This window comes from Pseudonaja textilis, chromosome 4 (assembly GCF_049901715.1).
Source record: "Pseudonaja textilis isolate UNSWEBS1 chromosome 4, rPseTex1.2, whole genome shotgun sequence".
NCBI classification, from domain to species: domain Eukaryota; kingdom Metazoa; phylum Chordata; class Lepidosauria; order Squamata; family Elapidae; genus Pseudonaja; species Pseudonaja textilis.
Window position 1 is genome coordinate 38239815 of NC_141993.1, and position 144179 is coordinate 38383993.

Consider the following 144179-nt stretch of genomic DNA (forward strand, 5'->3'; position numbering starts at 1 on the left):
ACAGCCTTCCTGCTCAGGCAGCACTGGGTGGGTGCTGCTGCTGCGCCGCTGAGTAAGCTGTGGGATGAGGCCAACGATTCTTAAAGAAATCAACCTCAGTACTAAATGGCTAAATGAGGTTGAATAGCTCTGAAACAGGCCTACGGGTCCTGTATCCTCAAGCAGATTTACACTCACAGCAATGATATGGAAAACAAAATGGCGCTCGGCCAGGAGGAGGCTCCCAAAATGGTGGCCGCCAACAATGCGAGGGATCCTCAGATTTCTCAGCGGCAGATTTCCCTCCCAAAAGGCAAGCTGAAGCTTTAAATGTTATGGGGTAGGGAAGAGAAAGATTAGCCCTTCCACGCTAGAGCGGCGTTCAGCAGGGGGAAATTAACGAAACGACTCAGGCAAAAGCAATTCAAGCCGCTAACGAATGAAATGGAACAAAGCGGCACAGAAGAAAAGGCAGGGTAAGGATATTTTGGCTATGGGAGGTGGTGCGAAGGCACTACTGGCCCTCCCCTTTGCTTCCCCCCTCTGGGGGCGCAAACGCGCTTTCCTTGGGTGGATAGAAGTCCCAATTAAACAGTTGCGCAGGGCTAAGAGAGAAGAATAATTCCAACCTGATAATGAACGAAATTGTGACTATGATTAGAGAAAATCCTGATTCGGCCAAGGAGCTAGTCAATGCACTGCCTGTCTCGCACGAGGCTGAGCAAAAACTGGGGAACGCTGTGAAGGAGTCACGTGGAGGAGGAGGAGCGTTCCTCAATTCAAGCTCAGCCTATGAATGCAGAGACTGAAGCACCTCCCACTACTGGATGCTCTGAGCAGCTCTGAGGAGAACAGGGTTTTACAGCATGAAAAGAATCAAGCAGAAAACAAAACCCTAATCAAGGAATTACCGATGAGAAAAACATAACTGCCACCACCAAACCTGGCAGAGCAAGCTATTGTATATAAACAGGGAACAAACTCCCACATTCACACTGCCGATGTTACCTAATCGGGTAAGTCTGCAAGGAAATAACCAAGCTAAGAGAGCACTAAGGATTTTACTAAGGTTCAACCCTGAGCTACATATATTCTAGTCTACTGAGGTAAAAGTAGGCAATATTCCAGTTTCAAATACTTTCCCTCCTCACTTACCCTATTTAATTAGGCTGGATAGAATTTGGCTGAAATATGGTTCAACCTATTCAATGGAAAAGTAGCTGCTTGCTATATTTCTGTATTTTTAGTGCAACTAATGTTGAGATTGTTAAATATTTTTTACATGTCCACTTGAACCTTTTAAGAAGTTCAGGATTCACTATATGTAAATTTGAAAAAAATCATGAACTTACTAGAGAGCCCTTGTAAGTATACATTTACAAAGGAATATTTATTTTAGAAGCAAACAAATAATATACAGTCATCTTTCTCATTTATTAACCACACTGGTTCATCAGGCTTTTAGTCTGTTTTATTTCTTTTCTCATTCAAAATATAGCACTGAAGTTCTCAATACAGTACATATAAATATCCCTATAGTTTCTTAACACACTTTCCAGACATCATTAAAGTGCCTAATAGTGAAAACATTTTCCCTAAGAGTGTCTTGTTTTTAAAAAGGATGTCTTATTTAGATGTACATAGGTAATGATTTTATGAAAGTAATTCTGCTAACTGAAATTGAAAAACATTTTTCACTCATTGTGTTGAACTGAAAGCAATCATTTTACAAGATATTTTTCAAACACATTATTTGAGTAAGATACAGAATATAAGCTAAACATTTTTATGCATCCATTTCTGCCCCCTCCCCCCACAACTGTTTTCTGTGATCCAAGCTGTTGATTAAAAATCAACCGGTGCAAAGCTCTGGAAATGCATGCAAGTTAAAATTTGCTTAACACACATTTAATTTAAGGAGTCCAAGGACTAAGTTTTTGCCAGTCTTTATGGTTCAGCCACAGTTTTAGCTGTGCAACTTTCTTTAGCAAGATTTGAGACTGTGTCTTCTTTAGATCCAGGTTGTTCCATTTCTACTTTGATTTGCTCCTTGACATTTTCATTATTTGTATCCTTAGCAAGATTTTCCACCATAGGATCAATCTCCATTTTTTCCTGTGACAGTGGACTACTTTCATGGAAAGATGACTGAAATCCATCTCCTGGAGTGGTCTCTGGGACATCCTCTGCTTTCTGTTCAAGTCTTTCCAATATATTCTGGACTTTTCTTACACCATCTCTCCTGGCCTGCCGAACATCTGCACAACCCTCGGGGTCCACCGAGTCCAAGGCTAACAGCTCTTTGGTCAAGTATTCTTCTATCCACAGGTACTTTTTGCCATTTTTCTTTCCTTTAAAGGAATCAACTTCATGCTCTAGGCTCTGTACCCTATTTAGAATAGCTTCAACCTTCAAGACTCCTGGGTGTTTCTGAAGCTCTTCTACTTCTGATGTCTTCTCTGATTCATGTTCCTGTGGTAAAGGTCTCTCTTCTGTTGGAACATCTTTAACAGGGCATGGAATCTTGTTATCCTGTTCTACTGTAGGAAATGGTACCTGCTGGGGTGGCTTAGTATCTACATCTGGACGTACGACTTGGACGGGAGAAAATGGTACCTGCTGGGGTGGTTTAGTATCTACATCTGCACGTATGACTTGAATGGGAATACTATGAACAGGACTTTCTGTTGCAGGTGAATCAGCCTTGTTTTTAAGCTTGGTATCAGGTGGCGGAGGTAGCGGTGCTTCTTCAGTTGGCACTTGTTGCTGAGGAGGAGAACAAGCTGCTTATTATTAGGAAATGCAAACTAAAGAACATGTACAGGGATTGAAGTATCAAAAATAATTATAATGCTGAGTTCAACATTTCCAGAATCTTATGGATTCTGGAAATTATTCAGTATGAGGTGCTATGTATATATACATTGTGAACCAAAGTAACAAGCCAGAATTCTGAGAATAACATTCTGTGATGGAAAAGAAATAATTAAAAGACAAAAGGCAACAGAAAAAAAAATCCTGTTGCTGAAAATAAATCAGAACAAACTATGAGAAAAACTATAGTAAACAGAATACTAGGAACATGTGTCCTATATTGGAAATCTTCAAATACTAGTTAATAGTATTACTCTACTTAATAGAGTTATATATCAAATCAAATGCTTTATATATTAGAAGAGTCTTAGGTTCAAATCCAATTATCTCTATGTAGCATTAGAAAAACGAGTCAGAATGGATAATGGATAATGATCAATACAGACCAGTAGTCCGACTCAGTAGAAGATGGTTTTCTGTAATCTTAGGCCTCAATAATAAAATATTAACATTGCAACTTTAGAAGGTTCTCCTGAACAGAGAGAAGTAACCACAAATATTCTCTTTATTATTCTTATTCCCCTCACTCTTTCATAGGCAGGAGGCAAAAGTTTGCAGAATGAAAAGACTCATAAAATGATTATGATACAATTGAGATAATCATAAATTTCAATAAAAATTGAATTTTTAATGTAAACTTCTTAGTCAAGAGATGATTATGGCCTTTGTCACTACTCTTTAATATTATACATGAGTAAAGACTTCAACATAATTAGCTAAAGAGGGGCTTGCAGAAGTTGAGTGTACATACTTGAGGTTTGACTGACTGTAGTCTGATTGGTGTTGGTGACTGGATTCTTCCAGGTGAACTTTCACGACTTGCTGAGCCTCGCTGTGTCACCCTGAATGGGGACTGTGGCCGCTGTGGCTTCTGATCCAAATCATCAACATGAATTTTATAGTACACTGGCTGATGAGGTTGGTAGTCACTTGGCTGGGCTGGGCAAGGTGTCTTCTGTGTCTGATGATAGATTTGTGATGGCTGCCTTGGGACATTTCCCTCATGGATCACAGGGATGGGAATATATCCTCGAGGGAGGTGATGACTTCCTGAGCTATGCCTGCTGGAAGACTGAGGGGAAATTGTTGGCGATTCTGAAGATGGAAGCTGCTGAAGGAAAAGCAATTATTAGATTTAGCCATGTTCCAAGAAACGAACATTCCAGATAAGGTTGTTAGTTTCTAATCACATTTTTTGTTAGTTTCTAATCACACTCAACCTATTTACTAATAGCTACATATGCTGTTTTGAAAAGTTTAGAGTTAAATCATTGTCCCAGTGGTTTTAATATAATTGAAAAGTTAGCAAGGATCATAGCACTACTTAACAATGTATTTTAATCACTAAAATACTTCCTTAAGAAAAATATTCCTATTGTTTATAAATATATACCCAATTCGTTACGTGGTTAATAAACAAAGTTTGAAGTGATTTGACATCATTGACTGAGAATGTTTTGATTCAGCAGACTGCCTTGCTTCAAGTATGGAATAGTTTAAAGCATCATGTTACAAAAACCAATTTGGACAGAATTTAGCATGGCTTCTTATGAGAACAAGGTGGGGAGGTCCTGTTGGATCTAGTAGGTAACAAATTCCTTTCTTCTGAAACTACTGACTCCAGCCTTATAAAAAAAGGCCTGTGAAATTAACTATGAAAAAGTAGTACCAGTGGATCCAGAAGATCAAAACAGGTTTGTAGTCTGTTTTGTGGATCCATTTTGTGGGCAAGATCCTTAAGAAAATAGTGCTTGAACACAGCAGACATTCATTGTCAAAACCAATTTTCAACATCTATTTTAACCAGGGGTTTAAGACCTGGTTTGCATAAGGAAGCTACCTTGGTTACACTGTGAACAAGAGAAAGATACATGGTTATGTTCCTATTAATTCTTTGGATTTCTCAGATGCTTCTGACATGATTGACTATGGTATCTTTCTGCAGAAGATATCTCAAGTAAAAGTGGATACAACCGTTTTGCCATCATTCCACTCATCCTTGGAAGGCCATCACCAGAAGGTGGTGAGTATAATTCTACTCAATCTCTTGTTAAATCATGGGATTTAACAGGATTCTATTGCTTGCAGACGGCAATTATGTGACCACAGGACACCATGTCAGTTGTAAATGCACATTATTGCCAAGAGCCAGACTGAGGTTGTATAACATGGGGTATTGCAACAGATACAACTTTGAGAAACAGTTGCAAGTCAACTTGTTCAACACCGTCTTAACTTGAAAGATTGCTGAACAAGTGGTTGGTAAGCAAGAACTACCTGGATAGAGGAGGCAGATGAAATATTAAAATATTATATCTCTAGATGAGATGGATGGCATACAAATTTAATAAATAAATACATAAATAAAAATCATTTTTATTTATTCATCATATTTATATAGCTGGTTCTTTCTTGGAACAACAGGCTTTATTCACAATCATTCATGCCTTGGTCACTTCTCACTTGGGTGAGTGCAATTGTATATGAACTGCCCTTAAAAGCTACTTGGAAATCATAGTTGGTCTACAACACGGATGTCAAACTCATGTCGCCTGGGTGTTATGGTTAGTTGGCAGCAGCTGCAGATGGCTGAGGAGACCGAGGACTCAGAAGAGGGCCCAGGACCATTAGGGAGTGTACTGCTGCCTTCAGAGATTGTGGGGCAGCAGTGATAAGGAGGTTCCCGAGGAGCCTGTGCCAAGTACGCATGCATGCAGGATTGTTCGTAGGAAAGAGCAGCTACAACAGCATGGGTGACTCGGAAGTAAGGCTGCAAGGTAATGGCCCCTCCTTCAAGAAGATAAAAGCCAGCTGTGAAAGCAACATACTTTGCAGAAGGCAAAGACGTTTTGAAACTACAGCCTCATGGACATTCCAGTATCCTGAGTTTGTATTTGAAGATTCTTATATTGCAAATTATTCCTTGTCTGTTATCTTTGGACAAGTCTTGCACAGTTTGGCAAGGCTTGTGCTTATTACAGCTAATTATTTTGTAAATGCATTACAAGGTTTCTGTTCCTTTTGGATTGTGTTTGATTTGCTGGAAAGGGGTGTGGGTCAGAACACTAGCACAGATGCTCACATGCTGGCTACACCCGGTTTAGTGAGGGGGGGGAAGTCGTGATATGTCATGTGACATCATGATGACACGAATTTGACACCCTGGTCTACAATATAACTACTCAAGCATTTAAAGGTACACCTCAATATTCCCATGTGGCACCTATGTTCCACGAGTTGCACCGGTTACCTGTGGGTTTCTGAGTACAATTCAAAGTGCGAGGGATTCTTTTGCTTTAGAAAAGCACTGAAAACCTGCTTTTCAAACAGACCATAGTATTTTTGATCCTAATGTATTATTGATTAAGACACACCCAGAACCAAAAAATAGAATAACAAAAGAATAATGGAATAACCAAGGTTAATTATTTCACCAACCTTTTCAAAACCTTTCATTCATTCATTTCCAAGTTCATCTCATCTCATAATATAGTTCCTCTCAAGGAAAGAACTATATCATCAAGGCTTTATGGAAAGTCAACCACAGGATCAGGATCATTACAATCATAGGATTACATGCTGTTTTTTTTTTAATTGTGTGCAATTTTATCCTTTTTGCATTTTGTTTGTTTTTATTCAGTTTTTGCAATCAGCCTCCTTGAGTATTTTTTTTAAATTTATCACCTATATAAATCTAATAAATAACAGCAACAAAGTGAACCTGGTCTAAATAAGACCAAAGTGCTGTCTGCAGATGCTCTAACTGTCAGTGAGTGTTCAACTAATCTGGGAAGGGACTTCCCAAAGGACCACCCACATCTATAACTTGGGAAAAGTGTGATTCTGTTGTATTTATAATAATGTGCAATGCTCCTCCTTCAAAACTGACCCAAATGCAGCACTACAAATTAACACCTATTAACAAAACCCATTTGCATAAACATACTTATAATTCAATATGCAGGTGAATAAATGGGACCATTATATGATATTCTCCTAATGCAACAATTCTAACATAAAACCTACCAAAGCACTTCTGCAAACTCACCTCAGATCCTGAGGACTGTATTTGGATTGGGGTTGCTGCTGGTTGTGCACATGGCTTATCTGTCTGGGCAGCTTCTGCAAGCCCTCTAGCTGGAGACTGTGAACGGATAAAGCTTCCTCTTGGAGATGATGGGGCCCGAATTTGGGTAGGAATGGTTTCTGCCTTGACACGCTGAATGCCAGGCTGATAGCCAGAATTGTATGAGTAATACTGCTTGTTTTCTTCACCTTCGTGTACAACTGGAATTGGAATATAACCAGCCCGAAGCTTTGGATATCCCACGTTTCCATCTCGGATTTGGGCTTGATTCACGCTATTTCGAGATGGGCCATTTGCTGACGCACTTTCCTAGACAAACAGATATATAGTACAGATTTAGAAATTAAGATCTTTTAAAATTCAAGACATACAATTTTCAAGTTGTGCAATTCCAACTGGAGACTGAACATTCTTTAGTAATTCTGTTTGTTCATTTGTTTAATTTATGGCCTCAGAAGCTCAAGGTAGCATCTACAGTGCTCCTTATTTTTTCAGCAACAAAAATCCCAGTGGAATCAGCTGGACTGAGAGAGACTGGCTCAAAGTCATCCAATCAGCTTCTAGACAAAGGGTGGACTTGAACATCTATACTTGCAATTATGTGATTGCAGATTAGGTGATTAAGATAAAACATACTTCATAGCTTTTCATATGGGTTTCATGATAGCTCAAGACAGGAATTCTAAATATAATTGACAATTTCTGATTCATTAATAGTACATATGCTTTTTACTCTATTTAACTTTAACAAGTTAATGATTGAAGTATTTTAATACAGTCTTGAGAAAGATGTTTAGAAGGCAATGGCTGGGCGGTTTACAGTCTTAAGACTATATATATTGTACCAGTCCTTTAAAGGCAGAAAATTGCACTAAAACACTTCAGACAAGCAATAGAGTATCCTTCTTATAATACTATAGCCCTTCTCATTATTTTGTAAAGTTTAAAATTATACTCAAGAAACAAACTCTTGCATAGAAAGATTCTAGAATTAAAGCTAGAACATATACCTATCTGAATTGCTGTATCTGTCAGAAATCACTAAATAGGCCAGAAATCTGAGCAGCAGCAGCTTCCAATAACCCTAAAATAAATCTGTTCTACCAAGGAGCAACAGGAGAGTATTTGTTTCTCTCCAAACTGAAGTCCCTTCCACCACTCATTTCTAAGATTGGGCTTGAAATTACAGCATTACAAGATATCAAGGGGGCATACAGGAAAAAACTACAGGGCCATTCTGTTTTAATTTGCAGATTAAAAGGATGACCTTCAGAGCTGTTGTGCATTTATAATACAGGAAACATTTATCACACCCCAACATTAACTCAAAATTGCATGCTCCCCTCTGGCTTATCAAAAAGTCTGAAGTTGCAGTAGCACTAAGGCAGCAATTATTACTGCAAGTCCACTGGGCTTTGGAAACTCCATGTAACTGCAACAATAATTTCATTTTTAACTTGAAGATGAAGATTGACCCAAACTTTTGCCAAAACATGGACAAAGACTGGAAACAAAGAGAAAGGCAAAGTCCTGACAAACAACAGTAGCCCAAAATTGTTGACTTGCATATACAACTACAGGTAGTCGTCAACTTACAACTGCAACTGAGGCCAACATTTCTGTTGCTTAAATTAAACATTCATTGAATGAGTTTTGCCCTGTTTTACAAACTTTCTTGCCAGAGTTGTTAATAACACGGTTGTTAAGTGAACCTGGATTTCCCAGTGACTTTGTTCATCAGAAGATCGCAAAAGGTGATCACATGAACTCAGAATACTACAACTGTCATAAATATGAGTCAGCTGCCAAACATCTGAATTTTGATCATATGATCATAAGGGTGGTGCAATGGTCTTGAGTGTGAAAAACAATCATAAGTCACTTTTTTCAATGCAATTGTAACATTGAACGGTCACTAAATGAATAGCTGTAAGTCAAGGACTACTTGTATCCTCCTACTACACCATTATTAAAGGTTGCAGTCTCATTTACAATAAACCAGTAAAATTACACTCTTCTGGATTAATTGTAACTGATTTTCATCTGCGAGTATTCATAAAAAACTAAGCAATTTAGATCAAGACTAACAGTTGTGTTTGCTAAGGATTATGGAAGACAGTAACAAATTCAACAAAACATGGAAGACAATAACAGTTGTGTTTAATAGAAGGTAAAAATGGTTGTGTTTGCTAGGGATTATGGAAGACAATAACAAATCTGACAAATCTTGAAGACTAGTCAACATTAAACATAGACATAATTTCTGCATATTCATTTCACTAAACATAAGCCATAGTTGAAGCAAACATTTACTCTTCTATGTGAATGTTTGGGGAATCAAGAGGTAAGTGAACACAAAATTATTAATCCTCTCTTCTGCAGTTTCTTTTGAAATATCATTTCTAGTACCATTATATTTTCATACATTCAAATAGATATGGGAAGATATGGAAAGAAACAAACAAAAAGTTGCAAACATCAGGAAAAAAAATAAAAAACTTTTATCTGTCGTATTTGAAAAAGGAAAACTGGCTATAACAAGTCCATGATAAAATTAACAGCATAAAAATATTTCAAACACCAAAATGAACAGGACACAAACAGGGGACAATGTTCTTTTTAATGCTATTTAAAGAATGTCATTGGCAAAGGAAACAGATGGATCCATTTAAGTAAGGATTTATCAGCAGCAGTAATGTGAAAGTGTGGGGTGAAGTTTGGGAGGAAGGGTGGGTAGATCAAAAGAAAAGAGAAATCAGAAAGAATGGAAAATAAATGCTACAAGCTTTGTAATATGATATTTAGAATGTGAACAGGATAGAAACAAAACTTTATGCAAGAGATTCCCCTCCTAAGTCCTCTAATGAAGCTCTTCCTGCAGTGGTAATTCTATTTTGGGAATCACATTCTAAATGAATCTCCCAGTGAGATCAGCTAACAACTACTGCTCTTGCTCACAAAATATCAATCAATAATGCAAAGTTTAATAAATAAATAAAATAAATACCATATAAGCAAGTTTATATGGCTGCCCAACTAGCACACAGGTGGACTTCGGGCAGCTTTTAATATTAAAACCCCTCAAAATAAAAATCCATAGCCCCCATCCCCACGGCAACAGCAACGATATCAATCCAAAATCTTCCTGAGAATATCAACTACCAACTACTATGAATTTATGGTATATGGAAACGCAGCAAACCTGCCTTTTAAACTGACAATTGTGCCATTACATTACATAATTTGAAACTGTCAAGTTTTATTATTGTATAGAATTTTCACATTTTGATGCTGCTGAATATTTAAGAAAAAAAAGTTTTCATAAATTACTACCTCAAGCATTTAGCACAATTTTCCTCTTCTCATAATGAACCCTAATCTAACAGCTCATTTCCGCATGTGAAAATATAATAAGCAGTCTAGGTTATCTGAAAAAATTGAACTAGCATAATTTAAATATTTACTTGACTTCTATTTAGTAAATTGAAACATTTTTCTGGTTGGTTTATAGAGTCATAATTCTGATTTTTAAAATTTAAAATTGGAAGTAAAGTATCACTTAGCTGAAGTGATATTTTATTATTCAACATGATAAAAAAAAAAGAAAGATAAAAAGGTAAAGGTAAAAGTTTCTCCTATCCAGTCATGTATGACTCTAGGAGGCATTCCTCATAGAAAAATCTAACATTATTAGATATCCAATAGTAAGTATTTATAGTAATTATTACAAATGTTGATAGATTTAAGGAGAAGTAGCAAAGGTTTGCAGCATCCAATCCAAGGGTCTCTGGTCTAGTGATCAAGCCAGATTGGATCCTGCAACATTATCCTGGGACACAGTTGTTTGCCTTCACTCCTAAAGTACAAAATGTTTTAGCTGTCATACTTTATGAAACAATGCACTGAGAAAAAATATTCCCAACAAAAACTGAACATTGTAATATATGGGACTAACAACCCCGATTAAAGCTATATTGCACACAAATATAAATTTAACAGTGGAAATATTAATATCATCTTGAAATGTCAACATAGTTATTCTTTAGTTCACAATTTTTTCTTACAACTATTTGGATTTTCAAAAGCATGTAACAGGGATTCTATTTATGTCTCTGTTACTAATCAGTTAAGTTTATACGAGGGGGGGAGGGAGTGAGGGAGGGAGAGAGAGAGGCTATGCACACACACACACAACACAGAAAAGCATACATACTTCTCATTTAGCACCACAATTCATTTCTTAAATTGAAAGCTTCATGGTCACTAAGCGAATACATGAAACACTGCGAAGATTTCTGGTTGCCGCCATCTCATTTATATAAAGTTCTCTCAGACGGCAAATCAGGCATTGATATTACTCTGGTATGTGTTTTTTGTCAGGCATAGAAATTTGGGCCTAATTGTGTGCATTGATCAGAAAATCCTTTTTAAAAAACTAACCTTCATATATTTGGATGGTTAATAAACAGGGCATCCACTAAACAAAAAGTGGCTGTACACTATAAATAAATATAATCTCATTTATAAAGTATCACTTTCTCAGCATGTCTCAAAACATTTATACATCTAACAGTTGTTACAAACTATTCCAACTCAGAAATTTTTTTTTAGATAACGATAAGCATCACCTTTGGGATCTTGAAAAAAAAAATCCATTGAGTTACTCTAAATTCTTTGCAATTTGTTGCCTTCCAGATGTTTTGGAATATAACTCCCATCGGTCTGTATGAGCAAGTATCACTATGGGCCAGGAAGGCAGCTGCTGTACAAAGCTACCATATGTAACTCTGTAGAGCAGTTGGCAGCACAAGATAGCAGCCTGCACTGAAGCAGAAAAATAGTGGCAACTGACAGGGTGTGTGTGTGTGTGTGTGTGTGTGTGTGTGTGTGTGTGTGTGATTTTGCCACAAGATCTAGGACTTGTACACTGTATTTTCTTGTTTCTTCCAGCTTTTCTTTTCATGAAACAAATGTTATAACTGATGCGAGAATGAATGTAGCCTGGAATAATATGGCATACTTTACATACGTAAACTATGACTATTTTCAGTGAAGGGCTTACACAGCTTACTACTTGGCTATGTCTGTTTACACAGCAAGAATGGCTCAGTAAGCTTATTTTATTAACCAAGGTTCTCTGGATTCTAAATGTATTCTTATATTCCGTATGTTCCTTAAATCCTTATATTCCAATATATTACTTATGTGTGATTATCTTGGGCTAACATTTTGGCCTCACAAATACAGGCAACCTGAGGCATATGGATAGGTGTGTGTGTGTCACAATACCCTTTTTTGGCAATTTTCAGAATTCCTCTGGCTCTCAAAATCAGTAGTACAGTTTCTTGTCATTCTTAAGTATAGCTGTAAATGTAAATCCAAAGAAGTTTAATAAAGAAATTACCAAAGTTATTGGTAATAGACAAATATTCTAGGCATCCTCACATGTGTGACAAAGTCTTACTCACTTTGTATCCTTGCCCTCATCCTGTTTGGCTCTTAGCCACTCCCCCAAAATATAAGAAAGGTTGTTTAAGAATTTGCTAGGACTCCCACCCCTCCAGCATCTATACATGAAGAGTTAGGATTAAGATTATTCCTACCCATTTAATAAAGTTATCTGCCTGAGGCCTAGGGATAAAAGAATAAACTGAAGAGATGCATGTTAGATACACAGAATATGCTAGAAGACTTGCTAGAGCAGAATTACAAGAATTATCTTGTTAAAAAAGAGTATAGGGTTGTTATTGTGAAGTCATTGGAACTGTAGATAAACAAAGTGCCTCCAGCACAAATTACACAAGGGAGAAAGAAAAATCGTTCGTGTGATTTCACAGGAAGAAGTTGTAAATAAATATGAAAATGAAAAAAATCTGCAACCACTTGAATTTATGACAGTGCTGAAAACAGTGAATTAAACTGGTCTCTGAAGTTAATGGCCATTATTGTCACATGATCAAAATTCAGATACTTGGCAACACACCCACACATATGACTACAGGGGCATTTCAACACACACACACACACACACACATATACACACCTGCTTATCTTTCCCATATCTATGTCCTTTTGGTCACCCTGGCTTGTAGGTGGTGGCACTGCTCAGCAACAGCAGCAGGGCTGGCACTGAAGTAGAGGCCCTAAACCTTCAGCAGGTTCAACCAACTGTCACTGCCCTAGGGCCACCACTTCCACTGAGAAATGCCACCTCAAGTCCCACACCACAGCCAGCCAGCCCAGCACCACAATGCAAAAGACCCAATTGTTCCTGCTACCCTGGACTCCACAGGCCATGCTGCACTCAAGCTGACCTTTGCCATCTTTATCCCACTGCTGACAAGGCGTGCCCCTAGGCCTGACCCTAGGTGAGGAAGTTGCTGGCTGCACCAAGCTTTCTTTTGTAGGCTGCTCATCGTATTCTCCAAATCTCACACAGCATTTCCCAAATAGCATGTCCCATTCTGATGCTTAGAAAGCGTTCAGAAAGCTTTGGAGGTCTTCCGAAGCATAGTGAGGATGGAGGGCCTGCCACCCTCAACAGTATGCCCATTGTCACAACACCTGGAGAAAGATACCTCATGTGGGAAGAAGCTGTGTCATGAGAAAGTCAGGACAGAAAAGAACACCAGCAGAAAAAGCAAGAAGATGATGAACATCAGCTGGGAGTGGAAGAATGCAGGGCAGCAAGGGGCTGCAGCTTTGTGCTATGCTGTTTATGTTTCCCGGAGCATGGCAGATTTGTGCTGCGTTGTTGATACATTCTTTGGCATGGTGAGTTTGCCTGGCAGTTCCTGGGGTCTACAGTGTAAAGCTGTTGAACCGCAGGATGGGGCAGCTAACATTTCCAGGGATGGCTATGGCTTTGTGCTGTACTGCTTCCCCTCAGGGGCCTCTTGCAGCTCCAGAGCTGCAACCCACCAAGAAGCCCTTGAGAACTAGCTTTTCCCAGCACTCCTGTACTCGTACACCTGCACCCTCTTTTCCTGGTCTTCATGAGCTTGCATCACACTGCAACAACCCCCAACTCACATGTGGTCGGCGATGGGCTTCCCCCATTCCCCACTGCAGCATCTCTGTGCTCTTACCTGGGACTCCCTCTGCTTCCTGCTTAACAATCCCTGGGTCTGGACAACAAGGAGTGCCAGGATTGCCATCACTAAGCAATGCAGTCACATGGCATCCTGCTTTATGATCTCATTACTTAGCAACAGAAAGTCTGAGCTCAGTTGTGGTTGTAAGTTGAGGCCCCTGTGTGTGTGTGTGTGTGTGTGTGTGTGTGTGTGTGTGTGTGTGTGTGTGTAAAGCACAGCGCTGAGAATATTGAGAATGCAGATTACAGATTACCAATTATTCAAACAAATAAGGACCTTGAAAAGCTGAGGGTTTCTGAGCTGAACCTTTCCAACGTTACAACAATATCTAGGCCCATTTTTGTCTCATCCCATTGCCTCATGCACTAAATATGAACCATTTTCCTGGCTAGGGTTTTGTTTGTATAAACAAATGGAACAGATAACTAGAACAGAAGGAGAGGAAGAAATGATAGTGCAACTCCCAGCTGACCCAGTAGCAGGTGTAACCTGGTGAAACCTGCTTTTCTCTCTTAGTAGGAACTATTCAGCTTGTTTAAATTTTTTTTATACTTTCAGTTCTAAGTTCTGATTACTTGTTTTATAAGGGCAAGCTGTTGATTTACACTGTCTTGCCATGTTTAAATCCTTAAATATCCTGATTGGAGAATTTCATCAGTTTTTCTTGAAACACTTCACGAAACTTATTTTGATTTATTAATATCTGATTTCATGCTATTATCTTTATGGAATCATTTCTGCATCCCTTTTATTTAAATCTATTAATTTTGTATCCAACTGAACTTATACAAATTAATATTTTTTTTCTTTAAACACTGGCAATGAGTGTATTCTGGCAAGGACAGGACGAAGCTGCTAGAAATTCTGAAAAACTAGGCACTTTCCTTTGATTAATTTCACTTAAATAATCCAGACAGAATTCAACTTTGCAGGGTGATAAGATCCTACTAGCATTGGCCCTGAACTTTCTAAAGCATGTGAAGCCATACACCCTCCATGCCTATAAATGGAAACTGGACTCAAAGACTGCATAAGAAGGTGATGAAAGCTACATAAAGTGAACTTGCATCATTGCTTTGATCTTATTAAACTTAAAAGCAAGGCACTTTTTAAAAATCTATTAAAGAGTACCACAAAGAATTTTTCAGTTGAAGAGATACACACATGTGCATTATTTATGAAGTTTGTTAAATAAAGATGCATCATGTGTACATCTTGAGACCAAAACAGTGGGTCTATATATAAATTTTAATGTTATATGAATCACTATACAGGTAGTCCTTGACTTCAACAGTTTGTTTAGTGAATGTTCAAAGTTGCTGTCAAACCCTGAAACCCCGGGGTTTGCCATACTGGGGGAGGAAAGAAGTCCCTGCACCGGTGATGGGGGTGTGTAGAGCTGTGAAAATGGCCTTACATCACTGAAAAAGTGACTTATGATCATTTTTCACACTTAAACCGTTTTAACATCCCCATGGTCACGTGATCAAAATTCAGATGCTTGGCAACTGGCTTATACTTATGACCATTGCAGTGTTCCAGGGTCAGGGGATCACCTTTGGGACCTTCTTGACAAAGACAGTGGGGAAGCCAGGTTCACTTAACAACTGTGTTATTAATTTAACAATGGCGGTGATTCACTTAACAACTGTGGCAAGAAAAGTCATAAAATGGGGCAAAACTCACTTAACAAATATCTCACTTAGCAACACAAAATTTTGGGCTCAGTTGTGATCATAGGTCTTAATAATCTTATAATGCCAGAGTGCAAATCACTTACTGATAGTCCTCAATTTACAACCATTCATTTAGTGACCATTTCAAGTTACAACGGCACTGAAAAAATGTCTTATAACCATTTTTCACACTTATGATTATTGCAACATCCCCATGGTCACATGATCGGATTTATTTACGAGTTGCATTGTCTCAGGGTCATGCAATTCACCATTAGTAACCTTACAAGCCGGCCTCTAATAAGCAAAGTCAATGAGGAAGCCCGATTTGCTTAACAACCGCAGTATTCACTTAGCAGCCATGGTAAAAAAAAAAAAGGTTGTAAAATGAAGGAAACTCATTTAATAACTGCCTTGTTTAGCAACAGAAATTTGGGACGTAAATGTGGTTGCAATAATCATAATCATACTACCTGTAGCTCAAAACATCTCAAGAGTGTTTATTGATTTATGTTCCATTTTTCTTCCAAATATATAATACTCCTCCAATTTTATCTCTATTAACAATCATATGTGAGACAGGCTGGACAGAGAAAGAATGACTGGCTCAAGGCCACTCAGTATGGTAAGCTTCCATTCTGTGATCTCGATCTCTCAAAATCTAACATCAGGGCTGGGATTCAACCGGTGTTACTACCGTTTCTGTGATTACATTTTGTGTGTGAATGGTAGATGTGCGCTGTGCGCGCGTTATACAACTAAAGCTGTGCTGCCCGGACAGCTGGTAAGCTCTACACGCAGGTGCGCAGCATTTGAAAAATGTCTTTTTTACTCCTTTTTCAATCTCAGCTGTGCCACACAAAGCAGCTGAGGTTGAAGAAGCAGGAAATAAAGCTCAGGTAAGAGCCTGGGCGGGCAGGTGGACCAAACAGCAGCAGACATAGAACCGGTTCTGTGTCTGCTGCTCTTCAGAGCTACCGGTTCTAAAGAGCCGGGCAGAAGCGGTAGCATCCCACCCCTGTCTAACATCCTAATATCTACGCTATATTATGCTGATGTGTAAAGTTTAAAGTGTAGATCTCAGGCCCAAAGTGATGGCTGAAACAAATGTGTGCAACAATAATGGTGTCCACAGTTGGATTAGGATGTGGAAAAGGCAATTCATAAAACACAACAATGAGGAAAGCATTTAGACTTGAATAGTTATGGAGACTGCCTCATATTATAAGAAAGCAAAAGTTGTTGAAAATCAAAAGTTTCTTGTGGAACAGATTTACAAAATTTTACCCCAGAACAGGTGTAGATTTACCAAGTACTGAACCCATTAATCAAATTTAAATCTCTTACTGCAAGGATAACAAAACACATAAAACTGAAGTAGCAGAGAAACAGTTATTATCCAAAACAAGTCTACATAATATAATTGGAATAAAAAAGGGCAGACACTGGCATGTTTTAAGTCTCACCATAACGAGTTGTGAAGAAACAAATATCTGAATAATTTCCAACAGAATGCAATATGCTGAAAGGCTTTTCTTTAGAAGATCTAGAGACGTATTTAAAAGAAGATGAAAATAAAAACAAACTTACTATTTCATCTAATACAGTAAGATGATTTTATCCAGATTCTTGCATTATAACTCCTCTTTTTCTAAATTCGTAAACAAACATTCAGACATGCTTAATCTAAACAAGAACTATACAAAGCGATAGGTGGAGGGAGAGAACACAATTATTGAACACAGAGGTTGCACAACATTTTCTACTGAAGTGCTGGGTAAACTCAATGCCACTTTATCCCATATTCTTCTGACAATTTATCAATTACAAGTCAATACAAGATGGGATTCAGAAACAGCCCAACCAACTGGTCATATGAACAGAATGCCACGATGTCTGCAATATGTTACTAAACAATCCTTGGCACTAATTTACCTCTCCTCTATTCCTCCTATGTTAAGCAGAGCACTCTGTACAGTAGTTGATTTTCATGTTAGCTGTTGACTTTAAGTGAGAGGATAAATAAAGCCGGAGAAACTACTAATCTATTATATCTTAACTTGTCTTGCATTAACAGTTTCTTGGGTCTTTAGACTAAAATAAACCATTTAATTATTTATTTAAGGAGTGTAAAGACAGTCCCCCCAAAAAAAAAAAAAAAACACCTTGTTCAGCCATCAGGGCGGAGCAATTTATCCTACATGCTCAGTCCAAGGACTGGAGGATCTTTCTATAAATGTGGCTGCAAGAGATCTTTTACAAAGTGCGGCTTTTGACACTTTTGATATTTCAGAACCAGTCCATATTTTACTTAGAAACAATGTAAGGCTATGGCTAAATAAAAACATTACATATGTCTTGGTTGCAATTGATTGGTTATCATTTGAGTTAAATTAGATTACATGATAAGCAATGATAGCTGTAATAATCTCAAAAAAAAGTCAAAATCACAACTTCCCCGAACTAAAATCTTTGTAATGCTGCCAAAAATGTTGCTAGTTTTCAAGTTTTTATGAAAGATTCTTGAGGCAAAGTAGTTAATGCCAGAATGCAGCAGGTGCAATAATGGTTCTTATAAACTGTGTAATTCCACACAAATGTTTTTCATGGCTTTAACATTTTTGCCTGAGGAATAATTTTAACACATTTAAAAACTTGAAATCGACATTTTGATTAACCTAATAAAAGTATTACACCTATAGTTCTTTTAATTAGGAAAAAAGCCTATTTTTTTATCATGTTTTATTCATGTTAACATCATTTTAACATTTGTTTTAAATAAATTAAGATTTATATCACCTAAACTATAGTTAATCTGCAATTTAGCAGCAATTTTAATGAATGCAAATGACAGGAATATGTAAGCTGTTCTTACTTTTCAAGTAAGTTTTTCTACCATAACCACCAGCAGACTACTAGAACCATATGGAATCAGCATAGCACAAAAAGCCATCTAAAGCCCTTCATTTTAAGTAAAAAAAAAAAAAAAACAGCAGTCCCAGAAGAAAACAGCATCTTCTACGACAGTGTAATGACTGCAACAAGCACTACATAAGACAAACAGGCAGAAGACTGGCAGAAGACATTAATGAACACCAACTAGCAATCAGAAGACATGTTGAAAACTCTTTAATTGCATAATATATGGACAGACTTAACCATAGTTTCAATTGGAAAATCATGACCATCTTAGACCAACCAAATCCAAACTTTTTATTGCTATGGAATTTCTAAATGTCTGGCACTCTAACAAATGAGCCATCAATAGACATAAACAATCTCTATAGACTATGCCAAAAAGGGAACAAAAAGACTTAAGCATCTCTCCACCAGCAATCAGCACCCAAATGAGCATAGATTAATTTCAACATCAGACCAACAATCAAGAAAACAATATCCCAAACCAGGATCTGCCAAAAAGCCAACAGTAAACAGCCCAAAGAACTTCTAAGACCTCTCTCACCAGCACTGACAACTTGGGGCAAATCACTAGATAGAATATAAACTGACAGCAAACCCACTCCTCAGTAACACTGATGATATTACCTAGTTTGGGTAATGAAACGTCTGCAAAACAACCAAGCTTAGAGCACCAAGGAGCCCATTTAGAAAGTGACAGTCATCTAAATCATTTTAAAGAATAATGGTTATTTTTTGCTATTATATTTTATATCTTTCCAACTATCAACCCTACATTTAATATTCAGACAGGAAGCTCTTTTCCAGAACATCTGGAGCCTTTCTTTGTAACTAAAGTTATTAGCTGTCTATTTAGTTCAGACAAGACATTTAAGTATCTTTAATTAAAATTTTGAGGATCTGCCAGGGCCAACCCTACCATTAGGGAAATGATGATGTTTCCCTCAGGCAAGATGCTGAAAAGGGAATAGCTGTTTGTCCTGAATTCTAAACTACTTGACATTTATTGAAACAATTCTTTGTTATTACAGGACATTTAGATCCCTAAATCGGATAGAAAAAAGATGCCTAATGCAGCAGCCTCCCAACTTTTTGGACACCAGGGGCTGATACTGTAGAGGAGTTTTTCTGTGGACCGGGAGGATATAGTTTCTCATGCTACCTTGATCCCGCACATGGACAGATGGGGCTTTGCTTGCTTCAGTGGCGGGCCACAGACCAGTGAAGATTGGAGACCCCTGCCTAATATATAGGTAATTGGCAGAAACAAATGTTTGCATAAATTGTGTTTCCCCCATTGCTACTTCCTATTCTGTCCACATGAAGATATGAGGACAAAGATGTTATCCTTCTGTACCCAGGATAGGACAAGTCAAAAAATGAGATTCTCCAAATTTCATTTCGCCCCTACTCACCAGCAGAAATTAGCCACCTATCAACTCTTACTAATGTAGAGTGGGGCAAGTCTAGACAGGTGCTTAGAATGGCAGGTCTCACACTGTTAAATTGCCAGGGTGAATGGGTACATGGGATGAAGCGGAAGATAGCACTTTCAGTGCTTATGTTTTGTGTGACCTGTCTTCTATCATTGTTTCTAAACACATAGCTTCTGACAGAGCACTAAACCCATGCCCACAAATGCCCTGAGAGATGACATAGAGAAGTAGTGTGAGGTAAAGAGAGAAATAACAATGGAATGACCAAGGAAACTAGTTCTAATCTTGTGGCAGCACCCAGAAGTATCAAGTACAAAGCCACAGAACGCATGTAATGATACCAAAAGCAGAACGAAGCAGGTAATCTTTCTTTCTCCTTCTCTCCCTCTCTCTCACACACCAACATTTGGCCAGACATTTTTTTTTGAAGGAGCCTAAAACCTATGATGAATCTAATGGAGACAGAATTAGCATACCCAACCGGCAGAAGTAAGTTTAAATTATAAGCAGCTTACTTTTTTTTTTTAAAGGCCCATCAATTTCTCAGAATAGCATAACACCCATGTTTATAAAGTTACCCCAAAACCTGATAAAGTTCCAGGTACAAGCTCCAGTTAGGAATTTTGCAAGTAGATGCCTCCTGGAAATCAAGGATCTGGTCCCTCTAGCATTCCAAGACAAATGGCCATGAAGAGCAGCTCCCAGGGTTTAAAAGAACAGCGATCTGCAGTCTACAGGGGTGAACTGAGTAGATTCCAACTCCTAACTATTTCAGCAACCATTATCACTTTATAGATTGTCAGACCATATACACAGCCAAAATTGTATTGGAAAAAAAGGGAAAATTTTACTACTAGAACAACTCAAACATAATCTTGTCACCTGAGCTATCACGAGGACCTGGAAGAAAAATGCAGTTACAAGACATGCTTGATGAGGGAATAAGGAAGAAACTTTCAAATAAACTAGTTTATATGGAATAGCAAAAATCCCATATTTTCAGCAAAATATTTTGGGATTGGAAAGCCTATCAAGATTTTACAGATTCTACAGAATAGCAAAATATATTAGGAATATATTACTCCAAAGGGGCTATAAATGAGCTGTACAAAATATGCTACCTCTAAAGCAGCGATGGAAAACCTTTTGGGCTCTGCATATCAGAAATTCAGAAAACACCTAGCTTCATTTTCTGGCATGTCACAGCCGCCCCACCCCCCCCTCAGTAGAAACAATTCTTTAATTTTTAAAAAACATAAATAGTCCAATCATGTAGTGCTGTGTATTATACAAAAAAATAATTACAAAAATGAAATGCAAGTAGAGCAAAGACAGTTTCACAGTTGTGCTTTTGACAGTCATACTTGGGGGTTGGTGAATGCTGGCGTGTCACCCAAAATGGCGTGGTGTGTCATCTTAGACACACACGTATCATAGGTTCGCCATCAGTGCTCTAAAATGAACACAAGCAATTATTTTAAAATCTAATAATTATTTTGCATTATGTTGTTGATTTTCTCCTTCATTTAATCATTGGACTGTTATATAACCAATAAGCCAGTGTGGCAGAAATGGAACTAAAGTAAGCAATTTATATTCCAAAAAACAGTAACAGAAAAAAATAAGAATTTTAAAGAAGGGTGCAATCTCATGAAGGATTTAAATTATTTTTGAAATTAGAAAAGGAATCTCTGTAAGTAAGCTTTCCCCAGGATGTCTTAGAATCCGTACTATAAAAACCACTTTAAAAACCGGTACCTATAAAAACGCACATTAAGGATAGCAACCTAAACCGAGCCCTCATTATATACCAAGACAAGTCTATGAAAACTGTACTGCTGGGGGGAGAGGGGAACCAACTTTCTTCGTCTTTGAAGTACAGCCAGGCTAATTACGGTCGCCTCTTTACAGATCGAGGCAGACTTTGCCAACTTTAAATAAACGTCGCAACGGCGAAGTATCAAATGATTTAACGCACAAAAACGGGAGGGAAACGACTGCAGTGCGTCAGAGACAAAAGCCAGCTCTTAGCCTCACTGCATAGCCATGTAGTCCGGACGGGAGGGGGGGGTGGGGTTGGAAAGGCAGCGAGGACAGACTTTTCCTGGCACTGCCCCGCTGCATCTTACTGCTCCCAGCGCCCCAGGGAAGTGCTCGGCTCCTGTCCTTCAAACGGCGCCAGCCGGGAGGTGCAGGCAGAGCAGAGCCCACCCACCGTTCCCACCTCCCCCGTCGTTTCCCCTGCCCTCCATTGAAGGCCTTTCAACTTTATCTGTAGAGTCACCGCAGCAATGCCATATACTGAGAAAAACTCTGGCGCCCGACACGGGCCGTTCCCCCACCCCCCCGGCCGCTTGACGAGAGGAACGTCTCTCCTCACGTACACCCACCCTTGTCTAGAGAGTGGAAACAGTGCGCGTTGTCCTTTAGACCCAGCGCTGGGCGTCCCAAAGAAGCCTTGCCTTTCCACTTGACCTCTCCAAAACTACGTTGTAGGGAACGCGCGTCCCTTCCCCTTCCCACCAGAAACTAGTGTCCTGTGAAACCTTCTCTCTTGTTTCCAACATACACACGAGCTATGGAGCGCAGCAAGCGGGACAAACTATTTAAAAGTCATGGGGAAGGACGTCTACAGAGATCCTCAGTCACGGGAAGGACAGAATTACCCAACCTCTACCTTGGCTCCGTCCCTTAACGAGACAGCAGGACAGGAGCCTAAGATCGAGGGCTCCACGTCCCCAGTCAGCCCCCTCCACTCTACGGTCCCAACTAACGCCGGTTTTCCCACGTCAAGGAAAATCTACGTAACCCGTGGTGGTACCTTCGGGCGATCCTCCTGGAGGCGCGGATCGTTCCAGGTGGTGGTGCGGCTGTTATGATCCACAAAGAAAGGCCAGCCGGTCTGAGGGTCTATCTTCACCTCCCAGCCCGGAGGCAAAGGCTCCCGTTCGCCGCCTCCGGCCTCCACCTGCATCCGCGTGGGAGACTGAGCAGCTGCGCTCATTGCTGCGCGCAAGAGAGCAAAAAAAAGAGGGCGAAGCGCAAAAAGGCTTGGAGGAAGAAGGCAACGCGGAAAGAAATTGCAGCCGCCGCTTAGGTCATCCGCTGGAGTTAAGCGAGGCTGCTCTTGCCGGCCGGGCACCTTTATCCAGAGGGAGGAGACATAGAAGGGGGTGGAAGTATCTGGAAATAGCAGCTCCGCGCCAAAGAGGAGGGGAAGGTGGAGGAGTAGGAGACGAAGGAGGAGAGACGCGGGGCAGCTGCCTGGCTGGAAACTTCTGGGCGCCTCCAGCGCGTTTGGATAGCCGGGGCGGGAGTTCCTCGTTTGAGTCACACTTCCTCGCCGTCATTATTCAGCAGTATATCAGTTAGGATCTTCGCTCCGCCTGTTGGGCGGCGAGTTGGAAATCGGCCTCATTCTGAAATCTTGCCTTCCCTTAAGTGAGATATTTCTGAAATTCAAAGTGGGTTTCTCCACCCTGAGCGCGCATTTGTCGGTTATTCCTTTTGGAAGACGCAATTTAACTTTCTTCGGTTTTTGTTTTTGTTTTAAAAACGTTTCTCTTCTCTTCCAAGAAGCTTCTTCAATTTAGTTAGAAGTTAGAACTGAAGAAACTTCTTGGTTGAGAAGCAAAACGTTTTCAATGAAAACGACCAAGAAACTTCAGATGCATTTTGAAAAAGCACCTTTGGGACAACCTGGATGATTGAGGATCTCTATAGACATTTGTCTGTTACCTTTCTTAAGAGGCCTATAGGCCTGGAAAAACTGCCTCCTTACTATTGGCTTTTTAAAAATAGTTTAAAATAGCTCAGAAGACTAAACCTCTGGTCTTGGTGACCGACCCAGATTGGAACCTGCAAATAGTTTACATTACAGTTATGGCCTGGCAGCATAGCTGCCCATGTGAAAAGATGAAGTAACTTGCAACAAGTGTTTCAGAATAATGGCTGCTGCTCAGATTAGAAATGCTGCAATCCTAAAAATATTTTAGTATCAGTTTCAGGTATCTTCATTTTCATCAGTGGCACTTGCACTGTGCAAAGTTCTGTACAGACTTTCAATTATTGAAACAGTATATATACCAATCCATACCAGTGCTGTATTATATTAGCCCTACTGAGCAAAGCTACATTTCTGCCCTTATATTGCAAAAAGAAATAATAAATGCATGTTACAGACTATATTGCCTTACTCAGATTTTAGGCAAGAAGCCACGACTCTGACTCAACAAAACAGCTGCAGCAGCATTAGGAAAGGCCTTGCCTTAATGAGAAGGAAAAATTGCTTTCTTCTCTAGACAAAGTATTGCATCCTCCATATCCCAATATAATCAGAGAATGCTGGCATCATAAATCTAACTAATACTTTCCCCACTATAACTACATGTTTTAATATTGTCAGACATTTTAATGAGTGGAACAGTTCCTTTCCCTTACTATTCCTATTAGAAAATGGAGTAGCTCATCTAAATGCAAGGGGCCATCACTCTTCATAACTTACCCAGCATGTGAACTCCTAAATTTAGGTGTAGAATTGATAACTGATGGGTGGTTTGTTTGGAGCTGGTATTTTTACATGACATGTCCTTACTATGTTCATGTCATTCCCAGCCGACTGTGGTGGCAGTTTAAATATTTCTTGATCTGTTTCAGTTTGAAGTTATTCTGGCTGTCACACATTCCCTTGCTGTCTTGTGTTGTACAGATAGTCCTCGACTTACAACAGTTTGTTTAATGACCAGTCAAAGTTATAACGGCACTGAAAAAATCGATTTATGACCATTTTTGACATGACCATTGCAGCATCCCTAGGGTCATGTGATCAAAATTCAGATGCTTGGCAATTGGTTCATATTTATGACCGTTGCGGTGTCCCAAGGTAGCGTGATCCCCTTTTGCGACCTTCTGACCAGCAAAGTCAATAGGGAAACCAGATTCATTTAATAACCAACTTACTAACTTATCAATTGTGATTTGCTTAATAATTGAGGCAAGACAGGTCATAAAATCGGGCAAAACTCATTTAACAAATGTCTTACTTAAAAACAGAAATTTTGGGCTCAATTGTGGTCATAGGTTGAGGACCACCTGTATCTCTTTTGCTGAACCTCTTGCTCCGTGATGCTCCCATCACTTTTTGTCTGTCATTCTACCCACTTCACCTCCATTTTTCTCTTCTTTGCCTGCATTACTATCAGCTATGCTATTTTTGGACATGGATTCAGTGTTCCTGAAAAGTGTGTTAGAGTGCCTGTTCAGAAATTATCCAGCTCACAGGTCACAGGCAAGAAGAGCCTCGCTCAGGGCAATGTTCCTTAAAACCTTTTTCTATATCTCTTATCTCTGTTAGGTCCTTTTATCAAAAAAACAAACAAAAACAAATCCCACACTAAATTCACATCCAAACCTAGTCCAGTTGAGAGGTCACAAATGCAGGATTATACAAGAGAAAGTTCTTTCCCCAATTCTGTGTTCCTCTTTTTTTGTCTATATCACTTGTTCTTGATTCTCTCCCTCCCTCCCTCCATACACACTTCATTCTCTGGTCCTCTTTTCCTCTGACCTGCCATTTGAGCTGTCCCAACATATGTATGTCCCAAAATATGCACGTATGTATGTATATACGTATATGATTTGTGATAGTTTTTTCTCCCAAGCTGGTTCATGACATTCAAAGTAGAGAAAACAAACCTAGGGGACTCCACCAATTGCTTTTTTTTTAACCTATTCTGCATTAAAACTGCAAGGACGGTATCATCAGGACAAGGATCCGGAAAGTAATCAAGTCTGCTGGGAACATTACCTGGTAGATCTGATCCAAAGAGCTAAACAGTGAAATAATTGCATTATAGATAAAAGACTAGGTAAAACATAAAATTTGTGCCAGTAATTAATTAAACTAACTAAAATACTCATGTACTTTAGGCTGCGTACAAGCAAAATGGGCCTGGTCAATGTGCAGCACTACATTACAAGTGTATTCAGACTTGCAAGATTCATGTCTGGCCTTCAAGGTAGACCAGACTAGAAAAGCAAAGTTGTGAATGGTAATACTATTTTTATTATAAGGCTACACTAACAAACTTGCAAGTCTGAATATGCTTTCCTCCTCCCTCCTTTTATCCTCATGAGAGCTAGGGAGAGTCCAGTCTGAAATGCTTTCCCAAATTACATTTCTGCCCTGGACTCAGATTTCTTTTGTCTTAACTACAGCTCTTTCTCCCATTTCTCAAGGTTATTCTTTTTTCCCATTACAGTCTGACCTCTCCCTCCAGATCCTAATACCTTCAAGACATCAGGCATAACCCCATTCAATCTAGAGTGGCGCTATAAAACTGGGTATCTGCAGGCTAGTTCTGCTGACTGTTGGCTGCCTACAATTTGGCAATTTGAATTTCACCAGGCTCAAGGTTGACACTGAACTGGGTGTAGTCAGAGCTGGCTTTACCTAGGTCGTGTCGACATGGTGCTCCTAATAAACAACTGGATTTTTCTTGCTGAATGGCTTGAGACTCTTAATTTTATTAGGGCATTGGTCAGAACACTGATATCAAGCCAGGTCTCCCAAAACTAACCAAAAACAACTGGGATTCCTGAGGCCCTGACTCTCCACATGCTCTCCAAGACCTGGGGTGCATGGAGAGAAACTCAGGCCACCATGGCAGAGGGCGGAATCTCCTAAGAAAGTCTGCTCCTGGCAACCCAGGAGGCAAATCCTACTCCCATCCAGGGAATTCCAGGAACCAGCATCCCAGTCAGAACCCAAGTGCAGCTGTCTCTGACCTTGGAAACCAAGACATCCGGGATCCTTGCCTCAGCGGCTGAAGCAGAAAGGGATGAGTATTGGTGGAAAAATATCCCCAAAGCAGCCAGGGCCAAATTCCACTACTCTAGCTCCTGTCATTTGGGGCAGCCCATAAGCAAACTAGGAAGTGGGTGAAGGAGTGGGAACATGTCAGAACCCCAAAATCCTTAGAATTCGACTGAGCTATCCTTCAAGATGAGGGGCAGTCATACCACCCAAAAGAAAGGGGAAAAGAGATGGGGGCTGCGATCAAACTCCTGGACAGAAATAGAAGCCAAATCCAACCCACTAAGCTCCAATTAGCCAGCCCTAAGTTTCAGCTGGAGATGACAACAGAGCGAGCCTGGGGCGCCCTCGCACATCTACCCACCCTCAAATGGGCAGGCAGACAAGAATACAGACCTTTCTCTCCACCCGCCAGAAGAAAATTGAGTGAGGCTGCCGCCAGTGGCTTCCCACCACCACAAACTACCCACTCAAGGGGGAGGCCCGGACCCATCTCCATAAGCTAGAGCTGATGTAGACCACCAAGCACACCAAGCGCAGGCAGATGGGGCCCAACAGGACAGAGTGGCATCATCATCATTATTACCTTTATTGTCAGATTGCAACATATGTACAATGAGATTGGCTGAGCCTCCCTTCATGCACCCCCACCCCCAACACAACTCAGTGAGGACAGAAGTCTCTAACCTAGTCCCAATCTTATTACACTATATGACCTTGTTGCACAATGCGCCGGCCCCAAAAGTCTATCATACTATGTTGACATGAAGTTATTTTCTGTTCCGGGTTGTGTTGATTTTCCGGGTAAGATCTTCACTGATGTAGACTCCCAGGAATTTAAAGGAGGAAACTCTCCACACAACCCCCCTTGATGTAAAGTGGGGTGGGTTCCTCTATCTTCTTCCGGAAGTCTAACACCATCTCCTTTGTCTTGATGTTTAGGTGCAGGTTGTTTTCTAGGCACCATGAGGATAATTTTTGAACCCCCCCCCCCGTACGCTGTTTACGCTGGCAGTGTTGAACGAGCTGCCCAGATCCAGAGGGAAGTTTGATGGGGACCCAGATCAGCTTACTCTATTCTTTGACTCCATGGGAGTCCATTTCGATTGCTATGGACACCTTGACCCATTGTATAGAGCATGGTGAACACCATCACCATGGGATTAGAGGAAGAAGCAAAGGAATGGCTAGCAGCACTCCATAGGATGGATCCCCCCCAACTGCAGGATGTCAACGCATTCCTGCAAAAGCTGGAAACCAGATTTGAGGAGGTAGAGGAGGATCAACATGCAGAGGTTGAGTATCGAATTTAAAGCAGAGAGGGCGGCCTATTAAAGAATATATCTATGAGTTCAGAAGAGAAAGCTACCTCCCTGGCTCTCCTAATAGTCCATTTTTTCAGAGAAAGCCTAGACAAGCAAATTAGCCAAGGCACCATCTGTCAGGACATTCCCAACTGACACTGACTGGTTTTGAGTAGCCATAAAGATTGACTGCGATTTGCGCACCAATGTGTGCAGATTTGAAGAGGAGGAGGAGGATCAATATGTGAAGGATGAATTTCAAATTTAAAGCAGAGAGGGCAGCCTATTAAAGAATACATCTATCAGTTCAGAAGAGAAAGCTACTGCCCTGGCCGGAGAAGCTTCTAGTCCATTTTTTCAGAGAAAGCCTCGACAAGCAAGTTAGCCAAGCCACCATCTATCAGGACATTCCCAACTGACTCTGACTGGTTTTGAGTAGCCATGAAGATTGGCTGCAGTTTGCACACCAATGACATGCAAAAACAACTGGGTCCCAAACAGGACAACCAGATCGGAGACTACCTGGCCGATGGGATGCTGCAGCAACCCAGCCGGACCCAAGACCAACCCTCCCCTAAGGCCAGTTGAAATGCTATAGATGCGGAAGGATAGGCCACTTTGCACTGGCTTGCACAACTCCAGCTCCAAAACCTAAGCCAGAGCCACCACCCAGGGCACAACTGGAGCAAAGGCCCAGGCGTGCCACCAACAAGTCCCAAAAGCCCCTCCAGTCTGTAGAGGTCCCTCCATACTCAGATAAAGGGCGGAACTCCAGCTGACAACGGCCAATCGCCAGAATGCTATGACAGTGAGGATGAGGGCAAAACGACACAATGGTTGCCTTCAGGAAGTGAGGGAAGCCGAATGTCAACTCATGAAGCTTTCCTGACCTGCTCCTAAGTTGCTATGGGTGGGGAGGGGAATTGCACTTCGCAGCTCACCAAGGAATTCACACCTCAGTCAACACTTGTTGACCAACCAACAAAACACTTGTTGTGGAGGGAGTGACTTCTGCGACCTGCGAAATTGCTTCATTGGGGAATGTGATGGAACACATACTGGAGGAGGGAGAAGCAAGATCAGAGGCAAGGTGAGAATTGGGTGAAGTCAGAGCTGGCTTCACCTAGGTCGTGCCAACATGGCGCTCCTAATAAACAACTGGATTTTTCTTGCTGAATGGCTTGAGACTCTTAATTTTATTAGGGCATTGGTCGGAACCCTGACACAGTATATAAGTCTATGCACTATTACTGTCTTCCACAAATTTATATCTCGCTGCAAACCAGGATAGAGCCTCTCCTAGTAGTTTCATGTAGATGTTAATCAGGATGAGGAAAAGACCCAAATCCCAGAAAGACTATAATGAAGTGTACAAAGGCCAGAGCTCTCTGCCCATTGCAACCACTGACTAGAACTTTCTCTATAGATATCCTGCCCACGAATCGTGTATGCTGCATATTTTATTTATAGTCAGATCAAATTTTAAATTGATAATATAAAAAGGCATGTAGACAACTAAAATAAGTTAATGAAACACAAAATTAAATAACAGATGTGCATAAATTTAAACAGCAAAATAATAAAAAGTGATAAGCAATAAGGCAGTAACTGAGGTTAGAATGGTACAGTTTTGGTTCCCTAAACAATGGTAACATCACCTTCAAATCTACTTCTGGACGTTCATCACTCTTCTTCAGTACTTAAAGGACTGCCTTTCAATCAGATTGGGTTAGACCAGGGGTCCCTGAACCTTGATCTGTGAACCGCTGCTGATCCATGATCTGCTGGAAACCGAGCCATGCAAGCGGTGAGGCAGCGCACAAAGCTCCACATGCGCACCACCACCCCGCTGCCACCACCCACGGCTGCCACTGCTGGTCCCCAGAGCCGGAAAGGTTGGAGACTCCTGGGATAGAGGAATTTTGATTATCTAGCACCAAAACATGTATTTCACAGCTAAGTCATACAAAACAGTTTTCTTCCCAATAATACAAAAGTGTTTTCCCTTATTCCAAATTTGAAGTTGAAGGCTTTCTTCTGGGTAAATTGGTTTCTTTCAACAATAGTGGAGTACTATTAATTTCATCCCTTTCCTTTTAATCAAACAAGAAAAATATCCTTGGCAGGAGCTCCTTCACCTAATGGTATTGTTTTCAGGGCCACCGGAACTATTAAAACAAAATCAGAAACTTTCTCAAAAGAAAGAAATGACACTAGAATCTCAACATTCCTTGCTAAGTGGTATTTGTGTTCATATTCTCCGGTTTTTACAAGGCATTGTATCAATTTGGTCTACTATGGAACTAAGATTTATGAATTGTTAGTAACTCAAGTTGCTTTTAATAGATAACACCTCAGTACCTGGAGACCCAGAAATTAGAATATGTAGTTACTTGATATAATACTTTATAGTTTGCTTCCACTCTGGAACTCAAGGCAATATTTGTGGGCTTTCTAGAAGGTTACCTCACTCCATTCCTGCCAAATACTTTTCAGTTCCAAGCTATATTGTTATCTCACAAAAAGGTACGTATGCTGTAATACAATAAAACTCTAAGTAACTGTGATCCTAATTCTTCTATTGGTGAAATTAAACTCTGTATTAGCATAGTTCAGTCTATGAATGATATTTAATTATTTAATAAAGTACAAAATTCAGTCACTTCAGGTCAAAATTCTGTAATATATACAAATAACAATAACATAGAAGTACAACCACAATAAGCAAACATAAACCATAAAAATCATCTACCAAGTGTCCAAGTGTCCTCACTTGCTTACAAAATTCTAGCATAAAGATGCAAGGCTTGCTGAGGCAAGTGTAAGGGGCAAAACGTAGATCTGTTGAACGGATTGGCTAGTAGAAATGATTGAAGCCAAAATAAATAACACGAATTTGTGTTAGAATGCCCCTGTCCTTTTCCCCATTCTTTCAAGATCCTGAGACAAACCCATATGCCTATTTGCTTTCACATTTATTCCAAAAGTGCTATGACAGACCTCAACTAGAAGGCACAGGAGAATAAAAAATTCCGTCAGTACTTTTCTTCTAATGCAGGGCTATCAAACTGGCAGCCCGCAGGCCGGATGTGTCACGCACAGGCCACACCCACCCGTGTTCTGCAAAGGGAAAAAAAATCATGAAATGTCACATGACGACGTGATGCCGCAAGTTTGACACCTGTGCTCTAATGTAATATGTGCCATCATCTGTCAGCAGTGCCCCTCCGGTTTCTATATAGGATAGGCAGGCCAAACCTTGTCCAAGATAATGGGAATAAGCTTAACATCAAGAGTTAAAACAAGGACAAAGTAATATCAGAGGTTTTTAATCGCTAATCTTTGATTACACAGATCTCGAAGGTGCTCTTTGGGAACAAAGAAACTACATCAGGCTTGTTAGAACAACATACTGCCAAAATCACAGATATTGAACTGCATGAGGGTACTTCAGAAGACTAATCGCTAATTGAGGAGATAGTTCTAATTTGCCTCATCTGTAACCCTCATAACTGTCTTTTCTTTCCCACTTTGCCTGATCTCTGCTTAAATTGTAACCACTCCATGCATCTGATGAAGTCAGCTTCAGTTCACAAAAGTTTAGGCCATTTAATAAAATTTGTTACTCTGAAAAGGTGCTATTATATTCCTATTATAAATCATTACAGTAAGATGAGCATTGCCCCCCAGTAGATTCTATACTAACTTTTAAACACTTAATATGCAGTTATTTTAGCTGTTGAAATATAAACAACCACAAAAGCAACTCCTTATTCTGGCAACACTTGTCAGAATATTTCAGAGGTCTCTCTTTTGTAACTCTATCCAACCAAAAGAGCTGGCTAACTATATTTTTAGCTCGTCTTAGGCAAAGATACTGTCAGAAGAAACCAGTGGAAGAGAAACAATACATGCACAACTCTGATATGGTCACTTTCTACAGCTTTTAAAGCAGGGTTTTATCAGCCAGGATACTTGGTTATCTGCCATAAAAAAAAATTTAAATTTATTTCCAAAGTTAAAATACCAAAGAAAACCCAAACCCAACCCTGAAGACAAAAATGTGTATAAAACAAAGTATCAAACATACAAATAAAATGTCCCCCATGGGTTGAATACCGATAAATATATTTCAACAATTTTTTTATCTCTTCTAAACAGGTCCACAATTTCTACATTTCTACATTTAAATTTGCTATATTACGATATAAAATTAAAATACTACAAATGTGAAAATCTATTATCAATCAACCAATTTGACCTATCATTTAGTTACTGTAAAAAAAAGGAATCAGTAATCCCAACAATGCTAAGCTTCAGAGCCCTTTGTTAATGATCTATTGTATTTAACTCACAGAAAGTCCACAAATGGCTTCTAATCTCCCATAAACCTACTGCTACCATTATCTCTGATCAGTCTAGAATTAAATACCATTGATTGATACTTAACAGTAAAAATAACTTCTTCCATTGACCATCTGTGTTTTTTTTTAAATTATAACTATGATCTTTCCAAACAACTGCATCTCACTCCTCAAAATTACAAGTTTACAAGACTGATTGAGAATATCTCCACAGCACTTGTTCAATAGATTGTCCTACAAATTAGAAACTCAATAACTCTTAACAATTGTCTTTTGGTTACAGATAGTAAGTATATTCTGCAAACTCCATCCGCTTTCCTAAGAAGGTCCAGTTCACCATTCATTCATCCATATGTTATAACTGAATCTTTTGAGTTAATGCTCCCTTCAGCTTCCTCTAGCAAGCCTCAATTATCAAACAAACCTGCTTCTCTTTCAAATCTGTTAACAAATTAGTTTTTGGCCCAACTGGTTGTGTGTCTGATTTAACTACTGTTACCTGTGTCTGGATGTCTTCTTTAGATTGATTTAAGATTGATATTAGCAAAAGAGAAGACCATAAGCAAATTAGGCACTAAATCCGTTTTCCTTTGCTGGTGAAAATAGCAGCTTCTTCAAGGGCAGAAATGTATTTTGCATTTCATTTAAGAGATAATTCTTTTCTTTCCTCTTTTTACACAGAGGATAGAGTACAGATACTCAAAATATTCAGATTATAAATCAATATTTGTAATTACAAAATAATATTATTCTACATTTTTAAAAGAGCATTTGAGTTATTTTACTCTTTTCAAACTTTTGAAACATTTCTAAATTTTGAAACCAAATTAAAGATTGAAAATAAAATAGCATGTACTAATTTGTTTTTTCTCCTGAGTGTTTTGGGAGTGTGGATTCTAGAAATTATATTTATTTATGGATGGGGGAGGGGTTGCACACACACACACACACACACACACACACACACACACACACACACAAACTACAAATACACTGTATAAACAAATCCACAACCCAGATTTATTTATGAGGACTTCTATGCTTGGTTTTTAACTGGAGTTAAGAAATAGAAGAATCTGTATACTATTCAAGACTTTTCTCTATCCTTCTTTTGATATGGAGGGTCTTAAATTCAGGATCACCTTTCTTTCAGATATATACTAGGTAGGTAGGAGACCAATACTTGAAGAAAAAAATGAAACAAGAAATTAAACAATAAAATGAAACAGAAAACAACAAGAGAAAATAAAACAGCATTAGAAAAGTACTGAAATACATGACTCAAGACTTGAAGAGAGGAACAGCTGTATGTTTCTGGCAGTAAGAGCTGGAAAGAAGCAGGATACTTGGCAGGCAGGACAGACAATGCCAGGCTATGAAGGAAGCAGGTTGCAGACTGGTTGAAGAAGCTGAATGCAAATCATTCTGTTTAGAAACAAATGCTCAGGAGAAACTTTGGGAAGAGCGTAAGCATAAGCAGTACTACTGGAAAGTAAGAAACAGCTAAGAAAGGACATTTCTGAAGTTTTATTATCTATGGAATTAGCAATATATAAAATTGATGTATTGAAATGACTAAATCATCCAAAGCTTCGTCAGTAGCTCTGTAGTATTTATCATAATAGAACCTGCACCCGTGTTATGATATTTGTAGAAGATGTTATTTGCCAATCCCATATGGACAATGAATACGATTGCTTTGCTGCTTTGGCAGAAACAGGATGATGGTGTGGATAGATCTTTGCTCTGGACCAACATGCTCAATATCATAGAATGACTCAGATCAGGGCTGTCAAACTCCCAGAGGTGCACTGGCCACACCCATGACTGGTTTAGCAAAGGGGAAAAAAGTCTCGATACATCACATGTCATCACGCCATGATGACATGAGTTTGACACCCCTGACTCAGATTTTTTTTAAAAAACCAGCCATCTATAAATGATTTCTTCATTTAGAATTAATTCAGACATTTATCCAGAATGCATAAAAGTTAATTTTGTAGTAATGTACTGTAATAAAATAACGTTTACCACTTTTTTGATAAAAGGATGTTGCATGCCAGATTAGGAAAGCAATTCTGTAGCTTAAAAGTACTATATTTAAAAGAAAAAGTTAGGCAAACAAGAATGTGAAAATTCATAAAGTGATAGATCCCTGCTTCAAGGCTACGCTACTTGGTTTTTTTTAAAGCCATGTGACAATTCTTCCAGATCAACAGAAAAGAACAGTAAGCTTTAAATGAGAAATAGAAGCAATAAATACAATTTCACAAAATGGCAAACAAATGCTAATTGCAAAGTTGGTTGGATTGCTACATGAAATGCTAATTTTTAAAGTAACAAAATATTAAAGCTTGGAAAGTGAAGGAGCAATGCTTTTTATGTAGAAAAATATTTTGAGGGTTTTTTGCCCATTAAGCTGTGCAATAAATTCATATTTATTGAATAAATATCCATTGTCATAATGACTTCAAATCCTATTTAATATACAATTTGGCCAATGCTCACTTAAAGCAGTGTGATAGTATTTCAGTTGGTATAGCCAGGTGCCTCTTAGATAATTTGCAAAGGAATCATGTTCCAGTGTAATATTCTGAATCAGTTTGACTAGTTAAAAAAATAAAGGATTGACTTAGAGAAATGGCAGAAATTATGGTCGCAAAATTATAAACTGACAATGTCCACAGCCTATAAAGAAAATCTGTATAAGATGTTTTACAGGTGGCATTTTCCCCCGACAAGGATAGCAAGAATGTTCAAGAACAAATCGGAAAAATGTTGGAAATGTCATCAGAAACCTGGTTCATATTACCATATGTGGTGGACTTGTGAGGATGCTAGAAAATACTGGACTAAAATCCGCATGTGGTTGGAAAAAATGACAAAGAAGCATATAGATTTGAAACCGGAGCTTTTCTTATTGGGAATCTTACCAGATGTTTATAGTAAATATTTGAAATATTTGATTGTAAATGTATTAACTGCGGCTAGAATTGTATTTGCAAAAAATTGGAAAAATGACAAAATTCTATTGCAGGAAGAAGTTATTAAGAAAATATTGGAATGTGCTGAGATGAGTAGATTGACATTTGAAATTAGAGAGCAAGAAGATAAACAATTTTATACAATTTGGGACCTTTTCTATCAATGGCTGGATGATGAAATACAAAAATAGAATATTTAGAATGTTAGGCAATAAGGAATATTATTGACTTTACTTTTCTTTTTTCTTTTGTTATTTGACATTACATTTATAAAATGTTTTTTTTTCTTTTTTCTTAGGATAGAATTGGTATGATTATATGATTTGTTATAGAATAAACTACTTAAATTATAGTTATCTCATAAGGCATGATTGAATAAAAGTATAGTCAAATCTTTTTTTTTTTTCAATAATGATATGAGGATATATAAGTTTGGATTGATAATAAGAGTTATTATGTAATGTAATTGTAATTGTGACTACGAAATGAATGCACAAAACTGATGAACCAACCGACACACTGTTTGTATATAAGTATGAATGAGAGCTGATGCTTTTATGTTTTGTTTGTTTGTTTGTTTGTTAAAAAAACAATAAAATTGTTTTTAAAAAAATTAAATAAATAAAGGGACTGTCATTCTAATTCTTTTATCATCTGAAAATTACAGAGAGAATATAAGCTATTTTTTAAATGCACACATACAATATATGGACAAATTGCAAGACCCAGAAATTTCCCTCTTATTACCACAAAAGGAACAGATACTGTACACCAAGGGTGTCAAACTCAAGGCCCATGGGTTGAATCTGGCCCATGGGGTGCTTAGATCTGGGCCGTGGAGCCGACCTAAAAACAGTGAAGGACTAGCTTGCAATGCTTCTGCAGTGAAAACAGAACTTGGGTGGGCCATTTTCGCTGGCAGAGGGTTGCAGGAGGCCATCACAGCCGGAAACGGAATTTGGGAGCCCATTTTTGCTGGCAGAGTGCTTGAGCCACCACAGGCGCCCCCAACACAAGTGATGTCGAGCTGGCCACACGCCCCCATGCCCCCCCAAAGTCAAACACAACCCTGGTACAGCCCTCAATGAAATCAAGTTTGACACCCCTGCTGTACACTGTCTATTATAACTCATTGATAAGACACTTGGAAAACACATTTTGGTTTTGTTACCTGCAAAATATTACATTCAATTTATACTGTTGTTATATAAGGTCAACACCTTTCAAGGATAATTGCTTGCATTTATACTGTATAGTTTGAAGTTGAAGCATTGTTAAAAATATAGGCAGTCCTCAACTTACAACCATAATTGAGCCCAAAATTTGTGTTGCTGAGAAATTTGTTAAATGAGTTTTGTCCCATTTTATGACTTTTTTGGCCACATTTGTTAAGTGAATCACTGCAGTTGTTAGTAACTTGGTTGTTAAGTGAATCTGCTTTCCCCATTGACTTTGCTTCTCAGAAGGTCACAAAAGGGAATCACATGATTCCAGGACACTGCAACCATCAGAAATGTGAGTCAGTTGTCAAACAGCTGAATGTAAATCATGTGTCCATGGGGATACTGCACCAATCGTAAGTGTGAAAAATGATCGTCACTTTTTTCAGTGATGTTGTAACTTCGAACAGTCACTAAATGAACTGTTGTAAGTCTAGGACTACCTGTATTCTGTATTTAAACAGAGAAGGAAAAACAGTTCAATGTTTTCCTCTCGTATACAAGGTTTAGATCAGACCTGTACAACTTGTGGAAGAGAAAAGGCCATATTGGTACATTAAAAATCATAGCAGATTGCAAAGCTATACTTAGTGCCCTAATCAGTTGTTTGACAGCACTAGAGTTTGCAGGGGTGAAGCTTGGAGGTACTCACAGCTTGTGTTTTGGGGCAGCAGCAGTATGTCTGTATTAGACATCAACCGTTATCAGTTTGCTTTGGTAAATGTGTGCTTTGCATTTCCATAAAATGTTTCAAAACTCAGCTATTTGACAGCACTAGAGTTCACAGTGGTGAAACTCATAATGGATACTGTATTTCCCCATGTATAAGCCACCCCTTTTTTCCAAAATTTTCAAGCCCAAAAAGTAGGGGGGTGGCATATACAAAGCAGGTACACTTTTTATACATGAAAAATGCATAAAATAATAAAGTAGGAATAAACTGGTTTTCCAGCAGTATGCTATACTTTTTTGTAAAAATTGTACGTGATGATACGATTACGAGTGCGAGTACGCGATAGAAATGCATACGCTAGGCATCGGCCTGAATGCTTCGCTCCTACTCTCGTTCCGATGCGTAGATTGCTAGCGTCGCCCGCACCGCTTTCGCGTCATGACCGAAGTTGTAGATCTAGACGTCGAATTTTGTTTCTTTGTAAATTTTCTTTCTTCATAACTTGTTTCTCTAATAAAATATTTTTTTCAAAACTTCACAGTCCAAAAATTGGGGGGGTGGCTTATACAAAAGGGGTGCTTATACATGGGGAAAGACGGTAATTGATCCCTCCAAATGGCTGAAGAGCTCTCATTTAAATGAAGGCCAATGAAGTTATTCTAAGCAGGTAATTGATTCAGTTATGTTATAGAGACAGATCATGATTAGGGTGGTTAATCAATTCCATGAAATAATCATATTAGTTGAATTTGCACTGTTTGAAGTAATATTTCTATGGGGGGGGAAATAATTGGTTCCAGAGCCAAAGAACATTGTAAAGTTAACCTTGTATATCTTTTTAATGAAATACTGTATAACAAAAAAAAGAGGATAAAGTGTACCTGTTAATATTCTGTGCTAGTTCTTCAAACTGAGCCTATTCTTTTTTTTGAACTTTTTTTTAACTGAACCTTCCTTTTCTCCATTTTGCACAAAAATCTTTAGCATTTAAAACCCCAGCTGCAGTTGGGCATGTACCACCCTCAATTATGCATGGTGCTAAGTTAGCCACACATTAACTGAATTTTGGTTTTTATTCAATGTGACCTAGTATCAATTTATAGTTCGTGTTAAATTAAATATTTTACTATTTGAACTTGCACTAATTGTCACCTACCTGTACATATGTTTAAATGATGGGATTTAGGAGTTAGGCAGGCAATGATTACTAAAACCAGAGCTTTGAAATGTGAATTTAAAACTCTAAGTCTATTCCATGCAGGAATATAAATTAAAATATCCCCAAGAGATGTTTCTCTTTGAATTAATTCATGAAATGTGGCTCATTACCATTTCCCTAGGTAATTGATTCAACTGTCAAAATATTCTTCTTGCTAGAAATCTCTTCCTAAAATTTAGCTGTAGTTTAGAAAAAAGCATTCAATGCCTTGTAGCTCAGAATGGCAGAGAGAAAACTGATTATGGCCAAGGTAACTTTTCAGATGCTTGAAAAGTATGTTGACATATGTTGCTTAGTTTTCTCTACTCAGGGTTAAATATACTTAGCTTTATTTTTTTCTCAGAGAATTTAGTTTCCAGTCCTAAATTCTTGATCATAATTGCTTCCCTCTGAAGCTATTTGAGGCAACGCCTTCTGAATCTACTCCAATTTGCCCAAGTGTTGCACCCAGAGCTATACACAGTATTCCTTATTTAATATATCCCAAACTTAATTGCCATTTTCTGTACTCATCTCATATTGTTGACTAATATTTAGACTCAGATTGAAAAGAATCCTGGAAATGTATTCAAATACTTTCATCAAACTAGATAGTGTTTATGTGTGCCTCTGGATCTGACTTGCATTTGTGGGAGCCATCCTTCTCATGTTTGCATTATCTATACAACAGCTCTAAAAAAAATAATATAACCTTATTGTCCTCATCCCAATAGAACTTAATTTCTGTTTTTAATCATACAAGCAATTGCCCTTAGATCACATGGAACCAATAGCCAGATACACATCCTTGATATTATCCAAGATAATCTGATTGCAGTTTCACCAGAACTCAACAGAAAGATTGTTTTCATAGTTGAAAATCCAAACCACACATTTCTCAAATTTAAATATACCCTCAATCTTTTAAAAATGTATTATACATACATGCATCGGCCTGATTGAATACACTCAACAATTAAAATTGTTGTGTTAATTAAAGAATTTGACTATTTGTATAGAAGCTGTTAGTCTGTAGAGATTCTCAGTCATCCAGGTCATGGTTATCCCAAAGGTGCTTTTTTCTGGAGGCAGCTGGAGTTTCTTGTTTTTTCTTTTGAAGATGTTTTGCTTCTCATTCAGGCAGCTTCTTAAGCTCTGACAGGATAGTAGATAAGAATCCAAACGTCTTCAAAAGAAAAAACAAGCAAGTCCAGTTGCCTCCTGAAAAAGCACCTTTGGCACTATGGAAGCTGATATTCAGGCGAAGAACTCTTATACTTCCACATTATTGCCACAAGAGTAAAATTGTTCTAGCTTAGAGAATGCCATAGCTGATTATTCCTGTATTACAATATTAGCAATTGTTTATTTTAACTTTAAACAGAATTAAAGTTCTGTATTGTCAGAACACTTACTTCCTAATAAAAGCTATTCCAAAGGTAAGTGCAGATTATTTTGCACTATATTCAGAATGTGAATAGACCATTAAATCATTTATTTTTAAACAAGTAGTAGTTTTCACTTGTAATAGTGAAAAATTAAGACATTCTCCATTAATATATCATGACTGTGGGTGGTATATAAGTCTAAGTGCTATTGCTATAATTCAGAAGAGATAGTGTATTGGGCTAAATATATCTCCAGATTCAGAAAGTCATCCAAATCTGCTACTGATTCATTGAGCAAATGTGCAAGATAAGCAGTAAATAGAGCCACCTTGTGGCATTTGGGCAAAATATTGTTTTTGTCAAAACAGATTTTTGCTCTTGTATTAAATATAAACTGCTCTAACAAAATTTAATGTCCCTTTTAGTCTACATTTCTCATGCAAACCTGCCACACTTGACATCTCTTATTGGTTCAGATAAGAATGTCACATGAGGCCACATATCTTGTAACAATAGAGAGAACAGGAATTGTTGTCTGTCACACTGGTTGTACTTTTGTCATGAATAGCTAAATTATTTTTTCTTATTTCCATAATGAAGAACAACCATTACTGAATGACACCTCATTAGAACTTCTCAGACAGAAGCAGTCCTGATCATATTTTTTTTAAAAAATTACAAAAATATCAGTGTAAGAAAAACAGCTGAAAAAGTGATATTTTAAAAATTGTGATTCTCTACTGTAGATTATTGTCTCTTCTTTTATTAATGAAGTTACAGCTACTTATGAAAAGTACAGATAAAGCCATGCCTTTATTGTTGCAGAGATTAAAGCTTAAAATAACAAAGGTATGGATGCCTCAGCATTGAGAGTTGGAAGGCAAGACTTTGATAAAGTACAATTGTCCTGAAAACATTTATTGAAGTCAAGGACAGCAATTAGCCTTAAAATAAATATTGAAGGAAGAATTTGAAGTTGACATTTTATTCATATTGGAGTGAATGGGAGATTAATTTAAAAGGAAAATAACAATACACACAAATGCCAGCATTCATATTTTAAACCATCTTGTATAATATATTTCACTCATAAAACAATTACATTATAAATGTAAAAAAGCTAGATGATACAAAATTCTAAAAAAAATAAAACAATTTGAAATTTGGGATTTTGAGGAATCCAACTGAGGGGCCATCACTGAAAAAAATCAGTCTCCCTTTGCCAGTCACCTCATTCTACACCCCCCTCCCAACACACACATACACACTTTTATTTTAATATGCAGGAAATACACTATGGAAAAAATCATCTCCATAGTATATATTATCCATACAGTGAAGAAAACAAATATCCATATAATGTCTGTATATGGATACACATTTAAGATTCTTCTCTGCTGACTTCATAGCTATGCCTCCAACATGGAAAAAGGGGGGAGATGGTGTGGTTACAGATACTTTTCCATGCATCTAATTCAAATCCCTTCTTGATGTAGAACATACAACAAAAGCATCATTAACTTCTATTTGAAGATCTCCCACAAAAAACCAACATCCATTTCTTTAAAAAAATTGGCTTCACTATGAAAGTCCTTGCCCAACTAATCCTTAAACTTTTATGTGACAGTCATTCAGATATTTGAAATATATATTTTCATTGGATTTGATGCTTTCCTCTGAACATTTTGATCAATAATCTCGGCAGGCAAAATTATCCACAGTACTTCCAGTCTGCATTTAATCTATAATTAATGTTCCTTGTTACAAGTGAAGATCAGAAGGGAAATATTTTGCATTAGGGCCAACATTTAGAGAACTGATCCATTCTGTCTTACTCATCGGAAGACTGTTAGTAAACATAACCTGGACACACATTTCAAGGGAAACTGTTTTGTGAAAAATAGACCATACGTGTTTAGGGAAGGCTATAATAAACTCTAAACGAAACACTGGGAAAATAGGTGTAAGACCTGCTAGCATGGAAAAAGTTTAGTTGCGCCTTCCCGTGACTCCGCCTGAGCGCCGATTCTCCCGCATTTCAGAGGAGCCCAAAAGAGGAACAAGCATTATTACACCTTCCGACTCCCACACAACCGATTGTGTAGGAGTTCAAGAGACACTTCGAAGCTCCCCTCTCAATTATCCTGTCTTCCTTTCAATCGGCCTGCCTCGCCAAAAAACTACCAGCTCCCCCTCCCGTTCATACGAAACACGGATTCTCTTTTTCCCCATCCCTGGCGTGAACCAGGAAGCAAAACGCTCCTCCAACGCAATATGTCTCGGAGGCCTTACCAAGTTTCAGGTGCGTGGACTTCAACTCCCAGAATGCCCCCCAGCCAGCAGGAAATTCTGGGAGTTCAAGTCCACACAGCTGAAAGCCGTGAAAGTTAAGAAACGCGGCTCTAACATTCCCTTTCTATCGTCACACCAAGGAAGGGGGGGAGAGAGAGCTGCGCTTGCGCATTGCACGATTTCCTGAGTGGTTGGCGACCGCGGCCATTTTGTGGACCCTTTGGTTCAACGCTCCCCCTCCCCCCATCAGCGTTCTATGACTCCTACCTCGGGGGCTGCCGAGGCTAAGAAAAATCGAGAGGCCTGGAGCGGCTCGGTTGTTTTCGTTTTTTGTTTTAATAGGGCCTCGGAATCTCCCGAGTCCCTACGCTTTCCTCCCCCGTTCGGTGCAGCATCCTGGCTCTGGCTGGGAGCAGCTTTCCTGTACAATGATGGAAGACGACGGACAGCCCAAGACCCTGTGAGTGGGACGGGGAATGGGTTGACCGCTCGGTAGGTGGGTCAAGAAGCGATGACAGGAGGGGGACCTGTAGGGTTGAATTCTCTAAAGGAGCGTTTGGAGGGTGAGGGGTGAAGAAAGAGGGACCCAGGGTATGGAGGGCAATCGCGGCACGAGAAAGACATATACCTCGCCTTCAGTTTACAGGTTGCAGAGGACTTGGAGGTTCCCTGTCTCCCACAAAATGTCATCAGGACGGATGATAAATTGTGCAGGATGTAAACCCCAGAGTAGACCGGGAGGGTGGGATGATCTTGGTAACGGGGGAGGTTTGTGGAAAGTTTTGGTTTTTTTTAACGAAATGTGTAGGTCAGTAGCTTAGTATATTCAAATCGCACCGGCCATTGGATAAATGTTGGCGTGCCTGAAACCTAGGAAGCCTTTTCTGTGGGATGGTTAACAGGAGGGCCATTGCCTTTGCCAATTGGTGGGGCTTTTGGCATAGATTTGTAGATTTGGCATTCCCTCTGGCAGCAGAAAAGTTTTGGAAAGTAATCTTACTCGTAATGAGGGACCTCCATAAGGTGGGAAATATATTGCCAGTTAAAGAAAGCTGGGAAAGATCAAAAGAAAATTGATGTATGAGTAGGTATGTCATTTAAAGATTTATAAGGCTGCTTAACTCAGACAGTATAACTCTGTGCAGTGTTGCCTACAACAAAAACATTGTACAATCAGCACCTAATAAATAAATACACAAGCTAAAAATATGAAATACGACAATCAAGCACAGACCATAATAAATCTTAGTTAGAGGGGAGCTCCCACTCAAATGACCCTAAATGCCTGAGGAAGACCCTGGTCTTAAGAGTTTTTTTAAAGGCAAGGAGAATGGGAGGCCGGCCTATCCTATACAGATAGTCTTCAACATATGACGACTATGGAGCCCAACATTGATATTCCTCAGTGAGACATTTGTTAAGGGAGTTTTACTCCGTTTTACAACCTTTCCTGTACCAGTTGTTGAATGAATCACTGTAGAGTTGTTAAGTTAGTAACATGGTTTTTAAGTGAATCTGGCTTCCCCATTGCTTGTTGGAAGGTCACAGTCAGTTGCCAAGTGTCTGAATTTTGATCACATGACCTTGAGTATACTGTACCAGCCGTAAGTGTGAAAAGCAGTCATAAGTCACTTTTAGTGCTTCGAATGGTCACTAAACAAAATCATACATTGAGGACTACCTGTTTTTTGGGGGGGGGCGGGTGGATCTTTCCAGAGGGCGGGGCAACCACAGAAAAAGCATGCTTTAGGTCCCATAAAGTGACAGTTAAAAGAAGCAACCTGGAGCATGCCTTCCCTCTGGGAGCACAAGATGGAAAAGGTAATCTCTCAATGTTAGTAAGATAATATTTAATAATGATATATTAAGAAATTGCAAGATTTGGAACTTAGAAAGTTTGAACAATATAGCAAATAAAAAGAATATAACTTAGAGGCCGATTGCAAAATAAACCACTTTGTAAGTAAAAATTGGAGGGTCTTAGTTAAAGTAGGATATGCTCAACAAAAATATTAGTATGTAAAAAGCATCCCAGAGGTCAGAACAGTAAAACATGAGAGTAGTGATGCTTAATCACAAGAAAAAAAAATCAAAATCCTAAGAGGCCATTTTGCAAGGCCTATTGAAGATTTACAAAATAATGAAAACTTTTGAATTTTATTGACTTAGATAGGAAGAACTAGGAAAAAGGGAAGTGTGTAATTGATTTGTAGTCGTTTTTGTTCTGGGTTACATGCTCAGATGAAACCGTGATGAGCCTCCAGACAAAATCAGATGCAGAACAGCATTAGGTTAAGCTTGAGGAGAAACATGTAAAAATTTGTAACTTTGCTGTTTAAGAAGGTATAGTTTAGCTGTTAGAATTGTTTTACGTTTTATGTGACCCACAGATTTTTAGCTGATGAGAGACGGAGAAACCTATCTTGATAATATTAACAAAACTGATACAAAATTTATCTGTTACTAAGTTTGTTGTTGAAAATGAATAAAGAGCACATTTTAGTGGAGTAAAAAAAGTGAAATTTTAATTTAAGAGTTCTTGCAAATATATATAAAGAGTAAAAAAAAGTGCAGAGAAAAAAGAAAAAATATATTAAAGAAAAGAGACAATTGTAAAGAAATAACTTCCTCATCATCATCACAAGAACAAAAAATTTGAGTAACTTATCACCTTGGAGATTACCATGCTACAAAAGATCTTTTCTTCCCCTAATCTCATCTCTTATCTATAGACTAATTTTAAAGTCTTTCCATTCAGCCCTAATCAGCAAAAGTCTCCTAATTGTTACCAGAAACAATAACATCGTTTAACCTTGATCTGATAAACTAGCTTCATATTTTTTTTCCTTGCTTTTAATAATCTTGATCATTAAGATCATTTAATAATCTTGATCATCTCTTTAAATAATGTCCTATAACTTGATTTTTTTTTTCATTTTTTCTTTGTCTCTTCTCAAAAATTACTTCAAAACTTTAACATGTCTCTTTTGTAAATCAGAAATAGGAAAGTTATCTAACTTGCTCTTCTGTTTTTTTCTAATATCCCTTTTAATTGTTAAGACATTCGCTGGTTTCATTTCTATAGCCAATGTAACATGCAACATAGTGGTCCATGCCATTAACTCAAATACCAATTTCAGATGTTTTGTTCTGCTATGATTCAAAATGCAGCTGTTCCACATAGAAAAAGTATTTTGCATATTCCATTCTGTTTTAGCTGCTGTAAATGTTGTCTTGTTTCTTAGACTTGGGATATTTTCTGTTGTTCTAGTGTCAAAGTCAGTATAGAAGGTGGACTCATCATATTCCTATTGCTGCAAAAGGGAATAATATGGGAGTGGGATTTGGGGCAAAGCAGTAGGCATTTAAAGAGCTAATGTCACAGGGAACCATTTTGGATGTAGCTACCAATAGAAAAAGATAAACTGGAATCTTGAAAGCAAATTGGGCTCCTCAGCTGATACTTGATGCTTCTGCAGGCGGTGACTGCTGATACGTAATAGGTTGTCTACATGTATCTGAGACAACCTTCATAGCTTATTCCAGTGTAGTTTCAAATTTGATTCACTAGTAGTTTGATGTTGATTTTAGTTAGAAATAGAAAGGCATCTCCCAGTCCCAATTCCTTGCTTTTCAAAACAGACCTTTTGAATTAAAAAGAATTTAATATTCCAGAGCAGATTATATGATAAACTCCCCCCCACCCCCACCCCGCCATTACTGCTGTTTGGACATTGAATTTTTGGAACAACTTGTCTCCCTTAAAATAATTCTCTGCTTCCCTGATAGACTTCTCAACCTGTAACTAGGGGATGTAAGACTTCCTAAACCTGTAACTAGAGAATGTCCTTTTATTTCTATCTCCATACCTTTGGCAGAAACCCACCTAATGGCTAGCGTCTATAAGATATTAAGTAACATTCAGTGCATTCATATATTGCAGAAGTCATAGTGCAACAAGTCCATGGCTCAGTTCCTGAGAGACTGCATATGGGCTTATTTCGTCTATGTGCACTTGAATTCCAGTTGGCTTAATTCATGAGTCCTCCAATGGCTTCCCACACCCATCTTCAATCCTACTGACTCAACCTATTTTATGCATGGCCAGTCATAATGTTCCTGGATCCAGTGTCTGACCCAGCTGTGTCAAATGGTGTACTGGCTAAAAAGTCTTCTGGACTCATCACACACATAGCATGGAGGTGATGTTATGGCCAGCAAGCTATATAGAAAAAAAAGACCATATTCATAATATGGTCTTACCTGAGTGAGAATCTGTTGTCTTTAATAGAAAAGATTTTGTGGATTTTGTGTTGATGTATTAATGTGTATGGTATTAATAAATAAATTTAAATAAAAATAGATGGAATGCCAGAGGTGTGTGCTTATGCATGTATTTTCACCACTTTACTTAACTTCGCACACAAGTAATGTAACTACAAAAAGTACACATTGCTTTGATTTGTTTAAGGGTATGTAATCAATGCAGTGTATATGCATTTGACTTCTGATAGTGGTGTGATTCAGGATGTGTTAATTTATGCAATGAATGTTTTTATCTTCAAAATCATTCTAAAAACTTCATCAATAAGAACATGTAGAAAGTGCACATACCTAAATAAATTCAATAAGTCAGTGTTTTTTACCAACAAATTCTATGCTGGTGGCATACTTTTATTGTTGGTTCTTTTATATTTTTGATTGAATGCATTTGAAAAGCAAAGGCTATCTGCTAAGTTGGAAAGTTGAGTTTTTGCATTAGTGTTACAATATCATTCATACTCATTGTGCTGCATTGCATTATCTTTTCATGGAGACATGATAGTGCATTTCAGTATTCAAAAATAATTTAGCCAAGCTAACTTAGATGTGTGAACATACTTCAGTCCATGCTGTTAATGCAAGGCATAGTACATTTTGTTGCAAAGGTTTTTTTGAATTCATTGATTTTGACCTATTTGCTTTATTTTTTTTTAATCACTTCAAGCATAAAAGAAAAGTTGTTTTGCCGAGAAAAATGCATGTCCCATGAAATCTTTTGTTGTGTTGAGTGTTGTAAATATAATGCACTATAATGTAGTATAGACTTATTCATAGAATGTAAATGCTATATGCTGGATATTTTGTGTTTCCCAAAGTGAAGCCCCAAGGAAAAAAATGATAAAGCATTTTTAGTAAAATGAAAACAGTCCATGTTCCTGTCAGACTTAGCTTTTGGTATAACAATAGAAATTTGAGGGGGAAGTATATTTGAACTATTTTTTAAAAAACTATCTTTAATGGATTGGAGTTGATTTAGTACTTTTATTCTAATGTGTCCATCTGTCCTGGATCAGTTAATTAATTGAAAGGTTATTTGTTATATGAGAGATCAAAAGCACAGAGCCATCCTCCTCATGCTCCTTTCAGTTAAAATACTCATATTCCTCTGGCAAATGCTGCTCCAGATTTCAAGGAAGGTTATGCCATATTTGAGCTAAAATGTAGATGCTCACTGGTTTATAGCAAAAATTAAAGTAAGCAGATGAGGCTGAATAAATATTCATTAGAGCTGTTTGATTGTGACAATGCATATGAACCACACATTTAAAATACTTATGAAAGCTACATGGCTGTGCATGTAGATATATGAAGATGTAGCCAGAGAGCAGTACAGAGAATAACCCCAAGAGCTTGGAAAAAGGTATGGTTGCTTCAATAATTCATAACAGGCATTTCTTGCGCACTCCTACACATTGCTAAGGAACTGTATTATAGGACTTTCGCAGTCCTAATATTGACCAATCTTATCCTAATTTATAATTTTTAAAAGTAGTAGATCACTTTTATTGTAGAATACGTTTTTGTTGTTTTTATAGACTACAGGTTCAAAATACTCTTTGCTATTCAGCAAATTATTCATTTTCTTACTCAGTGAGTTAAAAATTGAAAGTAGTATTTTCTCTCTTATTATAAATGTTTGATATTAATTGCCCAGTTACTCCAATGGACAGCCTACTTTACCCATTGTTTGTTTCTAATACATTGCAGATGCAGAGAGGTTATAATTTGAAAGCTTGAATGCTTTATTATATTTAAGGTAATCTTAACAAAAGCAGGGTATTACAAACTTGCTTTGAAAGTTGATAGATTATTGTGACTGTGTCCCTAATATCCCTCTAGATCAGGGGTGTTCAATTCAAAGCCCACGGGTCAGATCTGGCCCACAGGTGCTTAGCTCTGCCTGTGGGGCTGCCCTAGAAACAGCAAAGGACCCACTCACGGTGCCTCTGCCAGCAAAAACAGGCTTCCAGTCTCTATTTTTGGCTGGGACAACCTCCTGTAACCCTCTGACCATGAAAATGTAAATTTATGACAATTTATGTAAATTGTCAAAATATATGCACATTTTTTTTCCTCTCGGACGTTTTCAGAAAACTGCTGTCTCTAAATTTTCCCAAATGTAATGAATGTAATGCATATAAGAATTCTTTCAAAATGACACAACACATACGTCTACTAAACACTTTTCGTCTACTAAAAAGCTTGTACAAAATAACCTTTTTTTTAATTTTAAAGGGTAATGGTTTGTATTCTTTGAAGATATTTTCTTTAAAAAGTATAAAATGCACCCTTTTTTTTGTTCCTAGAAGCCTTCCCTGCTTTTTTTCAACTTGTAAAGATCTATACAACTAAAGGCAATATGCCATAGATCATATTGGTAGCATTAATTTGCCTAAAAATAGCAAATAAATATTGTAATTGTTCCTTTACATAAGTTATCAGAATATTGAGGGAAATGATCCTGTTTAATAGTGCATCTGGAAAGTATTTCCAAACAGTGATGGGGTCAGAATTTAATAATTCTTTCCTTCTGTGTCATTAAAATTTGACAAATGGGAGAAACTCTATATAAGGGTCAGTATGGTATAGTGAAGATATCAGGATTGAAAGTAGAAGACCATGAATTCTTGACCTACCATAGGCACATAGTCAGCTGGGTGACCTGGGGCTAGTCACACTCTGTGAGTTCCAGAAGCAGGTAATGGCAAACCACTTCTGAAATCTTGCCAAGGAAATTGCAAGGACTTGTCCAGGCAAGCAGTAACCAACATTGACACACACAAAAGAAACCTTTATGGAGACTTTGGGACTATATCCAAGACACAGATATACATTGGGCATTCTTGTTTTACCCCTTAATTAGTTAACTGCAGTAGCAATTTTTTAGTGGCAGTATTTAGTGTTTGGTAAATTATAATGAATGAATTTTATTAACAATGTTTTTAATATATTTATAAGTATTATGGCATATTTATCAAATTGATTTTTTTATACTTGCAGAATATTTTGGTAAGACATAAATTAATAGCATTAATATTAGCTTTTCTTTTCTAAATCTAGCTATGTAGGAAATCTTTCCAGAGATGTGACCGAAGTCCTTATACTTCAATTATTCAGCCAAATTGGACCTTGCAAAAGCTGTAAAATGATAACAGAGGTAATACGTTCTCACAATCTAATGTATATGAAATATCTTAACATTTCACATAAAAGTTGTTACCAATTCTGCTTTTTTTAAAAGATCAAGATTGCAGCATGAAATAAGACAGTTTAATTAAGGAGGACTCCTATGAAAGCATTGATTAGGATTATAGTCTTAGTTAATTGATTTAACTGACAATTTTTGATCACCTAAGGAAAAGGTTCTTGTATATCTTAAAATACATGCTTATTGACTCTTCTCAGCCTACCAGAAAGATTGCTTCTGTCTATAGTAATGTTTTGTTTACCTACAACTATACTCTTTTGAATGAAGGCTGGAATGAATACTCTTTCTACAAGATAGTTCAGACTATATACATTATTTAAAGATTACTTCGATTGCAGCATTTTCCTACTTTATAATGGAAAAAAACTATGTTTTTTATCTATTTGAATAATTTATATTTCATGAATAGTTTCATATGAATATCAGAATAAAACATGTTTTATTAAGATTTAGCCTTGCTCTTTTGCAGTCCCATGGATGACCAAAATATTTCCTTTTAGAGAGGATGGAACTTCAGAAACAGAAAACCAATATTGTGTATTAAACTATTGAAATTGATCTGACTGTTGGATTCATTTAGAGATTTTTAACAAGTTGTATCTTTCATTATTAAAAAAGAAAACTTTATTTTGATGTTACTGAAAAATTAGAATATGAATTTTGAAGTCCTCTGCATAAATATCTATCTAAATGATAGAAATTAGTATTTTCAATAGAAAAAAATTACAACCTGCCTTTTTTCTTTTCATTTTTATTAAATAGAGAATTTGTGGGAATATATGGCCATTTGAAATTGGGTTCTTTTTAAGTGCTGAGAAATTAGGACTATAAAACCTGGAATGTTCCTCATATTTTATTTTAATATCTCCAGGGAAGGGATCTATTGGAAGTACTGGAACTTTTCTTAATCCTGAAGGTTTATTTCTAAATGGATTGAAATTACAACAGACACACTCCAATACTGGAATTTGAAATTTTGAAAATAATCATCTTTATCAACCTTCACTAGTTTATAGCCATTGGCTGGTTCTCATACCAATTGAAATCATAATGTTCATTTTTAGCTAATGTAATGTCTTAACTTTTATGACAGTTGTCTCAATATTCATAACAACTGTTTTGTGCACACGCTATATCAAAGGAAATATATTTCTTAATTCCTAATTCATATTTTGATTTTTTTAATGGTAGTTTCAAGGGGCTTCTTATATAGTATCAGTAAAACAAAATGGCACAATAGATAGTTCATTAGAAATTTAGATCAAAATACTTTTGTTGGTACGTGAATTGTGTTGTTTCCCAGATTAGTGAAAATTGTTCTGTGTAACATTTCTCTGGAGGTAGGGCATATAGATTGTAACATGGATTTTTGTTTTTTTTAAATACTAAAGATTTAGTCTTTTATTTCTTTCTTAGCAACCACCCATAGGTAACTGGTAACATTTATTTTGCATTTTATTATTTATTAAATGTAATATATCTACATATATTACCTGATTTATTAAAATATGAAACTAAAAACCAAATAATTTTAAATGATTTACTGCATTTTGCTGTAATTTTCTAACCCACATTCTTGCTTTTAATGCCTTTTGAAATCTGAAACGATCATATACATCCTCCCAAAACTTTGAAATTGGTAAGTACTTGGAGCTGCAATGTTTGCAAAGGAAATAGCTCCAGTTATCATCAAGCCCCTTTTTCCTTCCAAACTTACATAATTGTATTTGTAAAATTTATAGGAAGGAATGAACCATTTTAGAAGCATACATATGTATAACCTAACATAGTAGATGTAATCTTATCCCAAGTGTCTTCTGGGTCCAGTTCGATAGAAGCTGGCAGCATTCTTTTTGACAAGTTCAGAGGCTAATTTTGTTGATAATTAATTCCAATTTAGGACCACAAGCTGCAGTTAAAACTTCTTGATTCTAAGTGTATAATCCATCTAAACAGTGTGATGAATTTTCAAAAAAGGCTTTTCTAAATTAAACCTGCACTTTCATACACGATGGCCTCTAGATGTATTTTTGTGGATGCTATAATTTGAGATATTCTTTTGACAGAATAGACAACAATTCTTACAGCTACTTTGTAAGCACTTATGGTAATATTTTCTTTTCTAGCTTTAAGTAATATATTTTCCTGGATTTTCTTCTCAGCAACCCGATAGCAGAAGAGTCAACTCTTCTGTTGGATTTTCTGTTTTGCAGCATACAAGCAATGACCCTTATTGCTTTGTGGAATTTTATGAACACAGGGATGCAGCTGCTGCATTAGCTGCTATGAATGGGAGAAAAATTTTGGGAAAGGTACGTTGCAAAAGAAAAAAGAATGACATGTAGCAAATTAAGTAAATAGGTTATGATTCATGGCAAGGATTTTTTGTCCCGGTTTTTAATTAGAAATACCTTGAAACAATGTTTCTATAAAAAGAAACATTTGTTTTGTTGGAATTGAGCCTGTACAGCCTCTTCATTTACATAAAAATTATGCCAGTACTGATATTTTTTTCATTATTTTTAGGAAGTAAAAGTTAACTGGGCAACAACACCAAGTAGCCAAAAAAAAGATACTTCAAGTAAGTAATACGTTCTGAAGCAACACTACCTAAACCATGTATTCAGTTGGATTGTATTCATTGCTTTACTTTGGCAGTATAAGAAAGCTAAACTTTTTGGATATAGTAGCAATGCATTTCTGTTTTTTCCTTCCAGATCATTTTCATGTGTTTGTGGGAGATTTAAGTCCAGAAATAACAACAGAAGATATTAAGTCAGCATTTGCTCCTTTTGGTAAAATATCGTAAGTACCATACCTTTTATTTTAAATCATTAATATATACAGAATTAAAACACCAGATTGTCCTTCTTTTAAGTCACTGTTGTTTGTTAGGCATAGAATTGTTTACATAATGGCACGTGAATTGTGTAGAATTATCTTGTCCTTTTATTGCATTATATTATTCCACACAAGTATGAACAAAGTTTCTGCATTAGTTCTGTTAAAAGCTGTGTGGTTTTCACATTTGCAAATCCATATGCATTTTTCTGGGTTGGGGTATGTTGTGGGCAAATGAAAGCAAACCTGTTGATTCTTGTGGCTTATAGAACATTGTCTAATAGAAGCTGGAAGTGTCTGATAATTATATACAATAGGTAGTGTTGGACTCTGTGTAAGTTCATAGCCAGTTGTAAAACTTCATTCAGTGCATTTTTGAAATGTAGCACTACATTTAGGATTTTTAAATTTGAAAATTAAAATTCATATCTTTTGATAAACTTTTAAGTAAAGAAGTTTTGTTTTAAGGATACATTGATTATGCCAGTCAAAAGTATCTTTCTCTGTTGATAGTAGAACTTTGGGACTAAATTTCCAAATATCTATAGCTTTGTAAATGAACATTTTAAACTTTGCAAGTGTTCCTTCAAGTGCTATAGTATGTGTGTTTCTTTTATTATTTAATCTAATTTCTTGAAAAACTTTCTCCTATTGTTTTCTTTGTCTTTTGAACAACATCAGAACAAAACCTGAACATCTTGTATTACTTTACAGGAATATATTTCTGCTATAAAGCATATTTTCTCTATGTTTTCTCATATTTTCAAATGCAACAAAATCTTATTTTGTCTGTTTGATTTACTTTGCTTTTTATCTCAATGTGGTAAGTACTGGTACTGTTTGCAAGCCAATATTAAAAGATTTAATACAGGTTGCTATTTCTCAGTTTTGATTTATACCTGAGACCTGCAGTTTTTCTAAAGTCCAAGTCACAATTAAAAGTAATAGCATTCTGATTATTTTGCAGAATTGCTCATAAGAATGGACAGGATCTTGAAGCTAACTGCAAGGAACTGTGCACACTGGAACTCAGTTGTAGATTTTTTTTCTCATTTCTATTTATTCTTATTATACATTATTTATATATACATATCTTAGTATTTACATTTTAACAATCTATATTCAGTGCAGTTCTATATTTCCAATCATTTTAACTTACTCACTAAAAATTATGTGTAAAATTTGTTGTCTTCATATTGGTGAACTTAGCATTGTTGTTAGTTATATTCGCCTTTCTTAAATTTCTGAAAATGTCAATTTTTCAAAATTTACAGCTGCCCAAACTCCAAAATGATGGTAGAGAATTGACCAAGAAAAATAAAGAAATCTGTTAACAGGCCATGTATGCCTTTTAATTCCTATTTTTTTCCTCTTTTTCAATTTTTTAATATTTCATATTTTATATCACTAGGCAGAGGGCATTTATTTAGAAAATGCATGGTAAACATAGTTAGAAATGTTACAGTAATTTATAGTTCAGTAAACCTTAGAAGACCCTAGTCAATAGATAATTAGAAAAGGAAATTCTGTTCCTTTTAAAATTTCAAATTTGAACGATTTAGTTGTAGAAAGTGCAGGATATATTGATAGGTTGCATGTTTATTACATGTTATTTTTTATTTTTGTCCTACTGCTTTTTTCTAACAGGCAAAGAAGTATTAGGCAGAATTAGGAATAGTTATAGTTAGGGGTTACTGAGTTTATAATAGGGAAAACTATGCTCACAATACAGTGTGTGTGGTTCCTTTTAGTTTTTATTTTGAATATCTATAATATTTCCTCATATAACTGTGCTTCTCTTCCCAGGGATGCACGGGTAGTTAAAGATATGACAACAGGAAAATCAAAAGGATATGGTTTTGTATCATTTTATAACAAATTGGTGAGTATATTGAACAATATAAATGATTGCTTCATATTTTGTGAGCCTAATTTATGAAGGATGCAATGCAAGCAGGCAGACATTTGTGGGATGCTAGTGCATGGCCCATTTTTACAACCCGTTGGTTATGTCATGTGAAAGGCAGAACTTTTTATAGCTGAAGTAATGTTATATTGATCCTTTAGACAAGAGACAAAAATATGCCTATTTTTAACTTTACTAGTAATAAGAGTACAGATATCTTTTGCTGGGCAGTTACTTCTTATGGAAATAAGGAGAGCTGTATTGGGATATACATGGTACATTGTCAGTCTCTGCCTAAAAGTGTCTTAAATGTATTGAGTTCTCCAAATGGGAGATGGAATATTTGTGGCCTTCCACATGTTGCTGAACTAGAATTCTCAGCAGCCCAACCATTATGGCCAATAGTAAGAACTATTGGAAACTCAAATTCAGCAGCATCTGGAAGCCACAGGGCCTATCGTCTTCATTCAGAGTATTAATTGCCTTACGTTATTTTTTCTGAAAAGCTGTTAGCACCTTAATTGGTCAATTTTATTTTTTCTGTCCAAAAGACAAAGCAACAAAATAGAATATATGTTTTAATTCTCTTCTTTCAAAGTTATTAGTTTTTGTCTGTGTTTTTTTTTTTAATTAGGATGCAGAAAATGCAATTGTGCATATGGGAGGCCAGTGGTTAGGAGGTCGTCAGATCAGAACTAACTGGGCAACACGAAAGCCACCTGCTCCTAAAACTACACAAGAAAGTAAGTTAATTTGGACAAGAATGAAATTCCATTTTTAATTATATTAACAGAGTGATTTCTAATAGATTACCTGTCTATATAAATATCTGACAGCAATATTGAATAGGGATATTTAATATTTTACATCTCTTCTTGATATTACAAATGTATGTATAGTTCCATAGATAGTTTTGGTAATATTTGCTTTTGTGCATATATTGTTTCATTGTTTATATGCTTTTCCATTTCGTTATTGTGAGTTTGGACAGTAACCAGAAATTTTAACTTGGAAACAAAATTGCAACAGTTGTCACTATATCATGCGGTTGAGATCCAAGCAAATATTTTCATTTGCAATTAACAAGAAACAAAAATAACCAGTCAATAGGACTCACTCCAGTCCAAACACTTGATGAACAACCAGGTGCTTCCCTTAGCTCCATGCTTTACAAAAGGCCATCGAGATATCTGTATGTTGGTGGGGAATGTGTCTGGATGCCCTTGCACAGGTAGATCCACAAAATGGCAATATAATTAAAAGGATCCCAAGGATCCCACACCCTGTTGATTTTGGAAGGCATGGAGAAACAAAAACAAGTGGTTCAAGCAATAATCTGGCTCTAATCCCTCCAGGTAATAACCAGCATCTTGAATTGCAACCAGAAGTTAGCATGAGTAGGACCTCCTAAATCAGCAATGGTCAAAATTGGTGAACAAGATAAATCTGTGCAAAGACTATCCCATTCTTTGCTCCTACCTGCTTCTTAAGAAGATCTCTGTATCAGGTTTCCAAGTAATGAAATCCATGTTAAAAGAAAAATAACAAAGCCCATCTTCAAAAAGATTTATTTAGGAAAACATCAAATTGGCAAAGTCCATGGTAATTCCAGATCTGACCCAGCCTGGAATTACCCCACAATATTAGAAGTTAGAAACACCCCCCAAAAGTCACATTCTCCAATAAAAGTAATACAACGTTGCTTGATGTCATAAATGTCCACCTCCAGGGCCCCAAGCCCGGACAGTTCATTTGCCACGGGGAAGAAAGATACCCTAACCATATCTCCGCTCCTCCCACCTTAGGAATGTGTCAAGCCCGTAAATTTTTCCCCCATGACTACCACAGGGAAAATAAGAAAAAAGAATATATACTAAGACAAACTAAAATGGCTACACTTACGACAATTTCGGGCTTGACACTCTGAGTTGCACTCCAACTTTGGGGAATGCAACCCCATTCAGAGTTAAAGATGAAAAGTATACTGATCTGACAGGCTTCAAAATTTCAGCTATTTTTTTTTTGCCAAGGTTAAGCCAATCCACACACACACCCCTTCAAATACCTAGAGATAACTTTGATATTTTCACTTGGTTAATCTTGGACATCTTGGTTATTATAAGCATACTAATGATACTTACTAAATGCTAATAGGTGACCTCATCCACCAGCTTCATGTACCTGTATATGTCAGATAGGAGCAAGTGGTATCATGCAAAATAGAAATATTGGCTGATCTCTCTGCCCGCTTCCTGACTCATATGCACAATGATTGGAACCAGTTATGGAGAAAGGGAACCATTATAACTCCACGCATTCTTCTCTAAATCCTGGGGCTGTTCAGAAATGTACTGAGAGATCAAGGAAGGCCAGAATGGATCTACTGTCTCTAGCCTAGTATTGCCAAACTCATCAACAAATGTGATCAATGCTATGTGGCTGCTATAACCAGATTTGAACCCTAGCTAAAAAGGTCCAAATAATCCATTTCTTCTGAGCTCTCTGAATCACAAGCTGGTCATCTTTTCAGTAACCTTCCCTAAAGAAGGAAAGGTGGAGGCTGTATAAAAAAATTATCCAGTTCCATTGGGTCTAGTGGTATCTTCTTGACAGAATGCACACCTTCTTTCACGATAGGTATAAACCATTCTTGCATTAACTATTGCTCGGACTCAACTGTCTCACTTTCTGGAGGTCTTGATCACGTAGATGAGTTATGAATAAAAATATAGATAGGCCTAGCTTACAGCTTTGAGGACCTAGACCATTTCATTAGCATTAAGAGATTCAAACTATTCTCAGATAATTAGGCAAGACCATCCTCAAGCAGTTCTATAGAACTCTATAGCTAGAGGCTAAGCAAAACCAAGCAAACAACCAATCTGGCAGGTGCCTAGAATAATTTTCATAGTGATCTGTAAATATTCCCACTGTTCTTCCTTAACCAAAAGGAAGTGGCTCACCTTAAATACTGCTGTCAGTTAGCCCTTCATCTACATGACAAGGGCACTTCCCTGCTCAGTATTTTGCCACTTTTATTGCCATGAGATAATGCTTAAGAAACGTTCTTGCTCAGCGAAGTTTTGATTTTGTTCCTTATATCATCTTTAAACATTTTCAGTGTTTCATTAATAATTATATTAAAAAGGATATTACTTATAAAGATTGAATAAACTATTACTTATAAATATTGAATAAACTACCAAATAATGATTTAATTACTTGAAAAGTGTTGATTTTAGGGTCTTTCTAGTTTACAATTATAGTAGGCTGTGATATTGTGACATATTGTATGTTCATTAATGGTAGTAACAGGAAAAAATGTATCTTGCAGACAACACAAAACAATTGAGATTTGAGGATGTAGTAAATCAGTCAAGCCCCAAAAACTGTACTGTCTATTGTGGAGGAATTGCTTCTGGATTAACAGGTGAGAGTCACAATTATCTTTGCAAAGTTTTTAGTGAACTACTGAATACTGACATGACTAACACAAACTTTAATGTTTTTAGATCAGTTGATGAGACAGACATTCTCCCCTTTTGGGCAGATTGTGGAAACCAGAGCTTTTCCAATTAAAGGCTATTCTTTTGTGAGGTAGGAGAACTATAATTATTTGCTCTGAACTTAATATAGTACCATGTTGGCAACAAGCAAACATACAACTATATTTTAGCTATTACAATACATCTGAATTACTTACACTGTATTTCTGTTTTGTAATCCTTGATTTATTACCATAATTGGCACCAGAATGTTGGTAGCTGAATGAAGCAGATATTAAGATGTCATGTGACCACTTCATTCAACTACCACAATCCCAGATCCTCTGGTTGCAGTGGTTAAATAACTTTGTGGGTTGTTAAGCAGGCATAGTTCAAAATAAGGAGCACAGGGATTAATTAGAGGGATAGGGGAGGTTTCACATGATTTGGGGAAAGACACTTCTGAATCACTGTGACTATGGAGCCTGCTTGAACAGTGGCATGAGGAGACTACAAGAGAGTCACATAGTTTTTCAGGATAGTTTTTCTCCAGTATCTTCAGTACTGGAGAAAAACAAAAGGCTTACGTGGGATTCTTGCATGTGTTAGTGGAGTAGGAAGTAGGCTGAAGCCTCCTGGGCCTAGTGAGCAAAGGAGCAGGCTAAGACTCCTGGGCCTGGTTAGCCAGGGACCAGGTTGAGATCCTACAGGCCATGTCAGTTTGATATGGGAGGATACACAGGCAGACAAGGGCATTTGCAGCACCCCTGTGGTCATAAATGTGCACGGACTGTCAAGCGCCTTAATTTTCAGCATGTAACCATAAGGGTGTTGCAACAGCTTATGTTGCAAATCCCTTTGTTTGGGACTGTTGTAATTTCAGACAATCACTGAACAAATGATGTAAATCAAGGACTACCTGTAACAATAATAGGTTTCTTGGTGTGGGGGTGTGGGGTCACGTTCTCTGTTCCATTAAGTTTGTATCTTTGTAGGGCAAAAGCTTAAGACCAGGAATTGTCCCATTTTGTTCATCTGTAAACCATATTTTTGTAAAATATTTACAAAAGGAAATACAGGATATATCCAATATTATATATGTTTTTAAAAATGGAGCCTTAAATATTACGGAATTATATTAGGAAGTTGTCAAAGGCAATGGCATACCTAATTATTTTTTAAGAATTTAAATGCATTGGTCCTTAAAGACTGAAGCCAATCTCTCTGGGTGATTACCAGCAGGTAACCACATACACTGAAGCAATAACTCCTTCACTGTTGAAATATACTTGGTATATTCTTTAAGAAAAGATCTGTTGCTGTTAAGTTCCATATTGATGGTATATATATCAGGTTTAGTGATAAACAATTGGCTGATAGCCTTTTAACTGTACTATATCTTCTGAAAAGTAAACTATTGATAAATGAACTATTCTTGTTAAACTAGTCGTACAAGGTTAGAGGAGGATAATATAATAACATTTTATTTCATACCACTTTTTGGGACTTCAGGTTTTCAACTCATGAAAGTGCAGCACATGCGATTGTTTCCGTCAATGGAACTACAATTGAAGGACATGTTGTTAAATGCTATTGGGGCAAAGAAACACCAGATACAACAAAAGATTTCCAGCAGGTAATTGGTAGACTAGCATTAAAGTGTTGTATTTTCTATATCCTCTGTTATGTGCATTTGTCCAAATCAGTAAAATCAGTGCATGTAATCTTACACATTAAAATCCTTCATGGAAATTAACCTTAGACATAGAACTTACTACTTTTGGCTTTTTCTCAATTTTTCTCATATTAATTAATACTCTACCTTTTTGTTTATCTAAACAATTGTTTAAATCCATAGGTGGAGTACAGTCAATGGGGACAGTGGAGTCACGTTTATGGGAATCCACAGCAATATGGGCAGTATATGACAAATGGATGGCAAGTGCCAACTTATGGAATGTACGGTCAAGCATGGAATCAGCAAGGGTTTGGCATTGAGTAAGTACTTCTGCTCAGAAATTGATGCTTGCATATATCATTTTCTGGGATGGGAACTCTTGATATTCGCTTGTGCATGATTAAGTCAAATGTTTTTGTTTCTAAAGTAGTAGTTTGTTATTTTTTTGTTTTTAAAAATAATAGAAAAAAGCAAAAGAGAACACAATCAATATACATTATAAAAAGTTCATAATAAATGCTCAAAATAAGTGAAAAATACAACTAATAAGAAATAGAGTATAATACGTTCTTAGAACAATAAACAGTTATAATTCTTTATAATTATCTTAATACATTCATATACAGAGAGAGTCGTTTATGCATCTCATGCTTTTTTAAGGTAGTGTAATTTGTATAAATCAGTTTCTTTATATATGTGTATATATTCATACAGTCTACATCTATAGGCAATCCACTCACAGGTAGCAAATATAATCAGATCTTCAATCTACTTAGTATGTGGATTTATGTTTCCAAGATGCAATATCAGTCTTTTAGCTATATAATAAGGACACAGAGAATCCATTTATGTTATCCAATTGTCAAATTTCATGTTCTAAGTATGTAAGTCAAGAGGACAACTCCTGAAAATTTTAGTTTTTGTTACCTTCACATTTATTTAGTCCACTGCTTTCCCCCAAATTTTAATAAATAAAAAACTGTAAAAAAAAGTCTAAATTTTACATTATAAAAACATGTATTTAAAGAAGCTTTGCTCTTATTACATTTCCAACAAAATACAGTCCTAACAATCCTTTTTTAGATAAATCCAATAGATAAAATTTAAATATTACTTTTTGTTGTATAAATTGTAGGTTAAGGTCCTCTGCCACTCTAGATAAAGAACTTAAGACAATATTGTCTAGGCAATATAGGAACCTCTAATTCTTTATTCTAATCATCTCTTACTATTTTCATGTCAAATTGATTTATTGATAGCAAATATCTGAATAAGTAATAATAGGATTTTTAGTTTTAAAAGATTCAACCAGTTGTTCTAGTATTTTGTGTGTCTCAAAAGTTGAAAATCCTGCTGATCCAAACAGTGTTGTTAACAATATAGCTATATTATCACTGAGTTATATCTGATAGAGATTTATAAAGATTTATAGCACAGTGTATTTATTGAGATTTATAGACAGTATATATTAAAATTCATCTATCATGTTTCTAAAGTAATGTGCTAATTTTCATCTAAGTATGAATTTCTGGGGGGAGACTGATTAATTATAATACTATGTGAGAGAACCTCAATAAACCATAGATTTGCACAAGCAAAATCATATTGCAGCTATAATTTAAACAAAATGAGTTGCACTAACTTAATACACACAATATATTTTTGAATAAGTTCAATGAGTTCTATTCAATTGATTAAAAGATGAGAATGCAGATCAGGACCACTTAGAGCAGGGGTGTCAAACTTGCATCATCACGGCAGCATCACATGATGTATCACAACTTTTTCACTAAACTGGGCTTCACAAAGCGTGACGCATCTGCCCAGTGGGCTGCAAGTTTGATAGTACTGGCTTAGAGTATCTGATTGCCAAAGCTTAATGTGGCTCTTAATAATTTGAATTTTCATAACTAAATTTGTAATAATGAAGTAAATACTTTTTGGAGTTGCAATTTATCCCATTCTATCTTGAATTAAATCCAAATCTATATGTTATCCAGTATACTAGTCTACCTTTCAATTGCTATTCTGAATAAATCGTTTACCAAAGACACAGAAAAATTTCTGCTAATTCGTTTGTTTTGCAAGATAGTTCTGGACAATGCTGTATATATTCATTAATACAAGTAATATTTCTGTCATGATTAAAGGATTGCAAGAGGTTAATTTTCATTATGTAGCAATGGGTATTATTATGGTTAAAATTAAAACAGATAAGAATAATTACAATTTTCTTTTCCTCTTAAACCAGTCAAACACCACCTGCAACCTGGATGAGTGGATTTGCTGCTCAGCCTGCCCAGGGACAAGCTGCTCCGGTAATACCTAATCAGGCTGGCTATGGTATGGCAAGTTACCAAACACAGTGAGCTAGAACTCTGCTTAGAAGTGTGATTTCAAGGCAGGTTTCATTTTCCAATGATTTTTTCTAAAGCCTGAAATACAGACACTGGGGAGAAGAGGGAAAGGAGGCAAAACGGGAGGGGGCTGAGACAGAGAAAGAAACAAAGAATATTTATTTTGAAGAATGAAAATGTTTGGACCTTTAACACAGCATTTGCTTTGATGAAGGACACAAATATCTTCAATGTATGCCTTTTTAAGTTTTGTTCATGATGGATATGAACAGGTTTTCTTTATGTACAAAATTTAAAATAAAGTCATTAAAAACAATTCTGACTGCACAATTTGGTATGTTGGGAAGGAATGCTTAACATTGTGGTTCTTAGATCCATTCCATTTTCTTTTGTCTGCAGCATTTTATATCAGGTTTTGAAAAAAAAAATACATTAAAGATTCTTTTAATTGAACATTAAATCCTGATGTGTTTCTGTGGACCAAAGATCAAAGGCAACAATATATTCTTCATTAATTTCAGAGCCATCATTCAGAAGAAATATTCATGGAAATATTTTTAAATTAATTTCCAAAATATTTGAAAAAACTTAAATCTGGTGTACACATTTTGGTTTGGTCTGATGTAGTACTAGCAGATATTTCTGTTCACATCCAGAAGCAAACTACAGCTTTTCAAATTTAATTTACTTGAAGCACAGATTTGCTTTTATTTTAGAGGTGCCTTTTTAATTTTGTTTTTAAGCATCATATTTTCCCCTTTATATTAATATCTGCAATATTTAGTATGCTCTGAAATTGAAGGAACAATTTTATACAGAAAGTTATTTTGTTCTGCTGCTTTTTTTTGCAGAGGAGTAAAATAAATTCACTTTCAAAACTAGCTACTACATAAAGTGGAAAAAAATATTCAAAAAGCCTTATTTTTAATTTGATAAATGACTCCTTTTGCCACAAGAAAACAGATTTTTTACTTTATGCTACTTACTATGAAAATAATGAGGCTACTCTTGTACCTGAATGTTTTAAAAATGACACTGTTTTTTTAAATGTAGAAATATTTAACCAAAATATTTTAATTAGATTGAAGAATTTTTTAAAGTAAGGCATTTTAATAATGTCATATATGTTTAACAGATCTGTATTTGAAATAATTAACAATTTTAAGTATGAATTAAGTGTATTTGTTTTTTAATTATTTGGGCTTGCATTTCACAAATTTGTATTGAAGCTAGGTTATTTATAGATTAAATATTATTGAGATAAATAACGAAGTTGGTAAAATGTTACATAGGGTTACTTTTTACTTTGTGGATACACTGACACATACATTTTAAATTGAAAGTGAATGCAGGATAGGTTACACAATAATCTCTGACAGCTAGGTGGTGCAAATGACTCATCTTTGAATTTGAACACTTGAGATGAACAATATGTGCCATTAATAGAAAGAGACTTGCATCTTGGTGGACTCTAGGCCAAAATATGTATGAGTATATACGTTTGGTTGGTTTCTGAATAGAAAAGTGTTGCTTAATAGATCACTATTAAATATGTACTACATTACAGACCTAGTAGATATTGAAAAAAAAGTTTATTCCAAAAGGGAGAAAAGTTGATTAATATCTCTTTTTGAATAATTGATCATAGAGTTATACCACGAATATTTTTACTATATGCAATTTATTGATCTATACTGATCAATAAATGATTATTGATTATTTTTAGGAATTCTGCATTTCTATATTTGTTTGAGGTTAGGAAGATTAAAATAGTATTCACAGACATATACTAAGTCTGCAATTTTTAACCAAACAATTTTTGTTGGTATACATACAGTGTTAACAATGTTTATTTTCAGATTGTGGACAAACTGATCTTTTCCAGGTTGGTTAGTTTCCCAATGGAATAAAATTGAATATGGCTTGAGTGTTCCGCATAAAACATAACTCATTAACAGTTTGATTTCTATATCATATGGGAACACTGGAAGCCTGGAACAAGATGAGCCTCATTTTTCAGATCTCCATCCTGACTAATTTCTGTTCCGCAGCATGTAGCAAAGCAAAGAGTATTTTTTAAAGAAGGATTTAAATAAATCAACAATTTAAGATATGTTTTTTTCATTCTGTCGAATTTAGCAAGAGGTAAAGTCCAGAGCACAATCGGACAAGGTTATAGACAAAGCACAGCAATTATTTTTGGAAAGCAGAGTTTATGGCTGTATCACCATCAGAGCTCACATGTGCATTTAATTATTGAAACTGAATGGTATATTTCATTTCAGTTGAGTTTAATTTTATTCATGAAGGAATCATAATTCATTTATTTTACAAGGTCATTGCATCTCAGATTTCAAAAATGTTTGACCCAAATATTAAAAAGTAACATTTCTTTCAAATTTACTTTGACCCCTATTAGAGTCATGAGAACAGCCATGTAGTTTTCTTGGCAACATTATGAACTGATTTGCCAGTTCTTTTTTCCAGGGTTTTTAAAATACTTCTTTATCTAGCCTACATTTCACAGTTGTCCTGATGGATTCCCATCTAAGTACCAACAAGGTCCATCTTTTCAAGAACAACCAAGTTCAGCTTTATTCTGTCAAAATAGCAACAAAAATAACAAAGCACAGGCCATACTAACATTTTTTTTCATAGCAGTTTTTTTTAAAGTTATAAATGAACCTATCAGGTAAGAGAGTAGCCAAACTTACATGGACAACAAATACACAGTGAGTGGGCTATCTTTTTAGGTATCCCAAGAGTCATTATTTGTCATCCCAAATGCCAAAGCAAAAGTGGCTCAGCTGTTGCCTGAATCTTTGCCTATTGACTCCCAGAAATGAGTCAGTCTAAACTTTTTCTGGTCCTCAGTATATGAAAGGCATCATTAGATTTGGAATCTGGTTTAGACACAATTAAGTTTCTAGTTAGGATTTATTAATTGCCAAAACCAAATTGATTTTTCCAATCTCTCTGATAGATATGTACCAGCAGATAATTTTACATTGATATGACATGATTTTTTTTTCATTTTGGTTGGGGAAAACACCACAATACTCTGTTTATTAAACATGTGTCAATGAAGAATGGGTATGGGTAATGATGAAATAATACAGTGTGTTTTCCTTCAATCCTACTGTAGAAGTCTTTGATTCACTTTTATCTCTTTGTTAGTAAAAATACATTTGGCAAATTGTGTGTGTATGTTATCTGATCAAAATTCAGTAATCTCTGATAGAGTGGCATAATAAACTAAACCTACCTTCAGTTATTGAAACTCACTGAGTGACTTTGGCCAGTCTTTCTCAACCCAACTGACCTCACAGGATAATTGTTGGGAGAAATTGGAGGAGGAAGTACCAAGCACACCTAAAATCCTGATGACAGATGGAATATGAATCAAATAAATGAATAAATATATGTTACAGTGTATACATACAAGCTTCTACAGCTACTTATTAGGGTACTAGGAACAGTTTTCTCAGTAATTATGTTTAAAATCAGCCATCCAGTATTGTTTCTATATGTTTCCTATTTAAATGAAACATTTGTGACATGTTCAGCAACAATAGCTTATATTTCTAAGTATATAACTACTGTTTTTCCCCGTCCCTCTTGTTACCTCACATCTCAGCCAATGGCAACAGAAATGCAACTGGTCCTTGTAACTTGATGGCTTTTCTACATAAAAATGTTAAAAAGGGAAGTCAGTCATAGGATTCAAACCTTATTGAACATTTATGTATTGGTTTTTGTTAAATTTATTTGCTCCCTATCTCACTGTGGGGCTAAGAAACAGAAGTGTCACTATTTTGTGTTTCAGTGTGGAATGAAACCAGTATGTTTTATTCAGAGGTCAAGACAAAGTTTTAAACAAGCGAATGTTGTCAACTTGAAAAACACAGTTTGTGTTGAAGCTTAACATGGTTTACATATCCCTAGCATTGTTTTGAAAAGCTTGAAAATATTTGGCTTTTATTTTTCAAATTGAATATAACAATAAACCAAAAATATTTATTTTAATAGACATATGGTTCCACCCTGACTCTGAGAGGCATATAATGTAAGAAGTGTTCGATTAAACATTTTTCCTGACTATTTTAGCATGACTTTATTATTATTTTTTAAACAAGTTTTAATCACTTTTTCACATGAATTACAAAACAGAAAAGCTCTTTTCAGTGAAAAACGTATTTCCGGATCACCACTTTTACATGCAAATATGACAATAGTTATATATTTTTTACATTCAACTTCCTAATCCAATTTTTATTTATTTGTATTATTACCTTTTCCATTCCAACTTTTACAGAAGAAAAGAACAAACAAATTAATCCTGGTCTCTAATATTGGTCTCAATCTAAGCATCCTCTCATTTCAATTATTTCAAATATAAACATTAATATTTCTTTTAAAAATAAAAATAACAATATGCATTCACCTAATAAAAATTATCAATGTCCCTCCTTCCTCTTAATAATCTATATTACCTTATTAACTGACTAATTTATAATTACAAATATTTTCTAAATATTTGTAATTGCAAATATATTTTTATTACCCCTAATCTCCATGTGGAATCCACTTTTTTAATTCATTAACCATTATCTCTATGTAAACAGTTTCTTTTCATTATTTTACAATTCCCATATTTCTTTTATTTCCTGCTCCTGTTTCTCATTACCTCTTTTCCCCTTCATTTTCCCATATCTTTTCTCCTTCCAGTTTGCGTCCCTCTCCCTCTTTGTATCTACCTTTCCCCTTTTCTGCTGCTTCTTTCTGCCTTTCCTAGTTTCACAGGTATTCCCCTTTTAGTTACCTTCTTGAATCTCAAATTTTTAACACCCCTTCTTTTCCCCCTTCTTTGTGGTATTCTTTGCATTAATTGTCTATTTAAGATGGCTTCTCCTTGAATTAACTCCTCCTCTGAAGTTCTTCATGTTCTTCAATGGCAATTTCATAGCTTCAATATTTCTTTAACATTGTATCAACTCAAGTTCATAAAGAAACAGGATCTTTTCCCTTTTATTTTTAAATTTAAATTTTTGTCCACAAGATGGCACTCTCCGTTATGCAAAGTCTTCATCTTTTTCCCCTGTTTAATTATTCAGGGCTTTTCGAGCCTCAATACTCCAATACAATCAAATCTCCAGTTTGTATATTTGTCCGCCCCCCCCCCCTTTTTTTTTGACACTCTTAAGTCCAGCTTTAATTTATGCCTGTTTGTTGCCAAAATATTTTAATCCAATTTAGTTAAGTATCTTGTTTCGGCTTCTTTCTTTCCCAGTTCGAAGCCCTATTTATCTGTCAAAGTTATTTTTCTTTTCTTTGTTTCCTTCCCTTTTATTTCCGCCGCTTTCTTTTCTTTTTTAGAAATTCATTGTTACATTAATCCTGGGGTACCTTTTATTTGGTTGTTGCGCCCAATTGTCCTGGCTCACATGCTATCCACCTTTCTTCACTTAGTCCAGCTGAGCCCTCCTCTTTGGGGTAGCCATTTTAGACCACCGCTTCAGTCGTCTTCGAGGGGGGGCCAAGCCCAGAGCGAGAGATGCTGCTCCTCTCAACCTGGCTGGCAGCTTCCCCTTTCTCTGCTGCCCCTCCGAGGCAGTTTCAGCCCCTAATCGCAATGTTTGGGGCTCTCCGACAAAAGACCACGGGCCGTAGCCACGGACAGTCGCTATCTACGGTTCATCGGCGAGGAGGGCTCAACCTGGAAGCCCGGCATGACGTTTTATGCTTTCAGCTAAGGCTCTGTTAGCTATTTTTTAAAATCAGCTCTTCAAATTCAAGATAATTTCAAGTTTTCTTATTGTACAGTATACTTAAGTTTGTAGAATGTGCTGTGGTGCAGACATTGAGAAAAAGGGGAAACTTACTGAAAAACAGATCATGCCATTGGTGAGTAGAGCCAAAACAAAACATATTTCTCTCTTTTTTCCCATGTGCAATCAATTTACTTTGACTCTGCAAGGCTTACTTTCGGTCTACTTAAAGACTGAAAGGAAGCAAAAAGAAAAGGAGTGAAATCATCTACTGCCATTTACTTCCATAACTAGGTTCTTTAAACCCTGTTCATTTTTATTTATAATGTTCTTGGATTTTAATTTAGTCACATTTCTATACATAGTATACAAAAGTATTTAAGCATTTCTGATAATTTTGTGCTTAAAGAATCGAAAAGAGCAGTACTATACTTGAAATGTTTTTTATTTATTTGATTTATTTGATTTGTCAATCGCTTACAAGATAATAGGTATAAGGATAAACATAGTTATGAATACATGAAATGAATACATATAAGAAAAATAAAAGAAACAATAGGACAGGGACGGTAGGCATGTTGGTGCACTTACGCACGCCCCATTATGAGCTTTTAGCTAAAAGCTCAATTATGCACAATGTACAAAACCAAGTATATTACTTAAAAATTGAACATGCCTATAGTGAACCTCTTCTGAAGGCTATAAAAACAATTACTGTTATACCACAAGAGTTTAGTGTGGTGATGAAAACATGTTCATACAGTTCATGGAGCAACTGGAGCCAAAATTGCAATCAACATCTATAGAAAATGTCTTAGTCAAACAAATAGAATTTCATTAGTTGTCTGCATTCCACATAATTTACAGATTACTTCTCAGTATATTAAAAGCAAAGTAGAGTTCTCTCAGCAATCTTAAACATTTACTTTCCATATTTATGTCATTGTTTGCCTGGAATATATTAACCAAGACAGAAGTATTTTGTTTTTTATCCAGATAGATATACATTTTTAAATCCAAATTTTCTGCTAAAATCTCCATTTTTGGTCAAAGATAAAGAAAAGGATCTAATTACATCATAAGTACTATAAGATGCAGATAAAGAAGTAATATTTTGCAAGTGTTCATATAAAGACTATATTTTTCGAATAAAGAACATAGATCTAATATAAGCAGATGGTTTTACATTAAGCAACAATGCTATAACAATTCATGTTTAGGTACAATTTATGGACAGCTATTTACAATGGTACTTTTTAATAAGTTTGGAACTCCATCACACCATATGAATTATATATATGCATTAAACAAAAATTATATATGTTACTTTTTGGATGCAATAACAGAATTCTGCCATGGAAATATGAATTGTGAAGACATAATTAAAATACATAAAATAATAGCTAATAATCTGCCCATTTGTTATTTATTTAGAAAATGCCTTTTGATATATAAGTGTATCAAAATTTTCATATGAAGTCTTTGTAATCTGTGGTGGTCCCACAGTAATCTTTATTCTTCTTTGTGTATGTTATAGTATAAGATAAAATGAAGTTTTTATAATTTTACATCTGCATATGTTTTATTTAGCATTACTGAAACTTACCCTATATTCAGGTGGTTTATAGTTTATCCTTCGCAATCCAGCTTAGCTTTTAAATTGTGGAACAAGCTAAAAGAAAATCTATGCAAACTGCCCGGTGCAAGTGAACACAGAAACTTCTCAAAAGAAATGCTCAATGATAGTTAATTATAAAGTCCAGGATTAATGAAGCATTGCTGTTGCTATGCTGCTATTTCATTTCATGTAGGAAATACAATGTTTTCCTTCTAATGTAATTATTGAGTTAGGATAGCAACTTATATACTTAAAAACTGTATGTATACACGGAAGGCCTTCATGTGTTTCGCCCCAAACAAAGTCTTGAGCTGACGATGGCAAAAACACACTTCAATTGGCAAAGGTCCTTAATTCATGTAGATTAATCAATATTAAGCTAGCCTTTGAAATAGATTCCCAAACCAGTGGATGGATGGCTGATCTTAGCAGAACTGATAGAATTTCAGATTGAGGTCTAATTTCTCGCATCCTGTGTCCAGAATTAGAGGCTTCTGAACATTTGCCTTTCATGTCCCCAGAACACAACGGGATCTAAAGAATTCCTAAAAAGTCCGCCAGAACTAATCTGATCATTTTGTGTCAGGATATAATACCATAGCCATATGAAAAGCTATGAAATGTGTTGTATCCAGTATTTTTTTTCTTGAATATCTTTTCCCTTCCTGAGTTGTGTGGCTAGTTCATTTGAAGTTGGGATGGGAACTGTTTTCAAAAGCAGTTTATGAGAAAGTGTTGGAGTAAACAATTCAAAAGAAAATAGCCTGTCAGCTCCTCCTTCTTGTATGTGTGATGACCCAGGGTGGGATACAAAACAAACAGTCACAGAAAACAGGTGAAGCCCCCTTTATTCCTTCACTTTGCTTCCAAGCTCCGAATATCTTTGATGGAAGATGAAAAATTTCCATAGAGTTACATGAAGAAGGGGAAAAAAACAACACAAATCAGGCAAGATAAGGGCTGGAGGATGTCTACAGATAACACACACTGGGAAGGATGCCAAACTCAGGGAGGAACTATGAACTAGAGAAATTTACACGCTTTGTTTCCAGCATTCACCAGGACGCAGGTCCATACTCAGCTCAGTTGTCACTGCAGTCCATGAAGAGGATCAAGGCCCTCTCCTCCTGAGTAGACCACATCTCTCCCTTATTCTCTCCTCCCTGCATGCCCTAGGATGGATAGGGGATGGGCCTGGATCCTCTGAGTGCTCAGCCGGTCTCTACCCTTCCCTAGCCTCCTCCACAACCTCTGGAGCCAACATTATTGCATTTTCTTTTCCTTTGTATGCCCAAACTAAGGTAGGGCTAGAAAGTAGTAATCCTTTCCCTCACTAGTATTCTTTTCTAGTAATTAAACTGGAGCTTTAGCAAATACATATTTTCCTGCTAGGTAGATGTATAATTGTTCTCAAAATGACAGGACATATTCTCTATCCCAAACAGAAAAACTGTACCAGCTACCAGCCAGTTACTAATACAAAAAAGATATAGAAATAGAAGGATTCCTGTTTTTTTGTGGGGGAATTGGCATTTTGGAGCTGAAATTGCAGAAGCTGGTCTGTATGAGTTGAAAACTACAGTTCCATTAGAAGGAAGCAAGCAAGCATGAATCTTGAAAGGAAATGACATGGAATGGTGAAAAGCAAGAGCTGAGATATTGAAAGCCTAAGAAAGCAGCTGGCATTAAGCTGAAGAAAAGTAAAAACAAAGGAAGCAACAGATACTGAAATAACAGAGTGCTGAAGCTTGTTATATAAATTTACCAGTGTGAAATAGATATTTTGTCAAGAGCCGGCAAGCTAAAAGATTGTAAAAAATGACAAAAGTGAAGTGATTTAGAGCAAGTAAAGTCATTTCATCAGCAGATGTACCAGAAGATGTACCAAGAATATTAGGAGGTTGTGTAATAGTTTGATTCAGTGCAAAAAAATTAACCAAGATTCAGTGCAAAAAAATTAACCAAGACCTGTAAATAAGAGAATTGGAAATACCTGGGGAGCAAGTACTAGAATAAATTAAGCATAAAATAGGAAATGATTAGGTTTAAGTGAAACTTAAAATCTGCTTATGATCCTATGAATCTATAAATTATTCCCACTTATTGTCTTGCTCCCCTCTTGAAATGGTGACAATGTCCACAATGTCTGTAAAGACAGTCAAGCCACTTCTAATAAGTTTGGAATAAGCAATTTTCAGTTCAGAAAATTTTGAATGTTAAATTGTTTCTATCATATCGTAATATGAGAAGGTGGGTTGCCAATAAATTAATAGCAGCTTTTGTTAGCTGTGGATGTGTTTTAACTAGGTTAGCTAATTAGTATTTAACCACTAGCAGTCATTTGTCCTTTATAGAGTTTTCAAGGAAAAATATTAACAATTTAAAATAGTGTATTTGTTAATTGCATTATAAAAATCAGTTATTCAAACCAAATATCTTGTATATTTAATCATAAAATCGAAGAACATTTTTAATGAAATCATAGATGTATTAATTCCTTCTAAAGCTCACCAAAATGTACCCAAAAGTTTGGATCTAGAATTAATTATGTTCAGAGTGGATCTATTAAATTTAGTAAGACAAATCAACTAAATCATTACACTCCATTAAGTGAAATTAATTTAAATAAAACCATGAATTTACTAGTCATCATGTTTGCTGAACAATTAGGAGTATGCATAATTCTCACTTATTCTAATAATGTAATATTAGTACTTTGTAATCAGTTTAACACTATTTCTTGTGTTAAATGTAATTTTGAAAAGTTAATGTTATCCATACAATGAGGTTTGAAGGGGAAAAAAGATATGTAGCTGTAAAAATCATAAAAGGTTTTTTCTATATATCCAAAGGAAATCCTATGCATCCACATGAGCCTGATGGAAGGTGGAAAGAGAGAAGTACGTCAGCATAGTTAGACAGGGATTAAATTTCATCTTCTCTGGGAAGCTCAAAATAAGCAAAACAAGACGAACCCCAATTCTTGTTCTTAATCATTTAGACATAATTGACACATATATAATACATCATGTATGTTTTTAGTATACAAAATGCAGAAATTATACTGTACTCAATTCTAAGTCATTGCCATTGGAAAAATAATAATGATGGGTTCACTTACTTTACTGGTAAACTTGCCAGATTTTATCCCACAAGCTGATTTACAATTCTTAGAACCACATGTGGTAACACAATCTTATTTCAAGTAAAACATTTATTCTGCTCACTTAACGATTCCATTTACAATCTGGTCTTTATGCAATACAGGACTCAAGGACTCAACATTCAACAAACTGAGTTGCATAGGATGTGGCTTTTCTATTTTAATATTTATCATTTGTCCTTTAAAAGAAATACCAAAAGTGGCTTTAAAAAACAGACATAATAAATTACATTAAAATTATTCCTAATCAAATCAGATTCTCATCAGTTAAAAACAAATTCCAATCAATTATATTAAAAGCAAATCCTTATTTACATTACATTAAAAACAATGGATTTAGACTTTGGATTTAGCCAACATCATTCTGAACTTACCAAATGTAGCAACTTCCCATGGAGAAAGATTTCCTTTTAAGGTTACATTTATGAGATGATAGAAAACATTAAAAATGCATGAATGTAAAAATAACTTAAAATTTCCTCTTTTGTAATGTAAATTTTTACTTAAATATTGGTATTGCTTTATAGGATTTTACCTTGTTAGATGTAAGTCTTTGACCCAAAAAAAGGCTTTGAATTCTTACTGTGAGTCAGGGCACCAAGTTTTGACACATTCTTTTTTCTGAGGTTTTCCAGGAAGATTCATGGAAGATTCATTCAAAATATTTAGAATAAGAAGTTATTCTCAGTTTACAGATATAAAACACTGATGGATTTTCACTGGCCAAGTGCCATTATGCATGAGTTCCTAGTGTTTATACTTCAGTTCAGCTGTTTTTAAATCTGTAAGCACTTACATGGGAGTAAGCCCAGTTGAATTCTTTAAGATTTATTTCTAAGTATAGGAATCAGTTTTAGAAGTACAGGCTGCATGTTACCAAATAGATTATCTGAATTCTTTGAAGAACAAGCCAAGCACAAGGAAATCACTTTCCATGTGCTGTTGAGTTTAATATCTCCTTTGTTCTTTATAAAATAAAATTTATTCAGAAAATGCAGCAAAACCCACTTTTGCAGGCAAGCAATTTAGCAAGTGTATCTACCTATTTACAATTATATCCACTACCCATTCAATCCTGCAGGACACCTGGTGCTTTAAATATAGTGCATGGTCGCTGTAATTTTTTATCTTCTTGATACAGTGTAGAGATCTTGCGACTAACTTAGTTTGCAATATGGTCCCTTCCCAAAGTAAAGGATCCTGAAAAATAATTTGAATAGCTTGAATAATTTTTACAACATAAATTTATTGAGATGAACAAGTTGCTCAACCTGAGCTATAATTAAAGCTCTGGCTGCTGGAAAGGATTAAAAAAAACCATACACAGTATGTCTAAGATGGACATTTGTTATTTGCAAGAATTATGTAACACAGCATTGGAATATTTATGTATTCAAATTCTATAGCCGCCCTTCTCAATCAATGACCCTGGATGACATACAATTCCAAAGGTAAAAAACAAAAATAATAAAAAGCATTTTAAAAACAGTTAAAAACATCCAACAGTTAAGCTATTTCACCAGTTAAGAGTAAAACCAAGAAACAGAGTTTAACACCTCATTCTTAGGAACACAGAGATATTAATACCTCAGTACCTTTAAACCATTTCATGTGAAAGATGGAGAAACTCTGGAAAATAGTGGAATACCAATTTTTGGGAAATAGACCAGGAAGTGTGCACTATGCAGAATGTGGAGGCACCCAATAAGGAACACATACACCCAAAATGGAATTTGGATTTAGCTATGTAACTCAAGGATTCCAGCATCTCTGTACAAATACACAGAGTATGGAGAAGAAATGAGTCTAAATCTGATGGGACAACTTATGAGTGGAATGCAAACGCTGAAAGGTGTAGTTAATTCTTCAAGTGAAAATGAATGCTGAAAAAACTATCAAACATATCCAACCGCTTAAATAAGGTTACTGACCAAATCTTTTTTTTTTTTTTTGGTAATATAAATTATTGTCTGAATTGTTCCAATTGTGATTGCTAAATGTGAACTACCTGTAATAGTTTCTGAATATTTGCTTTGAGGTCACCAACCAGACTCTATGATTAGTTTTATTTATATTGGTTGGGGGAGAATTCTCCTGCTTTTTGGGATACTTCAGAGCTCTAATCTTCCTCCTGTTCTATTTAAATCAGGGGTGTCCAACCTTGGCAACTTTAAGACTTATGGACTTCAACTCCCAGAATTCCTCAGCCAGCTTTGCTGGCTGAGGAATTCTGGGAGTTGAAGTCCATAAGTCTTAAAGTTGCCAAGGTTGGACACCCCTGATTTAAGTAAAAGCTTTGGCTCCACTCTGGCAAATGGACAGCCTCTGGAGATGCTATTATATCTTTGGAGGGATTTACTTAATTAGTTTTAAAAAATTAACTTGTGGTCCGGATAAACTACAGAAATGAGATTGGTGTGATTTGAAACTCTTTTTAAAACTAAAGCCAACATAATCCAGCTTTCTTTGGGGGGTGTTCCTCTGTGCTGAATTGGTTTGGCACTCAGTTACCTTGGCTCTCTTTCAGAGGTGGGCCACAGGAATACTTCCTGCCCCCTCACAAGAATTTTGATTCAAAGCCTATATCAGCAAACAGAAGCATGTTAGGGCATCTGAAAAAATTAAATACAAATTTGATTTGTGTGTCTGTGTGGTGGCTTCCATTGTGCTTACATCATATTGTGAGGTTTTTCAGGATTATCAGCATAATTCTGAAAACCTCACAATATAAAATGTATCTGTTAAATATGACCATGAATATGTTGCATATTATTTTTTAAATATATCAATAACATTTATACCTTATGCACAAACTATTCTGGTATGAACATTTTGGTCCTTATTAGAAGTTATTTTAAAATAACTTGTAAAATAAAATAAATAACTTGTAAAATAAACATTATTATTGACATACACCTGTTCTTCACATGAACGCATGACCCATCTTTGGCAAAACTTTCCTTGAAACTTTCCATACATTATTTTTACCAAGCATGGAATTGCTTTTGTTGCCCCAAATAAATATTATACATTCAACTTGTAAGTTTAAACAAGCAAACAAGCCATAAAAGGGTACATAATAGTCTTCTTTTCCTTTCTAACATTAAGTGTATCAATTGACTTTTTTACTTTACTAAATCATCAGTTGTTGCTTTTTTTTTGTCTCCAAAGCAGCTGTTACACTTTCTTACAGGAAAGTATAATTTAATCTTCTGTAGTCTTCCACTTACAGCCACAATTGAGCCCAAAATTTCTGTTGCTAAACAAGACAGTTGTTCAGTGAATTTTGCCCCATTTTACAACTTTCTTGCTAGTTATTAATCAGTGCACTTGTTAAGTTAAATAAAATTTTGGTTGGTTGTTAAATCAATTTGGTTTCCCCATTGATTTTGCTTAACAGAAGTTTGCAAAAGGTGATCACATGATCTCAGGACTGTCATAAATACAACCCAGTTGCCAAGTGTTCAAATTTTAATCATATGGGGATACAGCAATGGTCATAAGTGTGAAAAATGGTTTTAAGGCATTTTTTCTGTGCCTTTGTAACTTCAAACAACGTAAATGAATGTTTGTAAGTTGAGGATTACCTGTACTAGGATGCAAAGTGACTCTAGACAGTGTCCAACCAATATATCAGAAAGACTCTTAATCCAGTGTGATGCTTAGGTGGTGTTGCCACATCATAAACACAAGATTCCCTTGTGGCTAATACTGTGGTTCTCTTTCCTGTACAGATTAACATTCACTTAGTGACTGTTCGAAGTTACAAAGACACTGAAAAAAAGTAATTTATGACTAGATTTCATACTTACGACTGTTGCAGCATGGTCACATGATTAAAATTTAGGCACTGGCATGTATTTATAACAATTACACTGTCCTGGGGTTATGTGATCACCATTTGTAACCCTTCCAGTGGCTTCTGACAAGCAAAGTCAATTGGGGAAACCAGATTCGCTTCACTACCACGTGATTCACTTGACCCTTGCAATGATTTGCTTAACAGCTGTGGCAAAAAAGATTGTAAAATGAGATAGCACTCACTTAACAACTGCCTTGCTTAGCAGTGGAATTTTGGGGCTCAGCTGTGGTGTAAATCAAGGATTACCTGTATTCCTTACTGCTCAATAACTGGGTTCAGAGATTCCAGTATAATAAAATACTTCAATTATTCAAATATCCTTGAACATTCCAATGTTGCAGTTCATTTATGTAGCTCAACATTGTCAAGGGGAAGAACCATCACAATTCTTCAAGATCTGCCAAAGAAGAGTATAAATGAAGAGTATAAATGCTATCGGTTACATGATTCATTCAGATATGCAAGAAAGCTTCAAAAAGGATTACTCAAGGATAATATTGCATGGGATTCCAACATAATAAAACTTATTGCCAACCATGCAATGATCTCCAATCACTATGCTGTTCAGTGTTCTGATTGTGACTATAATAATATTGTACTATTAAAATATTGCCAAAAAGAAAATTGTGCTTGTCCTTGCTGTTGGTTCTTGCAGTTTGTTTTATGTAGGTTCTTACTGACAAATTCTTTTGTTTCTCACAAAATTCTTTTGATGTTTTGTATAGTTTCCTTGATGTTGTATGTTCACACATTCATTACATACTAAGTTAAGTTCCAGTCAAAAAGAGAAGTCAATGCAGTTTTTAAAATATTTGGATATTTAGTGCGAGTTCTTGAGAATAACATTCAATGTTTTCTATGAAAACATAGGAAGTGCCTTTTAATTAAAACATGTAATCCATTTAATGGAAAGATTACATTTTATTTGCTACGGCATTTACATAGTTTGGTCTGCAATCACAAATGGTACAATGTACAACGAATAAATAAAGAAAAAAATAATCTTTTGATCATTATACCTATATTTTCTATAATTAAAGTTCTTAATTTTGGGTTCTTCCAGCAAGGAATAAACTCTAACTTTATTTTATGAGCCATGTTTTTGAGTACAGACTTCAGGAGTACTTGGTCTATTTCTTTTTATAGAAATTCTAAACATTTTTAACAATTGCTTTTATATCACGTTAAAAACAAATATCTATACAAATTTGTGAACAGGACTGAGGATTTTTTCCACTGTATTACGTCATGTATAGAGGGCTTGCAATATTTAAATAGGGCTGGTGAACACAGGATATTTTTCTCAATACCCCTCATTTTTCAAATACTATTTCACTATTAGCACTAATTTGAAAAAAATGGGTTTTTCTCCAAGGCTGTATTATAATGCTGGCTTTACACTATGGTGGAGTGGGCATTGGCTTGGCGTGCCACAGTTAGTGGGCACTAATGCTGCCTCTCCTGAATCATTCTAAAAATGAAGCACCATCAATGTGGCCTAGGGATGCCAAATTCTTTTGAGCTGGCACTGGCGTTATACACCATCTTGAATCAATACAAAACTTTTATCACACACAATTTGTTGCCCCCATGCCAATCCTTATCCCGTTTTTGTTAACTCTGATCCCAATCATAGCAGTCACCTACTTCCTTTTAAGGCAATGGTGGCAAAGACTAAAAAATGTTATATAGCAGGTTTCCCTTGCATGCTGTCAGAGTAAAGGGAAAAAAAACTGCTGGAAAGAAGGGTGGCCCAATGAAGGATAATTAAGCCCCTTTCACTCATGAGCTGGGATAAGAGTAATTATGGAAACATAGGAAAAAAAGGTGCTCTCAAGTCCATGTTTGTGTCATGGTTAAGATGAATAAAGGGACTCATTATTCTCCTTGCATGACTCTTCAATCAATTTTGTTTATTTTTTCAATGATTTGCTTCTGTATGTTCTGCTGGGTTTACAGATTTACAGGAAACGATTAAAGAATTTTGGAAGAAAATAATGAGTCTGAAGTAGGATGAAGTTGCTCCTCAAGATCTCTCAGCGTATCTTCCAAGCTCCTGCCCTACCTAATGTTATTGCTTTAAAAACAAATTTAGGAGACTCTGCATGCTGCAAAGTCACACGCACTATAATAATTGTTTTAAGATAAAAACTTGAATCTTTGTAATGTATCCTCTTCCCTAAGGAAAAAAATAAATATAAATCAAGGGCACTGAGCAATAGCTACACAATGGCAATTATTAGTAAATCAGGAAGAGATATCACATGGTCTCACCCAATGTCTGTCGGCTGTCTGGGAAGTATTTTTAAACATAGTTTAATACTCTTTCAGGAAACTACTAAGACTGATAAAAGCAACTGATAGGGGGTGGCAGTTGCAAGATAAGAGTGAAAATGGATCTCTGAGTCCATGAGTCCTTCAATCAAAATCCAGCCCACTTAACAACAATTAGAGAGTGGGGTTTTTTTGTGCTAGCAGGAAAAATCTCATTCTTTAACTTATTCTACATTAATCAGTCACCAGCCTCTTCACTCAAGTTGAATAAAGCTTGGAAGTCAGTGCAGAGCTGGCAAACTTTTCTGCCAGCTCAAGATCTGAAGGAATGCATCTTATCCAAAGCATGAATCAGTTGGGAGCATTGCTATTGTATCAGCCTCTGTGTAGCAACCTCCCTGCCTGAGTTATTCTCCAACTCCAGAGTTGGCAATGGAAACTCCCAAGTTTATGATCCTGGAGAACTTCAATCTGCCTTCCTTGGGAGCAGGGTCTGATATGGCTCTTCATGTCTTCTAGGAAAACCACAGACTTATTCTAGGTTATCTAGAGCCAAAAACAGGAATGTGGTCACATACCTGATCTAATTTCCTGTTGGAGTAGAAGCAGAATGGCCTGGAATTGGGGGCTTTCCATTGATCCCCTTGTCATAGTCAGATCATGGCCTGGTAACGCTGAGATTTTCTGGCATTGACCTTTACCTTGCTTCAGAGAGGCAGGACCTCTTAGATTGGTCCACCATCAGTGACTGATGGACCGGAAGGGTTCCAGAGAGATTTGAGGGGTGGGGTTTCTTGATGGTCTGATGCATGGTCCAGTTGAGGTTTAGTTGGCTTGGAATGAAGATGCAGCTGTGGCCTTAGATCAGATTGCACTCATGAAACTCTTTTTCCCACGGATCCTGTTGCTCTGTGCAGTTGAGGAAAATGGGGTATCTGGAGCAGTGATGGAAGTCAACGAAGCATGAACTTGACTGAACATGAGTGAAAGCCATTATTAAGGCCTACCTTGTGGAGTAAGGACAGTGAAATTGAACTATTTCTCTATCCTTATTGCTTACACAGATTGCTGTTTGGCGGCCTTGTTTTGGGTGGCCCAAACCAAGCCATTGTGGGCAAGGAGAAACTAGCAATTCACCTGCAAGGGTGGGTGAAGAGATTTTCTTAGTGTCTATTGGACAAAATCATTCAAAATTTGTTCCCAGTTAAGATGCCAATTATGGTGTGGGTGCAGTGGAAATGCCTGGGGTTGTCCTGCCTGTTATGAGAATGGTTTGAATTTGTTGGGACTGATGAAATGGACAGTGTCCTTATGACTGCAAGCTCATTCATCTCCTTAGACTCAGGCCCTTCTGGCTAGCTAAGACTTCCCGTGATGGACATATGGCTTGGTTCTGGTGGTGGTCAATTCATCCTTGAAAGAGGGGGTTATCCAAAGAGGCATTGGTTCACTCCCTCCTCAGAAAATCATTGCTGGATCCCACCATACTAAAGAATTTTTGTTCAATGTGCAACCTTTTTGGGGGGAGGGGGAATGTTGTAGAGAAGATGATCATATAATAGCTTCACCAGATCCCAATGAAATGAATTATCTGGACCTCTTTCAGAGTTCAGGCCTGGACATGGGATAAGAATAGCATTGGTCATTCTTTGGGAAGATCTATGGCATCAGCAAAATGGGGGTACTGCATCTATCCTTGCTCTACATGGTCTCTCAGCGACTTTCAATACCATCAACCATAATATTGTTTTGGTATTGAGTGGCACAATATTGGAACATTCTCTTCTTTCCTTAGGAGTGACACCAGTCAGTGTTGATTGTAGTTGTTTGATGAGGTAAAACAACTGTTGTGTATATGTATTGTACATAAAGTCAACACACCTTAGAAATACAATGTTCTAAGAAGTTTTATCCTTTTCATTTTCTGTCAATATTTGTTCATTTCTGGGGACTCTAACTATTAAAGTGCGCTCTTCAGTACCACTTGGATGTTATGGTAGCTACTGTGTTATTTTAAAAATCTTTTAGAAATCTTATTTCATTTTTGACCTTGCTTCAAAAGGAGCAACAGTATATTTTATCTCATATTGTAAGCAATCATACAAGCAATATTTATTTATCTTAAATTCTGGTTAGTTGCAAGAAAAGTATGCAGTAATCATGTTTCCATTATATTTAATGCTTACAGGATCTTTTAGTTTTACCACAGATGCAGGAAGTATACCTCTTATAAAATGCAGCCATCTAAATTAGCTAGCAGAATACTGCTGCAATGATATATCTTTCCCATCTGTAATTGCTTAAATGAGCACGCTCAATTGTCTTCGGGGCAATTTTAATTTACGACAGTTTCGTTTACTTTATTTCGCAACTCAAGTCTACAGTTCCGTACGGCTTCCATGAAGGCAATGTACCTAAGCAAACCGTTTCGACCTGCCATTGACACGCACCGTCCTACACACCGCTATCCCGTGAACCCATCAGGCCGTTAAGACGCGTGCTCAAAGAGATTCGCGTGCAGACGTTTAACGCTTTCATAAACTCTCTATAAACGGTGGAGACCCGCCAGATCTATCGAAGACTGAATGGAAGAGGCGCCTCAAAAACTTCAACGTGGGCCGGAACGCTAGCAAGCCGGGCCCAAAGACCTCTCCTTCCCGCCAAATATAAGGCGGGCCGAGCTTTCCATTCAGCCGCGACTGGCTCCCAGCCCGTCTTCTCCCGCGGAGATGAGAGCGGGCGTGACGCGCGCCAGAGATGATTGCGCTCCCAGGGCCGCGCCAGGCGCCTCCCATAAGCAGCGAGGTGGGTTGGAGGGCGCTTGCCGAGAGCGCGCTTCAGGCTGAGGGGATACGCCTCCTTTCCCCAGACTCTTCGCAGGGCTGCTCACCGCCGGCGATGTTCACCAGGGCGGTGAGCAGACTCAGCAGAAAGCGGCCTCCGTCAGGTATGAGGGGCCGTTAGAGCGGGTGGGGAATTGCTGCCATGTTGCGGATAGTGAGAGATGTGTTGATGATGGATTGGAAAGAAAACGCGACAGTCCCAGCCTTGCAGCATGGGCTGTTTTGCTAGTTTTCTTGCAAGCGGAGGGTTCGGATCAGGGTAGGTTTGCAGTTTGCAAAGTGGCTTTTTTCGGTGCGGAAAAGAGGTGGGATTAGCACGCCTGGGCTTGACTCGCCGGCTGCTAAGTTTGCTCTTCTGGTTCATTATTGCTATTTTTTATATATAAATATAAAAATATTTCAGATTTATGATTGCTAGGTTTTTTTTCCATCCCGCTTTTTTTTCGCTCTCTGAAGTCAGCAAACGCAAGGGGAAGTCTTGCACCCGAAAGAGGAAGGCTGAGGAGGCTTGCCATTTGGCAGGGTGGGATTTCCAGACCGACTGGTAAAAACGAGTCAGAAAAAAAGGAAGAGGGAAAGAGACAAGCACGCACTGAGGAGCTGAGAGCTCTTGCATAGTCTTGCATAGTTAAAGATACCGAAATGGTTTCAGGAGCATGCAAGAAATGCAAGATAAAAATGAGACTCTACTCTTTTCCTTGTGAATCAAACAGGTTGGATTGCTCCTCCAGACGGGGAAATATCCCATTAATATTATATTTCTCGGAATAGTCAGCACGAATCAGAAAGGTAATACAAAATAATACAGCGAAGAGCAGACGCTGGCTCCTGTTGAGGCAGCTTCAGTTCACTTTTATTTTTGTTCAAATCCTGGAGTTCCATCTTTTTATGCAAATCACTTTTGCAGTATGAAAATATTTAGAGATGAAGGAATTATTCCAGGAATGATGGAATAATTTTCCACATCTCGGATACAGAATAGTACTGTTCTGCATGGAAAATAATATGTTTCATATCCCAAATTAAAAAGTCCAGCCATTCTCAAGATTGGGTTCTCAGGATTCTGTTGAACTTTGTAAAAGCATCGTTTTGTTTTGAATAGCTTTGTGAAAAGTGAACAAGAGTAAAGCCATTTCATGCCATTTTTGATCAGAATATTACTTTATGATCAGACCTCATTTTGTAAGCTGTGTTTCAAAAGTATATTCCAGTAAACTTTCTAGAGGAAGTAGTTTTCCAAGGAGGGATTGTGACAGTTATTGAAACACCTTTAACCACAAAGAAGCAACTGTATCCTGTTTTAAGATGAATCATTGTAACGTTAGTTCCTTGTAAAATAGGATAAAAAGATGAGTGTAACTGTGTTCGAGGTTCCATCTTTCTGCCTTGGATGTGAACCCAATTCTGCAGAATTGTGAAATAAAAGCAATCTGAATGGAGATCCGTGTCGTGTTGATATTTGTGTGAAGGCAATCTGACAATCTGGCGAGCCAGGCAGGAGGCTTCACGGCGATCCTCGGCGTTTGGGGACAGGTGAGTTGTGGCCACTCAGTCTCCTTTAGAGACAACCCTTCTCCCCGATCGCTGAGAGGTCCCAGGAGCCTCCGAATCCGAATACCCAGAGAGAAAATTGTGGCTGACCGGACTTCGAGAGATAGAGTGATAGAGTGGCGGTACCGTCGGGAGAAATGGTCTGGGACCATATAGAAGCCTGAGTCGGGGACGCCCGCACATCCGCAAACCCGAGGAGGGTCCCGGAGTGATCAGGTAAATTTGTTCCTTTTCAATAGGAGTAGAATTGAAGGCACGTCCTTAAATTTTCTTCTGGGAAGAAAGTCCAGCGCCTGCTGGAGGATTGGGAGCTAGGAAGAGAGGTCCTTAAACTCTCTGGGAGAATCCAGCGCTTGCTGGAGGACTGGGACTGGTGAGTCAAGGCTCTGGGAGCCTGAAAGAATAGAAATGGGGAAAGGACAAAGTGAGGGTCTTGGAGACCTGGAAGAAGCCTGTTTGGGACAGGGAAGATTTGACAAAGGCAGCAAACCTATTCCGGTGGATTCGCCTTTGGGACAACTGTTGCAACAATGGTTCTCCCCGAATCTCAAACATTTTACCCGGAATCTTGAGAAGAAGCACATGATTTATTTGTGCAAATATAGGTGGCCAAAATATCCTCTGATTGATCCTAAATTTCCATATCACTGGAGTCCTGAGGGGGAAACCAGTACCTATTGGATGACCAAATTGTGAGACTATATTCTCCAACACAAAATGACCACCCAAATTGCATAGAGATGTTTAAAATTTTCCCTTCAGCCAAAAACCTGAAGTGGATGCATTTCCTCTTAGGGAAGTCCCTAATGGGATCAATGCTGCAGGCAATCTGGTGACAGTCTTTGTGGCTGTCCCCATAAAACCAGCCGAGTTGCGAGAATTGAAGAAGACTCTTCCAAAGCTTCATGAAAATGCTCATGAGGTGGCCGAACAGTTAGAGCTATGGTTGGGTCCGAATGATTACACTTATCAGGAGCTGATGTACATTTTGGGACATCTATTTACTCCTGAGGAGCGGAATCTCATCCAGACCTCACCTGGAGAGTGTGGAATGAAAGAGTGAATGGAAACAAGGGGCAGTGGCAAGAGATCAAAAATTCCCCATAGAAAATTCAGAAAATGGAATTGGGGAACTGTGGGAATGGTTGATCTCCTGAAAGCAGCCCAACAAGTTTTTGTGAACAGAGACACTGTAAAAACCAGACAGAAATCACAAATGATGGTTGCAGCTGTATAGGCTGCAACAAAGAGCGAAGTAAAGAAAAGTAGGAATTTTGAATTTTGGGAAGGGTCCAATTGGAGAAAGAAGAGAGAATTTTGGGGATACAAGCAGGGAAGTTTTCGAGATAGAGGAAGAGGTTCCAGAGGAAGAGGCATGGGAATGAGACAGCCTGGAATGGATAGGAGTTGCTTCAGGTGTGGGAAGGAAGGTCACTTTGCGCGCAGTGTCCTACCAACCAAGAAGAGTGGAGTTATGCATTGTATGATGATTAGGGCTGTTCTGGCTCCTTTAAGAGGACCTGCGGGGAGCCATTGGTAAACATTTTAGTGGGTCCTAACCATCAGGAGCGTCTGTTCCTGATAGACACCGGCGCAAGCCGGACTTCTGTGTGTGACCTGGTAGAAGGTGCACATAGATCAAGGAAAGTGATAAAAGTAGAAGGGGTGAGTGGAAAATCTCAGGATGTGTGTGTGTTTGAACAAATTAGACTGGAAATGAATAAAGTGGTGACTGAAGCTGAAGTGTTGTATATTCCTGATTCTGGAGTGAATTTGCTGGGGAGAGATTTGTTGCCTGTGTTCAGTATCCAGCTGTGGGATACCGGGAAGGAAATAAGGATGATTAGTTAATGATTTGAGAAGGATCTCCTGATCCCTATACTATCTTGGAAGGAATTCCTCCCAAAGACTGTGATAGATCTGAAGGATGCCTTCTGGGCATGCCCCCTCAAGGAGGGAAGTAGAGACCTGTTTTGCATTTGAATGGAATGATCCTGAGACTGGGAGAAAACAGCAGTTAAGGTGGACATTACTTCCCCAGGGCTATACTTTGTTGTTTGGACAGGCTTAGGAAGAAAAGTTAGTGTCTTTTGAGAAAGGGAAAGGGATAGTGTTGATTCAGCATGTGGATGACTTGTTGTTGACTGGGGAGAAAGAGAAAGAGGTTAGAGCAGCATCTGTGGCTTTGTTAAATTGGCTGAAAGAACAAGGACTAAAAGTCTCAAGGGAAAAGATTCAGTTTATTAAAAAAAAGGTGAAGTATTTAGGACATGTTATTCAAGAGGGGGTGAGATCCCTAGATCCTGAGCGGGTAAAGGGACTGATGAGTTTGGCACCCCCAAGAAATAAGACAGAGGTAAGAAGAAGTTTAGGAATGATTAATTATTGCAGGGCTTGGTTGGATGGACATGCTAGCATGGTGAACTTTCTGAATCAGAAATTGCAGGGAAAAAGATGAAGGGATAGAGTGGAGTACAGAGGATGAGGAAAGGTGGGAAAAGATAAAGGAAGCATTAGCAACAGCACCAGTGTTAGCCCTTCCGAATTTAAGGTTACCTTTTTCATTTGTACGTGTCAGCTAAGGAAGGGGTGGCAGTAGGAGTGCTTGCTCAGAAAAGGGGGGGGCGATTTCAACCCATCGCCTTCCTGAGCAAGACTTTGGAGCCTGTGGTGAGAGGATGGCTAGTATGTGTACTAAGGTGAGGCAGGACTTAGAGGAAGTTCCCCTGGATGAGGGAGAACGATGGTTTGTAGATGGTTCTAGTAGAGTGGAAGGAGGTGTAAAGAAAGGCTGGGTATGCCATTGTTACTCAGTCTGGGGAGGTGATTGATGATCAGCTCAGAAATGTGAACTTTTTGCATTAAAGAGGGCTCTGGAATTGGTTGAGGGGTTGGATGTCACTGTGTGGACGGATTCAAAGTATGCTTGGGGTGTGGTTCACACTTTTGGGAAAATTTGGCAAGAGAGAGGATTCATCAAGGCTGATGGGAAACAGATAGAACAGTTGGGATTAGTGGAAGGAGTGCTGAAAGCTTTGATACTTCCTCATAAGGTAGCAGTGGTACACGTAAATGCACACCAGAAAGAGACAGAAGTTGAAGTAGTGGGAAATAGATGGGCAGACAAATGGGCAAAAGAAGCAGCTGGGGAGGTAATCCTGCAGATGGTATCAGTACCCATGTTGCAAGAAGAGCCCGAAGAAGCTTGGGAACCAGATGAAGAAAAGATCAGGGAAAAGTTGAAGAAAGAGGGGTGTCATAAAGCTGAGAAAGGATGGGTAACAACAGATGGGGTTAGAGTGTTGTCTGAAACCCAAATGAGAAATGTTATGCAGTACTTACATGAGGGAAGTCATTGGGGAACTGAAGCTTTAGTTCAGGCAGTCAAGCCCACATATTGGAGTTTGAATATGTGGACTACTGCACATGCTATTTGTTGGAAATGTTTAATATGTCTTAAAGTAAATAAGTCATCAGCACGGAAAACAGAAAGGGGGGGTAGACCCTTGTGCCACCTAGTGGGAGTTGGAAATATTTACTGGTTATTAAAGATCATTTGACTGGATGGATGGAGGCCTACCCTGTCAACAGCTGCCACAGTGACTAAGATTCTGCTGGAACAAATCATACCCAGATATGGCATGACAGAGGTAGTAGATTCAGACAGAGGCACACATTTTACACAAAAGATATTACAAGAAGTCATGAGGGCTGTGGGGGTGAAATGGAATTTACACACACCATGGCGCCCCCAATCTTCTGGGAAAACAGAACGTGGGAATGCGGAATTGAAGAAACATTTGACCAAATTACAATTGGAAAATGGGTTTCCATGGACAAAGAAGTTATCCTTGGCACTACTCAGAATCAGAACATGTCCCTGGAAAGAAACTGGGGTCTCTCCATTTGAGATGCTAATGGGGTGACCCTACTTGGCAAAAATAGGGAATCCAATTCCTGAATTCAAAGATTTGTTCTTGAGAAAATATTTGCAGACACTGTCCAGGTCTTTGCTTTCTCTTCATAAACAGGGATTGTTGGTGCAATAACCACCTCTTGCTGGCAGCCAACATCCCCATGAAGTTGGAGACTGGATCCTGATAAAACTTGGAGGACTGAGAAATTGCAACCTAGCTGGGAAGGACCGTATCAAGTGCTTCTTACCACGGAGTCTGCTGTTCGGACGAAAGAAAGTGGATGGACCCACTACAGTCGTGTGAAAGCTGCATCAGAACCTGAGAAGCCTTGGAAAAGCCACCCAGTGGAAGGACAACCTTTGAAATTGACTCTGAGGAAATAATTGGGACTGAGAAATATGTTTCTGTGTATTTCAACTGCACTTGTGAGTGTTTTTGTCTTACAACAGGTTGGAAGAGCAGGAACCGAACAGACTGAACATGTGCAAAGAGCTGGAGACCTGGGAAATGATTTGTGGACAGAGAATTCGTATATTAAGGACATCAGGAAGACCGCACAAACCTTGAATCTGACAAATTGTTGGTTGTGTATGCATATGCCTGGAACAGGGAAAGGAGAGGTTATATTGCATGGAATACCACTAACACGACAAATGATGGTGCCAGATGGGACAATCAAAACTACTGGACCTGTGGGTGGGGCTGTAACAAACAAGGTATTCATTCAATTAAGGGAGACAGCCTATGTTTGCTTTAAAAGAAGTGTTAAAGGAGGACCATTCCTTGGAGATTGGGAAAAGTGTAATAAGACTTTTGAAATGCCTGCGACATGTTTCAATCATAGTATAGTTAATGCTTACATGATTAACTGGACTAGAGTGTCAAACTTAACTTGGACTATGAGAAGGAATAAATGGTTGCTGTGTGGGAAGTACGCTTATAAAGAAGTACCAAAATTATGGTCAGGCACTTGCACTATGGGGTATGTGTTACCTGCAGTTTACAAGTTGGACGAACTACCCAACACTCGAATCCGGAATAAAAGAGAGGTTGATTCTGGGATACATCATAGGTCTTGGTATGAGGGATTAGCAAGAGCCCTAATATTCCCTCTTGGGGTAGGCATGAACTATAGGGATATGACTCGAATGAACAACTTTATTATTGCCATGTTTAATGACACCGTTAGAAGTATTAAGATGATTAATCAGGAATTATCTGAAGTCAGGCAAGTGACCCTGCAGAATAGATATGCTTTGGACATAGTCCTTGCAGCAAAGGGAGGAGTATGTGCTCTGGTACATTCCCACTGTTGCACATATATCCATGACTATGAGCCCAATATCACTAGAACTGTAAGAGATATGGAAGATCAAATTCATGAATATCAGAAGGAATGGGATGAATCAGGGATTGCAGGATCATTGTGGGATGCCCTATGGTCCTGGTTACCTGATGGTTCCTGGTGGAAATCTATTTTGACCACTGTTATAGCCATAGTAGTTATGTTAATATGTTTATGCTGCTGTATACAATGTATTCCAAACTTGCTAAACATGTGGGTGCAAAATTGGGGAAAGATTAAGTTCACTAAGGACGAATCAGAGAAATTGTTATACAGCATTTCAGGGATGTGCTACAAAAAGTAAGTCGGGATTTATGTGCTTTTGAAACAGAAATGATCCAGAAAAGGGGGAATTGTGAAAAGTGAACAAGAGTAAAGCCATTTCATGCCATTTTTGATCAGAATATTACTTTATGATCAGACCTCATTTTGTAAGCTGTGTTTCAAAAGTATATTCCAGTAAACTTTCTAGAGGAAGTAGTTTTCCAAGGAGGGATTGTGACAGTTATTGAAACACCTTTAACCACAAAGAAGCAACTGTATCCTGTTTTAAGATGAATCATTGTAACGTTAGTTCCTTGTAAAATAGGATAAAAAGATGAGTGTAACTGTGTTCGAGGTTCCATCTTTCTGCCTTGGATGTGAACCCAATTCTGCAGAATTGTGAAATAAAAGCAATCTGAATGGAGATCCGTGTCGTGTTGATATTTGTGTGAAGGCAATCTGACAGCTTGAAACAATGAACCTTTGACAATAATACTGGATATTGGAAGTTAGATTCAGTATTTATCTGCACATCCTGGATTTCATATCTTTGTTTATAAGTTACTGTATTTTTCATCCAATGGTGGAAATGATATGTGCTTTGATTTTAACATGATGTTCTGTTCTAGGATCCCTGAATATGATCCCTGAACCAAAAAAAAAAAAGTAAATCTGGCTGGAAAGTAGTTATTTGGAAAGTATTTATATACAGCATTAACAATATGGATTTATTATCTATTTTAAGCTAAAGTTTAAGCTAATCTTTGTTTGCCATGATTTGGATGAGAGCAACAGGAAATCTCCAGGATATAGTTTGGACTGCAAACAAAAAAAAAAGCTTCCTAAAAGAAGACAACATCAAGCTACTTCTGTATTGCTGCAAAACATTACCTGTGACCCTAAATTATCACCAGAAATCACTCAGTTTGATGGAGACTTTACCTTTTGCCTCTGAAAAGTTACTGTCCATTACTGAACTGTCTGTAGTATGCAAGACATTTCTTCATTTTTATCTGTGGAGCATATATCAGGACAAGTGACCTTAAATAAGATCCATTCTTATTTAGATTTCCAGAAAACTTTTCTGAGTTATGAAGGTGGTTATTAATTCTACAATCTTTTCTTTAGTCTCAGTGATTTATTCTGCAGCCTGTCTTTATTTCAAATACTTAATTATTCTGGTTGCGGTTCTCTGAATCTTTTCCCACTTACTAGGATTTTTAGGTCCAGATTGGTTTTCCTGTTCCCAAATACCAAATTTAGATGAAAAACATCTTTTTTTGGAAATAATAGAGATCACATAATTTACTCATAAATATTCAGTGATCTGACAAATTATATAGTTTAGTCAAGTTAAATTATAGCAATGCAGTAACTTATAAGTAAACAGTTGGGTTGCTGTAGCTGAAAGGTATTGAAGATAAATCATAGGGCATCAGTATTGCTTGGTGAAAAAAACATGTAATTTTAACCTGGTTTATTTCTTGTTACACAGGGGCTTCTTGCCTGAAAATGTTTCTTATCTATTGTGTACCTATATAACATCTACATTTCTGTATGTTTTTAGTTAAAAGTTGAAACCTATGATTCCAAAGAAAATGATTTCAGCAAATCTACAGATTTAAAACACAAATTACAGAAATATGTACTTTAGAAGCAATACAGGTAGACATCAACTTATGACCACTTGCTTAACAACCATTCAAAATTACCACAGCCTAGAAAGGAAGCTTTACAACTCATAAAGCATTTCTGGTTGTCATAAAATGTGCTTAATCCCCTAGGATCGGATGACTGCTTTTGGGGAGTTTGGCTAAAGGCTCATCTTTAAGAAGGGTTATGGTATTCTGTGATCACATGACCACAATTGTAGTATTTTTGCAGTTTCTGGTATTTTTTTGCCATTTGGAAGACGTTGTTTGCCCTTATGACCACCATGTTTTCTGAACCCCACAGCAGATTTGCTCAAAAAGGCAAAAAAAAAAAGTTATAAAATGCGGTCCATGTGGTTGTCTTTACTTAACATCCAGAATGACTTATGACCAGAAATACAATCCCAATTGTGGTCATAAGTCAAGGATTGTCTCAAATATTTAAAAAATTGCATGTTAAAATTAAATAAACCTGACTATGGAAAGTAAAGTTTCTTTTTTTCTGGGCCCTGGATTATTTTCATGTTTGATTGTTACTTTCAAGCTTCAGTTTATTTCAAGCAATAAAATGTGTTTCTATGATTGTAAATAGATGTTATGGTTAAGACATTTGTTTTGGATAAATATGCATTGTATGTTTGATAAATATATATCATGTTTCATATGTGGGTGTAATGTTACCACTTTTCTGCAAATTGCAGAGATAGTTGTAAATAGAGAGTGAAATATTGTGCAAGTTATGTTAGCAATAAAGATTGTAGCTAGTCTGTTTTATAACTTAAATAAAGTAGAGGTCCTATTTAGACAAGAAAAGCAAAGGGACAAAGCTGTTTACGCTAATTGAGTAGGATCTATATTTTATTTCCACTGAAAGCAGTGGGACAAATTCATCTGATTAGAAGTCCAACAAGTAGTATTAACTAGTTGTCTATTTGTTTGCTTGTTAATTGATGTTGCAGAGGAAAAAATCAGAGATGATATGCTAAAACTGCTTAAACATAGGATTTAATAGGAAGCTCAGATGACATCTTCCATTTGGAACTCGCCCATGTTTTTATATTGCTTCTTTTATTTCTTACCACAAAGTGGGTAGGGAGGAGGAGAAAAGATAGGCAGAATAACTGCAGAGTCCCTGCAGAGAAACAAAAGCAACCGAAGTGTACTTTAAATATTTAAATAGTTCGCTGAGCTGAAAGCTCTGAGATTCTTCCCCGGGGTTCTAAAATTCAGTTGTATCTAGTAATAACCATAACTCACTGAACATTCTACACCAGGATTGCCCTGTTATTGTATTATATTAGTTTTTTGGACTTTACTCTGATTATGAGCTACTAAGAATCTGGCTTAATAAAGCAGCAGATGAAACTAATTGATTAATTTATGATAGATTCTCTCCACTCCCCCACCAAAATTAATTAGCGCCATCCCTTTGACATACTCAAAAGCTTTCAAGATCTGGTTGTCCATTTTGAATACCTATCAGAAAGAGAAACCTTGAGAGTTCACAAGGTTGATACTATATGGAACAAAACTGACCGAATCTGGGTGTTCTGCCTTTGATACCATGAGGCTTCTTCCTAAAAGGTAACAAGGAAAACCTGTTGTAAAGCCCAAATACAAATCAAACATTTGTCATTTTTAATAAAAACAAGCTAATGTCCATCTAGAAAAATGTTCTTTCCCATAGTTATGGCTGCAGTTTTTTCTGAAATAAATGCTGGCTTCCAAAAAAAAAAAAGATCTTTTTTTTGAAGATTAAACAAAAACTGGACATTTCCCTCAGAAAATGGACAGTGGACATTTCTGTACTACTTTTTTTTCAGAAAATCAAAAACTAGCTCTAAATAAAAACATGAACCATTTCATTAAATCACAGTTCTTGGCATTCAGGAATTGTTCAATAGAAAAATAAAGTAAATAATCAGGAAGTCTTAAACGGGGTTGCCAGAAAACTATCCTGGATGCAATAAGAATGGAGAAGCACTGGTGCTTTTCGTATATCTTTGCTGCCATTTAATGATTATCCAGATTTTTTTCAGTTCTGTTGTGGTAGCCCAAGCCTTACAAGTATTAAATGTGGCTAGTCATCTTTGACAAGAATATTTCAGTTCTGTGTCTATGAAGATTCTCAATCATTCAGGTCAAAAGTGCTTTCTTAGAAGGCAACTGGAGTTTCTTGGCTGGATGAGAAGCAAACATTTTAAGGAAAAAACCCAAGAAAGTCCAGTTGCCTTTTGAAAAAGCACTTTGTTGGTTTCATTTTTGTATTAACAGAATCACAGAATTGTGAGGGACATAGACTTGGTAGGGGCTGGCTTGGGTCCTCTTGAGAGCAACATCAAATTCTGGAATTCCCTTTCTGTAGAACCACTGTTGATTTGACTTATAGCCAAAACATGCATTTTATGTGATCACAAAGAGTCAACACCAACTTGATTGCACATAGTAGTAGTACAAAAATAGCTCCAAAAATGAATACTGAAAATGTCATAGATAATTCATAATAGTCAAATGAAGTCTGAGGAGGAATGGATATTTCAAAATGTTAAGGGTACACATTCAGGGAAAATTGGAAGGGAAAGGTTATGCTGGAAAGTTGTAATTGTAAAAATTACACTACTGTATTTTGTTGAAGGTTTCATCCAATTTAGTAGTTATTTCTACAAGTTTCAAATAAAAACAAAATATTAAGAATGTTTGTTTTACTTTTAAATATTTTTAACCCAGTAAATTCTAGAATGATAACAAGAAAACAGTCTGTTTTTCCTTTAATTTGAATCTTTTTACATATTTTAGTGTGCAAATTTCTTTAAAATTCAGTATTTTTCCCATTTTCTTCCTAATAGAAAACATATTTAAAACATATGGATTTATGTAGCTGTTCTGCTTTGAATTCTCTTTTAGGAAATATTCCAACTTGTTTACAAGGCAAATATTTAATATCTAACACTATTGCCTTTTTAAAGCTCCTTGAATAGCTACTTTATAAACTTGGAAAAAATGATATCTTAGTCACATTCAATAAACTCACTATCTTTTATATATGCCATATAAGCATGTTTACTCATTTGGATATTATATAGTGTTGCTTTGCTGTGGGTAATATAAAACAGGAAAACATGATTAGTGCAGAAATATGACATTACTTTATATCAAGTAAGATTATATTCATATTATAGTTTTCTACCCTTTGAACTTGAATCTTGAAATTTGTAGTTAACTGTGGATTAAATGACATTGACATCAAAATATATTTATCTTTGTTGGTTATCTTCTTCAAAACTGCAAATTAATTGAGGTGTGTCCAGCCTTTTAATAGAGATTGAAACAGTTCTGCAGCTATAAGTTTAAATAGACAAACATAATTTACTTTCTTTTTCAGAAATAACTGACAATGATAGCAAGCCATGTAGTAGCCATCAGATCCTCAATGGAACCACAAGATGGGCTCAGTCATTGGAAAGTTTGCTGGAAGATCCAGAAGGTGTAAAAAAATTTAGGGTTCGTATCTTAATTATTACTTACAGCACAAACCTAAATTCACCATTACATGAATTAACAATATGCAAGTTATTTATTTTGAGAGTCTTGAGTGTATTTAATGGCACGGAGAAAGATGTGTGAATTTCATATTCATGATTGTTGAGGTGTTAAATAAGTGTGCAAGCTTATGTAAAAAGGAGTGTGAAACATTTGCCTGAAAGCCATCGCTAAGCCTCTACACTAATTCTAATACTCTTGTCAAGATTGCATGAAAACGACTAGAAAAAGTTGTACTATAAAGTTATACTACGAAGTATAATATAAGATTTTAGGACCCAGGTGCAGAACTCTTAGGGAAATATCAGCACCTGATCTTTGAATGACAATGAAGGTTGCATTCCAAAGAAAAGTGCAGGAAGAAGGGTAGTATGCTGCCATTTCCTGGTTTTAAATCTTGTCATCTTATGAGACAGAAGACATACACAGGTAGTCCTTGACATACAGGCATTCATTTAGTGACTTTTCAAAGTTTCAGTGTCACTGAACAAATTGAGTTAGGACTGTTTTTCACATGACAATTATAACATCACTATGGTCACTATCAAAATTCGGATATTTGGCAACTATTTCATATTTATGACGGTTACAGAGTTCCAGGTTCATGTGATTACCTTTTACAACCTTCTGACAAGCAAAGTCAATAGGGAAATCAGCTTTAGTAAACAACTAACTTACTAACTTAATTGCAGTGTTTCACTTAACAACTGTAGCAAGGAAGGTTGTAAAATGGGTCAAAATTCACTTCACTCAGTTGTAGTTATTAGTTGAGAACTACCTTTTTTAAAAATTGCCCTTGTTTTCTGGAAAGTTGTACTTGGTCACCATTTTTCTATCTTTTATTTATATATTATATATATTTTATTGTTATTTATATTTTTGGCTTAATTGTTTTTTGTTGTCATATGCTGCCTAGAATTGGTATTGCATAACTTTGGCAGCCTTATAAATGTATTTATGAATAATAATAAAGTTTAAATAAAGTAAAGGTGTTCCTGAAAAAAATTGTTACCGGTAATATGAATAATCTCTCGTGATTCCATTATTCCAGTAAGGCCATAATAACAATTGCAGTTTGGTAACAACCTTTGAAGAGGTTCTGAGCATTGTAGCCAGATATTCAAGAAATCAGCATGTTGCTCAGACTCACACTTTGTACACAGATGTTTAAGAGTTTGTAATTGAATTTGCAAGAAAATCTTGTTCTTTATATCAAAACTTTAAATGAAAGTAATAAAGGCTGACTTCTAATTTATGGCACTTTATTTTAATAGCTTCTTTTTCCCCTTACCAGGACTTTTTAAAGAGAGAATTTAGTGAAGAAAATGTTTTATTCTGGCAAGCTTGTGAAGAGTTTAAGAAGATACAAGATGAAAAACAGGTATTGACTACAAAATCAAGCGGAGCACAGATGAACTTCACTTGATATGAATATACGTAGAAAACAATGCAATCTACATCTATTATAATTACAGCACACAAAACTGATTCAAATGGGAAGTGATCAAGAAATCCCAAAAATGTAATGATTGTTGAGATAATGGTGGTTCATCAAGGATTTTTTTTCTTTGCTACTTGTTTACTGGATTGCATGTTAAAATGACTTTAAAACTACCATATGTTTTTCTATAATTTTCTTACTGTTTTTTTCCTTTTGACCAGTGCTGTCTGATTTAAGAAGAGGTAAACTCAATTTTATCTTATATTTCTGTGGGAAATAAACTGAAATATAAAGAACTGATTTCATATTTTGCCAATTCAATTTTTACTATGTAACCCTGTAAAAAAAATAAAAAAGCATTATTTTGGAAATGCTGCTTAAAGTAGGATTTCTCAACTTTTAAGAAGTGTGGGTTTCAGTTCAGTTTCCAACATGCTGAAAATTGAAGTGCTCACATTTTAACATTACCAAGTTTAAGAAACAGCCTAGATGAATGACGTTAAAATCAGTGATCACCAACTGGTGGGTTGCAGCCCACTGGTGGGCTGTGAGAAAATTTTGGTGGGCCGCAGAGAAATGTCATCCCCAGAACAACACCCAAAGCAATTAATCCAAGCTGCGCAGGATCACAAGGCTGCGCTGCCCACATAGGTCCATGGGAACATAAGGCTTGTGTCACATTGCGAACAACATGAGGTAGTGAGGGGAAGGGGGAAATGGTGGAAGGAGGGAATTTGTCCCACGCGTCTCGCCTGGCCACCAGGCTGCTTCTTTCCACTTCCTCTTTTGGCTGCATGCAAGGAAAGCAGCAAAGGCAGTCTTTCTCTCCCCCAAACTCTGCCAGAAATGAGTTTTTAGGACTCTGCAAGGCATTCTGCTCCAAGAGGCTGCACTAGCAAAGACTCATTTCTGGCGGAATTTGGGGGAGATAAAGAAAGGCTTCTGCTGCTTTCCTTGCATGAAGGCAAAAATCTCTCTCTCTTTCCCCCTGAAAATGGAGCTGGAAACGGTATCCTGCGATCCCAACTGAAGATTGATTGATCGGTAGGAACACGGGGTGGGGAATTTTCCTGCAGACTTTTTTTGAGATTTTCCCAGGTTCTCAGACGGGGTGGGAGGATGTGAGGGACCTGTGTGTATGTGTGTTTGTTTATTTGTGTGTGTGTGTGTTAGAGAACATCACCAGCCCTCGGAGGTTAGATAAGATTTCTCTCTCTCTCTCTCCCATCAATGACAGCAAACCATTGTTAGTTAAAATTCATATTAGTGCTCCACGGCATTTAAAATTATGAGTTTGGTGGTCCCTGAGGTCCAAAAGGTTGGCAACCCCTGGTCTAAATATCTTGATACCAGCAAGCAGTGACATGGAATTTGTTGGAGTATATACTAGTTTTCTAGAAATGAGCATGTGATGGCTTGCATAACAAAATAGTCTCATAAAAGATGAAGATGTATGATTAAGAAATAAAGATAAAGAACAGCAATCTGGTTGATCAAGTTGTAGATAAAGTGCTGATTTCAGAACTGCACATATCAAGAAGCAAGATGAATGTTAATATGATTCCGTAATTACACCATACCATTTCATATTCAACTTCAGTTTTTTGTTAACTCTACAAAGGGCAATTATGAGTCATGAGAATTCCAATACAATACAAAATTTGATTTGCTACTTTAGTCGTCATGTTTTTCTTACCATGTAATAATCTTTGTTGTAACAAAAGCTATTGGATGAATCCGTTGCAATCCTTTTTAGTCAAGGAATCAGCTATACGCAACAATTAAGACTGTTTCAAATGACTTTTTTGAATACAAAGCTAGATCATAATAAATGTGGAACTTGGCTTACAAGATTCATAAACCCCAGCTATCACAGCCTATAATTAGTGTTGTAGGATATAACAATGATTACAATAATTTATTGATTATGTTGGCTGTTTATAGTTAGGTTTATTTCTAGAATAGTGTTATAATCATAGAATACAGTTCTCTTTTCTTTACATTCCAGTAGGTTCCTCTTCCCTTTAGTATTGGAAAGACTATCTGAAACAGTATGTGTGTGGGACAGGGAGATTTCAGGAGGAAAATTAGGCAGTTTTTCTCTGCTTAAGTGGAATAATGTTCAGTTAATACAAAATATTTTAATATTGGTAGTATTGGGTAGAATCTGTACTTAGTGAAGATGTCCTTCTCTTCATAGATGAAAGCAAAGGCAAATGAAATTTACAAACATTTCTTGTCAAATAAAGCTTCTTATCAAGTCAATGTAGAAGGACAATCGCGTTTGGATGAATCAATACTGGAAAAACCTCACCCTCTGATGTTTCAGAAACTTCAAGATCAGGTAAAATTCTGAAACTTAATTATCTTGTGAAAGATGTACATCTTTCCTTTATTTCAAACATTGTATTTGATGACATAATACACTGAATAATTTGTTTGAATTTGTTTTTGTTTTTTTAAATAATTGCTGGTTAAGCATGGCAAAAGTATATTCTAGATAGTTTATTAACTGATTAGTCTTTCACCCATATTCAAAAATACAACACAACCAGATGCAAGATCCCGTTCTGAGATAAAATAGATAAAAGAAAATACAGCAATAAAACATACATTTGGTAAACACAAGGAATCAATATTCAGATAAAGACATCACTTTTACAGAATACCCCAATCTGTTTGATATGGATTTTTATCTCAGCTGCCTTAACTACAAACTTAGTAGTTCTGCTCATGATAGCCCAGAAACCAGTGGGTTGTTCTTTCAAGTAGGGATGTTAAATATCTTAACGCAAGAAAAGCATGACCTTGACAGTCAAACAAAACATGAGCAATATTTTCAATGGCTGGGGCAATGCATATACACACAATGAATATACACAATATTCAAAAGTTGCTGTCCTATCTCTTAAAACCTTGATGCTTTTCCTTTTGGAAGAATTATGCTGACACTGCTTCTATTCATCTGTGCATTTAATATAAATATTTATAAATTACTGCAGTCCTATATATTTTTGTCCACATGATTCTTTGATGAATGCATATTATCACTGTGTACAAATTAATGTTTCCACTGACTCAAAAATATCCCATTTCTTCCATACTTTTCCATCTTTTCTTTCTCTAAATCTAGATCTATTCTGTCTCAGATTTGAGTATTATCCTATCTTGTCCTCCACCCACTCCCTCTCACACACTCCATTATGTCTTGTCACTTTTCATTTATCAATAACTCTCCAATGCATTCACCATCTTGTTGTGGGAAGAAAAAAAAGGAGCAAGCCTGGGTAATTTTACAGGTAACTATCAGGCCTAGTAGTTAAGGCACCAAGAAATCTCAAGTTATAGCACTGAAGAAATTACAGAAATATTCAGAATAAAAGGATAACCTCTTCAAACATTTAATGTAATTTGCATAATAAATTATCTGTGGGGCTTTATTTTTGGTGCATCTTATTCATCACTGACAGATTTTGACTTTCCAGTAGGCTGCATTAATGTCAGTTGCTCATAGGTTAGACATTCCAGGATGCAACAGTGGATTGAGATCTAAGAACAATTAGATGCTATTGCTAGGCATAACAAAGTTAGTGGATTTACTGTGAGATTAAATCAACTGATTATGTGCTAATAAAATGTCCATTTGGCTTATGTTTTCTATAAATAATTCTATTTAAGACTATATTGTTTTGGCATTTTTGCAGCAGCTATATATGGTATAAAAGAACCAACTTTATGTTGACTCCTTAATATGCCCAACGTTTATTTAAGAATTAATAGCAATATCATTATCAATGGAGTTTATGGCATTATATATTGTACTCAGTATCCTGAAGCATCAGTAATTTATGTAGTACACATGTAATTAAACTTTAATTTATGGAATAATACTGGGAAATGTGGAAAAGGTTGCTGGGTGCAACAATGAAGAGAAAAAGCCTGTGTATGAAGAAAAAATTATATAAGAGAGTGATTGCTACAGAAATGAGGAAAAGAATATAATGATATGGAGAAAAAAGATAGTTGCAAAATGTATAGATAGTCTCAATTACTGACCACTATTTCAGTGACCATTCAAAGTTACAATGATGTTGAAAAACTAGACTTATGACTGGTCCTTAAACTTGAATGAATGAGTTCGGAGGAAAAGAAAGACCAAAAAAGTGACAGGCAGAGTTGATGACATTTTTTAAAAAAAGTGTTGTAAGAAAATATAACAAATGTTTGTTCATAAACCAGCATATACAGGTGAAACTCGAAAAATTAGAATATCGTGCAAAAGTTATTTCAGTAATGCAACTTAAAAGGTGAAACTAATATATGAGATAGACTCATTACATGCAAAGCAAGATAGTTCAAGCCGTGATTTGTCATAATTGTGATGATTATGGTTTACAGCTCATGAAAACCCGAAATCCACAATCTCAGAAAATTAGAATATTACATGCAATCAATAAAACAAGGATTGTACATAGAACAATATCGGACCTCTGAAAAGTATAAGCATGCTATGTACTCAGTACTTGGTTTGGGCCCCTTTTACAGCAATTATTGCCTCAATGCGGAGTGGCATGGAAGCGATCAGCCTGTTGCACTGCTAAGGTTATGGAAGACCAGGATGCCTCAATAGTGGCCTTCAACTCTTCTGCATTGTTCAGTCTCATGTCTCTCATCTTTCTCTTGGCAATGCCCCATAGATTCTCTATGGGGTACAGGTCAGGCAAGTTTGCTGGCCAATCAAGCACAGTAATTCCACGGTCATTGAACCAGGTTTTGGTGCTTTTGGCAGTGTGGGCAGGTGTCAAGTCCTGCTGTAAAATGAAGTCAGCATCCCCATAAAGCTCGTCTGTGGAAGGAAGCATGAAGCGTTCCAAAATCTCCTGGTAGACGGCTGTGTTGACCCTGGACTTAATGAAGGACAGTGGACCAACACAAGCAGATGACATGGCTCCCCAAATCAACACAGACTGTGGAAACTTCACACTGGACTTCAAGCATCTTGCAGTGTGTGCCTCTCCATTCTTCCTCCAGACTCTGGGCCCTTAGTTTCCAAATGAGATGCAAAAGTTGCTATCATCAGAAAAGAGAACCTTGGACCACTGAACAACAGACCAATTCTTTTTTTCTTTAGCCCAGGTAAGACGCTTCTGATGTTGTTTGTTGTTCAGGAGCGGCTTGACAAGAGGAATACGACATTTGAAGCCCATGTCCAGGATCCATCTGTGTGTGGCTCTTGATGCACTGACTCCAGCTTCAATCCACTCCTTGTGAAAGTCCCCAACACTTTTGAATGGCCTTTTCCTGACAATCCTCTCCAGGCTGTGGTCATCCCTACTTCTTGTGCACCTTTTTCTTCCACACTTTTCCCTTCCACATAACTTTCTATTAATGTGCTTTGATACAGCACTTTGGGAACATCCAACTTCTTTTGCAATTACCTTTTGAGGCTTTCCCTCCTTATGGAGGATGTCAATGATAGTTTTCTCTACAACTGTCAGGTCAGCAGTCTTTCCCATGATTGTGATTCCTACTGATCCAGACTGAGATACCATTTAAAGGCTCAGGAACCCTTTGCATATGTTATGGCTTAATTAGCTGATTAGAGTGGGACACTTTGAGCCTAGAATTTTGAACCTTTTCACAATATTCTATTTTTCTGAGATTGTGGATTTAGGATGACCTGTAAGCCATAATCATCTCAATTATGACAAATCACGGCTTGAACTATCTTGCTTTGCATGTAATGAGTCTATCTCATATATTAGTTTTACCTTTTAAGTTGCATTACTGAAATAACCTTTGCACGATATTCTAATTTTTTGAGTTTCACCTGTAAACTGGATGGTTTATGTGAAAAAAATCACATGGTTAGAAAAGTAGTCTTTCATGTAGTCTTTTGACACATCCTTCAGTTATCATTTTATTTGCCATGTTTGAAAAGCATAATCCATAATTGTCTTGCTCGTTTTTAGATTCCACAAGCTATGTGGACTTCAACTCCCAAGATTCTGTGTAGACTTAATGGTGGATATGAATTCTGGTAAATCAATTTCACATACCTGAAGGGAACCATTGATTGGGGAAATCCTGCTAAGGCAACAGAATATTTTCTTTTTAGCACTCTTTTAACAGATTTATTGTTGATTAATTGGGGAGCTCATTTGCAAAACCTTTCTTGTTGTTTGATGCTTAGTTTCAAATAGATTGTATTTTTTTCTTACCATACAGATTTTCAACCTCATGAAATATGACAGCTACAACCGCTTCCTGAAATCAGATACATTTCTTAAATTGAAGGAAACTGAAGAACAGGAAGAAAATTCACCTGATTCTCAGACTGCAGCAAAAAGAGCTTCTAGAATTTATAATACATGATTATATTCACATATTTGGATACAGTCCAAATAACAACAATCCATAGATCAATACTGAGACTACGGTCAAAAGCAAATCAGTACTCAGGAATAATCTTTGTGGTTAACACAGATGCATTTCGGTTTGAATAGTATAGAATCCTATTAGATAAAATTGATCTTTGTTAGCTTCAGTGACTAGTTTCTTGCCAGTGCTTGCTTCTAGATATAATGATCAAGGTACTTATATGACAGCCCTTGAAAGACTGAACAGTTTGTAAGTTCTTGCAAATTACTCATAATTTTTTAAAATAGATTTTCTTATAAATCATTTGGTAGGGATGGGTAATAAGTGTAACATTTAAAAGTAAGTTTGAAAGTAGAGATAATAAAAGGCAAAGGTTTCTCCTGTTCACTCATGTCTGACTCTAGGGGGCAGTGCTCATTTCTGTTTCATAGCCAAGGAAGCCAGTATTGTCTGGAGACATTTCTGTGGTCATGTGGCTAGCATGACTGCCGAGATGCACGGGAACATTGTTTTCTTCCCACCAAAGTGGTACCTATTTATCTACTTGCATTTGCATGCTTTTCAGCTGCTGGTGGGACAGGTAATGGGAGCTCACCCTGTTTTACAGTGCTTGAGTCTTGATACTGGGCCATCAGCTTCCAGCTGACATGCTCAATGGCTTTAACTGCTGGTCCATTGTGCCCCACATTTTGAAACCCTCATAGAGTTTTGTCTTAACAGACTTTACAAAGTTTTAACTGCTATGTGAATTGGATTAATCATGTTATTTTAGGTACCCAATCCATTGTGCATCAGATCAATATCTATTTGGTTAGGACTTTTGACTTCAAATAGTGCTTCCTGGACCTATTTTATAGTGTGTTTTTTTCTAATTAAAACTAACAAATCTATTTTCAACTCCAGCAGAAGTATCTTTTAAGAAATGCCTATATCTTAAAAAAAAATTCTCAATAGTAAAATGGACAAATCTCACAACAATTCACCACTGAGATTATGCTACAGAGACCCATTTTCATCTCGTCTTTCTTGAAAATATTTTTTTTCAGGAATTACCAATATGGAAATACTCTAATAGAAATACGGAGCTAATGGAAATGTGGGCCGTGTATGAAGTTTATGGCAAGAAAGAAATGTCAAACGTTTAGAAAGAAATTGTGCTTCATTTTGCTGTCCTGTTTTTTAAATCACATTTCAAATATTGATAATGCCAATGAAATGGTATATGTTAGTATGTGTGATATTATTTTATATTTGATTATGCTTGGGGCATTCCTTCTTCATGCTTGGGACCGAAGCGTAGTTTGTTAATATTTTGTCATCTATAGAAAATTGAAGTACAAAAATAATAATGATAATAATATGATTGCAAACCTCAACCAAAAGCCTTACTCTCTATTTTCCAGCTGTAATAGCTGAGGCAAAGAATCTATTTTTGTTTTAATATTTATTTCACAAAAAATAATTGCAATGTTGTTAAACACAAGGAAACAAATTGGGTCACATGCTTCATTTACAAATTCTGCATGTGAAATGTAATTTTGGCTTACAAATTATTTGCATTTTTATCTTTATATGGACTACTTTATTGTTCAATTTAACTCTTTAAATATTTGTAAGTTTTGTTTATTTGGGCAAGTAGCGCACGTAATTTTTCTTTCTAGCTTCTTTCTTTAGAAGTTATAAGGCAATAATATATTAGGAAGGGTCAGATTTCAGAACTGACTATATATACAATAAATGATAGCAGCTATATTCTCCTCTCATCTTAACACAGAGAATTGTGGTTGAACCAGCAATTAGTTGCTGGTTTATTTGGTTCTCCCCCAAATCACTGTATAACCAAGAGTAGCAAATACTAGTATCAAATGATGTGGTGTGTAAACCATCCTAGAAGGAAGGATAAAATATCCTGGATAAGGCTGAAGCTAACAAAAGTTGGAAGCAAGAGCCTGAGATAAGATAGCATTGCTATAAGATTACAAGTATCTTTAACACTCAAAGCTTAATAAATGAATGGCAAGAAATCTGTTACCATGTAAGGGTGAGAGAGAACCCTATTTCTAGTCCCCTAACTGGATTTTTTTTTAATTGAATAGCTTAATTTTTAAAATATTTCAAAGTTCTGTTTACCTTCAGACCAGTAGTGCCCTAACTATTAAATAGGACCATTTTGTTATACCTTGCAGTAGCTGATCATCTTCACAAATAAAGCTTCTTTGATACTTGTTTTAAAGTCAACTTGCCTTTCTGAGCTGTGTCCTTGACTCTTCCATTGTAAGCTCCTAAGTGAGGCTTAAGATTAAGAGATTTATTTCAATATTCAAGGTGAATCTCTGAGAGCAATCTCTTATTCTTTGTCCCAACTCTTTGGGAGAATAAAAGGTATTCAAGAGTTAAGGAGAAAACTATGGCTAATTCTTAGTATATGTGCTGCCGAAGCGAGCACAAAACTATGGCTAATTCTTGATGTCTTCTGGAAAAGTTTCTTCAGAGGATTGAATAGGGCACAAGAGAATTGACCATCTTGTCCAAGTGCTAATCAATAGGGAGGACTTTGAGGAAGTCGAAAAAATAGAAATTTTAGGGAAAGTGTTTATGCAATGTTTGTTTTTTGATTCTAAGGGAAGTGGACTGAGCTAACTGCTTACTAGAACATTTGATAAACTCAGAAACTGCAAATTAAAATTCTGTGGCAGGAGAAGCTTAACCGAAAAATGAAGATGGATGGAAGTTTTTAAAATGGAAATACTGAAAGGACAATTTAAACAATTCTAATAAGGCATAGAAGCCAATACAGTTCAAAAAGTTTAATAAAGATCAGAAGAACAAAAAAAAAATGTCAGAAATGGAAACAAGGCTGCTCCATAAGCAAGCTGGTTGAATTGTCTTTTTTATTCTTGTTCAAAAAATTAAAAACTAATATAGACATGGATACAAAATGTTGGGATTAAGACATTTAGACAGAATATGTAGATGCAGATCCCTATGAATTAATATGTAACAAAAGATGGGTACGACAGATTGAGCTATTTGACTCCAAGCATCCAAGTTTTGGATAAATGCAAGTAGATAAGTGGAAGGTTTAGTAGCTGAACTCCTTACATGACTTAGATCACTTCCTAGAAGTGAACAGGTATTTCTTTGCCTTCTCCAATCTAATGCCTACCAGATTTTCAGCCTACACATTCTGGAAACTATAATCCTAATACATTTGCTGGATGTCGGATTGGGATAAAATTATCAAAGGGCTATTTGTGCCTCCATTTAATAAAAGTCCTATACCCAGGCAATAACTTTCTGAAAAAATGTGTGACAGACAATAGAAGGTACTATGTATATTAATTTGAAATATTTTGCAAAGGTACTTGGAAATATTTGGACATAAATAACTACTCCCTGATATTTGGTAACTTGACAGTTTGATTTGAATATTTCAATGCTTGTGGTATCATATTTAATTTCTTTTTAGCCAGTTAAATAATGTATATGATATATTCATAAATGCCTATTGGAATATTCATGTTTTGATAATCTGAACATGTTAAATTTGTACACTTTGTACAGGTAGTTCTTGACTTACAATCACAGTTGAGCTCAAAATTTCTGTGGCTAAGTGAGACAATTGTTCAGGGGAGTTTTACTAACCTTGCCATAATTAAGTGAATCCCTGCAGGTATTAAGTTAGTAAAATAGTTATAAAATGAATCTGGGTTCCCCATTGACTTTGCTTGTCAGAAAGTTGATTAATTGACATTGCAACTGTCATAAATCTAGGCCAGTTGCCAAACATCCAAATTGTGATTATGTGATCACAGGGATAATGAAATGGCCGTAAGAGTGAAAACCAGTCATAAGTCACTTTTTTCCGTGCTGTTGTAACTTTGAACAGTTACTAAGCAAATGCTTGTAAGTCATTGACTACCTTTCCTACTACGTGGGAAATAATGTGATAATTGTTATTCAAATTGCAAGATACATCTCATCTTACCTATTCAAGTCTAAAATGATGGAAAACCACATTAATAAATATGTAGCATGGCCGTCAGTTAAGATGTGTTGTGTAAAATTAATCAGATACTTTAGTTGATTAAACTATCAATGAATTAGAATGACTGAAGGTTACAGTTACTTAAATGATTGCATTAGTGTATAATTTTTAAGAAAGCTGAAACCTGAATCATAATCAGTAAAAACAATAATAATAAACATAGGAATGCTTTGCCAATTGAGCAGCACCCTCTATTGATTATGTAGAGAATTAAAAGCACTCCAGCATTAATAGGTGAAACGTTTGAGTTTATTATTTACATTTTTTCACTTTGCACTCACACAACTTTAAGATTGTTTTGGGAAGCTCAAAAAGTTGGTTGAAATAACATGGCAAGAAGTTACACTAACACATTAAATACAAGAAAACATTCAGATTTGCCTCTGTTCATGACTTTGAGAGCAGCTTATATTGCAGTTTAATCGCTGTTGTCTTTTATTAACACAGGCAAGTAGAAAGGGAAGCTAAATTCCCTGTGTATCAAGAAGTTACAGTAAATAGTTTCTACATGTAAACATATGTTGATATATCATCAATAATATAATTACAACTTTCCTATTAAAAATGCAGAGAAAGTTCAATAAAAAGTAACCAAAGATTGTAAATTTTTATAAAAGGAGTAACAAATTATACTTCTAGAGAACCAGAATTATTTTCAGTAGTTATAAATAGGTCTGGTAAATCTGATTTTCTCAGTTCAAAAAATAGTTAACCTCTAAGAGGTTGAAAGTTGGTTTTTTTAAAATAATTAAGATATTTATTACAAAAGATACTGTGATGGACCAGGTTTTGAGGTCAGTTTACTATGTCCAAGAAGCTTGCAAAGATTCAATGTTAAGAGTTACCTGCTGATGCATTCCATATACATTATACTGTCTATATTCACCTCTTTATGGAAAAAAACTGCATTCCCAGGGAAGAGAAAGGTAAGCTTTGGAGATAGATCATTTTTATATTCATTTTATAGGTGGAAAACTATTTCCGAGGAAACAATTATTTCAAATTCTTGAGTGAGTAAAACTGGCTTTTGGATTTGGATCACAGTTTCTCTGTCGACTCAACTAATTTTCCTTTGTCATTCCCTATTCATTTTTTCTTCTATGTTCTATCTTGTTTTGCAGATAACAGTTTTGTTTTTAAGTGTTAACCACTCTAGGAGATTTCTAAACCAGACTGGGATATACATGCTATAAACAATGAAGAAGTATAAGTACGTTGTGTAATTGCAAAACACCTCTGTTCATTCTACCATCTCAAAGGAGTGTTCTTCATCCACTAATTTATTTCCTAAATAAACTAGTAATCTTGGACACAAGCCAAGTTCAATTGTTAAACCAACAAAAATGTATACAGAGGAACTATTGCTTTGTGACATTTCCAGGAAATGTATGTCAATGGGTTGCTTATACAACTGCAGCAAGTAAATAAAAATGACTCATTTATGGAAGTGAAGCCAAACTACTATGAAGATGCCATTCCTGTGGTTATTTTGCTGAGTTGTATGAAAGATATATATTCCTGGGTTCAGAAGTGGTGTTCAGATCTTTTATCTAGAAATCATGACTTTCCTTTGTTCAACCAGAGTAGGAAGAAAACCAAAAAGGAAGTTATGGTTTGGAACTGGGCCATCTAGGTTGCAAATGTCAAAAAAAAAAAAAAAAACTTCCCCATATTTTGGGTCTGGATCTAGCATAAAGCATAATCTAAGGCTTGCAACAACAATGAAGTTTACTGTGTGTGGTGCCTAGGTCTTCAAATTTTGTTGCTTTGAAGCTTGTTTTCAAAAATCTTTAATTTGTAAATATTGTATGGTTTCAGCAAAACCCTGTGTATTCTGACATAACATTTTGTTAAGTCTACGCAACGGCAACATAAGAGGAATCATTTCTGTAGACCTATTTCACTGCATTTACATAAGCTGGTAGATTCTCATTCCCTTACCATATATTTTTTTTAATAAAAGTTTTATTTAAGTTTTCATAAAACATACAAATATAAATAAAATATCTTTTTTTGAGAACAGCATGGCCCTGGGTTATCACTTCTCCATACAGACATAAACACAATACATATTTATCTTATACATTCTAATCCATATCTCCCTTCTGTGATCCTCCCTTCTGCTTTGTCCTGATATTATGATTACTTTTCAAATTACTCTTTTTGGGGGGTTGTTGCTTCAGTGCTTAAATTTTTAACTTTTCTCTCCCCCCCCTTTCCCTTTTTTACCCCGCTTAAAATTGCTTGGTCATTAGAGATGGCTTCTTTGTTATCCTGCCCTTCTTGTTCTGCCAGTGTTTCTTGTTGTTTTTCATAGTTCAAGATCTCCATTTCTAAAAATTGAAATACAAAGCCAAAAGATGATCTTCTGTCTTGTGCTTCTTCTTTTTGTTCTTTAAGTCTCACTTTTAACTCTTCAAGGAGTGATTATGCCATTTAAAAAAAATTAAACAACCTCCAGTTGATTTTATTTTATTTCATTGGGATCCTCCATCCAAAGTTCCAGGAATCATCCAATAATCCAAAACTGTTTCTTGCTTTTTTTCTCACTTTCTCTTTCCAGGGGCTTTGTTATAACAAGGTTTCAGCCACAATATATCTTTTGCAAGCCTTGTTAAAATTCCACTATCAATATTTTTTTAAGTTCCAGGTGGTCTCATCCATTTTCCAGATTCCACCCTCTTTTTTCCTTTTTCCCTCCACTGCTTTCTTTCTTTTTTTTAAAGAAAGTTTTTAAATTATCCAAGAATCTTTATCCCTTTGACACTTTATTTACAGCTAGAAATAGCCTATTAATGTCAAAGTGGATTAGTATCAATTTCTTATTTGAATCTCTTCTTCTTAATGTTCCAAGTCAGTTAAAACTTTCGATGTTAGAGGGAAAAAGGTCAATTCTGTTTCTTTCGCAGCTTAAAATCTTTTTTAGGAATAATATTAGTCTTTAAAATTCAGGTTCCAGATACCTTAAATAGATATTCTCCATTCAACCCAGTCAGTCAGACTTTCTCCTTTAAACTTCCTTCTGCACAATCTTGTCCGGTTGTGTTCTTCTTTGAGGTGGCCATTTCTGACCACCACTGCAACCGCCTTTGGGAAAGGGAGTAATGGCCAGCCAAGGATGAGAGATGCAGCTCTTCTCAACCCCGCTGACAGCTCCCCCTTCTTCACCACCTCTACTGGGTGGCTTCAGCCCCGAATCCAGGCAGCTCGGGGTGCTCCAGCGGTGAGCACGAATCAAAACTGCAGACAATCACGATTTTGGTCCATCACCAAAGAAGCCCAAACCGGAAATCCATTCCCTTACCATATTTTGAGCAACAGATTTGGAAATGAATTTTAAAAAACAACCTCCCAGGATTTGCACAGGAACGAGAACTTTTTGTATATTCTAATAGAAAAACGTATATATTTGGTAAGCAGGGATAATATGGGCATTTTAACAAGATTTTGCATTGTTGTCTATATGCAAAAGAGGAAGGGGGGAGAAAGATGCTGATAGATATTGCATCCAACATGTTCTCAATCTGAATACATTGCAAAAAATTATGTTAGTTAAAAAAATGCTCTTGCCAAAATTTCTATTTCTGGCTTTTTTTTAACCACACAAAAGCCCTATCCTAGAAAAAAATAAAATAGTGATATATTTGCTTCGTAGGCTTAATCCCATTTTGTACAGTAGCATTTTTCAAATTTGGCAACTTTTAAGTTGTGCGGACTGGGAAATTCTGGGACTTAGAGTTAACACATTTTTAAGTTGCCATGTTTAAAAAACAGGATTGGAAAAAATATTAAGGGTTACTTCCTTATTGTAGTTCCACACTGTGGCTTAAGATGATAGACTTTGGGAGGGTTTGAGACATGAAAAGAAGCAAATAATTGCTCCTATTAAAAGTTCTTGAACTTAAGTCTGCAGTTCCATATTATACTACCCTTTGGTGTTAAGATAATTTAGGGGTGAGAAAGAAGCTATCCCTTTCATGCTCAGTCAGACCATTTAATTAAGTATAATCTGATACCCAAAACATTGTTAGATGGAAATAATGGGAATTATAATCCAATACATATGATAGATGCCAGGTTTAAAACAATGGATTCTTTGACAAATATTATAGGATACTTTAATATGTAAAACACATACTTTGTAACTGAGTTATATTCTGAACTTCTAGAACAATACAGAAACAGCAGAACAAGAAGTTTATAATAAAAAAATCAATGCAACTTGTAAAAGATGCCAGTACCGTAATATCACCTATAAACCCCAGCTCACTACAAGAAACCTATCAACTGATGTACACCACAGCTATAATTATAACTAAAGATCTCGGATGCAAAATCAACAAAAAAAGGAAAGCAAATAGGGCAATCACCAAAGTAGAAGATCAGCATGCTAACATGAGACGTAAGCAAGCTAGAACAGAGGAAATGCAAGCAAATTGAAAAACAACAAATCAAAAATAATCCCTGATCAAGAAATATCACGTAGATATAAGAAAATCAAGGAAGCCCTGGAAATAATAAAGCAGAAAATAAAAGCCACAGCCAAGAAAATCCACAGAAGCAAACCTCAAATTGCATATTACAGACAAAAACCTTCAATTTCAGCTGAATCAGAATTTTTTTTCTATTAATACATAATTGGAAGAAGATAACTTTTACTGCCATTTTTTCTGTGGGCACTCTGGCGCATATTGGTATATGCGCATATTGTGGTACGTGACAAACTACTATTAAAATTACATTCTTACGGCATTTCTGGATCCCTTCACAAGTGGATTACTGCATTCCTGACAAACAGGCAACAAATAGTAAAAATAGGAAATGCCCTATCAATCCCTGCACCAGTTATCAGCGGTGTCCCACAAGGGAGCGTTCTAGGCCCACACTCTTTACACTCTATATAAATGACCTTTGTGATCACCTTATTAGCAACTGCGTCCTCTTCACTGATGATGTAAAACTATTCAACACCACTGTCAATGCCACCGTCCTTCAAAAAGACCTTGGTTATGTGTCTGAATGGTTTAACAATTGGCAAACTCCAAATATCTATCAACAAATGCTCTGTCCTACACATTGGTAAAAAAAAATCTATATACCAAATACAATCTAGGCGGATATGACCTTGTTGATGACCCTCACTTTGTCAAGGACCTTGGAGTTCTCATATTGAATGATCTAAGTGCCAAAGCTCACTGCAACAGTATTGCCAAAAAGGCTTTAACAGTTGTAAATTTAATTTTACAAAGCTTAGCCTCTGGTAATACTGTTTTGCTAACTAGGGCATTCAAAACCTTTGCTAGATCAATACTTGAAATCAGCTCTGCTGTCTGAAATCTGCACTGTATATCGGACATAAATACAATTGAGCAAGTCCAGAAGTATTTTACCAGAAGAGTACTATATTCCTCTGTTCACAACAGAATACCATACAACACCAGACTTGAGATTCTTGGCTTAGACAACCTTGAACTACGCCAACTAAGATTAGACTTAAGCATAGTACATAAAATCATATATTACAACATCTTACCAGTTAATGAATATTTTAGCTTTAACAACAACAACACTAGAGCACACAACAGATATTAACTAAATGTAGACCACTCCAAACTCAATTGCAGGAAGTATGATTTCAGCAACAGAGTGGTCAATGTCTGGAACTCACTACCTGATTCTGTTGTCACAGGCTCAAACTCCCACTCCTTTACCGTCAAACTAACCTCTGTTGACCTCACCCCATTCCTAAGAGGTCTGTAAGGGACGTGCATAAGGGCACAATCGTGCCTACCGTCCCTGTCCTATTGTCTCCAATTATTGTATTAAACTTATGTTTATTCTTGTTTCTGTTATATTGTAAGCTTTTGACAAATAAATAATAAATAAAATATTAAAAATGAGATTATGTTGCCTGTTTTCAAGTATACACATACATAACACACATTTAGATATGTTGTATGCATATCTATATACCTACAGCTTAACATATAATTACATATAAAGGTTAATCATTGTCCATCTTGAATACATAGTGGAAAGAGGAAGCTTGAGAGTTGAGAGAACTGGCCATGGCTAGTCTAGTGAAGAGAAGGACCAGGGGAGACATGATAGCTGTGTCGAGGTGATATGATAGCAGTATTCCAATATTTGAGGGGCTGCCACAAAAAGGGGAGTTAAGTTATTTTCCAAAGCACCTGAAAGTCAGACAAGGAATAATGGGTGGAAACTGATCAAGGAGAGTTTCAACCTGGAAATGAGAATTTTTCTGACACTGAGAGCAATCAACCAATGGAACAGAAGTTGCCTTCAGAAGTTGTTGGAGCTTCATCACTGGAAGCTTTCAAGAAGAGATTGGACTGTTATCTGTCAGAAATGTGTAGGGTCTCCTACTTGGATGGGGAGTTGGACTAGATGACCAACAAGGTCGCTTCCAACTCTGTTAATGTGTTAATCTGGAAGTTCACAAGGTTGATACTGCATGGAACAAAACTGTGTTTTGTTCTGAATCTAGATGTTTTCCTTCAGATATCACAAATTCTCCTCCCAGAAGCTAACAAGGAAAGCAGGTTGTGGAGGGGATCTTAAGAGTTCCAGACAATCCTGTGGACTCTGATCAAGCACAGCTTATGTGCTATGTCCCGGATAGAAAGGTGTGAACTGCCAATAATCTTTTCTGCCATCCTCACCATTCTCTTGCACCACCTTCCTGTCTGAAGCAGGAATGCTTCCAAACCAGACTGTTATGCAATAAGACAAAATGCTCTCGATCGTCCCTCTATAGGAAGTGGTAAGGACAGGGGGAGGTGTATTTTTCTCATGCAGGCGCTACTATGCCAGCTTCACCAGTATCTCGCTGTTGATCAATCAGGCCAGCCTACTTGTTAGCTGCACACCCAGAAATTTGATTTCTGGAAACCACAACTAATAAACCAATATCTGACAAACAATAAATAGTGCCTGGAATTCTAGGCGCAGCTGTGGAATAACCCAAATAAAAGTTGAAGGGATACAAAGAGGCTAATTCTGGCTGCTTAAGAACAAGCCTTTGGAACAAATGCATATAACAAATGCAGACCTGAGAAGACAGCAAAAGACAGCAAGTGCTATCTCTGTAAAGAAGCTGAAAAAGAAATCACAACTACCTAGTTAGCTGCTACAAGAAGATTGTGTAGACTGTTTAAAAACAATGGCATGATAAAATAACATTAGTGCATTGCAAGATCTGCAAGAAATGCCATTTGCTTGCAAGCAACAACTGGTGGGATCAGGGAACAGACAAAATAAAGAAGCTAAAGTGCTCTGGGATTTTAGCATTTAAATAGACAAGCATGTGTCACATAATATCCCAGAGTTAACAAATGTTGTGAAGAAAGACAAAAAAAAATCTCTGTGGACATTGCAATACCTGGAGATAGCTGAACAAAAGAGAACTGGAAAAAGTTAAAAACTATGAAGACCTGCAAATAGAAGTAGAACAACTGTGGCAAAAGAAAGAAGTGGTACCAATAATAACAAATGCCTTGGGTGAAAATCCAGAACAACTGGAACATCACTTGAACACCATTAGCATTTACAAAACCAGCATTAGTCAATGATAAAAGACAGTTTTACTTGGGACAGCTTACATTCTGCAATGAAATCCTTCACCCCATCAAATAATATCTGCCTATGCCAAGTCTTTGGAAATGATTGGATAGGTGGATAAAGAGAGTAAACAGATGTTTAAACATCTGGCTAAAAGTGTGACCTAGTAATGTCTAAAAGTAAGAAATCTGGATTATTAAGGATGTGTAGATTATAGCAAAATATAGTCAGCAGATGGCACTCCACTTCCATGAAATTGGTATAGAGCTGCCACAAGGTCAGTACAGGATGGGTTGGGAGGAGGGATACATAAGTAGAGCTTAATGGTGAGAAAAGATAAATGTATCTGGTAGTTTACAGTTTGCTGAATCATTCTCAAGAATAAACAGTTAGGGGAGAAAGATTATTTGGAGACTTACTTCCGTTTTTCTTTTTTCTTTTAGCAACGTAGAATTTGTAGTTCATTTTAATTTAGTTTTAGGAAGCATCTTGCTGCATGCAGCATCTCCATGCTGCATCAATAATAGAATATGCTAACCTATGTAAACACTAGCAGCAAAATGGAAACTGGAGCTATATGTTTCTATATTTTCCCCCTGAAGTCTGTTAATATCTGTCAGCTCAACTACCTGGTTTTTATTGGTATAATTTTACCTCCATTCAGTGAAGATCGCACTTTTGAAATTCATGGAAGTATGTTACCTTCGCAATGATGTAGTGCAGGGGTCTCCAACCTTGACAACTTTAAGCCTGGTGGACTTCAATTGATGTCCGCCAGGCTTAAAGTTGCCAAGGTTGGAGACTCTTGCTGTAGTGAGACATAAAGGAAGAAATTTATATTGGTTGTAAAATCTCCATGTTGTGCAATATCCAATGATAGCTTTTTCTTGGCAACAGGTAGGCAACCTATGGTTCTCCAAATATTGCTATACTATAACTGCCAACAAATGTTATTATTGGCCCTGCTGGCTGAACTGCTCAGAATTAAAGTTCAGCATTATCTGAAAAACAAATTTCACAAAAGTAATATAAGTCAGAGCATTTGTTTTTCTCTTGGTCACCAATCCACTGACATCTATTATCATATTGGAATTAATGCAGAGGCTGGTGGAAGATGGAAGGACTGTAATATCAGGGGTGAGCAGAAACCTTTTCCATTAAAAATATGAATCACTTCACTTCTCTGTCTGAAATTGGTGGGTCTTATCTCCCTAGAAGAGAGCCATTTTGGCGCAGTGGCTAAGGTATCAAGCTAGAACTGGGAAACCAAGAATTCTAGTTCTGCCTTTGGCACAAAGCCAGCCAGTCCCTTTCCCTCAGGCCTAAGTGAGCAGGCAATGGCAAACCACTTCTGAAAAACCTTGCCAAGAAAATTGCAGGTGCTTGTCCAGCCATTCTCAAAGAATTGGCCATGATTGAATGGAAAAAAAAACCCTCTCTAGAACATCTAAGTAGGTCTATACCCAGAGGTGGTATTCAGCAGGTTCTGACCAGTTCTGGAGAACCAGTAGCGGAAATTTTGAGTAGTTTGGGAAACCGGTAAATACCACCTCTGACTGGCCCCATCCCCATCCCCATCTATTCTCTGCCTGCCAAGTCCAAGCTGTTTGACTGAGTCTTATTTTGTTGCCATGCACAGGAGAATGGAGCTGGAAAGCAGATTAGTGGGGTGGGGAGGGAATGGGATTTTGCAGTATTCTTCCTCTGGAGTGGGGAGGGAATGGAGATTTTGCAGTATCCTTCTCCTGCCATGCCCACCAAGCACACCATGTCCACCAAGCCATGCCCACAGACCCAGTAGTAAGAATTTTTGAATCCCACCACTGGTCTATACATATTATTCAATGGTACTAGCACTCTATGCAATAAAGCAATAGAAACTTTCCTTTCTTACAAAAGTAAAACATAAAGGACTACAACACTTATAGCAAGAATTCCTGTGCATATGCAGCATTATTTCATGTGTGGTTAGGTAGATAGGGAAGGAAGGAAGGAAGGAAGGAAGGAAGGAAGGAAGGAAGGAAGGAAGGAAGGAAGGAAGGAAGGAAGGAAGGAAGGAAGGAAGGAAGGAAGGAAGGAAGGAAGGAAGGAGGTAAAGACAGAGGGGCAAAGGATTTATCTTATTATTCTATGTAGGAATGATTAGAAATTTGGGATTTTTCAACCTCATTAGGGATTCTGTCCTCAGTTGAATTGACTCTTTTCAGAGCGCCTCAGGCTATTTTCCAAAATAATAAATTGTGGGATAGCAATAGCACTTAGCAATACACTTATATTTATGTGTGCTTCACCTTACAGCCCTCTCTAAGCAGTTTACAGAGTCAGCCTATTGCCCTCAACCATCTGGGTCCTCATTTCACCATCAGAAGGATGGAAGGCTGAGTCAACCTTGATCCAGTGAGAATTGAACTGCGAAACTGCTGGCAGCTGTGATTAGCAGATGTAGCCTGCAGTACTTCATTATAATGCTGGTCTGCCAATTTCGCTCTCTTAAATTAAAGCTTTAAAAATGCATACCTGTTTCTTGGTAGAAAACAGTTCTGGAAATTCTGGAAATTCCAGAATTTCCAGAATGAACAATTGAATGAATGAATTGAATTAAATGAATGAAATTCTGGAATTTCCAGAATGAACAATTTTGGAAATTCACTACATTTAATTAAATTCACACCAATTATTATAACAAATTATTCTTAGGAGATAATCAAAGCAGCTTCTGTAGAGGATCTGCCTGTCGGAGTCTGAATCCGAGGAGGAAGATGAACAGCTGACAGGGAGTGGGAGTGTGGCTCCATTGGCTGTGGAGTAAACTGGGGAAGGGCAAAGTCTGGCTGGGCAGAGCAGGGAAGAGGTAGAACAAGGAAGAGTTAGTTCAAACGAAGATCCAGGCCCACCCCCTCTTCACCCTAGGGCATGAAGGGAGGAACGGAGAAGAGAGCAACCTGGTTTGTGTGGCTTATGGGGGAGAAAAGGGTCCTGATTCCCTTCATTAGGCACATCTGGGAAGAAGAGTTTAAAAGAGATGCAAGCTGAGTGCGGTGTCTTCTGGGAACAAACATGAGTTCATCTTGTGTTGATTTCGATTATCTGCGTTCCTGGCATCGTCCCAACTGGGTTGATTTATTGCCGTTCCTTCATGTCTGGAATTCCTTATCTTGCCCTGCTGGATTAATTACCTCATTTTGCCTTAAGCTATTCAACACCACAGACAATACTGCTACCCTTCAAAAAGACCTTGACTATGTATCAGAATGGTCAAACAAATGGCAACTTCAAATCTCAACAAATAAATGCTCTGTCTTACATATTGGCAAAAATAATCAGAAAATAAAATATAAGCTGAATAGTCAAGACCTTGTTGATGATCCAACTCTGTCCAACCTTGGACTACTCATCTGTAATGATCTAAGTGCTAGAGCCCACTGTAACTACATAGCCAAAAAGGCATTAAGAGTTGTTAACCTAATCTTACGTAGCTTTTTCTCTGGTAATATTACACTACGAACTAGAGCATACAAAACATTTGCATACTCGAATACAACTCATCAGTATGGAACCTACATTACGTATCTGATATTAACACAGTTGAGAAAGTTCAGAAATATTTCACAAGAAGAGTTCTCCTCTACTCGTTGCAGAATACCTTATGCCACCAGACTTGAAATTCTAGACCTAGAAAACCTAGAACTGCGCCGCCTTCGGTTTGATCTAAGTATAGTATATAAAATTATACATTGCAATGTCCTACCTGTCAATGAATACTTCAGCTTCAACCTTAACAATACAAGAGCACACAATAGATACAAACCACACCAAACTTGATTGCAGGAAATACAACTTCAGCAACAGAGTGGTCAATGTCTGGAATACACTACCTGACTCTGTGGTTTCTTCCCCAAACCCCAAAAACTTTAACCTCAGACTGATTACTATTGATCTCACCCCTTACCTAAGAGGTCTGTAGGGGGCGTGCATAAGCGCATCAATCATGCCTACCACCCCTGTCCTATTGTTTCTTTTTATTTTTCTTATATGTATCCGTTTCATGTATTCATAACTATGTTTATACTTATACCTATTATCTTGTACGCAATTGACAAATCAAATAAATAAATAAATAAAACAAATAAGTGGACTTATAGTTACAGTTTTTGTTGACAATGTTTTGGACTTGATTCTCTGAAACCAAAGGCTGTTCCTGGGAGAGTTTTTCTCCAGTCCAGAAGGTAACCAGGACATTGGGAGCAAAGTTGGAGCCAATAAAGGGACTCCTACTGATTATCTGACTGTGTTACCTTTTTGCCACGCCCTGGGTCATCACAGATTTCTATATGTATGTACATAAATATATGTGAATATAATTGTGCTAATACATATATTTGTCATATTTCATTGAAAGGGGCTTTCCCAATTGCTGAGTTGAAGAACTATCTACTTATCCTTTGGTCAACAGAAAATTATATTAGCATAAACTTTGCTGCCCACTTCTGATTCTTATCCTGTCTCTATTATCTATAAGGCACCTGAACTTCTTCCAAGTTCCATGGGTAACACATCCTAACAAATGTAATGAATCTCAAGGCTTCTCGTGGGTAGTATTACAATTGAAGGAAAACAGTATTTTAACACTAGGACAACTTACCTATCAGATGTGGATCAGAAGAAGGCTATCTCTTGGGGGAGAAAGAAAAATGATGCCACCAGGAAAGGCTTTAGTTTGATGCAAGTGAGACATAATATATAGATGACCTCCCACTACCAAGAAGGAATAGCTATCATTCTTGCGGGATGGTGGTATTGTGATTGTTTTATATTCTACTTCCACAAAGCCCCAAATACTTAGCCAAGAAAAAAACCTAATAAAATGTTAAGAGGGGCATTTTTTTCTTTGCCTTTTTAAATGTGTTGATATTTCTGGTGTATCCTCTGCTACAGTCACAAAATTTGTAATTTAAAATAAAAAAGAACACCAGGTTAACCTTGTATTTTGGTATGGCCTATAGGCTAATCAATAAAGCTAATCTAACAACCCAGGTTGCTAATTTTCTGCCTAGATATGGAACTTTCTGAAAGATGGCTACCATAGGGCAGATGCCATTCTAACTATTTTTTAAACATATGTATCAGATTATCAGTCTACCATATTTTGGTGCTGGCTCGTCCTGGATCTCTGTAGCTGTGTAAACTATGTAGTGAGCATTGAGAGAAGGGAAAGTAATCTAAACTTTCTGTTTTTCCTTTATGCTTTGTTTACTGAGTCTAGACTAAGAAGATGTTTAGTTTAGATTCTTATAGGGAAGTTCTCACAGGAGCTGCTGCAGGTGGTAGTATCAGTATCTCTCACCAGGCTGGCATTATAGATGGAGTTAAAAGACACCAGAGAAGATTCTGGGGAAAGAAACATTATCATGGAGGAGCTGGATTACAGCTAAAGGCACTACAGTGTCTACAAAGTCACAGTTCTGGTGGCTATTGAAGGTAGGATATTGGACTGTTGGTTTTTATCCAGGATAACATTGGCTGTTAAACTTAAACATAGCCTGAACTAATTAGGTTTATGGGCTTCAGGGTAAATGCTGCATAAGATTTACTGAAGCATTTGAGGGGATGTTCTGAGAAAAACAGAGCTGAAAGAGTACAACATTGTGGGCAAATATAGCTAGGTAACTCCAGGCTTTGGCTAAGATCGAATATGGTGGAAAATGAGATAATAAAACATTTACCTGTCAGAATGATCAGGCAATCATCTGTCATCTCTTTAGTTGAAAATGGATAATACTACACTGATTAATTATGTAAGCCTTTTTCTTAGACCCAGAATAATAAAAAGATTTAGGACTAGTTATTAGACCTGGGGAGGTGTGCATGCATGTGAGGAATGCAGCATGTTTACAGAATAACAGAAGTGGAAGGGACTTCGGAGGTCTTGTAGTTCAACCACTGCTCAAGCAGAAGACCTTATCTCATTTCAGACAAATGGTTGTCCAATCTCTTCTTAAAAATCTCTAGTGGTGGACCAGGCACTATATCATATACTGTGTTTCTCACAAAATAAGGCCGGGCCTTATTTTTTTTTGACCCCCCCCCCCAAAAGAGCTAGGCCATCTTTTCGGGGGTTACTTAATTCCCCCCCTTGCATCCTCGGGTGGGTGGGTGGCGATGGCTTGGATGTTGACCTCAGCATTGGTGGGGCACTTCTTATCGGGAGACCTTCCGCCACCATTGCTTTCCCTTCTCCCCTTGCTGCTGTGGCGTTTAGAGCAATGCCACAGTGTTTGGCACAGCCATGCGTGGCCAGCCAGGGCTCCTCCCTGAAATGGGAGCCTGGTGGAGACACTCGGCTTCAGGTGCTCCTATCACTGCCTTCCCTTCGCCTTCGAAGACAAAGCCAATTCTTTTAAAAATGACACCCTACTACCAGTATGACAAAGCCTCCCCTGCCTGAGAGGGCAGCCCAACCCCATGTGGGGAGGCAGATCTCCCAGGGCCGCAGAACAGCATTGGCCCACCCTGGGAGAAGCGCCCAGCCGCCATCCCTGCCTGGCGCTGGGCAGAATGTAAAGAGCTGCTCCTGGGCCGCCCAGCACAGCTGACAGGCGGGCCCTCCTGCCCAGCAGCGGAGCTCTCACCAAGGCAGCGAGCGCCTCCCTGCCGGGCCCTCCACTCATCCCACCAGGGCCGCGCCAGAGCCGTGCAGGCTGGCAGAGCCAGAAAAGTGAGCCGCGGGTGCGCCCCTGCCTGCCAAGCGAAAGAGCTGGGCCAACCCGAGCTTGGCTTCCTTCCCAAGTCCTTCCAGCCCGACCCTGAAAGGGCCACTGGGAGAGGCCGCCAGAGGCAGTGATAGCGCCCACCCATCCGTAGACAGGGAGGCAAGGCGATGGCCTGCGCCGCATCCTCCTCCGAACTGAGCCCCTCTGAGTGAGAGCCTCTGCCCGATGCCAGTGTTGCTGTAGTGTTTGGAGCTGCCGGCGCATTTGGAGATGCATGAGGATGGGGACGGGCTGCGCGAGGGGTGGAACGGACAGGCGGCTTCGGTCTCTCTCCACTGGACCTACCAGCCAGAGAAGCAGCGCTGCCATCACCTCGCCTCCATGTCCGCAGATGGGTGGGCTCTATCACTGCCTCAAGCAGCCTCTTCCAGTGGCCCCCTTTGGGTTCAGGCTAGAGGGACTTGGGAAGGAAGCCAAGCTCGGGTCGGCCCAGCTCTTTCGCTTGGCAGGCGTGCACCCACGGCTTGCTTTCCCGGCTCTGCCCAGCCTGCATGGCCCTGGCACAGGCCTGGCAGGATGAGCGGAGGGCCTGGTGGGGAGGCGCTCACTGCCTTGGTGAGAGCTCCACCGCCCGGCCAGAGGGCCCACCTATCAGCTGCGCTGGGTGCCCCAGGAGAAGCTCTTCGTGCTGTGCCTGGCACCAGGCAGGGATGGTGGCTGGGTACTTCTGCCAGGGTGGGCCAATCGTGTGCTGTGGCCCCGGGAGATTCACCTCCCCACGTGGGGTTGGGCTGCCCTCCCGGGCAGGGGAGGCTTTGTCGTACCGGTAGTAGGACATTGTTTTTAAAAGAATTGGCTTTGCTTCGAAGGCGAAGGGAAGGCGGTGACAGGAGCACCTGAAGCCAAGTGTCTCTGCCGGGCTCCGGTTACAGGGAGGAGCCCTGGCTGGCCACGCGTGGCTGCGCCAAATGCCGGCAGCACAGGGAGAAGGGAAAGCAACGGTGGCGGAAGGTCTCCTAATACTAAGTGACCCACCAATGCCGAAATCAACGCAGGCAGCACCATATCTGGGTATTCAACAAAAGTACTTCCTAACGGCAAGCCCCCCCTGCCATTCCCCCCATTTCGCATGTTTAATAGAGGCCTTAATTTGGGGGGAGGGGCTTAATTTGATTTTATGCCTATAAAACATGTTGGGACTTCCTATTGGAGGAGGCCGTATTGTTGGAGAAACACGGTATTATCATATTAATTGTATTCTTATGCTGTGAGATTCCATCATATTTTGTTAATATAGCTTTTACTGTCTTTTTAATGTCTTGGGAAACAACACATGTCTAGAGAAAAAAATGCAAAGCACATTGTTTAGCTAAGCTTCATTAGGGAAGTGAGGAAAACGTCTGATAAAGATTGGAAACAATTAATGAACCCGAAAAATGAAAGTACTTGTCCCAAGCTGATTATTTATGTCTAAACTTGCACAAAAACATCTGAAAATGGTGTAGTCTGGCTCTTTCCAATCAAATAAAATCTCTGTATCCAAGCTTCTCCAGTAACAACATCATATCTCCCTTGTGGGGATCAACATGCCCTACATTACTTTCATGTATGATCTGGAGGTAAAATAAGAGGGAAAATTCCATTTCTAGATGGAGCAACTACAGTTATTTCAGGCTGCCTCAGCAATGGATGGACAATGAGATACAGCTGGTGGCATATGGATGTGTCCTCTGGAAACTGTTAGCGAGTCATCCTTATGTTTGGGGAAGAAGGATGTGAGGGATTTGCCGTAAGACATCATATAATATACTATCACTTTATTCAAATATTTGGGAAGTACAAGAGAAGAAAGAAGATGGGATAATTGGGCTTCATTCTTAACAAAAAAGGAAATGGAAAAAATATTATTTAAATTAAGTTTGTGTGTCTTTGTGTATGCCGTACACACAGATACACAAATATTTACTACTTTGGTTATAAGCATTCGTAATTCAGTTCCTCTGCTATAGATACAATCATTTCAAAACCTAGAAACGCAAAAAGCAGAACATCGTTTCTGTTTTTAAACAAATGATTACATTGTAGGAATCTGCCTCATCTGGTGCGCATGGTATCTGGTGCTCATGTTCATGATATTAATTACTATCCACTATGTGATTTCTAATTAAGGACCATCTGTGTAAACTATTGAAACCATTAGCTGTCTAATAAAGAAAAAAGGAGAAGCAAAAATGGAGAGAGAGTGAGAACAGAGTTTGGTTAAAAACTGAACCGCGGATTGAAATAGCGACAAGAGACATAGAACAAAATAAGATGTTAGGATTAGGGAATATTGTAAGCAAAAGACTCTCTATTTGACAGAGAAACAGGACTGGATGATAGAAGTAATTGAGCCAAACTACAGTTTTATTAAGCCTTCATGTCGTAGCAAACCTCATCTGGATTTAGAAGGTAAACATGGTCAAGCTTGTTAAATACTTGTATGGAATGATTGTAGGCCAAAAAAACCAGGAGTCTAGTAGTAGTTCTTCTAACACTTTTTATTAGAAGGCATACAATTTTGTGACTGCAGCTCACTTCGTCTGAAGCATAAACTGGCACAACTAATGCAGGATTTAAATTAAGAAGTGATAGGAAGGGGAGCAGATAGGCTGGCAGAAGCAAATGTGTTTCTTGAGATCTTCTGAGATAGCTAGGAAGCTTTTGATGTATGTGATTTCAGCAATCTTTCTCTCCTTTGTGCTGGTAAACTTTCTTTTTTTCAAAAATGGGTACTTTGAAATCCTTAATTATTCTGGGAGGTTGAAATGCCCTGATCTTGCTCTGTTCTTATTCTGAGTCCTGATATCAAACTGTGTCCATTAATTCTTTTGCATAAAGTTTTACCTATTGTCTTACATAAAATCCAAAGGGCTACTGGCAGATGATGATATACTGTATATCAAGTTAGAGGAAGTGCTTGCAAAAGCATCTCTAATCTTTTTGATGTCCTTGTTGGGACCTGTGATGGTGCTATTGGTGTAGATATGGGGGGAAATTATACAACGGGGTTCCCATCATTGTGTCACTGTCCTATTGTTTTTTGTTGATGGTGACAAGCTTCTTCAGGTTGAGTGGTTGTCTATATATAAAGCAATGCTAGACTATTTCAACCTCCCAGGACACTCTATGGCTGACTGATTGTCATTGTTCAACAGGTCCAACAGGCCCTGTAAATGGATTATTTTATTGGAAAGGAAGATTCCGTATGGGTAGAGAGAGACTTATCCTTCTAGACATTTTTTCTTTACATGTCCAGAGTTCATTCTATTGTATGAAAACTTGGATGCACAGCACTCTATAAACAAAACTGCCATAGACAGGCTCAGAAATGAAATGCAACACCGTTCTCTCCAGTTCCTCATATTTATAGCCCTGTTGCTAGGCAGGTTTCAGCCTCATTGTAGGAGTGAGGCCAGGATGGGCAGACATAGTTAACCATGTCTTTAGTCAGATGGTATTATATTTTGGTTTGGGCCAAGGCAGCCATACTTCTACTGCTCGATTTCCAAATTACAGTCTTACCAGTTTGATTTTCTTCAACAGACCCAGCATCACCCATCCTTTTACCATACAGAAGCCATATGACTAGGTGTGATTTATTGCTCGTCAGAAGGCCCATGTGCTTTGTGATACAAAATGCTATCATCAAAAGGATATAAATGGCCAGCTGTCTTCAATAAATCCGTCCATTCCTCACCATCCTTTTGGAGCTGAAGAAGCTTCTTGGATGAAAAGTGAAACATCTTCAAAAAAAAAAAAACACACCACACACCAGACAGTCCAGATGCCTCCTGAAAAACCACCTTTGGGACATCCATGACCTGGATGACTGAGAATCTCTACAGACTTTTACTGTAATTCAAGCAACTTTTTACTCCAGCCCTGAATCAGTAAATTTGACATTATACCAATAAGGAACTTATTTACAGCTATTCTTTCTATAGGAGCTTCCCTTATTTTATCCCCACTATTCCATAAACAAAACTGGGCTAAGGGCATAACTGATCCAGGGTCAGCCAATAAACTCCATGATTAAAACAGCTGAACAGCTGTTTAAATCAAACTTCCCTGGTCTCCCAGTCTTTTTAACCCCATCTGCAGTTTCTTTACTATAGTCAATTTTACAAAAGAGCAGATGGTGCCTTCCTGAAGTCATGATATGCAAAGAAAACTTAAAAGTGGCCAATATAGCAAGTATAATAAAAAAATAAACAATAAAAAAGCTTTTTGTATCATTTTAGCATGTGCAGCAGCCATACAAGTGCCTATCCATAGAATGAACATGCTGCTTTCACCACATTTCTTACCAAATCATCAAATTAGCCACTAGAAGAAACTTCCTCATTTGGTGTAATGCAGTGTCCATTTACAAAGTGCTTCGCTCCCTTCAATTTAATCGAGTTGTTTCCACATAAAAACTATTAACAAACAAGCTAAATGTTTTAAAAAGGAATGGGGAGGAGTGGAATTCAGAGTTAATCTTTTGATTGTACAAAAGACAAAACAAACTGCCTGTCAAAAGATGTTGATTAGATGAATCATTGAATAGTTGTATAGTTGTATAGTTATATAGTTATACAGTTTTATGTATATATATATAGTTATACAGTTATATAGATCTGTAGGGGGCATGCATAAATGCACCAACGTGCCTACCATTCCTGTCCTATTGTTTATTTTATTTTCTTATAAGTACCCATTTGATGTATTCATAACTATGTTTTTACTTATACCTATTATCTTGTAAGTGATTGACAAATCAAAATAAATCAAAATAAAAATAAATAAAAGAAGTACAGGTCTCCTGATCTTGGGCATAGATTTTGGATGAGGTGTGACGTCTCTTTAAATAAACCCTTTGCTCTTCATTTTGCAAATTAGAAATGCCCTTTTGTGTGAGAAGAGTGTTGATAAATCAAGTCTAAAGTGTATTTGATTATTGTATAATATGTCTGAATTTGATAGCATGATACAAGTGGAATAGGCAATATTTTAATGTTACTGAACCATACAAAACCACTAAGCCCTCAATGTCAACAAAAATATTCAACTTATCAAAGGCTATAGTAGCAAGGCAAATGTGCTTTCAAAGACCTTCTTCTCCTCTAGGATATTTGTACAACATTCCAGTACAATTTATAGTTCTGGGCTTCTTGGTAATCTTTGCAAGGGCTCTCAGAATTGATCCTACCTAAGTTTTAAGAGATCAGCCCATTCATCTATTTTTTTTTTGCTACCAATTTAGTGCAATAAGTGATTTTATATATTTATGGTATGGTCTGCATATATACATTCTCCATATTCAAACATTTTTGCAAATTGTCTTCTTTAATAACATTGAGAATAATTCTCTGAATTAAACTTAAACAATCAACATTACTAAAATACAAAATAATTCCCTTTTTAAAAATTTGCAGTTATGTGTCATTCCATTTTTTAAAAGTCATACTTATGTTTACACAACTTTAGAGACTAGTGCAGTAGAAGGTTCATAAACAAGCAAGTTCCCTGGAAGCAATCAGAATAAAACATATCTAAGGTCAAATCCTTCAGTCTTGCTTTATCACTTCATTCCAGGATACATCACCTTCTGTGATAAGAACACTCAGAATTTCTCATTCACCATTCTGAGGCTGTGAATATGGTTCTCATCCAGTCATCCTTAATATTCTACTTTAATGTGTGCTATCACTGAACATTAATTTTATCCTTGGGGAATGAAATAGAACATTATGGTGGCATAGTTGTTCTATTAAACTCCCTGATTAAAATGGAACCCCGTTATTCCCTGACTTTTCGAATCCCTGTGTAAATGACAGCTTTTTAGTAGCACCATCACTATCTCATTAACTCAGTGAACAGCTGAATGGAAGTATGTTGCTGTTCTGATACAGGTTCAGGAAGAGATGGAAGTGAAGAATTGGAAATGTGTTTTAATGATAAAGGTAACAGTTATAACAACACGTTAGGGACCTGCAGGGTTTAGTAAAAGGGTTTTTTTGTACTGACAATAAGTGTTATGCTTGTAGTGAGTGAAGCCATTTAGCTTATAATATGTTTCCACTTCTAAAAGCCACCATGTCAACTGCTGCTATTTTGTAGAGTAATTATTCTTCTGTGTAAGATGACAAACTGAGCAGTATCATTAATACCCTGATTGCTTTGTAAAAAAGAATAATGACGCCATCTGCCACATGTGGAATTAACCTGCTATGGCTTCCTTTCATTTTCTTCAGCTGTGTAAAGTATCTCCTCACACTAAAACGATTTTGTGCAACACTTGTCATTCAGGAAATGTGGTAATAGGTCACCATGAATGGCCAGGAGGACATGCTTACATTCATGTGGCATGTTTTGTCCTGATATGAAAGACTATTCAAGAGCTAATGGTTACAGGAAAAGTTAGAGATGCACAGAAAATGACTTTTTTTGCTTTAAAAATCTGCAGAGCTCATGAAATTATGACTCTACAGAAGCCAGCTGTTGAACTCTAGATAGACTTCACAAAGTTTGATAAACAGTGGATTGTGTTTAGAATAATGAAACTTGCAAAATTTATAAATGGATAAACAATGGATTGTCTGCAAGATTTGGGGATTGGAGGCATGGTTACTTGGGACGTCTTCTCCTATTTGAGTGGGCTGTTCCTGCCGATTGTACTGGGACAGGAGCAAGTGAGTCTATGGGTACTCCATTGTGAGATTCAGAAGGCTTCTATAAGGGGACCAACATGTTCGGTATTTTTAATTGTATTAACTGAAGTCATTTGCCACATCTCTTTTATATAATTATTTTCTATTGTACACCACAAGGATTGTGTCCACCAATGTTAGAGAAATTGTGTAGACTGAGAATTATACAGAAAAAAATATTGTAGAACTTTTTAATACCTAGAATCAACAAATTATCTGAATTTAATTTGCCACCCTTGAAAGGATAGGATTATATTTATCTACCTTGCTGTTTGCAACACCTACTGTTTTGATAGTAGGAAAATGTCATCATGCAGCGCTTTAACTATAATAAAGCAAAAGCAAGCAGGAGTACATAAAATGTCAATAGTTTGTTGAAATAATTGAGATTCAGTTATAAAATAATAAAAGTCTTCTTGAAAACCATGGAGGTTCCGGGGACTACATGGATACAATCGACGTGGTTTTTTGGCACTATCTTCTTCCAGGGTGTTTTTTTTAAACAACCCAGCTTAGTCCAAAACCTGAAATTTTCCACTAGTAAGTACTAAGCAAATCTATCACCAAGATCACCCAGACTCAGCTAGCTGCTACTATCTGCTTGGATACCACAGTTTAGAATCACAGCAGGAATTTCAGAAAGGTATTCATCTTATGTTTCACCCCTCAGAAGATGTATGGAACTAATTTCAGTTTGGATTCTCTATTATATATATTTACACTTTAATTGTTAAGATACAGATGAATAATGATCAAAATTTATAACTGATTTGATTTTGTAATGTCTATGGTGTATGTATTTTTATACTGTAATTTTTAAGTTGTAGATATATACTTTTTGAAATTCAGGATTCACATACATGTAAGCCCTTGAGGATTTTTTTTTAATTCAAGCAATTTTTGTGACTGAAATTGAAAAATAATCAAGAAAATGTATTGAAGAATACAGTGAAGAGTATCTAAGATATGAAGACATGAATCAATCCAACTCAAGTTAATATAAAATTAATTTTATACAACGAAGTCATGTTCATATCACTTTTCTTATTATATTTCACCAGTAATTTTTAAACATTCTGCACAAATAACTTTTTTGTTCTTATTCTTTATTCCATTAGTTTTCACAATTTGTTTTGATCATTTGTATCATACTCATTTGATGTGTGAATTGTACATTGGTTTTAGTATATGCACTCATTTGGAGACTTAAATTTCTCTATCCATAGAAGCAGGCAATCTGTTTCCTTAACAGTCCACAATAGTCCCCAATTTTTTACTTTTGAAAGTTATCTCATTCTAAGTCATGCAGGAATAAAATGCAATCCCACAAAAAACAAGGCCCCAGCTTGCCCTGAACAATTTTGCACAACATTATGGAAAAACAAAATGGCAGCTCTCCAGACCAGTTTCAAAAGTAGCTTTCTGGTAATTCACTCCCCAAACAGCATTAAAGGATGAATGAATGGGGAAAAAATTGAAACACCCTCTCGTTCACAATTACATTCTTTTGCGGTATATATTTCATTTTTTAAATTTATACCAGAAAGGGGTGCACAAGCCTAATTTCTTTCACTGGAAGCAGTCACCTAATGTAACTGAATTTTGTTTATTTTTTATCAGCAACATGACTAATCGAGTGGAGGATCCAGCTAAATTATCTAATAAAAGTTGACTTTATGGAATATGAATAAGAGACACTTGACATTACTTAAATAAAGGAATTTATTTCTTTTTCCTAAAAAAATCCCCAAACAAAACCAAAAAACAAAACAGTGGTTTGATCTAGATACAGCAGCACTGCAATATTATCAGACATGTACAAGAATTCAAGCAGTCAGAAAACACAGAAGCCATAGATGTCGGTAACAACCTTAAAATAAAAATGGTTTTCATTCAACAATAAAAAACACCTCCCTGAATATTAAAATCAAATAAACAAAATTCTTTGGATATTAGAATTATTATCATGATTATTTTACAATATCAACAGCCACTAATTTTTCTATTTGAGAATATTTGTTTCCACTTATTATAAATGTATAATTTGTTAAGTTATGAAAAAATGTTATGAGAAGCAAAGTTTATTTTATTTAGCAGACTACAATATGACAAGTGCTTTAAAATATTTATTTCTGAATGTTTTTTTAATTGAACCCATGAAGTAGTGTGCAAATGTAATTTTTTAAAAAAGTTTAGTGTTAAGTATATTACTAGTACATATCTCACTATTTTAAACAAGAGTCTGCTATGGTAGTCTATAACTGAATTCGTGAAAATACTTAAAACTCAGAAAACCAACTCTGAACTAATATCCACTGTCTCTTTTTTTAGAGTAAAAAAAATAGTAACTAAGAATCTCCTTAGCATTGCAAATTATGGCACAAACAGAAATAAAAATCTCTAATAAATAAGCTTTGTTTTGGTCCTCAGCATATGGCACCTGTGTCACAAACATGAAGAATAATTGTTGCAATGTTCAGACATGGAATATCACCCTCTTTTAGATACATCTGAATGATGTAGTTTTGACGTTTTTATAAGATGTTCCATTCCAGCAAAGTCAAGCTGCATGTGAAATCAGGTTGTAAGCTGAGTCTGGTTTGTATGTGTAAAAGAGGAAGAGGAGGAGGAGGAGGAGAACTCCACACCAAGCACCCAAGAATGTAAAAGTGTTGCTCTTCCAACATACCCCTATTTGGTAAAAAATAAAGAATCTGGGACTTTTTTATTGTAGAATGTATGACATTCTTTGAATATATTGTGCTTCATCAGTGTCCCAGTGGGGAGGGAGAAGTATTCATAATCCTGTTGAAATGGGAAGAAGAGCATGTCGGCTGCATCAAGAAGATCTGAAGTTCACCCCCAGCGTATTTACTTAAAAAAAGCCAAGTAGTAACTATGGTAGTAGTAAATAGGCAGACTATCAACTATCAAACAATTTTTCTGGTTTTATAAAAAGTAGATTTCTTTCCCTTCAAACAGATTAATTTTCCTATAGAGTGGCCAATCCAAGCATCATTTGAACATAGAGAAGGCGATGAGGGATAATTCAGTGAGAGGTTATGGAATCAGAATAAATAAAGGCAGATGGGTAAATCTTCTTTGTGTACTTATTGATCTTAATATTAATGATGTCTGAGTTCCTATTGCTTATACTCTTGGTTACAATAGAAAGGAACTTGTGTAATGAAAATCTAGATTGCTAGATAGTATTAAAGAGAAATTATTGAAGTTCCCCAGTCAGATAATAAAAAGAAACACTGCCTAAAATAGCGACTGCCCAAATGACAGAATTGGCCTCACAGAATTTCATATTTTTGTTACTCCCTGTAACTTGACTACCAAGGGGGTATAAAATAAATAATTGCAGAATAATTGACTTCATTCATAGACAAATAAATAACTCAAAAAGTAGCCTATGTTCCATGATTCCTATAAATTAGGTGAGAATTCCATTTAGATGTATGAACATTCGTCATGAGAAAAAATGTTTGAACAATATGAGTTCCAGTTTGAGGGTCTTATAATGTCCTATACAAGATAAGTTGTGTTTTATTGCTGTAATGTAACTGTTATTATTGTTAATAAGTTGCACAAGAAAAGCACTGAAAGAAAATTCACAGCTTCTGGATGTTTTTTAAAAAAGACTTAGATAGGCCCCTCAGATAGAAGTTTAATCTTCTTTCTACCACTTAATTTTGCTCTTCTTTGTTGAGGCTGCCAGAATTGTGTTGAGCTTTTGCCTATTACTATCTGGAACTCCACTCCAATTAAATTGGCCTAGGAAAATAGGAGACCATTATCATAATGAAAAGGAAATGCAGAAGGAAAGCGGAGTTGGAGGAGAAAAGAGGCTGTGATGTGACCTGCATTTTGACAGAGGCAGATGAAAGGGCAGAAATAGCAGCGTTAATGGATGAAATACCTGCCTTCAGTGGATGACACCGTAAATATTCCTTACTCAGGAGGGTCGCTGTCTTTCTTTTTCATGGCTCATCCAAAATTAAAATTGCTTCTGCTGTATTGTATGGAAGGAAGATAAGCTGCTCTCAAGAACGTAGGGAGAAAAGTTTTATCTTTTACTATACAGAACCCAAAATTCTAAAACAAGTGTTGTCTTTTGTAGGTAGATTACCTAGATCTTCACTTCAGATTAATGCAGCCCATATTTTTAACTGACACCCATCTTTTGCATCAGTTAATAATATTTGCGCATCAGCCTAACAGAGAAATCTCAGGCTGACATTCCACCAAGAACTACTCAGAAAGTTACACATGCAAAACATAAGTATGGCATTGTACTTAGCCATTATCTTTTTTATTCAGAATGCATGATATACCAGATAATTCATGCATGCATGTGTAAATACAAAGAGAAGCACACATTTATGTACACTTTCAAAAGCTGGAAATCCAGAGTTACTGAACAGCTGAATTTCCATGAACTGGTGTTGTGAAAATGAAGGATTTATGCCCTTGACTTGGGTTGCAATATATGCTTGATCTTTCTCTCTTTTCATCTGATTTAGATGAAATTTATAGTTTAGATCAGTGTCCCCCAATCTTTTTGTGCCAACGACCAGTTCTGAGGGGAGGCATTTTTTCCACCGACTGGGTGTGGTTTCATGCACTGCCTGGATCTCACATGTGGATGGAGCTTCACTTGCCTTTGTGGCCTGGTTCCTGGTGGTCCATGGAACAGTGGTGGTCCACGGCCCATGGGTTGAAGATCCCTGATTTAGATTATTGTTAACAGTTGACCACAATAATGATTATGGCAGAAGAATCAAATGTTTTTAATGTCTCAGATACAAATGCATTTTAGTCTAAAGCTCAACCCTTTCTTTTTATGGACATGATCTTGGTTGTCATTGGTGGGAAATACTTTATATATGGATATAGAAGGCTGTGCTATATGTTGAAATACCTCTGAGGAAGAATCCAACATGTTTCATATCAACTACACATTTTTTTTGAAAAGTCTAGGTATATCCTGTAAAAATATCTTGAGACCAAAACCTTGGAAACAGGCTCCCATCTTTGAAATACTATCAACTGCAGAAAGCAAGCATATTACAATCCACAATTACATTTGTTTAACCATAGCCCATTTACTGGGGAAGGATCCATGTCTTTCTGATTTAAAAAACAAACAGACTTTTCAAATGGATTCAAATATTATGTGAGATAAATCTCTTTCAAAATTATTGAGTATTCAAAATACTCAAAATTACTGAGCATTTGAAATTCTATCCTCTTCTACTAAGAAAGAAGAGATATTAAATCATCTCAAATCCCACTTATTAAAATTGATGTGGGATACTGCTAGTAGTATTCTGGATGTAGATGGTGAGCTTTTATGGTTATTTATGTAATCTCCATTTCTGTAGTTTAAAGCTCTTAAATTTTCCTTAAATTCATGTGATTAAAGGTAAAATTGACACTTCTTTCGATCATACTGCAAACTATTATTTAAAAAAGAGATTATGAATTATATCCAAACAAGGAATTGTCTCTTTCTTCCTTCTTCATAAATGAATGTCCAGAGTTTGACCCTCCTAATCAGGGAAAGAGAATCCATGCAATTTAGTCATACCTTAGAACCAGAAAGTGGCCAAGATGTTTGAAGAATCTTTAACTATTACATCTTTCACATTCCTGGTATCTCAAAAAATCTTGGAACAATGGAAAGTGGACAGATAAAAAAAATTACATACAGAAGTTCCCATTAAAAACTCAACTTCCTGGTATTTAGCTTCCTTCATTGTTACCATATGGTAAATGGAAACTAGAGCACAAGAAGCTACATCCACAAGAGCAGGAGTATTGGGAAGCACCAGCTGGCATACAGACTACACCAATCGCACCAATTGCACTCTTGTTCTGGGATGCAGTGAATACACTAGCAAACAGATGTTGACTCAGGAATCAAATGGGCATTTCTGCAAATCCAATGTGCATTCAAGAGCCATTTCTCCATGAACTGTGCAAGCCCAGTTAAAGGTGAAACCAAGAAATAACAAAATCTAGAACAATCTTATTGTCTCCTTGAAAGGAGTTGCCAAGGTCAGACTTCACATGTCGAAACTGTGTGCTCACTTTTTTTTTCTAGCAATAGTTATAGAATTTCAGCCCAGGGAAGAAAAAGTGATGTGAGATTTTAAACAAGATTTGATTTTTCAGCAACAAATATAAGAGCTACAAAAAAGTGCAAATAGCAACAATGGTCCCATGATGTTCCGAACTTCAGACATAGCCTTTTAGCCTCTCTAAAGAGAGCAAACTTTGTAGGTCTAAGTTGATTAGATACAAGGCTTTTAACAAAAGAGAGGGGAGGGAAGACACTAGTCTGCAGTGTTGCCTTTAACCAAAAAACCGCAAAAGTGAAGTTCGTTATAAAAAAAGTATCAACTGAAGCAATAGGAAAAAGGAACTTATGTACACTTTTCTATATTTACAAAACAAAAAACAACCCCCCTCATTTTGAGATTGGAAGTATTGATCACTTTTTCTTTAAAAAAAACCACTAAAAAGTCTTAAAACACATGGCTTTACAAGCTGCTGCTCAGAAAATATACAACCCCAAGTTTGACTTTCATTTAAATACAAATGTACAAAATGTAAACTGAGACAATAGAGAAATTTACAAAACCTTTTCTTTAAAAATAATAAGGACAAAGTTCAGTTCTAATTAGGATGTAATTTTAAATACGTGCAAGTTGTCAGCTTCCAATTTCTATTGCGGTATCCTACAACGTTGAGCCATAAGACCTCAAGTTCCACCCCCCAAAACAGACCTGAGAGTAAATATCTTCATAAAATGGGAAGCTTCCCTAGAAGGAACAGACAGCGGGGAAAAACCTTCTGTGGTTAGAAACTGTTGATCTTCTAGCTCGATGGTAGGTGCTTCTCTCATCCTTGATGCTTGATGCTCTATCAGTGGAAGAATGTAATATCCATAGGCCAGAAAAAGCTAACTGCTCCCAGTAGAGTTTGAACTGACGTGATTGGAATTTATGTGATGATTTAAATTGGTCTTTGAGTTTGGAGAGCTCTTGGAATTGTTCTGATGCTGGAGAAATTTTTTTAAAAGGAAGAAAGATGTGAAAAGGTTAGCTTTTCCAAATAATTCTAGATGTATCTGTCCGCAATTTCCAGAAAATATAAATTTGCCTGTGTTGCTCTGGATTACACCTGTTTCTTTGATTGATATAAAGTGTGGCATAAAAATCACACACTTTTAACTGTATGTCCATTTACAAGAGTTTCTCATCCTCAACTCTCCTTAAGCCACTGGGTCCTAGGGAGACTTCTGTTTGGGCCAGGACCTCTTAAGCAATTTTACTGTCTGGTAGAATGCAAAGCATCAGCCTCTAGCATCTTCTTTATATACAAGAATGCTTCTAAATCTCCTATATAGTAAACCTGAATAGCATTAATAGAATCTGCAAATGGTGGCCATTCACAAACCTGTGCTTGGCTTTCAAGTCTGCCTATTTGTCCTAGCACTGTGGGGATAGACAAGTTTCTTAGTGTGTCTTAGTACCTGTATGTTTTATGACTAACCATGTTTGCCTTGCTAGCCATTTATGAATAGATAATGCCTTCTCCTTCCAAATGTTTTACAAACACATTGTTTGTGTATTCCAAATATGCCTTTCAGTCCAAGTGGGATTCCTTTATACCATGCTCAGACAATCACTTTCATTGTTTGGTCAACAATAATTATATATCAGGACCTAAGGCCTGAAGAAAAAATGGTGTTTTAGTTTCTGAATTCTCTTTCAACACAAACTTGCCCCAGTCCACAATGAGTAGGTGCAAGCCAACATGATCTGAGGACACCAGCCTGGCAAAAGCTTGTTTTCATCCATCACTAGACTATAATAGCAAATGCCATATGCCATGAAAAGATTTGGACACTTTGGAATGATAAAGACAACTGAGTATTTATTTAATAAATATATGCATTATGAATGGTTTAGAAACTCTCACCTGACGTTTAAATATTCGATGCAGCAAACCTTTCTTCGGTGGTTCTGGGGGATAGTTTTTGTTAAGGTCTGGTGAGATAGTACCATTTGGTCCAAATACGTTTAGTTCTTTAAAACATTCTGTTTCTATCATCTAACAAGACGAAAGAGAAAAATTATTTATTGGAACCACAATGAACCCAGGGAAAATGCTAGCCTTATTATATTGAATGCAACATTTATAAAAACTCAGTAGAGTACACCCAGATAGGAGGAAGCTTGGCTGCTCATTGGAAGATAATCAGTTTTCAAGTTAGGGTAAGTACAGAGACAGTCTGTAGAGATGATCTTGCCAGATTGAGCACTCTGCATCTATAAAATATTCCATAAATGATTATTTATGATGTCTTTGCCCTCTTTTTCTCACATGTGACATTTGGACTGAATTGCCTCTTATGTCTCTGGAATGCATCACCTCCCTCCTGGGAATCCAACTCTACATTTCATCACATCAGGTGACTTTGGGTCAGTCATTCTCTCAACTTACCTTACTCATAGGGAAAAATAGGAGAAGGGAGTATTATGTGCCACGATCTAGGCCAGGGTCTGCAATCTTAAACACTCAAAGAGCCACAAAGATCCTAACCAGAAGTTCCTGGTTCAATTCTGGAACCAATCAGAAGTCTGGTTCCCCCACCATAGAGTCTCCTCCTAGCACGACATCCTTTTTCCTCTACCTGTCCTAACTGAAAGCCCTATCAATTGTGGAGCCAACCAGTGACAGGGAGCTGCAGCAGAGGGATGAAAGAGCCACATCTGGCTCCAGAGCTGTGGGTTGCTGACCCCTGATCTAGGCTCATGACTCAGATTCTGAATCTGAATCCAAAGAAGCTGCTCCACATGAACATGTATATGTCAGCTTGATTAGATACCATACCCCGAGTTACATGAGGCTGATCAAAAACAGGCATCACGTAGACATTGGTGCAGCCAGATGAGCATGATATAAAGCAGCATTCTATGAGGCTCCTTGTCAACTAAAGGAGTAAATCACTTGATTAGTAACAGCTAGCTGTTTAAGAGACAACCCTGGCCCTTTGTTGGAAATAACCATTGGATTTATGGTTCTAGTGCAATGTTCCAATGAATCATGTTTGTGTAAGAAACCATCAACCTCTCACTTCTGGACTGGTTGACAATTCTGACCTTGGCTCTTGGAATCTTGGACTGAAATTGGACTATTCTTCTGTGTTCTTCTATAGAAAAGCCAATAATTTGGGCAAGTGTTTGTGTGCTTTGCTATTATTACATTTTGACCTTGAGTATACTGAATTACTACTTGAACTGTGTGAATCAGTACTGAAATCAGAAACAGGACATGATGTGAATTTGAGCTCCTGAACCACACATAAGATATAAATCTAACATAAATGATTAAAATGACATACAGTGTAACCAATGAATCCTTTTTAAAAAGCAGCTTAGAATGTCCTGCAACTTTCTCTAAATTTCTGGCCCTCTTCTGTATGTCTTATCATTCCAATCCAATTGTTATTTTCTTCAGCTTGCTCAATATGTTACAAACTTTCCATGTCCAGAATATCTCTTTACTAAGAGTAGCAAAAATGGTGAGTCTGCAACTGACTTGCACAGCATATTGGATGCAGCAAAACTAAACTAAACATTAGATGATCTTAATCCTAATTAATTAACTCTTGCACATGAAAACAACAATATCTTTCATTACAGAAAGTTATTCTTAGCTTTTTATCATCAGGTAATTGTCTGCAAAAAGACCATGTTTGAAATTTTAGAATTGCACATTTTGAAAGAATCACGGTGTCTCTTTAATAAAACACAACTGGTGGTACATCCTTTCAAAGTGCATAGTTAAACATTAAATCAACAGATTTTTTTTTATTTTAAAATGCTGCAGAATACATCCACATTGAGTAAATAAGGTACTTAGAATTTCAAGTATATGCTTGACATTTATGAAATTCTGAAAGATTGATAGAAAAGTATTTATGGAAACATGAGTAATTACCTCATTTTGCCATGGGATAGATACAGAGCCTGTAGAAAACTTGGAATAAAAATCATCATCTGTTTGGTCCAGGTTCACTCCCTTGACAGTGGAAAACTGCTCAATGTCCAACACATCTTTGCAGTACACTGCTCTCGGCTGCGCCGGCACAAAAAGAAAGAGTCAGAGTAAGATAGCACCAACATGTGGTTGGTACTATTTCAGGTCATTTAGAACATTACTTGCTTTGGGCAAATAGAAATGCAAAAAGTCCATGCCCATGGGTCAGATGAGTGGGTTGTCCAATGCAATCTATGTCCCCTAGACCTTTTGCCCTCCCTTGCATCCACTTGCTGTTCTTCGTCCCACCTTCATCAGTACTTGTATCCACTCACTCACTGCCTTCCTACTCTTGCACTGACCTTCTTCTTGTCCCTTTGTGCCCTTCTACCCTTCATGCATTCTATCTTTCCAAGACTATCCAATTCTTCTAAGCCTATCCAGATTCTCCAATCGATACACGCTACTTTTCCCAACGTTAACTTGATCCTTCTGTGTTTGTCTGCTTCTCCTCCTGCAGCATTTATACATCTAAATCCTTTTTTCTTGAAGGCTGCAGTTTCTTCAAAAGAAAAAAAATGTAGCAGATTTTTTCTTTTGGGAAAGAGAGCTATAACCCTGAGATTTTTTTCCCTACAACACAGGCTCCTCCACTGCTATTTTTCGTGTTTTCTTTTGGAACAGTCACTGCTGTTCCAAATAGGGCTATCAGATCTGCAAAACACAACCAGAAGAGGGCAGCAAAAAGATTTGAAATCTGTATCTAATTCTTTGCTGCCATCTTTTGGTGGCTTGTGTTTTTGAAACACTGATATGGTAGCTCTAAAGAAAAAGCATGAAGTGTTTGGAGGAGTAAGAGCAAGCCAAGATTTCCTTGAGAATGGCATACACTGGCACCTGAGGAAAGCAGGGAATAGAAGAAAGGGAAGTACAGTGCCGGCGAGATAATATGACAGGTGAATGAGTGAAACCATGCTGGGACTTTTGTGGCAGCAGCAGTTGAAGATAGACAGGAGGGGAACAAAGTAGGAAGAGGAGTGGAGACTGGGAAGCTAGCACTTAGGACATGCAAAGGTGAGAGGAAGATATGATACACCCCAGCCTCGGCTAATGATCCTGAATAATCTCTTCCACATCCCTCTGGATTCTGCTGTGCTTAAGATCAAAACAACCAAGGCGTTTCAGCATTTGTTTCTGCCAATCCATCCAAAACCCATTTATTAGAAGGCTGTTCAGGTTGTTCTTTGATATTATCTCCATCATACCACAGGATCCCCTCTCCCCTGTTTTTATGGGCTGTTGAATACACTCCAAGAAAAAGAAGGACTGGGCTGCCATGACCATATAAAATAAAAATAGTTTTGGGGATATCTATGAAATCTATGGACTTTTTTTGAAAATACAGATAATCCTGAATCTGATGCTTTGTTTTGCACTATGCTAGCTTCGTTTTAAATTGAAGCAATATTTAATTTTTGCTTTAAAACAGAGTCGGGTATGGAGCTTGATTAGTACAGGCTGAGATATCTGAACATTGGAGACCTCACTGTTAATGGCTAACAAGTAGTAATTTAACAACTGACATAACTCTTTGAAAGCATGCCACAGATGAGGGCAGAAAACAACTGAAGAGAACGGGATGTGTAAGGCTGCCTATAGGGGCTTCATCCAAAACACTGTTATGAAATTTCAATCCGTGATAGAGTCAAAATTATTAGACCCAGATATCCAAAGTCAAGATACAACCCCAACTCAAGGAAGATATATCTCAACCATTGCTAAGTACAGATTCAACAGCTTCTCATGGATGATAGACCTCAACTATTAAAAATACAGATTCAAGCAGTAGGTCATGTATATTCTCAAGTTCTAATTCAGCCCTGTAATTCCCTTTTGAGCCTCACTTACATCAGGGACGAAAGGAGGTTCCAGCATTCCAGCTTGGAGACGTTTGAAATTCATGCTCTTGAAAAATGGGTGGCTCTTTACTTCAGCTACGCCGTCCTGACATCCCAGCCTCTGTTTCACATCTTTGCTCAGTAGCTGAAAAGATGGCAAGACAATGATCACAAAATATTTATTGAATCCTACTGCATGTAGAGAAACCCAAACATTCTCCTCTATATCTTAATGGGACTAGTACTTATAAAAAAATCATTTGCCATTCATACTTTACTATTTAATAAAAAAAGCGAAATATGTGATAGTTCAGCAATTAATAAGAGGTATCTCATGTTTGGAATGTAGGCATTGTTATCATTGGCATTTTGCCCATGAAATAAAAGTATTAAGGTTGACTCAGCTTTCCATCCTTCTGAGGTCGATAACATGAGGACCCAGATTGTTGGGAGACATATGCTGACTCTGTAAACCGCTTAGAGAGGACTGTAAAGCACTGTAAAGTGCTTATAAAGTGGTATATAAGTCTAAGTGCTATTAAGTAACACAATATACAGCATAAAAAAGTAAGTGAAAGGTGAAAATAGTGCTCCTTTTGGAATTGGCAAGCTGTAGCAAATCGCTTTGTGGGTCATCTTGTAATGAGGCCACTCCTGGAGAGTCCTGTTGATGAGATCCTTGTGGTTTCTGATTAGATATTATGCAGACAATAATTATACTAAGCTGTATTCTCTAATTAGAGTTATTGTTAAGCGATCTGTGATGGGATTGCAATTCATAATTAATTAATTTGATATTACTGTTTATTCTAGTGTACTTTATTTCTTATAGGATTTTTTCTTGGTACTTCTCTTTTAAAAAATGCAATAACATTTAAAAAACCTTTTCATTATAATATTGAAAGCAGTGTTACAATGTCATGTCACAGACCCTATCCTTTTGGAGCAGGTATAGAATGAACATGTAGAAAAGATGTGTCCTTGTATCACAATATTGTGTTGATGCTTTCTTCAGTTTGACCCCCATTCCACCCGCAACTCCCAGTAGACACTAATGGCTGACAATATTATCTTGTCTGGCCTTGAATATCGTTTCATGCTGTAACATAAACTATATAAACTATAATATCCTTGCCTAAGTGTTGAACCATTCACAAAGCATTCTGCTAATTTTCATGTATTATTTCCATAATATACTGCTTTTATCACAGTTGGCAACTTTCTATATTTGCAAATAGTTCCACAATGCAAGCCTTTCCTGGACTTACTTTCTCACATTCTTACATTTCTAAGTGACTTTTAGAAAAGCAATACACACTATGCACTTTTATTTATTTATTTTTATTTGTCAATTGTTTACAAGACAATAGGTATAAGTAAAAACATAGTTATGAATACATGGATACATGCAAGAAAAATAAAAAAATATATAAAAGAAACAATAGGACAGGGACAGTAAGCACGTTGGTGTGCTTATGCATGCCCCCTACAGATCTCTTAGGAAAGGGGTGACATCAGTAGTAGTCAGTCTAAGGTTAAAGTTTTTGGGGTTTTGGGAAAAAAATACTCAGGTAGAGTATTCCAGACATTGACCACTCTGTTGCTGAAGTCGTATTTCCTGCAATCAAGTTTGGTGTGATTAACCCTTGAGTTTGTATCTATTGTTTGATCTAGTGTTGTTATGGTTGAAGCTGAAGCATTCATTGACAGGTAGGACATTGCAATGTATGATTTTAGATCGGACCGAAGGCGGTGTAGTTCTAAGTTTTCTAGGTCTAGAATTTTGAGTCTGGTGGCATAGGGTATTCTGCAATGAGTAGAGGAATGGAGAACTCTTCCTGTAAAGTATTTCTGGACTTTCTCAACTGTGTTAATATCAGATATGTAATGTGGGTTCTAGACTGATGAGCTGTATTCGAGTATTGGTCTAGCAAATGTTTTGTATGCTGTAGTTAGTAGTGTAATATTACCAGAGAAAAAGCTACATAAGATTAGGTTAACAACTCTTAATGCCTTTTTGGCTATGTAGTTACAGTGGGCTCTAGCACTTAGGTCATTTGAGATGAGTACTTCAAGATCTTTGACAGAGTTTGGATCATCAACAAGGTCTTGACTATTTAGCTTGTATTTTATTTTCTGATTTTTTTCTGCCATTATGTAAGACAGAGCATTTATTTGTTGAGATTTGAAGTTGCCATTTGATTGACCATTCTGATACATAGTCAAGATCTTTTTGAAGGGTAGTAGTATTGCCTGTGGTGTTGAATAGCTTTACATCATCAGTGAAGAGAATGCAGTTGCTTTTAATATGATCACAGAGGTCATTTATGTAGAGTATGAAGAGAGTTGGCCCTAAAACACTACCTTAGAGGACACCACTGTTGATAGGTACAGAATTTGATAGATGCTCCCAATTTTGACCATTTGTTGTCTGTTTGACAGGAGTGCCTCTATCCAGTTATGCAGGTGTCCAGAGATACCGTAAGATTTTAGTTTTAGGAATAGTTTGTTGTGTACCACTGAATCAAAGGCTTTACAGAAGTCTATGTAGATTGCGTCTATTGCTTTGCCCTGATCGAGTTGTGTAGTCCATAGGTTTTTGCAGTGTAGGAGTTGCAGACTACATGATAGTTTTTTCCTAAAACCAAATTGTTTGTTAGAGAGTAGGTTGTTTGTTTCTAAGTGGAGGATGATGGATTGGTTAATAATTGATTCCATGACTTTATAGGTGACGCAGTATAAAGAGATTGGTCTGTAATTTTCAACTAGGCTGGGTTCTCCCTTTTTGAAGATGGGGATAACTGTAGCTTGTGACCATAGTTTTGGCAAGGAGTTGGTCCTGAAAGATTTTTCAAAGATAATGCTGAGAGGTTCGGCTATGGCAGTGGATAGCTTTTTTAAGAAGTAGGCACATATTCCATCCGGTCCAATAGATAGAGATGATTTTAGATTGCACAGTGCTTTTTCAACAATGTCTTCTGTTAAATCGATATGTATTAGATTATTGTAATTGTCTGTGGTTCGACGAGGAAATACTGGGCATGATTCATTGCTGTTTACAAATACTGAGCCAAAGAATGTGTTAAAGAGGTTGGCTTTAATAGTGTCGTTGTTGCAGTCTTTACCATTAGGCCCTTTCAGGGGTGGGATGGATCTTGAGGCTTTTAGTTTGTTGTTTATAAAATTGTAGAAAGTGCAGGTGGAATTGGTGTGTAGAAGGTTTTCCTTTTGTTTAATATGATATTTGGTGCATTCAGTCTTTATCTGGTGGCATAAGTTTTTGTATCAGCTTTTGAAGTTGGCAACGTGACCAGTTTTGTTTTTCTGCCAAAGTGATTTCTTTTTGGGTAAGCTTCTTTATTGTTTTGGGTAATTTGTTTTTTCTGGTTTTAGGAGTTGTTAATGGTACATATAGTCTGATGACTCTTTTGACTTCAAGTAAAAATATGTTGTAATGGTCTTCTACAGTATTGCATCCAGAGAATAGAAATTGCCAATCAAGGGATAAGAGATCGTTGTTTATAAGGTCATAGTTGCCTTTTTTGAAGTTATAATTGGGGATTCCGTCATTGTGATGATTTTTGTGTGGATGTATGTTGAGACAAAAGTCAATCATGTTGTGGTCACTGTTGGAAAAGGATTTTTTAATTTGTATTCCGTAAATTGAATTCAAACTATTGCAGAAGATGAGATCGAGGCAGTTGTTTAGTCTAGTGTTGTTGGTTACTAGTTGTTCTAGTTCCAGATTTGTTACTGCATTGTAGAAGGTTGCATGAGTGGGTTCAGTTGTACATTCGTTAAGAGTCCAGTTAATATGAGGTAGATTGAAGTCACCAAGAAAGATAAAAGCATGTGGGCAGGATGCTGCCCATGTTAGTAGTGTATTTAGCTTGTTTACATGTTCAATGTCATAATCAGAGGCTCTGTAACATAGTAAGAATCGAAATATGATATTTAAGGACAGTTCACAGACGATGGTCTCAGGAATAGCAAGCTCCTGGGTTACTTGGATGTTTTTTAGATGTAGGGACTTTTTATAGAAGATAGCAACACCACCTCCTCTATGGATTTCACGATCTGATCAGTAAACATGATAGTCTCTTACTGTGCTAATGGAATCAGGGAGAGATGTGTTGAGCCATGTTTCACAGAAAAATATAATGTCAAATTTAGCTGTATTTAGTAAGAGGATAAATTCAGATATTTTATTTACAAGGCTTCTTGCATTGAGTAGCTTTCATTTAAGGCCAGTTGTGGTTGCAATAGAGGTAGTTGGGGTGTGCATCCCTAGTTTTGAGTGATGTTGAATTGGATGGGATGGGGTTGGATGCAGAGTTGTGGGTTGTGTGACTTTCTTTTGATGCAATCAGCTCATTAGTCAATGTACAGGTCCTTTTCTCCATTGTCTAGATGGTTTTTGAGTTCTGTGTGGAGTTCATGCGAGTGGATTCTTTGCAGTATGGATAAGTCTGGTCTTGAGCGAAGTTTTTTGTGGTTGGGATTGGTTCTTGCAATAGCATTTATTGTATGTATGAATATGCATTTGCTGGACTCATTTTTGCATGCAACTCTACAAAATTTTGAGGCCACAGAGCCATCATTGTATTTGTACACATGGCCATCTCTGGTTATTTCAATGATATCTTCAGGAGACATGTTTGTTGTATTAGAGTTGCTTATGACATCACAAACGTTGGTGATGTCATCTGATTTGTTGGTGTCTTGAGACCAAATAAGATGGCATTTGGATTTTCTGTTCACGTTCCATGGTGTCTCTGATGAGTAAGGAGATATTATTTGTGGAATTATTTGAAGGGATAGTAATTGTTTGTGGCTGTGGTTTGGTGGTTATTTTTGGTTGTAGTTGTGATTGTAGTTGAGGTAGTGGTTGTGGTTGTTGTGGGAGTTGATTTTGAGATGATAGGTACTCACTTATCTGTGCTGTATTTTTTTTTCCAAGAGAAATTAGGCTTGCTTGTATAGTTGTTTCAAAATGTGTTGCTTAGCGTTCTTCTATTGAGCGAATGAGTGATTTTATGCTTTCAACTGTGTCAGGTAGGGTACTCAGTTTGTTTAGTTTAGGAGAACATGGTGGATATAGAAAAAAGAATGTATCTGAATTTTTAACCATATCAGCTAGGTTTTTGTTTGCATTTAAGCAGGTAGGGTGGGCTAGATTATCGCATGGCTGGCATTTGATGTAAATTTCGCTTTCATTGATGGTTTCAAGACATTTGAAACATGTGCAGGAGTCTGGGAGGTCATTGGTAGAGATATTTTTCTTTTGTTTTGGTCTGGAGTTTTTGGCTGGCATGGTCAATGGCAATAGTACAGTAATCAATTATAATAGCTAGTTAATGTGATAGGTAGACAGTTACTTAATGAATGTTGGTAATTAATAAATGTTAATTGATATGTTAGAGAACA

The 144179-nt window shown here is 37.0% G+C and overlaps 4 protein-coding genes across 16 annotated transcripts in view; 2 read left to right on the plus strand and 2 right to left on the minus strand.

Annotated features, from left to right (window-relative positions):
• Positions 1-1432: 1432 nt before the first annotated feature.
• On the minus strand, positions 1433-23631 carry BAG3 (BAG cochaperone 3). 4 transcript variants are annotated; one of them, XM_087932645.1, is made up of 5 exons: positions 22887-23508; positions 6902-7249; positions 3605-3961; positions 2596-2745; positions 1433-2535 (listed from the first exon to the last, which is right to left on the minus strand). In XM_087932645.1, the coding sequence occupies exons 1-5, from the start codon at positions 23067-23069 to the stop codon at positions 1927-1929; spliced, it is 1647 nt and encodes a 548-aa protein (XP_087788771.1). In that variant the 5' UTR covers positions 23070-23508; the 3' UTR covers positions 1433-1926. The 4 variants fall into 4 exon arrangements, with proteins under 4 accessions (XP_087788771.1, XP_026560657.2, XP_026560656.2 ...); XM_026704872.2 differs by having other exon boundaries at positions 3605-3964; positions 22887-23358; XM_026704871.2 differs by having other exon boundaries at positions 1433-2745; positions 22887-23631.
• Positions 23632-42513: 18882 nt separating this feature from the next.
• TIAL1 (TIA1 cytotoxic granule associated RNA binding protein like 1) lies at positions 42514-62416 on the plus strand. 8 transcript variants are annotated; one of them, XM_026704865.2, is made up of 12 exons: positions 42514-42762; positions 49686-49782; positions 51996-52145; positions 52360-52414; positions 52551-52638; positions 54481-54556; positions 55215-55323; positions 57915-58010; positions 58093-58177; positions 59578-59701; positions 59924-60063; positions 61995-62416. In XM_026704865.2, the coding sequence occupies exons 1-12, from the start codon at positions 42731-42733 to the stop codon at positions 62110-62112; spliced, it is 1170 nt and encodes a 389-aa protein (XP_026560650.1). In that variant the 5' UTR covers positions 42514-42730; the 3' UTR covers positions 62113-62416. The 8 variants fall into 8 exon arrangements, with proteins under 8 accessions (XP_026560650.1, XP_026560651.1, XP_087788773.1 ...); XM_026704866.2 differs by having other exon boundaries at positions 52047-52145; XM_087932647.1 differs by lacking the exon at positions 42514-42762 and adding an exon at positions 47932-47985.
• An 18843-nt stretch (positions 62417-81259) lies between these two features.
• Positions 81260-105769, plus strand: RGS10 (regulator of G protein signaling 10). Of its 2 annotated transcripts, XM_026704863.2 has the most exons (6): positions 81260-81732; positions 93740-93858; positions 95192-95278; positions 97539-97682; positions 101311-101378; positions 101567-105769. In XM_026704863.2, coding segments are annotated over exons 1-6 (609 nt in total). In that variant the 5' UTR covers positions 81260-81542; the 3' UTR covers positions 101568-105769. The 2 variants fall into 2 exon arrangements, with proteins under 2 accessions (XP_026560648.2, XP_026560647.2); XM_026704862.2 differs by lacking the exon at positions 101311-101378 and having other exon boundaries at positions 81266-81732.
• A 25318-nt stretch (positions 105770-131087) lies between these two features.
• The window catches only part of GRK5 (G protein-coupled receptor kinase 5), a 170792-nt gene continuing 157700 nt past the window's right edge, over positions 131088-144179 (minus strand). Inside the window, exons 13-16 of one of the 2 annotated variants that reach the window (XM_026704861.2) lie at positions 138763-138897; positions 136816-136953; positions 134791-134922; positions 131088-133867 (exon numbers count right to left, since the gene is read on the minus strand). In XM_026704861.2, coding sequence (XP_026560646.1) covers positions 133769-133867; positions 134791-134922; positions 136816-136953; positions 138763-138897 — 504 coding nt within the window. In that variant the 3' untranslated portion in view covers positions 131088-133768. The remainder of the gene's footprint in view (positions 133868-134790; positions 134923-136815; positions 136954-138762; positions 138898-144179) is intronic. The other variant, XM_087932652.1, reaches the window with a different exon arrangement.

Coding starts and splice junctions, on each gene's coding strand:
- BAG3 (XM_026704869.2), bottom strand. CDS start 23,069: ATGAGCGCAGCTGCTCAGTCTCCCACGCGGATGCAGGTGGAGGCCGGA. Junction 7,250..22,886: donor TCCAGGAGGATCGCCCGAAG/GTACCACCACGG, acceptor CTGTTTGTCTAG/GAAAGTGCGTCAGCAAATGG. Junction 3,965..6,901: donor TACAGTCCTCAGGATCTGAG/GTGAGTTTGCAG, acceptor CTTTTCCTTCAG/CAGCTTCCATCTTCAGAATC.
- TIAL1 (XM_026704865.2), top strand. CDS start 42,731: ATGATGGAAGACGACGGACAGCCCAAGACCCT. Junction 54,557..55,214: donor TATCATTTTATAACAAATTG/GTGAGTATATTG, acceptor TTTTTTAATTAG/GATGCAGAAAATGCAATTGT. Junction 59,702..59,923: donor CAACAAAAGATTTCCAGCAG/GTAATTGGTAGA, acceptor TTAAATCCATAG/GTGGAGTACAGTCAATGGGG.
- RGS10 (XM_026704862.2), top strand. CDS start 81,543: ATGATTGCGCTCCCAGGGCCGCGCCAGGCGCCTCCCATAAGCAGCGAG. Junction 93,859..95,191: donor AAGGTGTAAAAAAATTTAGG/GTTCGTATCTTA, acceptor TCCCCTTACCAG/GACTTTTTAAAGAGAGAATT. Junction 97,683..101,566: donor TTCAGAAACTTCAAGATCAG/GTAAAATTCTGA, acceptor CTTACCATACAG/ATTTTCAACCTCATGAAATA.